At 39.4% G+C, this 137,051-nt stretch overlaps 1 protein-coding gene across 2 annotated transcripts; it reads right to left on the bottom strand.

Annotated features, from left to right (window-relative positions):
• Positions 1-32,630: 32,630 nt before the first annotated feature.
• RNASEH2B (ribonuclease H2 subunit B) lies at positions 32,631-125,897 on the bottom strand. 2 transcript variants are annotated; one of them, XM_043991262.1, is made up of 11 exons: positions 125,648-125,897; positions 95,163-95,234; positions 93,157-93,264; positions 87,989-88,065; positions 83,214-83,331; positions 71,038-71,102; positions 67,651-67,756; positions 60,253-60,334; positions 57,646-57,688; positions 51,441-51,521; positions 48,762-49,190 (listed from the first exon to the last, which is right to left on the bottom strand). In XM_043991262.1, the coding sequence occupies exons 1-11, from the start codon at positions 125,709-125,711 to the stop codon at positions 49,083-49,085; spliced, it is 924 nt and encodes a 307-aa protein (XP_043847197.1). In that variant the 5' UTR covers positions 125,712-125,897; the 3' UTR covers positions 48,762-49,082. The 2 variants fall into 2 exon arrangements, with proteins under 2 accessions (XP_043847198.1, XP_043847197.1); XM_043991263.1 differs by lacking the exons at positions 48,762-49,190; positions 51,441-51,521 and adding an exon at positions 32,631-34,632.
• Between the last annotated feature and the right edge of the window lie 11,154 nt (positions 125,898-137,051).

Raw genomic sequence — 137,051 nt, 5'->3', positions numbered from 1 at the left:
AAGTGGATAGAGCATGGGCCCTGAAGTCAGGAGGACATGAGTTCAAATCCAGATTCAGACAATTGACACTTACCAGTCGTGTGACCCTGGGCAAGTGACTTAATCCTAATTGCCTCAAACATCCAGGGCCATCTCCAGTCATCCTGAAATATATCTTGTCAGTGACTCAGATCACTCTAGACAAAAGAGTGAAGTTGGTGACTTTACACAGCCCTGCCTCACTTAAATCCAATTTACTGCAAGTCATGACATAACCTTCTGATGTCTTGGTCCTCTTTGAGAATGAAGGACAAACAACAACAACAATGGTACTCCAGGAAAGTTATTTAACTTTGGTCTTCCTCAGTTTCCTCAACTGTAAAATGAGGTTAATAATAATGCTTAAGGGGGCAGCTAGGGCGTAGTGGATAGAGCACTGGCCCTGGAGTCAGGAGTACCTGAGTTCAAATCCGGCCTCAGACACTTAACACTCACTTGCTGTGTGACCCTGGGCAAGTCACTTAACCCCAATTGCCTCACTAAATAATAATAATAATAATAATAATAATAATAATAATAATACTTAACTTCCACAATTGTTGTGAGGCTCAAATGAGAGATTTGTAAAAAGCAGCTAGCATAGTGCCTATCCCAAGCATTAACAAATGCTTGTTCTCTCTTCTGCTCCATTGAAAAACCATGTCTATTCACAGATTCTTCCCCTTCTACTTTCCCTCCAGAAATTGAATTCAATTCAATTTAACAATCATTTATTAAGCATTTTATGTGCCAGGTATGGTTCTAGATTATGAGGAGACAAACACCAACGGATTAGAAACAATCCCTACCCTCAAGGAGCTCACATTCCTAGTGGAATGCTGAGAATGGCTGAATCAGAGATGCTAAGATCTTAGTATTTCCATTAAATTTGTCCTGCCACAGACAAATGTGGCTGGTGATGGAATCTAGCCTTGCCCTTGAGCTCTGAGGTTTTGTCAGCTCATGCCTTTCTGGTCTTTTTTATAAAGGACAGTGGACCCCCTGCAATTTGTCCATGTGAACTGTTCTTTCCCTACCAGTGCTATTGTATACTGCTCAGTACAGAATATATAAAGCTTGCTAGTTCAGAACATAGGAGTCACCTCCTGGTTGGATTCATTTATAGTCTTCTCACCTTGACTCTCATTGCAGAGAGCCTCATTCTTGGCAAGAGGCTACAAATAAAAAAAAATGTTCAAAATCCCCCAAACAAACAAATAAATATATTGAAGATAAGAGCTCAAACTGATTTTATTGTTGTTGAGAGATTTCAGTCATGTCCAACTCTTGGTGACTCCATTTGGGGGTTTCTTGGCAAGGATACTGGAGTGGTTTGCCATTTTCTTCACTAGCTCATGAGGAACTAAAGCAGACAGGGCTAAGTGACTTGTCCAGGGCCACACAACTAATAAATATCTGAGGCCAGATTTGAATTCAGGAAGATGAGTCTTCTTAATTCCAAGCCCACTGCTCCATCCACTGTACCACCTAGCTGCTGATAAAGCCAGACTGTGGACCTTGCTACTATCAGCCCTATTTCAAGGCCACTGTGGAAAGAGTCAATCCTCATTTCATAGAAACCTTAGCAGCAAAGTTGTAACTAGAAATTTTTTTGCTTCCTGGGCAGCAAAAGCACTCAAGTGAACTAGATACATCACATGCCCGCAAATCAACTTTTCAAAGTCAGGATATTGGATAGAACGTCACTTGAGGTACAAAGCCATCCAGGGTAAAGGCATAGACAATCTGTTTAATTCATTTATCTTACTAACTAGTCGCTGAAATTTTATTTCTATACTGCAAATACTTTCAGCAACCTCAGTGGTATGGTGGATAGAGCTCTGGGTTTGGACTCTGGAAGACTCATCTTCCTGATCTTAAATCTGGCCTTAAAACCCTGGCAAGTCACTTAACTCTGTTTACCTCAGTTTTCTCAACTGTAAAATGAGCTAAAAAAGGAAATAGCAAAGCACTCCTGTATCTTTGCCAAGAAAACCCAAAATGGGATCACAAAGAGTGAGACACAAATGAAAACCCCTGAACAAATTTGCACCCTAAGACAAAACCCAGACCACCTTGTCTTAGTTACAGCTCTGCTTAACTAGTTATTACCTGCAAGCCAAGATTATGACAACCCCTTTGCTCCTTCCCTCTCTGTCTGTAGGACAGAGTCAAGATAGAGTTTTTCACCCTTTCTCTCACTCTGAGTATTATCATTCCTAACAAAATGCCTTCATCCTTTGGCAGCACCCAATGCTCTAAGTGGTACAGAGAGGTATTGGTTGGTTGCCTCTTTCTAGGCCAGCTGCAGGTATGCTGCCAATCCCCCCTTCCCTTATTAATTACATGAAAACAAAAGCATCATTCAAAGCCTCCAGTTAACTCCATAGATAAACCTCTATAAACATATACATGGGACTGAGCAACGGATACCCCATGTGTACTTCAAACACACGCCCTTCTGTTGGACAAATGAAGAATCTGGTCCTTGGATGTGTCACTTCATGAGCTTGCCCTGTAAAATTTAAACAGGAGTATTGGGTTGTAGATAAGTCAGCATGCTGACTCAGAGATTCAAGCCACCGCCACCTTTCAGTATGGACTGAAAAATCAGTCCTCCAGCTGTCTATGTTGGCAAGCTCCTTTGGCAGATCATCAGGCCCCGTGTAATGTATTTTTAAAAACTTCAACTTGTCTACTTAACTTATTCTCTGAGCTATTATATAATGGTTTCCAGTCTGACTTGGGGAGAGAGCTGTAGAAAGGCCCTCTGTGGACTCCCTTCTGGATAAGACTTGTCCTTTATAAATCATCAGGCAGCACTGTCCTCTATCTGAGTTCATGGCGGGTTAACTTTGCTTGTGAAACTGCTTCGACTTGGTCCTAATTGTTCGATGGCATGGTTTTGGAGTTGTGATCTTTCTCTTAATTGATGCCCATGTTTGGGGGTATCTCTGTCTCTGTTTTTCTCGTCAGTTTGGGGTTTCTCGGTTGCTGAATGTTTTCCCTGATCTGTTTTCTTCAAATCCTCCCCACTCCCTGTGCAGTCCCCCAGGATGAGCTTTTTTCCACAACATGCATACCTCTCCTTCCACAAAGGTCTGAGTCTTTATTGGTGTGAGGATCACTTACTATTAAGGTTCCTGCTGCTTGCTTCTTGAGCTGACTGATAGAGTGGCCCCTTCCCTGACTTGTCCAAATTAACCAGGGTTGAATGGTTTCGAAGGCAGATTACTGGAGGAATGCTGGGGCATTGGTCCCAGTTCAAAGGCCTCTCGTCAGTCTTCTTGGTGCCTCTATAAGGGTTTCCATCAAGTTTTCCTAATCTTGCTACCCCTAGCTGAAAAATCTTAGGGTTTCCATGAATGGTGTTATGTTTAACCCCTGGTTTTCCTGAAGTGGGCTTGTTCACTTGGAAAGAAGAAAAATAATGGAATGGATGAAGTGTTTCTTCCTATATGATGAATCAACCTCAGTGAAGAAAAGAACACTTAATCCATTAAGGTTAGCATCAAAGGTTAGTCATTTATGACTATCATTAAAATACCAAGAGCAAACCAGAACAGATCTTGTTCTGTTAACAATGGTGGTCCAATTATAAGATTGCTTTATTCCTGGCTAGTCTTTCATTCAACAAGCATTTCCTGGGAACTTCTTGCGGACACAGCACTACGTTTCATACTAGGAAAATAACAAAATAAGAATCTTTTGTCTTTGAGGAACTTACCCCCTAATTGGGTCTATAAGTGATTTTTACATGGAAATGAAAGGGTAGAAGTAAGTGTAGAAACAGTGATCTTCTCTTGGTGCTCTCTGCCCCCCTTTCTCACCATGCCTCCATAATGACCAGAGAGACAGAGTCCTATCCAGTCCCCAAAGTCCCCTTCCACATCTATATCTATGATTCCATGATTTTATGTCTTGATTCATAAAAAATTCTCATGGAATATTACAGTTTAAGATCTTTGGTCCAGACATTCTCAACTTGGAGTCTGAACTCATTTAAAAAAAAACTTTCTGTATATTTTTGTTTTCCTTGGTAATCCTACTTATTTTATTTTGTGCTTTAAAAAACATTATCCCAAGAAGGGTGCAAAGTCTTTGCCAGAGTGCCAAAGATACCACGACACAAGAAAGGGTAAGAACTCCTGATCTAGACACACTTTCTCTTTTTACAACACAGGAAACTAAGGCTTAGAGAAAGGAAAATGGCTTGACCAAGGCCCTACAACTAGTAACAGAGTTGTTCAACTTGCAATTGGAGTGTCTCCATTTAACTGTTCCCTTGGTCCACATAACTGTACAATCTTACTGCTTTTCCCCAACACTTTAGCTAGCTAAGATTGTCTCATCTTCCCATGTATGTTTTTACTCATTCCCAACTCCATACTGTTTTTCCGGGGATTTACTTCTTGTCTGGAACACCAGGTATTTTTATGTTTCATAGGTCTTCATAGAATGGAACTCACCCTTGGTTCTTGAAGGTTATGCCAGAGAATGTAAGATTTCCTCTTCTGGAAAGGCTTTGAGTATGGCTTTAGCAATAGACTTGACAAATTCTGAGTCTGCTGTCTTGAGATCATCCTCATTAAAGCTAAGAAAAATTCATCACTTTTCTATATTAGGTGAGATGAAGCTCTCCTAATCTCCTATTAAGTGATATAAATTATTTGGCCACAATGACCTATGAATGGCTCAGACGACATCACTTCACATAATTTATGTTGCCACCAAATTGAACTACTGTCTTTTGTTTTGTTATCAGCCTGCACTCTCCATCTTCCTGGGCCTTTGCTCAGACAATGCCCAGTGAGTGCAATTCAGGTGAGGGGAAGCAGGCATTTTCACCTGTTGAAGTTCCTCCTCAATTTCAGAGCTCATGTCAGGTGTTACCTTCTCCTTTAACACACATCACCTCCATCTCAAAGTGAGTCTCTTTCCCCAAATTTTTCAAAGCATTACGCTTATTTCTCTTCTTTGCAGTAACATATTCTCTTATGTGTTATTCAGTCTTTTTAGTCATGTCTGACTGTGACCCCCATTCTGGGTTTTCTTGGCTAAGATACTCTAAGGATTTGCCATTTTCTTCTCTAGCTCATTTTACAGATGAAGAAACTGAGACAAGCAGGGTTAAGTAACTTGCCCAGGGTCTGAGGCCAGATTTGAACTCAGTAAGCTGAGTCTTCTTGACTTCAGGTCTGGAACTTTATCCATTGTGCCACCTAGCTGCCCATGTGCATCATACTTATTAGGGAGTATGTGTGTATCTACACATACACACACACACACACACACACACACATACAAAAATGTATATTTTTAAAGTGATGAACTTTCCCTCAGCTTCATAGTATCAACTGTGTAGCAACAAATAGAAATGTCATACCAATTTAAAATCCCACAAATTAGCCTTTCTAATGGAACCTGTAAAAGAAATCTACACTGTGAGCTCAGATTAGATCAAAGCTTTTTAACCTCTTGAGAGGAATAGAGCCTTTTGGCAATTTGGTGAGGCCTATGGACCCTACTCAGAATAATGTTTTTAAATGCATAAAATAAAATATTTAGGGATTTGAAAGGTAACCAATTACATGGATATATAGTTTTCAAAATAGAAACAAAACAAAAATACAAGTTTACAGACTCCAGGTTAAGAACTCCTCCCTGACTTGTTGGGTCCTTTCCTTCAGGCTAACTCCTCACCTCTTGTTCAGAGTCTCAATCCCAGCTTCAGGGTCATTCCAGCTTCTTCCTTGTCTTACTCTACCCCAGCCCTATACTTCTATAGACAGGTTAGTTAGCCAGCCTATTTATATCTTGAATTTGGGGGGGGGGTGTTTATATCTTAAAACATGTTGCAGGGCAGCTGGGTGACACAGTGGATAGAGCACCAGCCCTGGAGTCAGGAGGACCTGAGTTCAGATCCGGCCTCAGACACTTAACACTTGCTAGGTGTGTGACCCTGGGCGGGTCACCTAACCCCAATTGCCTCACTAAAAACAAAACAAAACAAAACAAAACATGGTGCTTTTCATTCAACTGAGAGTTGACAAATTAGATGAGGGCACCCTTGCCAAGAGAAACATATTGAATTAACAAGATATCAAATCCATCCAATAGAATTACCATAGATGGGGCCCATCAACGTTGGCTATGAAAAAGTTTTCTCTCCCAGGATAATATGAAACCCTAGGAAAGACAATCAATAGTTTTGGCATTGTGCTCCCTGTGGAATAGCTATGCTCACTGCTTTGAAAGTCGACTGACTTTTTTTTTCCTCACACCTCTGCTTTGTTTTAGCCTATGACAGATCATCAAATGAAGGGAACGATGTCAAGGGAGAGGCCACCGAGGAGAGAAGTGATGAACAGCAGTCTTCTGATCAAGCAAAGACAAATCGCTTTGGCCATGACAATATGCAGTCAAGTTTCTGTATTTTGTTGTGATAGGACAATGATCCGTGTGTGACCTCTTCTCCTCCCCGCCCCGCCCCCCCCCCCAACTTGTTGCTTTTTACTTTCAAGTACTTTGGTGGCAAAGACAAATAATTCCTTAAGTTGAGAAATGAAACATAAGTCTTGCAAGCTTAGGAAAATTCACTTCTAAATTTTAAATTCAAAACTTGAGCTCCAAGTTTTTAGACTCCAAGTACTTATCTGATCTCCCAAATTACGTTTTGAGATGTTATGGCTCGTTTCCCTCTTACCTCCTAGAAAGAAAGAAGGCCATTGTTTTCCCACTGTCATTTGTAGAATTCCATAGAAGCTTTGTCCCCAATAATAGACTGAAGCATTTATTCTTGAGAAAATGCACTGATACTAGAGGCATAGTGTTTGCAATTTCTTTTGGATTCATGGTTGAAATGGGCTCCTGCATGAGAAGGACCCAGGCCCGGCAGTCAGTTTGTAAACCAGCTAATAGTAAACACGTGATGTAAACCGAGCCAGGCCAGAATCTGGAGAGTAAATAATGATCTTTTCCCAGCCCTGGTTTGGAAAAAGTGAGGCAATGGAATAAAAACAATGCCCGAGAGATGCTTTGAAAATAAAATACAAGGAAGGAAGCCGAGTTAGCAAAGATTTAGGAAACAAAGTATCATGTAGCTGGGGGAGGGGGTGCTGTTTTACAGAGATGTCCATGTCTCTTCTCCATGGCACTGCTTCTACTTGGAGCATCCAGTGCCAACAGCCAAACTGTCCCTCACATCATGATGTGAAAATAAAATAAGATGGAAACAGGGCAATCAGCCGAGCAGGTAGGGCTGTTAGTGGCTAGAGGGATTTCTAGATGCTGAAGAAATACATACGCTACGGGTAGCTAGGTGGCAGAGTGGATAGAGCACCGGCCCTGGATTCAGGAGGACCTGAGTTCAAATCCAGCCTCAAACACTTAACACTTACTACCTGTGTGACCCTGGGCAAGTCACTTAACCCCAATTGTCTCACCAAAAAAAAAAAAAAAGAAAGAAAAGAAAGAAAGACATACGCTAAATGTTTATACCCTCTGAGTATCAGTGGCTGGGAAATCAGTTATTTTATAAGCATTTCTTAAACACTCTTCTATTTGTGCCAGGCCCTGTCCTAAGTGCTGGGGGTGCAAAGAAAGGCACAAGACAGGTCCTGCCCTAGAGGAGATCATTTTCTAATAGGGGAGGCAACATGAAACAATTACATACAAACAAGCTATGTATGTATGGGATAAACTGGGAGGAATATGGGATAAGCAACAGAGGGAAGACATTAGCATAAGGGGGGACTAGGAGAGGCTTCTTGTGGGTTTTTAGCTGTGTTCTGAAGGAAGCCAGGAGAAGCCAGGAGTCAGCGATGAGGAAGGAGAGTATTCTAGGCATTGGGTGGGGAAGGGACAGCTCACGAAAATATATGGAATTGGGAGATGTCATATGTCTTTTTTTAGCAACAGATTGGAGTCCATTGCCATTGTATTATACAGTTCCTAGGAGTGAATAAAGCATTAAATACACTGGAAAGATATGAAGGGGCCAAATGAAGAGCTCTCCATGACAAAAACATTTTCATTTTTTATGTTGGACGTGATAGGTAGCCATTGAAATTTATTGAATAGGGGGAGAGTGACAAGGTCAGATCTGCACCTTGGGAAGATTTCTTTTTTGGTGTGGGGCAATGAGGGTTAAGTGACTTGCCCAGGGTCACACAGCTAGTAAGTGTCAAGTGTCTCAGGGTCAGATTTGAACTCAGGTCCTCCTGAATCCAGGGGCCAGTGCTTTATCCACTGTGCCACCTAAGCTGCCCGGGAAGATCATTTTTGAAAGCTAAATGGAGAATGGACTTAAATTAGGGAAAGACTTTGAGAATAGAAACCCTACCTGGAAGTTATTGCAATAGTCTAGACTTGAGGTGATGAGGGCCTTTACCTATGTGGCGATAATGACAATATCAGAGGAGAGGAGGGGACACATTAGAGATATAAAAGTTAAATAAATGGGACTTGGAAATAGATTGGATACTGGATAGTAAGAGAGAGTGAGAAAGCATGGGGAATTGAGGATGGTATCTGGGTTGTAAGTCTAGGTGACAGGAGGATGGTGGTACCCTCAACAGTAATAGGGAAGTTTAGAAAGAGGAAAGTTTTTTTTTTTTGGGGGGGGGAAAGATAATGAGTTCTGACATGTTAAATTGAAGATGTCTATGGGACACTCAGTGCAATGGGCAGTTGAAGATGTGAGACTCTAAGTCAGGAGAGAGGTTAGGGCTGGGGAAGCAGATTTGAGAATCAACTGCATAACAATGATATTTTTATCCATGGGAGTTTATGAGATCCCCAGGTAAAATAGCCCAGAGGGAGAAGAAAACAGGGCCCAGGGCAGAGCTCTGAAGAACACCCCTCCATTAGCAGGAATAACCTGGAAGAAGATCCAGCAAAGGAGACTGAGGAGCGGTCAGAACAAGGATAGAATAGTGAGTGACATAGAGGAGCGTAAAGAGGACAGAGTTTCAAGGGGGAGAGAGTGATCCACAATGTCAAAGGCTTCAGAAGCCAAAAAGGACAAGGATCGAGAAACGGCCATTTTGGAAACAAAGAAGCCCAGTTTGCCTCCACCATGTTAGGATTCTGTCAGGTTCCCGGAAAATCTTGACCCGAGAGGGATGAACAAACTCTGTATCTTCTTGACCGCTCCCCCCCCCCCCAAATACACACACACTTCATTCCTTTCAAGAACTGGCTTTTTAAATTGATTGCTCCCGTGCAAAGGAGGTCTGTCCGCACTCACTTCGAGGAAAGATTAGCACGGGGAGGGATGCGTTGTACCTTTGTGGTCTCCCATAAACTTTAAGCTGCAACGTAAACATCCCCCAATCTGTCTCTCTCGCCTCCGAGGAAAGTTCTGCTTTTACTTCTAGCAGAAACTCTTCGCCACTTTCATTAGCAGATTTTGTTTATGATCACTGAGCCAGCCCTACTGCCCAGAAGCCTGACTGGGTTCGAAACTGACTTGGAGGCTTTGTGGAAGTTCTTCCCTCCCCATCTTGGAGCTGTGCTCCGTTCAATTTGCCCAGCATGATAAATTGCCATCACTTTTCTATGCCTCAGGGCATTATCCCTGCGTGCCTTGGAGTACAGTCCAAACAGATGGCTGGTCAAATATCTCTCACTGACATGCCCTCCCCCCTCCAGTGTGGCGTAGCAACCCACAGATTATGACAAATACCCCCACCCTACCTGGAAGCAGGGGAATAATGGTTTTTAAGCACGCTGAAACACCCTTCAATACCCTTACATTGGGAAATGAATCACACAAGGTGTTGCCTACCACTCCTTATGCTCTATCTCCTACCTTTGCTCTGAGTCAGGTTTTCCCATGGTATTAAATCAAGAAGGCCAAGGTTAACAAAAAAAAAAAGTTGGCATTTTCCACGTACTTTCTCCTCTCCCTCCCCTTCCCTTCTGTCACTTCTTTATCCTTTCTGGACATCAGAACTCATTTCAGCCTTGCTCAGTCTTGGCTTGGGTCTCCCTCCATGGCTGGAGTAAAAGTTGTTCATTCTTTTCAACAGCCTCCCCCTCCTCCTCCCCTTTACAACCCTCACCCCTCCTTGTCCCTCTCACTCTCCCTTTTCCAAATTTCCTTCAGTTCAAGTTTTACATGAGAGAGAGAAGAAGAAACATGCGCTGGGCTGAGGAATGAGATCATTTCTCTCCTCTGTTAGCAGGCTTGCAACTTGCTAGTCAGGGTTACTGGAATAAAGCAGGAGAAAGGTCTCTTTCCACAGTGAGCCATCTGGCCCCCGTAGACTCATGCTGATGCTAATCTGCTCGATTCTTTTTCTTTCTCCTTTTCTTCTTTTTCTTTTTCTTATTTTTTTCTCTCCCGAGGAACACTTCATCTGCAGCCATAAATTCAGACTTTTCCCTTCTGAAGGCAAAGCTTCATTTTGTACACATATTTATTACTGAATTATTCACCACCACCCCTCCCTTTCGTTATAGGTGTCAGGAAATCATTGTGATCATTGGTGGGTCTATGTCGTTTTAATGTCAGGGCAGTACTTTCAAATGGAAATTAGGCAATTAGGCTTCACATGGAGAAATCTGACAGATGTAGAGAGGTTTTACACCACTGGCCATGCCACGGTGACAAAGGCAGCCCATGGCTCTCGAGGGATTTTTAAATAAATAGAATATGTTTCAAGAGCATGGAAAAATCCAGAAGTAATTAACTGTGTGATGAGAGTTCATAGATCCTGTAGCTGTTTAACTTCAAAATGCTATAATGACATGTCAACGAGATCACTTAACTCATCCTTGTAACAGAGGCATCAGAAAACCTATTAAAATGTGCATTCAAACACAGGCAAACGCTTCATCAGGCATCTGGATTTTGTTTTGTTCCCCGCCCCTTCCCATTTACAAACTTAAAACTTAGAAGTATTTTAATACATACTTCTTTTTTCCTTTATAATATATGTGTATGTATGTATATGTATATGATGGTGGTGGTATCAGTTGTTTTAGTCATGTTTGATTCTTCATGACCCCATTTGGGCACATAGAGTGGTTTGCCATTTCCTTCTCCAGCTTTGTAGTGTAAAATAAAATTTGTATTATAAATACAAATGAGGAAACTGAGGAAAACAGGGTTAAGTGACTTGCCCAGAGCCACACAACTAATAAGTGTCTGAGATCAGATTTGAACTTGTCTTCCTGACTCCAAGAGCCACCTAGCTGCCATATACAACTGTATTTATGCACATATATACATATATGCCTTCTGTGTGTATAGACTTCACAGGGGTCTCAAGGACTGGAGAGTTTGTAGATTTAATGGCATCTGGTTAAACAACTGAATCTTTGTATTTTAAATTCAAATCTCTAAAGGCTTTCCAGGTTGCCTTTGTATCTCCAATACCTAGCACAGTGTCTGGAACATAGTAAGCTCTTAATAAATGCTTATTGATTAATTGCTTGAGGAACATGTTTGTTATTAAAGACATATATACACATACATACATATATATAAGTATGCATGTGTGTATATACACACACACATTTAAATTCACACAATTTCATCTAGTTGATTTGGATTGGGAAAGTACAAATATAGCATCATAGAGTTAGAAGGGATCTTTAGAAACTGGTCAATCTATTTACAGATGAGGAAATTGAGGCCAAGGAAGAAGTGATTTATGCTGAGGTCACAAAGCTAGCACTTCAGAGCACTCCTGATATTTGCTCATCCCCTTGTCTTATTCTCTGAAGTACATGGTCCAAAATTCCATCTATCCACCTATCTTTTTGGTTTTTGTTGTTGTTGTTGTTGTTTTGCGGGGCAATTGGGGTTAAGTGACTTGCCCCATAGTCACACAGCTAGTAAGTGTCAAGTGTCTGAGTCCAGATTTGAACTCAGGTCCTCCTGAATCCAGGGCAGTGCTTTATCCACTGCGCCACCTAGCTGCCCCCTATTCACCTATCTTTTAAATATGAGTTGGAAGAATGAAGAAAGCAGGTCATGGCTTGAGGTGGCCTTTCCAGATCCTCCAGTCAGTTATGATCTTTCTCCTTTGGGACCTCATTTTGCTTACTCCTCTTATCCAGTCTACTTGTATAACTGTATTAGAGTTTATACACACGTGTGTCTAAACAATAAGCATCATGAGGTCAGGGAACCACATCCAAGCTGAATTTTTCTAGCATCCTCAGTGCTGAACACAGTGCTTTATATATAGCTGTTGTTCTTCAGTCATGCTAGTTGTGTCCAACTCTTTGTGATCCCATTCGCATTTTTCTTGGCAGACACTGGAATAGTTTTCCATTTCCTTCTCCAGCTCATTTTACAGATGAAGAAACTGAGGCAAACAGGGTTAAGTGATTTGCCCAGTCACACAGCTAGTTGAGTGTCTGAGGCAGATTGAACTAACGAACTTGAGTCTTTCTGATTCCAAGCCCAGTGCTCTACCCCACTGCGCCACCTAGCTGCTGTTTATTCAGTAGCCACTCAGTAAATTGAATTTAAAACCTTAAGAGTCATTCAGAAGCTGTACCCCTAGAGAAAAGTCACAGGAATAGTTTCCTCTTCTGTTGTGACTATGAAGACCCGATTTGGGGAGATCTGTTGTAATTCCCCATCTACATACCTGGGGCCTGTAGTCATTATCTCAATATTCCTCCCCATAGGCAACCCTCAGAGTAAACCCCCAGGAAGAGGCATTGAGTGCTGCAGAGAAAGACTATTTCTTAATGTCCAAATGCCCATCTCGTTTACATATTCCACACTGGTGGAAACCTAAAATTCCATTAAGTTGCCCCACCAATAAACTCCTTAATTAAAAAGGATTCAAAATCTCAGAGACAGAAGCAAAAAGAAAGCATGCACACAAATCACTTGAGAATGGATTAATCAGTAGGAAGGGAAGGCAGCCAGAACATGGCGTAACAAGCCCAACCACCTTAAGTGAGACTGCTGGGATGATTCCCCGGCTGCTCTTTATTGAGTACTTTTCCATTATATCAAGACACAGCCTCTTCAAATTCAGACTACTTGCTGAGAGAAGAAAAAATAAAAATAAAAGGGGAAGAGAAACAAAACAGGAGGAGCTAAGGTGGAGGTTTATACGATCAGAACCCTCAAATGCACAATTATCTGATGACTATCGACTGACTGATCAACAATGAACATTTTTATCTTTCTTAAAAATTGTTTTCAACTTAGTGTGCTCATTTAACATTGTCAGGGTTCATAACATATCATAAGAATAGTGTAAAAATAAGCCTTAAATACAAGATGACAGATACAAACACAGTTTATTATTTTGCCAGATTCAATAAACATCATTATGACATGGTTATATGCAATGAACCTCTTATTCAGCTGAGCAAACATTTAAGTGCCTACTCTAATAATAATAATAATAATAATAATAAATAATAATAAATAGGGGCGGCTAGGTGGCGCAGTGGATAGAGCACCGGCCCTGGAGTCAGGAGTACCTGAGTTCAAATCCGACCTCAGACACTTAACACTTACTAGCTGTGTGGACTCTGGGCAAGTCACTAACCCCAATAGCCTCACTAAAACAAACAAACAAACAAAAATAATAAATAAGTTAGCATTTATTTAGCATTATAAGGTTTGTAAAGCACTACCAAATGTTATTTCATTTGAGTCTTACAACAACTCTGGCAGGTAGGAGCTATTATTATTCACATTTTACAGATGAGAAAACTGAAGCAGACAGAGCTTAAGGGACTTACCCAGGATCACACAGCTAGTAAGTGTTTGAGAGAAATTTGAACTCAGAAGGAAAAAAATCTACTAATTTTCTGGGCACCAATAATATATTAAAGTCACACTTTTAAATTCACACCAAAATCTACTATCCCTACTTTAAGGTAAAGAATTATTTAGGGATATCCAAAACCTTCAGACAGCTTATTCTGACATAAGAATAATAAGTAAACCCTTGGCAAAACTGGGAGAAAGTTTCTTATTCTAACTACCTTGTGTGTGACAACCAGCTAATGGCTAAAATTAGCCGATGAGCTATCTCATGTCCAGTATAAACCAAAACACATCAAAACACCCACTTCCAACATGAATGCACCTTTCATTATCTCTTCTGAAAAACTGGGTACATCAAACTATTCACACCTAATTGACCAAAGAGAATTCTCTTATGGTTTCAATTAAACTACACATTAGCTAGCCCAGCAAAGGAGGTAAATATGAAATATTTTATTTTGTCAGTCACTCCAACAGAGTGGGGCCAATATTTCTTTGACACTTAATCATAGAGGAAATACATTGAAATATTTATTCCTGAAGAGTGTCTTGTCCCAAAAAGGGAAAGCCATAAATAATCACATCAATCTTGCACAGAATCAGGGGAGGGTCCAGCCAAAGAGTATAAAAGTCAAAAGGTTAAAGGTATTCCAGGGAAATACTTTGGTGACAAATAGAAACTTTGGTTCAGTGGCCTCCAAGAGTTCACAAAGGGAGTGGTTGAATCAAGTTGAACATGACTCTTCCAGGAAGATAATCTTCTCTTTCTGACAATTTCCACATGTTAAAATGTGTATCGAGTAATGGTTTTGTAAAGAGAAATCAGCTCCTTTCCACAAACTCAGGCCAGAGTTCCACTAGCCAAGTGAGGCAGATAACTAAGGAGACTATTTGTTGTAGATATTACCAGTGACTACAACATGCAGCCAAATGGCCTCTTTCTGACTGATTTCATTATTCCAGCCATACCATGTGAGCTAATTGAGTAGTCAGGGGGATTGTGAAATGGAATACCACCAAGTTTTCTTCCAGAAGACCTCAGGAGAAACAATGGTTAGAAATACCCAGGTCCATGTGTGTCTTCCTCACTAAAAGTGAACTGAATCTGGAGGAGATGATTATGCAAGGGTTTCCCGAGTCTATTTCACCTATGATTTTCCTGGGTGTTTTTCAATCTTGGGTTTCTTTCAGTGGATGATCAGAGGATACTTTGTATTTTCAGTTTGCCTTCTGGGATATCAGCACTATGGCTTCTAGAAATATGTCATCTAGATTTTTTGTTTGCAGAGGCAGCTAGCTAGGTGGGTGGAGCATTGTGTATGGAATCAGACAGACCTGATTGAGTTCAAATCCTGCCTCAAACATTCATTAGGTATGGCCCAGGGTAAGTCATATAACCTCTGCTTAACTACCATCTGCAAAATAAGGGTATTAATAGCACTCACTTCCCAGGGTTGTTGTGAGGATAAAATGAGATAATATTTGTAAAGCTCTTTGCAAACCTTATATCCCCATATAAGTGCTAATTATTGTTGTTTGGGCAAGGTTTATAGGGAATCTGATGGTTTTTCAAATGAGTTCTTCACCTATTTTCTAGGTCAGTTGTTTTTGATAGTATATGCCACTTGTGTTCCCATTTTTCAGTTCTGTCCCTTAGTTATAATATTTCTTGTATTATAGAGCCATTAAGTTCTGCTCGCTCCACTCTATTTTTTAGAGTCCAGGGCTTCTGTAAGGTGTTCAGTCTTTTGTTCCAAGATATTTATTCTCCTTCCATTTTTTTTCTCAAGAGCTCTAACTTTGATTTTTATCTCTTGCCCCATTTACCCCCAAGGTATTATTGGAGTCCTTGGCATCTTTTTCCTCTTGGTTTCTATATAGACTTATTGTGGGCTTAATCTTTTCTTCTAGGCGTACCTTTTAGGCTTCTCTTAACCTATGTATTTAACTTGTACTCAAAACATTCTTTTTACTCAGGTCTCCAGTCTTAATTCTTGGAATGGGACTTTGTTCCAGGGTGAGGCTCCATCCCATCCTGTGATCTGGGAAGGGGTGGGCAGGCAGTGCTTGCTCCTGTCCATTCTGTAGTCACTCTGCCATTCACTCTGTACCTCTAAAAGAGGGAACTGCTAACAGGCCCTACCCTCTGTCACAATCTCTACCTTCTAGGCTCACCTTCTTGTGGCCCAGTAGGAGTGTCATCTTGGGCTCTGTTTATGCTTCCTCTATTGCTCTCAGCTTCCAGAAGGGCCCTCCTTGTGGACACCTTCTGGGCACTGGCACCAGCCCTTTCTCCTGCCAGGGCCCAGATAGGAGTTCCAGTTTCAGGACTTTTAAATAGCCCAAGGTGGGCACCTACTCCTCGGCTTTGTCTCCTTGCCTAGTGATCTATGAGGATTCCTTCCATATTCTTCCATGGGTCAGGAGCAGGATCCTACTGCTTTCAAGGAAGGAAGGAAACAAGTACTTACTATGTGCCAGGCACTATGCTAAGCACTAGGGACACAAATATAAGCAAAAAAAGTAAATAACCTCTGTCCTCAAGGAGTTTATATTCCAATGGGGGAAGTCCACATACAAAAGGAAGCTCTGAAAAGTGGGGTAATGGGTCATGAGGTTGTGGTGTATATAGTTTTGAGGTTTAGAGAAAGGTTAGGAACAAGGCTAGGAGGTGAATCAAGGCAAGTTATCTTGGGCCTTTCCATAAAATAGAGGCTCTAAGGGAGTCTCTCCAGTGGGAGAAGGGGAGGGAGGCTCTGTGGAAAGATATCCTATGGTAAGTGAGCCATGGGTCTGTGGACAGTTCTAGGGAGAGGAGGCCCAGGTGCTGAAGAAAATTTTAGTATGACACAGCATACACAGACACACAGATGACAGACAGACAGACAGACACATACACACACACACATACTACACATCCTCTCTCTGAGTGCTCACACACTTCTGTCAATCTTTGCGTGCATTCCAGGTCTGGAAGGAGGGATTTACTGATGCTTCTCTTTGGCCTTCATCATCACTGCTTCATCTGGTGTCCTTTTAAACCTTGGCTGGTGTGTTTGTTGGGAAAGCCAGGCTCCCCTAAGTCCCTTCATAACAAAAACAACAAAAACCAGGCATTCTTCATTCCCTCTCTCTCTCTCTCTCTCTCTCTCTCTCTCTCTCTCTCTCTCTCTCTCTCTCTCTCTCTTTCTCTCTCTCTTGCATGAAAAGTTGAACCACAGCCTTTGAGTGTTTGTATATCTCATCCAGGAGGTTCTGAAATATACTATATGAAAGATGAGGAAACTATTCAATATATCCCAATCTGACCTCAGCCCCAGAACTCATAGGCTTCCCTCCTGAAACCCACCTTCTTCAAACTTTCTGTCATGAGCATATATCTTCATCCTTCAATGTCAACCAGGTTTGCAACTTCCAATTATCCTGTGTACTTCACTCTCTAGTCCCCACTGTCCAACCAGGTGTCATTAGTTGCCATCACAAATTTTCTCACATCTATCGTCTTTTCTCCAATCACATGATTATCACCTTCTTTTTCTACATTAAAATTTGTTTCCAAATCTGTACTCTCTCTCCCACCTCCATCACCAGAAACTGAGGTTGGAAAGCAAGAAAAACAAAAGAACCTTCTAATTGGTAGCTCTCCTTTCAGTCTTTTAACTATCTAATGAATCCTCCACATAGCTTTCAAATTGATTTTCCTAAAGCACCAGTCTAATCATGCCATTCCTCTAGTCAAGAATTTTCAGTGGCTCCCTATTGCCATTAGGATTAAACTCTTCACAATCTGGATCTATCTTGTCTTTCCAGACTGAGTTCATATTATACCTCTTTGGATACTCTATGTTAAGTCCCAAACTGGCCAGCTTACCATTCCCTGTATATGACATTCTATATATCCTGGCTCCATGTCTTCAAACATGGCTCCCCCCCCACCTCTGCTTCCTAGAATCCCTGGCTCCCTCAAGGTTCAGCTCATGTGTCTAACTCCCTCCCCCATAATGACTTAATTATTTGCATCTCCTTGCATTTACTTATCTATATACCTACTGTCTCCCTCTCCTTCCATCCCTACCCCAACTCATTGCTTCTTGAAGACAGAAACTGTTTTAATTTGTCCTTGTATCCTGAGAATCTAGCACAGTACCTTGCATATTGTAGGTCCTTAATAAATGCTTATTGAATTTAAGTAACTTATTCTTTCAGTACTTTAAATTCTTAAAGAGATACTATGATATGGTAGGTAGAATACTGTCTTCAAATCCTGCCTCTGATACTTATTAATCATCAACAAATTAATTAACTTCTGTGCCTCAGTTTCCTCATAAGTACAATGGCGCTGAAAATAGCTGTGGTCCCCATTTCATAGAGGGTTTTTTTTTTTTTGGAACTTAAATGACATAATGACCAGGAAGTGATGTGAACGATCAAATCTGCTACACAGCTTCCAAATCTTTTGAGGAAAAACTAACCTAATTTGCCAGGAGATAGGGTGGGGAGGAAGTTACTATATTGTTTCCAATACAGTTTTCTTCTAATATTTGAAGGGCTATTATATGGAAGAAGGCTAGATTTGTTCTACTTAATCCTGGAAGTCAGAACTAGGGTCAATGCACGGGAACTAAAAAAAGACAAATTCCTGTAAGGATGAGCTTCTTAACCATTAGAACTGTCCACAAGGATAATGAGCAGGCTTCAGAGTAGTGAGTTCTCTCTCACAATTGGTATTCACAGAAAAATGGGATGACAACTAATAAGGTGCATTGTAGAGAGGATTCTTATTCAGTTATGGGATATACTGGAAAATCTCTAATGTCTCTTCAAACTCAGAAATTCTGTAACTCCATGAAATATGATTCCCTGAGTCATCTGGTCTAGAAACATGATTGAACCATAAATAATTTTGGCATCAATTTGAACTTCCCAGGACAAAGTTTCCAGGGATGCAGAAAACATACTGTGAAGGTTTTATAGTTTATCTTTGGTCTTCTCTTCCCACAATGACCCCTCCCTGTGTCCCTTTCCCTTCTTTGAATCCTCTCTGAGAAATGAAAACAAACAAACAAACAAAGCTATAGGCTTTGTCTTCTCAGTGAAAAAAACCAATCTCATTCACAGAGTTTTTAATAACAATGACATAGGATCATCTGTTGTATTTTCTAGAAGTATCTGACTTTTTTTCTTAAAGGATACTTTTTTAAAAAGTTGCTTTTATTTTTTAATACATTCCTTCCAGATCCCCTACCCAGAGTGCAAAGAGATTCAGGAAAACCAATCAATACATTGACCAAGTTCAACAGTATATGCAATGTTCCATAATTTTAGTCTCCTACCTACTACCCACCCTCCACTCCCTTGCAAAAAAAGTAGAGAGGTGCATTTTCTAACTCCTTCACTGGACAAAATTCACTGGACAAAATTTGGTTATTATAATTACAGTATTTTATTTAATCTCTGGTCCCTTTTATTCATATGGGTATAGTCATTGTATATTTTGTTTCCTCTCTCTTTAATTTCCCTTTGCATCATTTCATAGGTAGCTAGGTGATGTAGTAAACAGAGTGCTATATTTGAAATCAGGAGGGCCTGAATTTAAATCCTGCCTCAGAAAGGTACTAGCTGGATAAGCCTAGGAAAGTCACATAATGCTCTCTCTTAGCTTCAGTTTCTTCATTGGTAAAAATGAAGAAACACATTGTTGTTATGAGGATCAGATGAGATAGCATATGTAAGTGCTTTAAATTGCTATATAAATGCTAGCTAGGCAAGCAGTAGTAGTAGTATTTAACTCTTTCCATGCTCCTATGAATTTCTTATATTTATCTTTTCCTTCAAATTGTACATAATTTGTTTGTGTATATATTGCATATGTTGTGTTGTGTATACACAGTTCTTTGCTAACACAAACACACACACAAATGCTACTCTAAATATATATAGGACTTTTCATTCTCTTTGATTTCTTTGGAATATATGCCTAGTCGTGTGATCTCCCCATCAAAAGTTTGATAATTTTGGTTACTTTCCAAGTAAAATTCAAAGTTACCTTTCATAATGGGTATACCAATTGTTATTCCTCTAAAAATGTATTATGTCTTTCTTTAGCCTCTGAAAAATGGGCTTTTTCCATCTTTTCTCATCATTGGCAGTTTGTTGAGTGTGAGCTGAAACCAAAGAGTTACTTTGATTTGCATTTCTTTTATGATTAGTTATTTGGAGCAATCTTTCATATGATTTTTTTTCATGATTGTTAATAGTGTACGTCTTAAGAACTGTTTGATCATATGATCCCATTATTTTATCACAATCATATCCTTTGATAATTTATCCATCAATGACTAGTTCTTGTTCTTATATGTTCACATTTTAAAAAAATATATAGGCATTACAATTTGGTCATAGTTATTTGACCCAAAGATTCCATCCCCTCAACCCCCACCCAATTGCTGGTTCCCTCTTAGTTGCATTGATTTCATTTGTGCAAATGCTTTTCAAGTTCATGTTTAATATTATCTATTTTTACCTTTTATGACCAACCTTATCTTTTTATTACTTAAGAACTTTCCTCCTATTATAGCTGTGAAGGATCCCTAATGTTTTTGTGGTGTGATCTTTAATATTGAGATTATGTATCCCTTTTTACCTTGTTGAGGCATATGGCATAGAAATATCTGATTTGTAGATGAATGGGTGGATAGGGCAAAAATCAAATTGAAGGAATACATTTCTAGTGGTTGAATTTTAGGCATTGTGATATCTAGGTCAGGGAGTTATAGGCTTAGAAAAAGGAGTCTTTATGGGAATTGCTCAAATCCCACCATATAACTACTCAGTATAACCATGTTAAAAAAAACCCAACAATCTCACAAGAATGCAGGTATCCTATATTTCTCCATTTTGTTTACCCCAAAGTAGAACTGGAGGGGGCAGCTAGGTGGCTCAGTGGATAAAGCACCAGCCCTGGATTCAGGAGGACCTGAGTTCAAATCTGACCTGAGACACTTGACACTTACTAGCTGTGTGACCCTGGGCAAGTCACTTAATCCCCAATGCCCCCCCCCAAACAAAAAACAACAACAAAAAAACCCAAACCAAAGTAGAACTGGACAATTCTGGACCATATCTTGATCATGCATTCTACTATTACTAGATACTACTACTGCTGCTGCTGCTACTACTACTACTACTATTATTACTGTGATTATTTTGTTGTTGCTCATGGTGAATATTAATGTCCACAGGTGAAGAAAGAAAGGAAAAATAATCCAAATAAAAGAATGCATGAATATTTTGTCCAATGGTATTTATAAACCAGACCACTCTATTTTGTTATCTTAACAACTGATGCAAATCAGTATCTGTCAATCACAGAGACAACCCAAGGAATCACACCAGCTGTGCTCTTCTCCCTCTTTGACAGCCAACTAGAAATCTGTGCAGGGTAACTGCATTCAGCTTGCCTGGTCCACTCTACTAGTGCTTGTACCGTGAAGAAGGAAATTCTTCAGTTTAAAACCTTAAGAAAGTCCTGTTATTATGTGAGGAGAAAAGTCATTTATTAAATAGACATGACATAACTTTCATGATCACCTAGGGGAACATTCCCCTGACCGTTAAAAAAAGAAGAGTAGTTGTTTTGTTAACAACAACAACAACAACAAAACCCTCCCCCAAAAAAGCATCAGAAGTAATAAACCACATTCACCTCATGCTTTAAGGTTCAATCATTCATTCATTCAGCAAACATTTATTATTATGTATGTATATATCACACTGGGCTACATACAAAGTTTAGACAAAACAGACCCTGTATTTCTATAGATTACAGTCTTGTAGGGGATGAAGATGTTAAGACAAATGATTCTTTTACAAATGTTATATAATAAGTGCATTGGAAAGATTCTGAACAAAGTGCTCTGAGGTCCCAAGTGGAAGGTTTCCCAGGGAGAATCAGGGAAAATTCACGAATATTCTCCTCTCTACAACCATGTGTGTTTGGTGGTGTAAATATTATCCACATTTTACAGAGGAGGAAACAGATGCTTGGCGCCCTTAAGTGACACAGCTGGCAAACCATAGAGGTTGGTCTGAAACCTGGGTCCTCTGGGTCCATATTCAGAGGATTTTCTGCTACAGCTGTCTTGGTCTCAGGAGAGTAACATAACTGTACTTTTCCTGTGGTCCCTCAGATATTCACAGATGATATATACACAAAATGTGTTTCTCCACAATTATACCCAGGCTGTAAAGCTGCAAAGTAAAATAAAAGTGTTCAAGATAACAAAAGCTTTCCCCTGACAGTTAGGTGGCACAGTGGATAAAGCACCAGCCCTGGATTCAGAAGGACCTGAGTTCAAATCTGACCTCAGACACTTGATACTTACTAGCTGTGTGATCCTGGGCAAGTCACTTAACCCTCATTGCCCAGCCAAAAACAAAAACAAAAACTTTTCCCTCCTCTTCTCTCCATCTCGCCCCTTTTCATTTCCTCATTTCCTTTCATTTTCTTTCCTTTCCTTTCCCTTCCCTTCCCTTCTCCCCCCTCCCCCTTTTTTTTGGGAGTAGGTCTCCCTATCTTATCCAGGCTGGAAGTGGCAATGGCCACCCAGAGACCATTGCTGATCAAATGGGAAGCTTTGATCTTCTCTGTTTCTAATCTGGACTGGTTCAAGTCCTCTTTAGGCAGCTTGGTGGCTCACCATATTGATGCCAAACTTAGTGCAGACCCCCAAATAGCTTTATCCTTACTTTAGCTCAGAATTCCCAATCTCAAGCAATCCACTAGCCACAAAGTCCCAGGAGTAGGGACTATGAGCATGCACCACCACACCCTGCAAGAAATACTTTTTCTGTTGGTAGACTTTTTTTGCCTTTTAAACCTGTCAACAGAGTGAAATGGGGGCCAAGTTCCTGAAGCTGTAAACCCATTTCTCCCTTTTGCAGTTCTTTCTTCTCTATTAATGGAAAAGTTGCTGTTGAGTAGCTTAAAGTGAGAAGCTGAATAAGGAACAGAAAGGCTAATTCAAAACCCAGAGATGAGTGACCTCTTGCCATCTTGTTAAGTCTGGGAAACAGACTTGGCCAACCTGGAAAACTGACACCTTTGCTTCACACCTCGTTCATGGTGTTTACAAAAGGAAAATGGAGGAAATTAAGTCTCCTGACAGCATCTTTCTCCTTGCCAGCAATAAGCGGGCCTAGAGCAATCAAAATCATGGCTTCTCCAACATGTCCCTTAGGTCTCATTTAAAATAGGAGTTCTAATGATTTTATGAAGATTTCCATAAGCGCACTCAGGGCACAAACACAAGATATTCACAAGAAAAGAAAGAATTAGCCATGTCTGAAGGTTTAGGCAAATTCTTGAAGAATTATTATTGTTCCTAAGACAAAGAGACACTATGGGCCTTAGCCTAAGGCAGTCTGGTATGAGAGGGATAGCCAACTGGACATAGCAACAGAAATGTGGAGTTAGAGTGGCCCAGGCTTGACTTGGACCAGTCTGATAGTTTGGGTTTAAGACTGGAAAGAAATTAATGTAAGCTCATTTTGAGTATAAATTGTTTCTTTGTGTTTGTATGTGTATCCCCATTTTCTTGTGCAGTGTCTACCACAGAGTAGGTGCTTAATAAATACTTATTTAATTTCTTTTTTAAAAAGAAATTGAGATGAAATGAGATAGTCATAACCAATCTGACAATTATCAGAAAGGGATTTTACTTAACTATAGCAGGGAAAGAATACTCAGCGAGGACATAGCACTGATCCAGCTGGGTCCCTCATCCACATTGCCATGTTTGTGCATTGTTGCTAATGAATGACTTTGTGCCCTGGAATTTTTGTTCCTAGGCCAGCAGGAAGCTCCGTTGGGTGCCCAAGTCTTCTTAATCAATTGAGTCTTTCGGGGGCGGGGTGGGGAAATGAGGGTTAAGTGACTTGCCCAGGATCACACAGCTAGTGTCAAGTGTCTGAGGCTGGATTTGAACTCAGGTCCTCCTGAATCCAGGGCTGGTGCTTTATCTACTGCTCCAACTAGCTGCCATCAATTGAGTCTTAAGGACAGTTTCAGTCCCTTTTAAAGAAAAGCTAGCCTCACCTTGATGGGATAGGGCCTGAGGGACAAAGGCAAAGCAGAGAAGGTCTGCCCCACCTCCTTTATTGTTGCTAACCCTCACTGGAGTATGCAGAAGCTCCCGAGGTCCATTGAATGGCCTTGAAGCTAACTGGTAGGGGCATGAGCAGTTCAAGGAATTTGCTCCCCTCAATCTAATTATATGGGGTAATTAGAAGACCTCCTGCTGAGAGGGAAGGAGTAGGGTTAGGGGCACAAAAGATCCTGAGATAATCTTTTTGTGTCCCACAGGAGTGGATATGGTTCAGTGAAAACAAGTAACTGAAAACGTGCCAATTTAGGCATATTTTGGCCAAGCAGTTTCTCTCTGTCTGTCTGTCTCCCTCTCTGTGTCTCTTTCCCTCTTCTCCCCTCTCTCTGTGTCTCCCCCTCTGTCTCCCACCTCTGTCTCTTTTCTCTCCCCCTCTTTCTGTCTCCCCCTCCCTCTATTTCCCTTCTCTTTGTCTCCCCTCCTTTCCCTCTCTCCTCTTTCTCCCTCTCCTCTCTCTGTCTCTTTCACACCCACCCCACCCACCCCCCACCCCCATGATAATAGACCCTTTGAAGAAAAAGCAGCCTCAACAGCAGAGGACCACTCTGGCAGCAGAGAGCAGCAGCCCAGCAGTAGACAGCAGCAGTCATTCTGTTAGAGAAACAGCAAATGGCAACTAGATTAAGCTGGCATTACAATACTAATTAAATCAGGAGTTAAAAATAAATTTAAAAGACAGAAGAAATTTTTGCAGTAAATGTTTGCTGCCCTTGGTAGCAGGAAGCAGGACACAAGTCAGTCACTTCACTGCCTGATATGTAGTCTCCCAAAGGGCAAGTCTATCAGCACCAGTAGCCTAGACACTCATTCCTCAGTTCCTCAGACTATTCTGTTTGGGCTCTTGAAAGCAGAGGTGGCAGCAGCTCTCACAGAATCCACACCCAACCTCCCAGTCTTTAGATGTTCACCCCAAACCGCCTGCTAGAGCCCCTCAATCTCTCTCATCATGTTCAGCATTTTCCCCTAACTGTGTGCCAATGCATTCTTTAGTGAGAGTCAGTCTTTCCAAGAATGGAAGGAAATGTTGCTGTTTATTTAGCACCATATTCTTCTTCTTCCGTCCCCCAAAACCTTGCTTTACTTCCTTCCACTTTTGCTCCTTAGAATCCTTTGCTTCCTTCAAGGCTCAACCCAAAAGCTTCTACCCACTAGCGGCAACCTTTCCTTATCCAACTAGTTGTTATTTCTCTCTTTTTTTAAAGTATCTTGTTATTTGCATATCTGTTTAAATGTTGTATTCCCTCCTACTAGACTATAATTTACCTAAGATCAGGAACAATTTTTCATTTTGTCTTTTTCTCATTGTCTTACATATAGTAGGTACTTAATAAATGCTTGTTGGATTGAGTCTAGTTTCAACACAGGAAAAACTGAAAGCCTCAGGGAATTCCTTATAACTCTATAGTTCTGTAAACCTAAGATTATTTGAGTTTTAAGTTGGCCACAATGCATAAAAGAAAGATGAGGAGGAGAAAGAGAAAGAAGACGAGAAAGCAAAGGAAGAGAAGCAGAGGGAACTTAGTTAACAGGTAGCCTAAAGCGACCAGCCCACAGATTCTCCCCCTTCCCTGACCACAGCAGGATATAGAGAGTAAAAAAACCTGAAATCACTTTCTCCTTTTTCTTTAATCACACAGAAAAAATGATCCCTACTCACAAATGGTTGTGGGCTTTGGAAATTAAAGCATTAATCATAATTTTAAATATAAGCATGTATTAAAGTACTGTCAATCATCTTTGCATGAATAGATATGTACACACATTTATGTATATATGTATGTGTGTACATACATATTTATGTATTGTAACGATTGGAATAACGCCACCTGCTGGACACTTACTGTAGAAGAGTTCTGCCCATGAAACGAAGGTCTTTGAGGGCAAGACCAGGAGTCTTTTCTTTGGAGTCAGGAAGTGACGCAGGCTAGTGGGAGGAGGAAGGAAGTGACTGGCGCTCACTCTGGGGCTCTTTCTGGAGGATGCTGGAGGAGAAGGGAGCTAAAAATGTGCTCTCCCTTTAATAGATAGGAATCTAGGCCTTTCTCTCTCTCTTTACCAAATTCTTATTCTCCTTAATAAATGCTTAAAAGTCTAACTCTTGCTAAAGCTTATAATTTATTGGCGACCACTCATTAGATATTTTAGACAGACTAGCTAGAATTTTAGCCCTTAACAGTATGCATATTTCTATTTAAACATATTTCCAACAATGCCCAGGTAGCTTACAAGTAGGGAGGCCACATTCTATCCACCACATTGCTGCTCCACATTAAGGCATCAGTTTTGTGTATAGTCCAAGCTGATCAAGAATATTTCCTGGTTTATTTAAACCCATTTTAAAATCTCTCTTGCCAGCTCATTATTTGTGCTTTCTGGCTCGTGGTTCCAAATAGGAGTAAGATTTTTTAAAAACCTATTATAAAAAGAATCTTCCATATGGATCTAAAACTCATCATGTATTTATTATTGTTTTATGTACATAGCAGAATACATACCCACATCTATACCTAATTTGTATTTTGTACACACAAACAGCCAAGGATGTTGTCCCTGGTGAAATATTCGTGCATGTTGCTGCCTGTATTGCTGATGCTCACTGAAGAATTAGGAAGCAAATAGAGCCTTCTCTTCAGAGGGAGTTTTCTCAGTACAACAATGCCTCATTTTTCTAGGGGGAATGAGGATTTACATGTAAGTAAGTTTTTGTGATAATTAAGTTTACCTTTTAAAAACAAACTTTATTTTTCTATTTCCTGGTTTAACCCTTTTAATTGAAAATTTTCTACCCTTAAAACTGAATATACTGAATGGAGAATCATAGATTTGGAGACTGTTTGGTCTACCCCATGTGCTGTACATGTAACCTTTATATCAGTCCTCCTTGCTCTGGCCTATCTGCCCCCACTTATACTGATGGATAGATAGATGGAGAGAGAGTGAGACAGAGACAGAGACAGAGACAGAGACAGAGAGACAGAGAGCAGAAGATTCCTATAGATTCTTGATACATATAAATGAGAAATTAAGTGATTTACCTATTGTTACACATGAACAAAATGGCTTTGATCCTATATTTCGCCTTTATTTCAAGAATGGAATAGACTATAAATATCGTTTCCGTTGTCTGCTTGCCCACACACTTCTCAGTCCCTTATACCTGGGCTTCTAAACTCACCACTCAACTGAAATTGTTCTCTCTAATTATCTCTTTTATCACATAGCTCCTAAATGTGGGGCCTCTTCTCCCTCTTCATCCTCCTGACCTTTCAGCTCCCCTCCCCACCGAAAACTCTCTTTTCCCTTGGTTTTCATGTCACTCCTCATTCCTGGCTCTCCTATGAATTGGATTGTTTTTTCTTAGTTTCCTGTATTAGTTCATCCTTCATCTGGGAATCATAGGAATGTTGAACAGAGGCAAAAGGCAGTTGATTAATACCTCTTTCCAAAAGCAATGATAGTGTTGATCTGTTTAATTGTTTTTGTTTTGTTTTGTTTTGTTTTGTTTTGTTTTGTTTTGTTTTTTAGTAAGGCAATTGGGGTTAAGTGACTTGCCCAGGGTCACACAGCTAGTAAGTGTTAAGTGTCTGAGGCTGGATTTAAACTCAGGTCCTCCTGACTCCAGGGCCGGTGCTCTATCCACTGCGCCACCTAGCTGCCCCTGATCTGTTTCATTTTAATAAATTTTATTGATTTATTTTGGTTTTGCATCCACAAAATTTCTCCCAAAGAGATACCCCACATAACAATAACGTTTGGGGCGGGGGGCAGGAAAAAAATCAGCAAAACCAATCAATACAATAAAAATGTCTGAAAATATGTGCTGTCTTCCATAATTGTGAAAGGTCATGTTCCTCTCTTCTCCCCCACCCTCATCCCCTGCAAGGAATGGAGTGTGGGATGTCTCTTCATATTTCTATTTGGAGCTATGCTTGTTCTTTGTAGTTTTGCAACATTTACTTTTGATTATTTTGTGGAGGTTTTTTCAATTTACATTGTGGTAGTCATAGTGTAAACAGTTTTCTTGGCTCTGTTTACTTCACTTTGTATCAGTTCATATAAAGTCTTCCTTCTCTACATTCATCATATTCATAGTTTCTTATAGCACAATATTATTCCCTTACATTCATATACCATAGACAGTTATAAACTACATTCATATACCAAAAGATAGTTATCTACTTTGTTTCTACTTCTTTGAAACTACAATAAATACTGCTATACATATTTTGGTGAATATAGGAGCTATTTTGGTGAAGAAGGGGGCTTTCTTCTTATCAATAACCTCCACGGAGGTATATGTTAGTAGCAGAACCTTTGGGTCAAAAGGTATACATATTTTAGTTATTTTATTTGCATAATTCCAAAGTACTTTCCAAAATGATGGTGCTGATTCATAGCTTCACCAACAACTCACTAATAAGTCTAGCTTCCCTAAACTCTTCAAGCATCAACTCTTGTCATTTTGCTACATTGTTGGGAGTGAGGTGAAACCTGATAGTGGTTTTGATGTGCATTTCTCTTATTAGTGATTGGGAGCATTTTTTCACATACTGTTAATAGTTTGCCATTCTTTTGAGCACATTTTGCTCATATCCTTTCACCTTTTATCTATTAGGTAATGTTTTTTGGTGTTATGTATATATTTGTGTGTATGCATGTATGGATAATATGTATATGAAGACCCACTGATTATGTCTGTATGTACACACATATGCATGTATTTATAGATATAAGTACAGATATGGATATAGGTACATGTGTGTGGTGTTGTTCATATAGGTAAATGTGTGTGGTGGTGTGTATATTTTGGATATAAAATTCTAATCTAAGAAATTTGATACGAAGGTTTCCCCCATACAACCATTTCTTTTTTTTTTAAACCCAGATTCATTATTTTTTTTTGTTGTTCAGAAGCTTTTCAATTTTATGTAATCAAATTATCTATTTTACCTTTTATAATGGCTGCTACATCTTGTTTGGTTAATAATACATCTCATACCCATAGCTGTGAAAGATTTATGATCTGCTTCTATTCAAAAAATTTTATGGTATGATCTTTAATATTAAGATCACATTCCTATTTTTAATTTATTGTGGCATATGGCATAAGATATTGATCTAAACTTAATTTCTGCCAGACTTCTTTCCATTTTCCCCAGCAGTTTTTATTAAATAGGGGGTGCTTTATAAAACAATTTATGTTTTGGGGTTTACAAACAGTGGGTTATTGAATTCTATTATTTCTTGTTTGCCCTTGTCTAGTATGTTCCATTGATCTACTTCTCTATTTTTTTTTTTAACCAGTACCAAATGGTTTGGATCACTACAGCTTTATATTATAGTTTGCAGTCTGGAAGACCTTATCACCCTTCATTCCTATCTTTTGTTCCCCATTATTTTCCCTTAGTATTCTAGATCTTTTATTTCTCCAAATAAATTTTTATTATTTTATCAAATCCTATAAAGTATCCTTGTGATAGTTTATTACAGAATTAAAATTGTAAATTAATGTTGTAGTGTCTTCATTTTTGTCATATTGCCATGGACCACCTGTGAGCACTGAATATTGTACCAGTTTATTTAAGTTGTTCTTTATTTAAGGAGTATTTGTAATTGAAACCATATAAATGTTTTGTGCATCATTTCAGTCATGTCCATCTCTTCATGTCTCCATTTGGGGTTTTCTGGAGTAGTTTGCCACTTCCTTCTCTGTCTCATTTTACAGATGAGAAACTGAGGCATACAGGAGGGTTAAGTGACTTGCCCAGGGTCACACAGCTAGTAAGTTTCTGAGGCTAGATTTGAACACGGGAAGAGGAGTATTCCTGACTCCAGACTGAATGCTCTATCCTCTGTGCCCCTGTATTTTGGTATATTCATCCCCAAATATTTTACATACTTTGTAGTTATTGGATTTCTATGATCATTTCTTGGATTTTGTTGTTACATAGAAATATAGTTGATTTTTGTGGGTTTATTTTGTAGCTTGCAGTTTTTTTTTTTAAGTGAGGCAATTGGGGTTAAGTGACTTGCCCAGGGTCACACAGCTAGTAAGTGTTAAGTGTCTGAGGCCAGATTTGAACTCAGGTGCTCCTGACTCCAGGGCCGGTGCTCTATCCACTATGCCACCTAGCTGCCCCGTAGCTTGCAATTTTGCTGAAGCTATTAAGTTTTTCAATTAACATTATTTGTAAGGACACAAGATTTGTAGGTAGGGCAGACTATCCTGTCAGCTACCCCAATTGTAAGGCCAAATGTAAGGGGCTGATCTGTTTAGCCCTGATATACTAATCGTAGGAACAGAGACCCTCTGAGACAATACAGAGATACTGAAGATAGAGGGGCCCCTGACAGCTTGGTGGTATGTGTATGTGTGTATATATGTATGTGTATATATGTGTGCACATAAATGTAAGTATGTATATACATATGTACATAAATATACATATATGAATATGAATATGTATATTTATTGGGTTAAGAAAGTTCACTCATGAGATTAGTTGTTCTAGGTATCAGCATAATGGATCCCCACACCAACTCCAGGCCATGTTAGCTATTATATAGAAACAGAACAAAGAAGGCATGTAAATACATGGCCACATGCAATTTTCCCATGGGAAAATGCTGCTTGTCATTTCTTATAACACAATAATGTTCCATCACCATCATATACCACAGCTTGTTTAGCCAATCCCCAACTGATGGGTATTCCTTTGATTTCCAATTCTTAGCTAACACAAAAAAAGCTGCTAGAAATATTTTTGTACAAATATTTTTCTCTTTTTGAGATGTCTTTGGGATATAAACCTAGCAGGGGTATTGCTGGATCAAAGGGTATGCACAGTTCTATAGCCCTTTGGGCATAGCTCCAAATTGCTCTCCAGAATGGTTGGATTTTTTCACAATTCCACCAACAGTGGATTAGGGATTAGGGATCCAAGTTGGAGTTTCTTTTGCTGTTTATATTCACTCAAGGTAGTTTACATTCCTCTATGAAACTCGAGGTCATGGTCCTAAGCCCTGGCTACCACTGTATAGTATCTTTGTTAATTCCATAAATTGTGTGTGTGTGTATGTGAGGCAATTGGGGTTAAGTGACTTGCCTAGGGTCACACAGCTAGTAAGTGTTAAGTGTCTGAGGTCGGATTTGAACTGAGGTCCTCCTGACTCCAGGGCCAGTGTTCTGTCCACTGTGTCACCTAGCTGCCCCCAATTCCATATTATTTTTTTAAACTAAACTATTATATATTCAGCAAGAGGGATGCTTTATCTCATATATTTATGCCTTTAATGTCTTTCTCTTGTTTTACTGCAAGTGCTAGCCTTTCTAGAATTATATCAACTAACAGTGGGAAGGGTGGACATCTTTACTTTATTCTTATCTTTCTTGGGATAGCTTTTTTTTAGATTTTTAAAATTATTTTTTAAAATGGTCCCCCTATCTCTATATTTTATAGGGTTTTTAGCATAAATGAGTATTATATTTTGTCAAAGGCTTTTCCCACACCCATTTGTTTTTAACATGATTAATTATGTTGATTGTTTTTCTAATGTTGAACCACCTATGATTCTTTAGTATAAATCTAACTTGTCAAAGTGAATGATATCTTGGAATAATTATTGTAGTCTTATTGACATGATTTTATTTAAAATTTTAAAATTATTCATTAGTGATATTGCTCTATAGTTCTTCACATTTGTTTTATATTTCATTGTTCTAGGTATTAAGATATTAGTCTTGTAAAAGGTAATGTGATAAAGTGCTTATTTTTTCAATTTTTGAGAATGATTTGTGTAGTAATTATACTGATTTTTCTTTAGAAGTTTGATAGAGGGGCGGCTAGGTGGCGCAGTGGATAAAGCACCGGCCCTGGATTCAGGAGTTCCTGAGTTCAAATCCGGCCTCAGACACTTGACACTTACCAGCTGTGTGAACTTGGGCAAGTCACTTAAGCCCCATTGCCCTAAAAAAAAAAAAAAAAAAAAAAAAAAATTGGAGCACCATAAGACAAAGATCAAAAAAAAAAAAAAAAAAAAAGAAGTTTGATATAATATTTTATTCCAATTGGATTGGTGTGTGACAGGGTGTAGTTCTTTAAAGACGAATTCCTAAGGACCCCCACACCAACCCATTTCCCTGTGATACTAATTCTTCCTCTCTTTTCTCCCCTCTCTCAGTTAAGGTAAAATCTCCCCTTTTCTTCCACCTTTGACTTCTTTTGTTTGTTAGCTTTTTCAAATTTTCTACACTTTCTAAAAATAAAAATGATTGTTTTCTATTATTGTCTTCATCAATTCTATCCCCTTTCTGTCTATTCTAAACTTTTACTTTTTAGCTCATTGTCCTTCCATTTATTTATTTCTTCCTTAATCTTTCTGCTCCTCATGGAATTAGTTTTCAGAAAGTCTACTTTACTTCTGCTGCTAAACAACTTCATTGTTATTTCCTTATTGATCTTGCCCCTCCTTTTGTTGTTGTTGTTGTATCTCAGTCTAGACAGAAATGATGTTAATATTTCTTCATGGTAGAAATTTTCCTTGAGGTTCAGGAGAAATATCACACACACACACAAATGAGAAATGTATATTTGTTTATAACTGAATTAGCTCTTCTTGATTATACATATTTATTACAAAAAATTTTTAATAGGTAGGAAAGAGAAAATTGATTTCTGATATTTTGTTATTTTATTAAATAGAGAGGTGAGAGAGATGTGTAATGTTGCATGCACTTCTTTGTGAGGTGACTATATTCTTAGTTTTACTTAACTGTTTTACTTTGTTACAAGAGACTTCTCACAAAGTGGAGGGGAGTGATCTGTAAATATTTGTAAAATAAAAAGAAAACAATAAAACTTTAAAAAAGAGACTTAAGGGAGCAGAAACATATATCATTTATACATCACAAATATTATGCACACTCTTCTCTTGCCACCTTCTACTTAGTTGTTAAGTAGGTGAAGGAGATTAAGAGAAGAAAAATATAAGACAGGGTGAAGGGAAATATATAATTAGTAGAAATCCATATGTGACTTCTCAGAGTCAAGTTCAACTTACCTGACAGAGTAATAGCTACATTTCTAAGGAAGCTTAAGAAGTAAGACAGTTTCCTACAAGGGACACCCCCACACCCCAAGACTGCTTCCATAGCATCCCTGTAGGGGTTCACAAAATCACAGAGTTTGTGAATTGGAAAGAACTCTAATAACCATCTTGTAAAAACCATACCTACAAGGAATTTCCATTAGATCTATCACATAGTGATCCAGCTTTTACTTAAAAGTCTCCAAAGAGAGAGAACCTACCACCTCCTAAGGCAGCTTATTTCACTTTTGGACAGCTCTCAGTGTTAGGAAGTTGTTTTTCCCCCGATATTGTGTCCAAAATGGACTCTTTTGAGCTTCAAACTACTTCTGTTTCTGCCTTATTAGGAGAGCCAAAGAGAAGAAAGTTAGTCTCACTTGTACATGAGAGGTCTTCAAGTATTTAAAGAAAGTTCCCTCCTGACTCCTTTTCTTCAGGCTCCTTTCTATCTCCTCCCCACTCCCACCCAACCAATATATCCAGCCCCAACTGATCCTCTGAGCTCCAGTCCCACATTTCCCAGTTCCTTCAAGAGTCATCTCGGTCTTGTTACATGTCGAGTGGCTGCTAACCAAAACATCATGACATTTGTGCATGAATACCCATTCATTCCCCTTCAGATGTATTCCCGATATGCTGAAATTCCAAGCCAATTATTCCTTGGCTTCATCTCCGCCCACTGTTCCCCACCTCCTTCCTCCTCAACGAAAATACACATACCGGACAAATCTCTTAAAAATGAAGCCATGTTTATAGCTCTTAGAGACTATAAAATGCACATGTTTGGGTATCTTTATAAATTTGAAACAGCCAAATTGATATGGGGCAGACAAGGGTCAAATATTTTTTGGGTTGATTTTTCTGGTTTGGGGGTGTGTTGGAGGTTTTGTTTTTTTTTTTAAACTATGAGTTGAAACTTAGTTCACCACAGATTTTAGCCTGGAATCAAGTGCTTAGAGATGCTCTATACATACCTGGAAAAAGGCATATATCATGGAGTGGCTGACACAACCCCAGGGAAAACAATGCAAAACAGGCTATTTTACAAAGGTATTTAAACAACTCAAATTTTACAGTGAGCTTTTTCCAAGGCTGCCATTTTAAACTTGGAGGTAATAAGCTGTACAGTGCGGGGGTTTTTTTGTTTGTTTGTTTTGTTTTTTAAGAAGATAAAAGAAGGGTCTGGAAATTCCACTTTTCCACTTTCCCATTTGATTATAGTCCACAAAAGCCTCTGAGATGAGCTGTGTTTGCACACAGAGGAGACCCTCCTGAAATGCTTTCAGGTTTTGTGGGAGGATCACGTCAGCAGAGCCTGTTAGCTTTAGGGAAAACAGTCACAAGGCAGGATTGACTCTTCCATAAAGAAACATCTAAAATAGACTATAAAGTGCTGAATACAGTATAAAACCAGATCCCAGAATGAAGTCTCTGATAAAGTTTGTTAGTTTTAAAATATCTGGCCTGCCTCTCCTCCCTCTTCCCACCCTTAATATGTTGATTTTATGGAAGACTTAGAAGAAAAAGTCGTGGCTGAAGGAGCAAAGAATGTAGCCAGGATTCCTATGGAGTCTTTGCCTTATTCCTCTTTCTTCTTGTTGTGGCCATCTAGAGAGAAAGGTGAAACATGAGTTGTGGCCGTCTGTAAGAGTGGTCCCCTCTGACAGCCAAGAGCTCAGTGCTGATTCTGAATCTTAGCTTCCTTTTCAGTAAGTCATGCAGATTTCTTCTTGTGATGCGAGGCTGAGATTTCTCCCTGCTAGAAGACAGCTGTGTGGGGTCTGAAAGGAAGGCTACAGTTTCTATGTCTTTTCAACACCTGTGACACTACAATCTTGTTACTGTATGTAAGCAGCTGGGTGGTGCAGCAAACACAGGGTCAGACTGAACACAGAGTCAGAGAGTTCAAATTCTGACTTTTTATTAGCTGTTATGACTGTGCATGTTACTTGAACTTTTTTTCAGCCTCAGTTTCATCATCTATAAAATGAATATAATAGCACCTACCTCTATTAGACTGAACAGAGAACAAGTTTCTCTCTCTCTTTTTCTTTCTCCTGCCTTTGTTTTTTTGTTTTGTTTTGTTTTGTTTTGTTTTTGTGAGGCAATTGGGGTTAAGTGACTTGCCCAGGGTCACACAGCTAATAAGTGTTAAGTGTCTGAGGCCAAATCTGAACTCAGGTCCTCCTGACTCTAGGGCCAGTGCTCTATCCATTGCGCCACCTAGCTGCCCCTCCTGCCTTTCTTTTGTACAAACCCCACTCTGGTGCAGTGTGTGCCAGTGCTTAATTGTAGCCTTAGACCTTGAACACACTCCAATAGCCTGCTGCTAAGTCTCTGCCCACTCCAGTATTTACTCCACTCAGTCACTAAAGTGACTTGTAAAGCATAGGTCCAATCTTGTTTCCCCCCTACTCAATAAGGGGGGGAGGGCTTCCTTTTACCTCCAGGAGCAAGTACAAAATGCTCTGCTTGGCACTCAAAGCCCCTTCCCACCTTTCTAGTCTTCTTACACCTTATTCTCCAACATGTACTCTTCAATGAAATGATGCTTGTTCCATGAATAAGACACTCTGTCTCTTGGCTCTGAACATCTTCTCTGGCTGTTCCCATGCGTGGAATGCTCTCCCTCCACTCCTACTACTCACCACTGTGGCTTCCTTTAAGTCTCACTAAAATCCCACCTTCTACAGAAAGCCTTCCCTCTTTCATTATTTCTTGTTTGTCCGGCATATAAACTTGATTTGTATGCATTTGTTTGTTTGTTGTCTCCCCCATTAGACTGTAAGTTCCTTAAGGGCAGGGGTTGGTTTTTGTCTCCTTTTGTATCCCCAGCACATAGGACAGCATCTATCTGGCTTGTAATAGGTGTTTAATAAATGTGTATTGGTTGATCAGTGCTCACAGCAACCCTGGGAGGTAGGTGCTGTTATTATACACACTTTAAAGTTGAAGAAACTAAGGCAAGTGACTTTCCCAGAGTCACACAGCTAGTAAAATGTCAGAGGCTGAATCTGGACTTTGGTCTATCTGACTCCAGGTCCAGCACTCTATCCACTGCACCATCTAGCCGCCTCATCGGGTTAATTTCCCTTCAGTAAGAAAAAGAAATTAAGAACAAAAACATTGTTTATCTATCCTTAGGGAAAGCATTGGGCATTTGGGAAAATCTTAAAATGGAGAAATAAATAGACTAAAATTACTAGGGGGCAGCTAGGTGGTGCAGTGGGTAAAGCATTGGACCTGGATTCAGGAAGACCCAAGTTCAAATCCAACCTCAGACACTTAGCTGTGTGACCCTGGGCAAGTCACTTAACCCCCATTGCCCTGCAAAAAAACAAACAAACAAATAAATACTAGTTTGTAATGGGCTTCTTATTCAGCATGAAGTTAACATCATGAGGATATTCTCATTACTATTCTGAAAGTCCCACCTGATAAAAATCAAATCAACCGGGGCAGCTAGGCGGCACAGTGGATAAAGCACCAGCCCTGGATTAAGGAGGAACTGAGTTCAAATCCAGCCTCAGACACTTGACACTAGCTGTGTGACCCTGGGCAAGTCACTTAACCCTCATTGCCCCACAAAAAATCAAATCTACCTTACAAGATGAGAATTGACATATTTCACTGTGATCAGTAATACACAGTATATTGGTTTCAAAGACTCTTGCAAGCAATGGATTTGTGAATTTTTAGTTACCATAAATATTTTCATTGTAATATTTGTTTGCATTTCTGCATAGTCCCCTGATTCTTTTGTAAATCTGTTTGTTCTTTCTTTTCTCAAAGAAGCATGTAATACATATATGCCCCACCTAACACTGTTCCTTGTTTTTTTTGAAAATCTGATGTTGCTTATGAGGGACAATGTTTTTCCTAGAAACAATGTTATTGGTGTTATAAGTGGTCACTGAGTAAGTGAATGGAGTAGTGAATCCAGTCTCACACCCCTCATGCCCTTGACTTTAGTTTGTTGTGTCCTCTTAATCACCAACTAATACTAAAGGAAGTTAAGAAAGTCTACCATGAACGTATTCAATCTAAGCTCCACTGGGTTCTCAATGTTGCTTCATATTTTTTTTTTTTTTGGCTAGGCAATGAAGGTTAAGTGACTTCACCAGGGTCACACAGCTAGTGTGTGTCAAGTGTCTGAGACCAGATTTGAACTCAGGTCCTCCTGAATCCAGGGCTGGTGCTTTATCCACTGTGCCACCTAGCTGCCCCCTCTTCATATTCTTTTACCCCTCTTTTACCAGCTTTCCAAAGTGGCCATCCAAATCTTTTATTCTTTCTTCAAGTCCCTAACACTAATTCTCCCCATCATCATCTCCCTCAGTAAATCAAGCAATAAACATTTATTAAGTGCCCACGATGTTCTAGTTGTTGTTTTATAATCATTTTCAGTTGTGTCTAACTCTTGGTGATCCCTTTTGGGGTTTTCTTGGCGAAGATACTGGAATGGTTTGCCATTTCATTCTCCAGCTCATTTTATAGATGAGGAACTGAAGCAAACAGGGTTAAGTGACTAGCCCAGAATTAAATCACACAGCTAATAAGTATCTGAGGCCAGATTTGAACTAGGGAAGATGAGTCTTCCTGACTCCAGGCCTGGTACTCTATCCACTGTGCCACCTAGCTGCCCTCATACTCAATCATTTCCTCTGCTGGCACCTTTCTCTCTTCCTTAAAAAAAAAAAGTGCAGGACTCCCCCATCCTTATCTTCCCTGGACCCTGGTGCCTCCTAAAAATGTCATCCTATAAGTCTTTTTCTTTTTCGAGCTTGTAAAAAGAAGAGCTTTGTCCCCCTGCTTCTATTACCTCACCTCCCACTCCTTAACTCCCTACAAATCTGGCTTCTATCCCTATTCACTACTCAGAGGACCAGGGTCAACACAGACCTCCTAATTGCCAAATCCAGTGGTTCTTTCTCATTCTTCATTTCCACGAACATGTCTGCTACACTTCCTACTGTTCAGTTCTTGATCCTCTACCTTGCCTTGGCTTGCATCATACTAGTCTCTCCTGGTTCTCCTCATTTCTCAGGACATCCATCATGGGTGTGCCATCTAGGCAGCTGGGTGGCCCATTGGACAGAGTACTGGGTTCAAATCTGGATTTAAATTCTAGTTGTGTGATCCAGGGTAAGTCTGCCTCAATTTCCTCAACTGTAGGATAGAGATAACAGAATCTACTTCATGGGAATGTAGTGAGGATCGAATGAGATAGTATTTGTAAAGTGTTTAGCTCAGTGCCTGGCACATTGTAGGTGTTTAATAAATACTTGTTCCCTTCCCTTCCTTTATTGTTTTTCAATTATAGGCATTCCCTAAGGCTCTGCCCTAAGCCTTTTACTCTTACTACATTTTCTCCCTTAGCAATCTTATCTATCAAAGATTAGATTAGGGGCACAGTGAATAAAGCACTGGCCCTGGATTCAGGAGGACCTGAGTTCAAATCCAGTCTCAGACACTTGACTAGCTGTGTGACCCTGGGCAAGTCACTTAACCCCAATTGCCTCACCCCCCCCCAAAAAAAAAGATTAAATTAGCTTCTCTAAACAGATGATCTTCCAGATCTCTAGCTCCATCTTGGACTGGTGCTCTGAGCTCCCATCCTACATTTACAACTGTCCACTATAGACCACTGAATACAGTGTCAGCACCTGGGATCTTTCTCTCTTTCTCCCTTCCCTCTGCTCTTCTCTCCTCCTCTCTCCCAATCATATCTCCAAGTGAACCTGTTCCTTCTAAGTTTCTTATCTCTACTGAATGCACCGTCAGCTCTTTAGTCACCCAAGTCTGAGAATATGGAGGCCCCTTTAATTCTTCCCTCTTGTCCTCAACCCCCCAAATCCGTCCAATTCCCAAATCCTGTCAACTCTACTTTTATAACAGCCCTTGTATCCTCCTTTTCAGTCCTTCTGTGGCCTTGTTACATTTCTTCTGGGCTATTTTAGTAGACTCTTTACTGGTCTTTCTGCCTCCAATCTCTAAACTTTTCAAATTATCCTTCACACTGGTGTCAAAGTAATTCCTTATGGGAAAGAATAATGAACAGAAGTAAGGTATGATCACATTGCTCCCCTGCCAGAAGGTTTGAACGATTCTCTATTGCTTATTATTATTCAGTTGTGTCCAACTCTCCATCACCCCATTTGGGATTTTCTTGACAAAGATACTGAGTTAGTGTGTCATTTCCTTTTCCAGCTCAATTTAAAGATAAGGAAACTGAGGAAACAGGGTTAAGTGACTTGTCCAGGGTCACTGAGCTAGCGAGTCTTCCTTGTTCCAAGTTCAGTGTTCTATCCACTGTACCATCTAGTTGCCCTACTGCTTATAAAAATAAAGCTTGTTTTATCCTACATTCAATTATTCTATATTCAAACTCAATACTTCTCTGTTTACATTTCAGTCTGAAAGCCTGAATTTCAAGTTCCTCCACAATCTGGCTCCAACCTACCTTTTCACACTCTTCCCTTTTGCAATCCCAACTTTCTAGCCAGACTCCAAGCATAAGCTCAGGAGCATTAAGACACAGGCAGCTTGCCCATTCTGAAAATGACTTCCCCTTCATCTTCATATGTTGAACTGACCAGTTGGACTAAGGGGACACTGAAATTTCAACTCTGAAATTGCCATTTCTTTCTTTCTGGCTCCAACTCAAGTGGCGTGTCCAGCAGTCTATCCACTTATATTACCATCTAATTGATAGGGCTGTGACTCTGAACAGGGCATTTAACCTCTCTAAGCCTCAGTTTCCTTACTTGCAAAACAGAAAAGATAAGGTATGTACAACTTATCTCACAGGATTATTATAAAGAAAAGTCTTTATAAAACCTTAAAGCCCTGTATCAATCTGTTACTGGTATCACTATTATTGGACCAGATGGTCCAGTTCTAAAGTCTATGATTCCATCATCACTTGATGAGATTTCTTTAAGGGTGATTGACAAGAGGCATAGCTTAAGTAGAGAGATGGCCAAATTGGAAGTCAAAAAGACCTGGGTTCAATGTGATCCCCAGTGCCTCAGGCAGCTTGCTAAACACCATAAATCACTGTTCTAAGTTTCCTCATAGACTTCCATAGGTCTAGATTTTTAAAAAGTGATTCAGATTTTAAAAGATCAGAACTTTGATAAGGGGAGACAGAATAATAAACATAATTTTTCGTGAAAAAAGAGTTTGAAAGTGATCTGTTTCTAAGACCCGAGTAACTTATCCTGGTAGAATAAAGGAGGGAAGGGGAAAACAGGTGTAGGCACTTCTCCCCCACCTGCATAAAAATGTAAAACTCTGGAAATTGATCAGGGGATGAAACAGAGATCAATCTGCATATGGATGATTGAGCACTAACAGTTAAGGGAAATAGGAAAGGCTCCTCATAGGAGATAGAACACTAGTCAAGCTGTGAAGAAAATTAGGGATTCTAAAAGGCAAAGGTATGGAGGGAAGGTGTTAGAGGCATGGGGGACAATCTGTGAGAAGACATGGAGGGAGAATGAAGGTTGAGTTCAGGGAACAACATTCGGCCAAAGTGGCTGGAACAGAGTTCATGAATGGGAGTAATACACATTAAGCTAGGAAAGGTAGGCTAACCACATACTGTGAAGGGCCTTCAATGTTCAGATGAGGAATTTGTGTTTTTCCCTAGAGGCAACTGGGAGCCATTAAAGTTTCTTGATCAAGGAAATGTCATGATCAGATCTGTGCTTTAGGAAAATTATTTTGGCTGCTATGCACTAATGAGTTGGAGAAAGAGAAACTAGAAGCTGGGAGTCCAGGTGGGGTGGGGTGATGGAGCCAAGATGATGGAGGGAAAGCTGTAAATTTTCAGAGCTCCCCACAATCTGTCCACATACCTCCAAATAATACCACAAGACAATTCCTGGATCATCAGAACCCACAAAAGAACAGAGTGAGATCATTTTCCAGCCAGACAGCTTAAAAGGGTGGCAGGGAAGGTTGGATATACTGGGCTGAGAGGGGAGTGCAGATGCACCACACAGATTCAGCCCCAGGCAGGCCATGTCTCCAGAGCCTCAGAGCAGCTACTTCTGGAATTCAGCTCACGCACTGGTGAGGGGTTCCAGCGGTTGGCAGGGGGAGATAGCAGGGGTCCCTGCTGGAGCTGAAGTGGAGGGAGCACTGTTGTGTTGTCCAGGAAGCAGACTTGAGCGGCAGTGGCCCAGTGGGGGAGGTAGGTACAGGCACACTAAGCTTCTGACCACAATGAATCTGCTGGATTAAAGAGTAAGCAGGCCCGTGGTTACTTACAGACCAGAGCATAGGCCTGGCAAGCTGAAAATGTGCCTCTCCTTAAATCGTACCACCTGGGACTTCCTGAAGCTTGGGACAGTATGTCCTGGAAGTAGTGCCCCACTTTAAGGAGTTAAAAGCCAAGAAATAGGCTAGGATATTGAGCAGGCAGAAAAAGCTGCAGACCATAGAAAGTTTCTTTGGTGACAAAGTAGATCAAAATACACCCTCAAAAGAAGATAACAGAGTCAAAGCTCCTATATCCAAAGCTTCCAAGAAAAATATGAATTGGTCTCAGGCCATGGAAGTGCTCAAAAAGGACTTTGAAGACAAAGTAAGAAAGGTAGAGGGAAAAGTAAGAGCAGTAGAAGAAAAAAATGGAAAGAGAAATGAAAGTGATGCAGGAGTGATGCATGAAAAAAAGTCAACAGCTTGAAAAGCCAAATTGGCCAAATGGAAAAGAAGGCACAAAAACTCTCTGAAGAAAATCATTGCTTAAGAATTAAGATAGAGCAAATAGAAGCTAATGACTTTATGAGAAATCAAGACACAATAAAGCAAATCCAAATGAATAAAAAAATAGAGGGCAATGTGAAATATCTTCTTGGAAAAAAAGCTGAAGTGGAAAATAGATCCAGGAGAGATAATGTGAAAATTATTAGACTACCTGAAAGTCATGATCAAGAAAGAGCTTAGACATCATCTTCCAAGAAATTGTCAGGGAAAATTGCCCTGATATTCTAGAAGCAGAAGGTAAGATAAAAATTGAAAGAATCTACTGATCACCTCCAGAAAGTGATCCCCAAAGGAAAACTTCCAGGAATATTATAGCCAAATTCTAGAGCTCCCAGGTCAAGGAGAAAATATTGCAAACAGCTAGAAAGAAACAATTAAAGTACTGTGGAGCCCCAGTCAGGACAGCACAAGATCTAGCAGCTTCTATATTAAAGGATCAGAGGGCATGCAATATGATATTCTGGAGGGCAAAGGAACTGGGATTACAACCAAGAATCACCTCCCTAGCAAAACTGAGTATAATATTTCAGGGGAAAAAATAGAACTTTAATGAAAAAGATGACTTTCAGGTACTTGTGATGAAAAGACCTTAACTGAATAGAAAATTGGACCTTCAAATACAAGATCCTAGAGAGGCATAAAAAGGTAAACAGGAAAAAAAAATCATGAGGGATGTTAAAAGGTTAAACTGTTTATACTCCTACATGGGAAAATGAGACTTCTAACTCATAAGAACTTTTTCAGTCTTAGGGCAGTTGAAAGAAATATACTTAGGTGCTACAGGTGTGAATTGAATATGAAGGGATGATATCTGTAAAGCATTTATTTTTTGTTTATCCTTTTTTTTTTTTTTGGTGGGGCAGGCAGGGTAGGGCCAGATTTGAACTCAGGGACTCCTGGCTCCAGGGTTGGTGCCTTGTCCACTGTGTCACCTAGCTGCCCCATGATGACATCTTTAAAATAAAATTAAGCGGTATAAGGAATGCACTGGAAGAAAGGGAAAAGGAGAGGTAGAATGGGGTAAAGTAACTCACATAAAAGAAACAAGAAAAAGCTTATGGAGTGGAGGGGAAGATGGGGAAGGAATGAGGGAGTGAGTGAACCTTACTCTCATCAGAATTGGCTCAAGGAGGGAACAACATACACACTCAAGTGGGTATAGTAATATATCTGGACCTGAGGGAAAGTGGGAGGGGAAAAAGATAAGTGGGGAGAGGTGAAGGAAGGGAGGGTAGATTGGGGGAGAGGGCAGTAAAAAGCAAAACACTTTTGAGGAGGGATAGGGTGAAAGAAGATAGAAAATAGAGTAAATATCAAAGGGAGGGAATAGGATGGAGGGTAATACAGTTAGCAATAGTAACTGAAAGAAATGATAAGAAGGATGCTATCAGAAGGACTTATGAAAAATGCAATTCATCTACAGAGAAAGAATTGATGGTATCTGAATACAAATTGAAGTATAATTTTTATTAGTTCCTCTTTCTAAAAGTAATTTTGTCTGCTTTCTTTCACAACCTAACATGGTGATATTTTGTAATGACTGCACATGTATAACTTATATTGAATTAATTGATTTCTTACGGAGGGGTGGGGAGAGAGGGAGGAAGAGAATTTGGAACACACAAAGTTTTAAAAAATCAATGTGAAAAATTTGAGGCCCTGAGACCTTCGGGGACTGATCCAAGGTCAAATAATCATTAATCATTAGATCTAAGAACTGAAAGAATTGAAACCATCCTGTCTTCCTATATTGTAGGCCTATATCTGTGTTCAAATTAGAAGGGGGTACCAACCCTGAGAGGGCAAAAAGTTGGGGCAGGAAACCCAGAGAAATAGGCTGGGCCAGAAGTCAAAGCAGGGACAAAGTGGGGCACAAATCCTAGATAATAGGGAGAGGGCCAAACAGATGGCCAAAAATCCAGGTGGTTGAGGGGTCCAAGGGAATTAAAGCAGAAGAACCCAGCAGGAATGAGAACAGATCCAGGTTACCAACAACCAGGTTGCCTTGGGACAGAGGCAGACTTCTCTCTTAGATGCTGACACACCTCTTACTAGGAAGAGGCTAGTGCTGGGGTTTGGCTCTCTTAGAACTTAAAGCAGGTAGTAAAGAAATTACTAGAGTGTGAGGGTAGAAAATTAGGACAGATGAGTGGTGGCTCATGACCCAGAAATCAGTGAAGCTTATAATCTTTCCCCACATGAGCTGTCCTGAAATGAATGTATGTATGTATACACGTACATGTAGATGCATATATATTATATATTAACACATATGTATATAAAGGTATATGCCTATGTTTGTGAGTATATGCATAAATACCTATGTGTGTATGCACACATATATTTACGTCCATTTACCGGCCTAGAAGGAGAGAATGATTAGGTGATAGATGAACTATCCAATCTGGCTGTTATCGGCCGAATTGTTAATGAGTTGTGACTAAAAGTCCCTCAAATGACAATATAATAAACATCTATTAAGTGCCAACTGTATCCCAGGCGCAAGGATGCGAAGAAGCAAAACAACAGTCAATTACTTCTACTAGCCAGCAATACTGATGTTGTGCTGACCCAAAGAGAGAAAAGAATGATGTAGTGGAAGGAAAGAGAGTGCCAAAGTTAGAGAGATGAAGAGAGTTAGAGGAGCAGCAGAGCCGGGATGATGTGGTTTGGAGCCTAAGCCAGTGGAGAACTAATGTGGGGAGGGATGAGCCAAATAGCCACAGCTGACTGGTTGTCTGTTTCTTGATGACACTAACTTCTAGCTCGTATGTTTCTAGACACAACATGGTGGAAACAACAAATGAGGAAACTGAGGCTAATAGAGATTAAATGACATGCCCAGAGTCACAGAGGCAGGAAGCATCTGAGGCCAGATCTGAAATACTGGTGCGTGACCCTGGGCAAGAGACACTTCCACTATCCTAGTAGCTGTCTAATTTTGTAAGTTGGAGGGCAGCTAATGACTGGTTTTGGCAGAGTCTTCCTCCAGAAGTTCCCTATCCCAAGGAAATCAAAGGTTTTGCCCTTATCCCAGTCCTATTTTCATAGAGGAATAATTTGAATGAGGAGGAAAAATGGGAATTGTCTAAAAAGACCAATGTGAATGAACTAAGAATTTACCCTCCAACTTGGAGTACAGAAGACATCAACAAGGGCAAGCAACTGAGTATAAATACAAACGCATCTAGAACTGTAAGAACAATGTCAGGAGAACCAAAGATGCAAATGGGCTGAGATTGAGGAGGAAAGGTGGTGACAACAAAAAGGCTCTTGTGTTGTGTAAACTCTATAGGGGAAAGGAAGGATTAAAGAGGGAAAAGGAGAGATGCTTGGGACACATGGGGACAAGAAAGAGAAGGCAGAAATGATCAATCCTCATTTTCCTTCTGTCCTTTTGGTTTGAGATTGTAAAACAAAAGTGGCTTATAGAGAGTTGCTACCTAAAATAAGGAGACAGTAAGAAAACATGGTGCTGCTCCTGATGCATTCAAATGAGACCAGGTCAAGATACAAGAAATACCCGAGTAATGAAAAAATAAATGGTAGACATGATTGCCAAGCTATTGCCATAAAGACCAGGAGAATTACTGAAGAATGGAAACAGATAAATGTCCCAGTTTGTGTGTTGTTGTTGTTGTTGTTTTTTAAGGAAGACAATGGCATCTACAACTCATAGTCCAGTTCTGATGGCAAAATTCAAGACCACTAATAAAGAAGTAGCTGAAAGGAAGCCATCATTCTAAAGAACCCAGCAAGGATTCAACAAGAGTAAGTCATGCCAGACTATTTTCCTTTTCTGATAGATTTACTAATCTGGTAGATCAGGTGAATGATGTAGATGGTTTACTTTGATATTAGATTAGCATTCAATAAAACACCTCATACTAACTTTTTGGGGTGGGGGGCAATTGGGGTTAAGTGACTTGCCCAGGGTCACACAGCTTGTAAGTGTTAGGTGTCTGAGGCCGGATTTGAACCCAGGTCCTCCTGAATCCAGGGCTGGTGCTCTATCCAGTGCACCACCTAGCTGCCCCTATACTAACTCTTAAGGAAAAAAAAAGATGAAGTGATGTGGTTTAAACAACAGTACAGACTGAAATGGCAATTCTTAAAGAGTTGTCATCCATAGTTTCGTGTCAGCTTAGGAGGAATTACCAATAGAATGTCCCAGAAATATGAGTTGGTGATCCCATCAGCTCCTGGGATTTAATAATCATCTTATGCTGATGATTCTCAGATCTACTTATCCACTCCTAACCTCTCTGCTGACCTCCAGTCTAAAAGCTCTGGTTGCCTTTCAGGCATCTTGAAATGGACACCTCAAACTCAACTCATCTTTCCCCCTAGACCCTTCCTGTGCCACAACTTTCCTATTACTGTCGAGAACACCGTCCTCTCAGTCCCCCAGCCTCACAATTTAGGCATTACCCTCAACTCCTCACTCTCTCTCTCCCCTGACATCTATCTGTTGCCAAGGTCTGCTGATCTCACCTTTTCGACATCTCTTGAATACACTCCCTCTTCTCTGATATTCTTACCACTCTGATGCAGGACTTCATCACCTTGCTCCTGAACTACTGCAGTAACCTGCTGGTGGGTCTTCCTAACTCAAGTCTCTCCCCACTCCAGTCCGTCCTCTGTTCAGCTGTCAAAGTGATTTTCCTAAAGCGCAGGTCCCATCATGTCATATACCCCTCTCCCCATCCGCCACTCAATAAACTCCTGTGGCTCCCTATTTTTTTCATATTTATATGAAGAAAAGAGCTTAGATAAGTGCACTTAATAAATTTTTATTGACTATTATTATTTTTTCTTTTTCTTTTTTTGGTGAGGCGATTGGAGTTAAGTGACTTGTCCAGGGTCACACAGCTAATAAGTGTCAAGTGTCTGAGGTTGGATTTGAACTCAGGTCCTCCTGACTCCAGGGCTGGTGCTCTCTCCACTGTGCCACCTAGCTGCCCCTTATTGACTATTATTGACCATAACCTCCAAGATCAAATACAAAATCCTCTGGTTTTCAAAGCCCTTCATAACCTACCCCTGCCCTTCTTTCCAGTCTTCTTACAGCTTATCCCCTCCAAAGCTATAGACTCTTAAATATATTTAAACTTGGAGTGAGAGTGCTGTGTAATAGACAAAGACTTGACCTCAAAATCCAGTTAAGAATCAGGTTCAAGTACTACTTTTGACATACTAGCTGTGACTGTAGTTAAGTTATGACATCTCTGTGTCTCCCAGGAAACTCTTTAAGACTCTTAAGTTGCAGAACAGGTATTGAGTTGCACTACTGAAGAAGTTTCCTATACAAATGAAATCCTAGTGACTGTTAAACAGCAATAAAAAAATTGTTATTAACATCTTATAGATGGCATAAAAGGTGATATTCTATATGGTCATTTCAAGGTGATATATAATCTAATAACACCGATGTCCTCCAGAAGAGCTTTCCCCTTCATATGAATCCTCTCATGCTCAGAAAAGTCCTGATGTGAGCTAAAGGATTGTTTACATTCAGTAGCTTAAGTGGACTTTCAATCCAGTGTGGCCAAAAGGTTCAGTAAGTTGTCCACTCTAGTTAAAAGATTTCTTACACTTAACATACTCATAAGATGTTTCTCTGATAGGAATTTTCTTATGTTTGGTAAGGCTCATATTAGCTAAAGACTTTCAGCACCTTCATTCCAATCCAAAGGGGTTTCTCTCCAGTATGAATTCTCTTATGTGACACTAGTCTTCTTCCTGAATAAGACATGCCATTTCTCAGCTCTGGACAGTGCTTTATAAATATCATCTCATTTTATCCTCACAATACCACCAGGAGGTAGGTACTATTATGATTCCATTTTACAGATAAGAAAACTGAGGCAGACAAGAGGTTAAGTGACTTGGTCAGGGTCACACAGCTAAGCAGGTATTCAAGGCCTTCCTGACTCCAGGTCCAGTGCTCTATCTACTGCCACCACCTAGCAGCCTCTATAAATTGGAGATAATCACTAAGGGAAGACACAAGCATTAAGAGGAAATTAGTCTAAATTGAAGAAAATAGAGGAGGGCAACCAGAATGAGAGTCTTTGAGTTCATAGTATATGAGTACCAGATGAAGAAACTGGGAATTTTCAGCCTGGACAAGACTTGAGGTTAGGGGAGGAGAATGAGGGTTGTCCTCAAATGTCTGAAGTTCTATCATGTAGGTCTTCACGTTAAATACAACACTGTGGGGGACAGGAAGGGGAGGCAGTAAAAAAGTTTAAACGAACATCAGTAATGCCTTTGTATTGGACTGCTGTAGAGTTCTATTTAGTATCTACCACATGCTCCGATCATCCACCTCCCTCAGAACACAGGAATAACTGGCAAGATAGAAGCCAAAATACCTGAACCTTAATGATCCACCCCTTGCCCCTTGCAGAGAGCCAGCTTTACTCCTGGTTCTGGCTCCAATTACCCAACTTGGTGGCCCCTGGATTTTTCCCTCATCTGTATTCTTTACCTTATAACTTCTATTTTTCTTCAGAGTCTTCTCACTTCCCACATCATCACACCAGTGGTCTCTGTTTTCAGCCCTAGCAACCATCTGTTTCCAAGCTTTTTTGTGCTCCACTTCTCACCAAACACAAATTGACCTGCTTTAGAAACATATGGAGGAAAAAGGCTTGCCAGGAAGGGGGCATCCTCTCTGGATTGCCCTCAGATTCCCCACGTGGCATTCTGAGGGGGCAGTGAGGCCATAAATGCCTGCTTAACTTAACACCTTTGGGATTTGGTTAATTTCTCTCAAGAAGCCCATGAAAATCATATTGTTACACTCACAATCCATCAAAGTTCTATAAAGAACCATCCATCCATCCAAATGTTTGTAGTATGTGTGTTTATTGAAGAAACGGTATGGTTGAACATTAATTCTACTCACTTGTTTACTTTTCTCCTTCTTGCCAACCAACCCACCCTTTAACCCCCTCCTTTGCCCAACCCTCAAAACATGCAGGAGTATAAAATACAAACCACGGGCTGCAAGTTTCTGAAAAGCTTTGCTTTTTTGTTAAAATATGACCCTCTGGTTACAAAAAGCCTAAAAATGTATACCCCTTTTTTTGTTCTGGGACACTGAAATCTCCCGGAAACAATTTTGCTAACTCAAAAAAGTGAAAATAACACTTCAGTATCTCTTCTGAGATATTATTTTTTATTTTATTGGAAAGGGGGGGATAGAGACAGGATATACATATATATAAAAACATCAAAAATAAGTTCATTTATATTTTAAAAAGGCTTTAATATCCTTATTTTCCTGCTTTAGCTTTTGTGCCAAAAAAGGTGGAAATACTTCTCATTCCACTCTTGTCAACTTTAGCCAGAGCCTTCTGAGCTGCCGTCATTTTGCTATTTGTCTGTTAATAAAAACAAGAGGGAAAAATTGGGTCAGTAAAGCTGTAAGACAGTCACCCTTTGAAAATCCTATGTGCAAAGCCACAGAATGGTACACACATCTCAAGGTCTATTACTGGGAATTATAGCCTCTATGGCTCCTTGCTTCATAAGGGTGTGATTACTCAACAAAAAACTAGTTTTGAATTCTATTCAGAACTCAGATCTAAGAAGCACAGAACATTCTAAAAAAGAGCCAGAAGGCAAAACCGTCTCCTTCTGTTAGAATGGGAGATCACAGCCAATGGCTTACTTTGGGAGAATCGTTCTTGAGGGGATATTAAGGGCAGTGATGCAGACAATGGAACTGACACCTGCAGCAGCTCAATCTCCCAGTGATCCAACACTCTGTGCTGTCAGTGGGCTGAATTACAGCCTTGTCTTACAGATGATGAATAATTCACACTCATTTACTGTTTGATTTTATGCTTAAACTCTATGGGAAACTAAGATGGAGATGATAATATTCAAAAGATGACCAGTATTTTGCAAAGCATCATGGGAATAAAAGGATGGTTTCCCTAAATGTTTGTCAGGGGGAGGAGAGCTGTCAAAGAAGTGCTTTGTACACTGTATTTTCAAAAGCTAATGTCTACCAATCCTGAAATTTAAGTTGCTGTGTTTTCCTGCTCCCTGTTTTTTGGGTTTTGGGTTGTTTTTTTTTTTTTGCTATGTGTTACAGGCAGAACCATCAGAAGGCAAATAGCAGCCAATTGTTTATTTCAATGCTCTGCTTTCAACCTAGATGGAAAAGAATGCTGAGGCACCACAAAGAAAGCCACAGCCCAAAGACTGAAAAGTTTAAGAAATAGAATCACCCTTGAAGCATTTTCAAGAGATTATGTAATAAAATATCATATACAATCTCTGAAGCTTCCTGTTTTGTCCTTTATAAAAAAGACAACAAAACAAACAACAAAACAACCCATTTCAGCCAGCCTCAAGCATTTAGCTGGCACGCTGTCTCCCTCTGCCTCCTTGATGCCCACTACTCCAGTGTGTGATAGGAGGCACAAAGAATAGGGCACTGATTTTTCCCAACACAGAAACTCTGAATATCTTAATGAAGCATAAGACTTAGACTAATGATCAATTAGTCCCTTGTGACTAATCACCATGTGCTTCACAAAGTGGAAACAACTTCAGTCTGAGGAAAGGAAAGGAAAAAAAAAAGTACAACCATAAGGAACTGAAGATCACTCAAGAGAGTAGCAGTCCCTTAGCTGAGGGTCTTCAAAATAAAGATATGGTTGGTAATGATTCTGAGAGGTGAGGAATAAAAGGACAAAATGACCTCTGATGATCTCTTTTAGGGGAAGTAAAAGATAACTGGGAAATGGGTAAAAATATAATTGTGTGGTTGTTCAGTAATTTTTTCAGTTATGTCCGGTTCTTTGTGACTTCATTTGGGGTTTTCTTGGCAAAGATACTGGAGCAGTTTGCCATTTTTACAGAGGAGGAAACAGACAAACAGGGTTAAGTGACTTGTCCAGGGTCACAAAACTAGTAATTGTCTGAGGGACGCCAGATTTGCACTCAGTTAAGTGAGTTTTCCTGACTCCAGTGCTGGCACTCCATCCCCTACACCACTCAGCTGCCCCAAAATACAATACAACATAAATATTGTTAATTTCTGGTTTTCTAATATGACAACCACTGTTCTAAAGCAATGAATCTATGAATAAAAGAAGGAATATTAAGGCAGCATCGTTTATACTCTTCTTTTAACTTCAAGAAGAGGCTGTGTTTGCTGAATACCTCAATTTGTCAATGCATAACCACCTGACACTTCAATAGTCCAGGGGTTTCTGACATCATTGGTGAGGGTACTCCCTCCATCAATGTGAGCTGAAAACTGCTCCATACCTCAATATATATGAGCTTACTGAGCTGCTGTGGCCAAATCCAAATATCCCCTGGTGGCCAACCTTCTCCTGGTAAGCTGCTCAGAATTTAGCTAAGCTGATCCTGGAGCAACAGGTATAGACAGCCCCTGGGGCTGTATTCACAGTCTTTCTGGTTCAGTAACAGCTGCTGGGGCTTACGCTCCATAGGCATAACCTTTGAACACTGAGGGTCCCCTCCTCTGTACCACAAGGAGTTTATGGACAAATGACTTGCTTTCTATGGCCAGAGATTTAATGATATGAAGATAAACACTGACTAGAAAACTAGCATTTGCTGAGTAACAACAGTGCGCTGGTCACACATACCTTTTTAGTCTTCAGATCTATACTGTTAAACTTAGTGTAGTCTTCCTCTGCTTCTACAGGTCCATCTGACACCTTCCTTTTCTGCAAGGTCAGAATGATGAAGCTGTGTCAAATGCCACCACGGCTTATGTTCAACTGTTGTCAAAGTTCCCCAAGTCCCCTATTCAGGTGGTCCAACCATACATACATACAAGTGTCACCTCATGGGTTAGGCTACAGCCATCTAATGAGGTGACATCAACTCTCAAAATCTCTCTTAGATTGACCATTAATCGTAGGGAGATCATGGCATATCATTCACCATATGTTATAAAAGTGAATGCCAGGCCAAAAATGATACTCATGTTTCCATGAGGGTGGCCTATGGCCAGTCTTTGGGGACATTGACTGATAAAAGTACCCCTTTGTTGTTATCATCATTGAGTTGTTTTTCAGTTGTGTCTAACTCTATGTGACCCCATTTGAGGTTTTCTTAGCATGGATGCTGGAATGGTTTATCATTTTCTTCCCTAGCTTATTTACAAATAAGGTTAGGTGACTTGCCCAAGGTGACACAACTAGTAAGTTTCTGAAGCTAGATTTGAACTCATGAAGATGAGTCTTCTTGACTCCATGCCCAGTACACTGTGCACTGTGGTGCCACCTAGCTGCCTCTCAGTACCTCCTTATGGACACTAATAATATACCCAAAACTCTCTTATGTAACTTGATTTTTAAACTTGCTTTAAAAAATCTTTTGTTTTTATATCACATTCACTTCCAAATATATTCTGTCCCTTACTCATCCACAGAGAGCCATCCCTTATAATAATGAATGAAAAAGAGAGACAAAAAGCAACAATGTAAAACTAGCCAACACATTGCCTGAGTATGACACCATATCCAGTGTTAAATACCTGTAGGCCCTCCCTTTCCCTGACCTTTATAAAGAAGGGAGACGCATTTTCTCCTATTTTCACTAGAGCCAAGCTTGGTCACGATTACAGTTTTAAACTCATTGTTGTTAACTGCCCCCACTTTATCCACATCAGAACAACCTTATGAGGTGGTTGGGACAGTGTTAGTAGCCTCATATTAAAAACAAGGAAATCAAGGCACGGACAGGCTAGGTGAAAAGGGTCCTTTGTGGTAGAGTTGGAATTACAACCCAACTGCTTTCCTCAACAGTCAGTGCTGTGATTTTCCCATCATACCACACTGGCAAGCGTCAAGTGGTTACACGGGTTAATATTTATACTTTTAACATTGACCCTGTGCCCAAGTGAAAGTGGGTGTCTTTTCAAGAGCCAGAGGGTGGTCTCACATTTCCATGAAGCTGAACAAGTAGAGGCAGCACTCTAAGCATAGAAGACACATCTCTTAGAGAACAGAGGTTGTGAGGAATATGTTCTTAATACCTGGATTCTAAGACAAAAGTGGAAAGTAATAGACTTCATGGTGAAGAGACCTGTGTATGGTATCCATGTTCTTCTAGAAACAAGGAGATTGATCCAAGAATTGTCTCCAACTTGCTCTCTGACCATGGCGCATCTCTAGGCCTCAGATTTTTGTATAAAACATTTTTTGAGAGATGGTCCTTTTGAAAAGTTTTATAAGTCTTGGACAAAAGTGGCTACTTTAATGTAGGATTTAGGGGGGATTAAAAACAATGTTTCTCTTTAAGATTTCTCCCAGTAAAATATTAATATGCTATTAATATCTTATAATACATTGATGATTATTAGTAGATTTAAATTATATTAATAATATATTTTGTTTCTTGGTGTGCAATGGTAAACAAATATCAGAAAACACATGAATAATAGTGTAAAAAGAGATGGACACATATACCTCCCCAAGTCCAAGGATTAGACCCTTTTAGGGGGCACATATTAAAATTTAAATTCACAGACAGCTTTCGGGTCAAGAAAACTAATGCTGAAAAGGGGCTTTTCTGGAAAACAACAACAAGAAACTACCATCTGGTACTTTACCAGCAAGGCTAAAACCTACATTTTCAGATTTTGATTAAAAAATCCCAGGGAGTAAGGATATGGCAAAAGGTAGCAAAACATTTTAAATCTAGGTGACATCACAACTGCTTATATCACAGTTTCTTTTTAATGGGTTTTATCCCATAGCAAAACTGAATGGAGAGGGTCCAAAAATGAAAACCATTTGCTTCAAATAAGACGATGACTGACTTGTTTAGATGGCCTTAGGAATCAACACCATATAAATACTGCTACAATTATTTATATTAAAGAAAAACAAACATTGTGAGCTCCTTGGTTTCTAACAACTCATGGTGCAGCAGTTAGCATGGTTTGTGCATATGTTAAACAAACTACTACCGCTACATATATTTAGATTTTTAGCTATAAAAAAACAGTTGCCACGGGAATGGGAAATGTGTGGTTTTTAAAAAAATTATGGTGGATAGAATATTGACTTAACAAACATTTATTATTATTAAGGATCTACTGTAAGCAAGACATTGTAAAGAATTAATTGTGATTTGGAGAAGCAACATTGTGCTAAGTGCTGGGGATTAAAAAGAAAAAAAAGAACAGCAGTTCTTGCCTTCAAGGAGTTTACATTCTATTAGGGAAGATAATATATAAACATACATATATATATATATATATATATGTATAAAAGTAATTATAAGATAATTTGCAGAAGGAAAGACCACAAACTAGGGGGATCAGAAAAGCCTTGAAATAGGAGGTGGTGTTTCTAGCTAAGCCGTGAAGGAAGATGCAATTCTAAAAGGTGGTGATGAAGAGGGAGTGTATTCCAAGCACTAGGCTGAGAGATAGCCTCTGGGAAGGCAGGAGATGGGAATAACTGAGGGGGAAATACATGATTAGGTTCTGAAATGGGAATAGTTGTGACTGAAACAAAGGAGAAAGGGACTTATGGATGGGGCAGGGTATAGTTGAACTGGTTAACTATAGCATCAATATTTCGAGGTGATGCAGGATGAGGCCATAGTAGGGATGATGAACTGACAAAGCAAGCAGAAATTGTAGTAAGGATGAAGACTAAGTTTAGGAGGAAAGCGGCAAAAGGGGAAATGGAGGTATAGAAAATTATGATCAGAGAAATGGACAAATTATTCAGAAAGAAGGGGTATGGTTAAAAAAGGCATTTTTCTGGATGGAGCCCTGTAAAGATGAGGGCCTATTAGGACTTCTGTTGGAATCAAATTTATTTAACATTTTTATAAATAACTTGCAAAAGATCTGCATATAGTCCTAAGTTTTTTTACTAAGAAAACTAGAGCCTTAGAGGTCTTTACATGTGGTTTATCATTAAAAGTCATTATAGTATATTTATTTCCTTGAAACAGCTCAACCCAATGTGCAGTGGGCCTAATGGCTGAAATGGCATGGAGAACATCATTAATAGTAGTATTAGAGACAAGAAGAAAATACTCATGCTTGAATGAAACAACAGTGTGTCCCATACCTTTTCACCTGCAGTTGTCAAACCATAAGAAAAATATAACAGAATTGGAAGAGTTAAAGCAGGCCTGGAAGGCAGCTAAAATGACCAACATGAAGGGGAAATGATAAGGACAAGCAAATAAAAAAACTTAGCAATCTTTGGTCTGGGAAGATGAAATCTCAGAGGGCATAAAAGGGAAGTTTCTAAAGGTAAAAGTACGATTATAAAGATAAAATCTGGAAATGAGAACCTGAGGAGATAACTTGACAATTGTAGATTTAGGACCAATAAAAAGTACTTCTTCCACAGAAAACTGTGAATTTATGGAATTCAATGTTCAAAATATGAAAAAGATTGAAAGTGTTTTTTGGATAAGTGTTTATATATTTTTATATTCTCTATTAAAGGTCTTATTTCCAAGATATATAAGGAAATGATTCAAGTTATAAGACTGAGAGCCATTCCCTAAAGATAAATAGTCAAAGGAGATGAACAGGCAATGTTCAAAGGAAGAAATCCAAGCTATCAACAATCATATGAAAACATTTTCTAAATCACTAATAATTAGATTAATGCAAAGTGAAGCACTTTGAGGTTTCCCCTCCTACCTATCAGACTGGCAAAGATGACAAAAGAGTAAAATGATGGAGGGTCTATGGGAAAACAGGTATATCAGGGAATGACTGGTAGAGCTGTGAACTGCTTCTGCTGTTCTAGAAAGCAATTTGGAACTATGTTCAGAAAGTCACCAAACCATGCATACGTTTTGACCCTATGCCCCAAAAGAAAACAAAGAAAGAGGAAAATGATCCTTACATACAAAAATATTTATAGCAGCTATTTTTGTGGTGGCCAAAAATGGGAAGCTAACAGCATATATCCCTATCAGGGAATGATTAAACAAATTGTGGTGTATGAATAAAATGGAATATTACTGTGCCATAAGAAAGTATGAAATGGACAACTTTGGAGAGAACTGGGAAGACCTTTATAAACTGATGAGAATAATGATAAAAACTTTCAAAGACTTTAAAACTCTGAAAAAGCAATGATAAACCATGAATCCAAAGGAATGACGACGAAACATTCTGCTTGTGAACTAAAAATGCATAGAGACATACATGTATAGACATCGCTTATGTGGACATTTGTTTTGCCAGCCTATGTAGATATGTAATGAGGGATTTATTTTTTGTTTTTAATTTGCTTAATGGAGGGGTAATTGGAGGAACATTTAATTTTAAAATGCTTGTTACCTGAATCAATTTTAAATTTTTATTTATTTATTCATTCATTTATTCATTTATTTTGTGGGGCAATGAGGGTTAAGTCACTTGCCCAGGGTCACACAACTAGTAAGTGTCAAGTGTCTGAGATAGGATTGGAACTCAGGTCCTCCTGAATCCAGGGACGGTGCTTTATCCACTGCACCACCTAGCTGCCTGAAACAATCTTTTTAAAAGGAAAAATATGTTTTTTCATAAACAGGTTTTGATCATTTTAAGCATGCTCTATAATGTGTTACTAAGGAAAACTGTGATGATGCTTAATGGTAGGGACCATCCATAACCCTTTAGAGTTAATATTAGTTACATTAAAGTTACTATTTGCTGTCAAAAGTGAAATGCCAGGCTGGAGAAACCTTGAGTCTGGCCCAGTACGGCAATTTTTATGACCCTAAATCTGCTGATTCTATCTTTTTGGTACTATTCTTTATGTGCCTAAAAGATATCCCACTATGATTTCGACAACTTGTAGAGGGTGGATTAAGTATTGCCACTGGTCAAATATGTTAATCAGATTTTTATTAAATGTCAAATTAACTACTTCTTGACAGAGCCTCTGTATCCCAAAAGCTGGAGCCATGGAAGCCCTGGCTACTTTCAACCTAGGCATTATATGGTTGTATGTGGAAAGGTAAAAGAAATGCTATTTGAAACCCACGACATGTCCTTTATACCCTCTCAAGGGATCCATTCTTGGAGGGGGTGTAGCCAAGCTCTAAGAAAATGGTACCGACGACGACGAGCTGGTTGGAGTGTTTATTTCCCTGCGCCTGAGTTGCGTACTTCTCTGAGGCCCCTGTGTTGCCTGTGTGTGGCCATGTTTAAAGATCAGGTGTTGTTTACGGCTAGATTCTCTGAGCCTACAGATCCGGGAGGCAGATACCAGCTGTAACCCACGCTGTGGAGCAGCTGTGGGTGGCGCTTTGTAGACTGTTTGGGCTAGGACAACTTTTCCTAGTAACAGATGAAAACTCTACACAAATTTCCCTGATCGTTTAAAATAAAGAAAAATGTGGCTATTATTCCTATACAAATGGTTCTTTGTGTTGGAAAAACCACACTCTGGTCGCCCATGTTCTGGTGTCAATGAGATGTAAATCAAATGAGTTTTGACTTATATGGATCGAGTATTTCTTGTAACTGATAATGCAGAACATTTAAGCAAGCTTGCAAAAGGGCTCTTTTTTCTTCCCCTTAATTTCACCTCTGGGTCAGTCTTATAAAGTTATCCTGCTACATTAGCTATAGTGACACTTTATATACCGCCGTGGGAGTAGCTTAAGTGCTTCCCCTTTACCAAAACTATAGGCATTTTCAAAATTCTTACAAACAGTAGGCAGAATGTAATCCACATCCCATACAGACTTACACCGTGTGTGGTGGGTACAGCATGCATAAAATTGTACATAAGCAATGTTTAATCTCATGTGATAAAAGCTTAATATTTTCCCAAGCCCCCCAAAGGTACATTAGTCACAGCTTCTTACCTTTAATGGAGGCTCAGGCAATGAAGCAGAAAGTTCTGGAAGCCTAAGAAAATAAGAGATCTTGGTCATGGCTTTTTACCCACAATCAAATGGAGGGGCCAGGCAAATGCAAAGCTTAGCTTCCATTTTTATGATTCACCTTGAAATCTCTGCTGACTTTAACCGGAAATCAACCAAGGAAAGGAAAGAGAGAGCTCATTATATGGATACATCTGTTAATGTGAGCTAGTATTAGGATCACAGATTTAGGACCAGAAGAGACCTTGTAAGCTCATCTAGGACAGCATCCTCATTTTACAAATGAAGAAACTGAGGCCCAGAAAAATGAAGAGATTTGTCCTTTGAAGCCAAGTCTGGTAGACCTTCTATTGTCTCATGCTATTTTCCATTATTATATTGGTACCAACCACACTAAATACTTCTAAACTCGGATGGAGCTGTGGGTACTTCTGCCATACGTGGAGATCACACGCCCACCAAGCCTTCTCCTCTTGAGAAATTATGACCATGCCTCCCTTTACATTCTTTGTGGACAACCCATCCAACACTGGGGATTTCCCTCTAGTTTTTTTTCCTACCAGTACTTCGACTGCCCAACTATTATCTCCCATTTTCACTATGTGACGCACCTACCTCCTTTTCCAGTCACACATATTATGGATAATGCCTTATGGTACTCCCTGAGTATGAGTCATCATTGGTGATATGAAGATGGTTATACCCACTATTTATCTTTCAATTGTCCTTTGGGTTACTTGTATTTGTACTTTTAATTCTTCCGAGTTAAGCGAATAATTACATAATAGTTCACATTCCTATAGAGTTTTATAGTTTATGGAACATTATATACACATCTCATAAATCCAAATGAAGTAATGAAGTACAGAGTATAAATATTATAAACCTCATTTTACAAATGACAAAACTTAAATAATTTAGGTGAGCTAAACATACCCCAAATAATATTTTGTATATGTTATTAACACACTAAGATTTAAAAAACAAAAAACAAAATTATTCTAAGACAAGTAAGATCTTTTAATCTATATTTATATTATAACCTAGATAGATTTGCCACATTTTAATACACACACACACTTTTGACATTTAAACTCCACAAATCACTAAAGATCTCTTTGTACCTATGTACATTGTATAGTAGATTCCAAAAACTTATTGCCTACTTAACCCTAGGTAACTTGTAACCATGAACAAAAATATTAGTTGTTTCACTTTTTGGTTTAGACTTTATAGAGAAAACTTGTTTATTTTGCTTTTTGCTATTTTTCAGAAAAGTAGGGAAAAAGGAAAATGCAAATTGGAAAGGGAAAGGATCAAAGACAGAAAGATAGAAATCAAGTTTCTAATTAATATAAGTTCTCCATTGAAAAACAGAACTAAATAGTTCAGAAAGAAACGAACTGGCAAGGTCCCTAGTAAATGTACAAATTTAACATAAACTGACACTTTTTGTGACTGAAAAAGATCTAGAATACACAGAGGAGGAAACTTGAGAACCATTAGTTTGTACATGTGTCACAGACCTTGTATGCAGCTGTCCCATGTAATGGGTTGTCTACGTAATGTGATTGCCATACAGGTCTTCCAAGGTGACCAAAGGCTCAGGATGTAACTAAGTGAATAGAAATTATCAGCAAGCTTCAGAGAAAAGCACTCCAGGTCTCAGATACAATACCAAGGCTCCATGACAGATTATGGTGCCTGCTCTATGAGATATGTAGGCATTGTTTCATGTATCGTATCTGCATCCCTCACACCTGGCTAGGAATATTCTATTTATCCATAGAATGTGCTTGGTTCATTGATTAACTGAAGAGACAACACAGGCATAGGATGCAGCATACCAACAAGCACAAATGAATACAAAATAGGATTTCATTATGTCTTTAGTGTTCTATAGCTGCTTGGAAGGAGAGAGTATTTAGTATGTCTTGTATCCCTAGAGCTTAGTGGCACATAGTAGGTGTTTAATAAATGCTTGTTGCTGGTTCTATGCTCTCACACACAGGGAACATGATCTGAATTGGAGCCACAATTAGAACTGAGGCTCAGAGAGCTAGAGAATGACTTGTCCATCATCCCAAGTGTTAGCTGGGTTCTACACACCAGTCTCCTACCTTCACATCTAGCATATTTTTTCCTACTACTATAGGATGGTTTTGATTTCACAAAGAAATTTAACAGAACCTTCAAATCTAATGTTTTTGGTTTTTTTCAAAAAGCAATCCATAGCTAGATTTGTTTTCCCTTCCTGAAAGATCACAAGGCAAATCTATAGGGTAACTTTGAAACAGAATGATTTGGGGGTCAAAATTAATATAATAAATTTTTCTTCCTAAATCATATTAACTCTTCATTTCATCCTTTGTTATGAAATAGTTTTGATGTATAGAATGTCAAACTATCAAAAAACATACCAGCCTCCAAGCCACCCAATATTTGATATGGAATAAGTGGAAATCCTATTATCAAAAATTATCATCTGATAAGCAATTCCTTTTGGACATCAAGGAAAGGTTTATTCCCCCCTTTGGTGACAAGAGGCAGTACACTTCCTTAGCATAACTAAACATGAATGATACTTACTTTAAGTATTTAGCCAAGTCTTCACTTAATTCCTTAGGTATATATTCAGATATTAGGCCATGAGCATAACGGATATAATCTTCTGAAAGAAAATAAAGTTAAGGCTGTGAGTTAGGGAAAAAAAAAAAGAACCAATCCATTATCCAAGGATTATTTTACAATTGAGATCTTTGCATGGGATAGCTGTAATAGTATGGAATAGTCAGTTTTATATGCACAGTGTTTTTTTTCTTAGATGAGTAGTTCTGGTTATTTCTCTTCCAACATAACATTTATAATGAAATCCACTGTAACTAGGGTGATTATTTTAGAAAACTGAAGTAATCTACAGACTATGTCCTTGAAAAGGTATTTGCTTTAAGAGGATACTTAATGTTATATGTCTTTTCTGTAGAACTAATAAAATTTATTTTTTTAAAAGTAAAAGGCTAACTCAACAGAATACATAATCATTAATTCTAAAGCATCTGGATCTTACAGTTATTTGGCAAATGCTTCAGGACTAAAATATGGTTCTGGCCTTAGTTGGAAACATTTAGATAAGACCATGGAATCTGTTTCAGAGTCTTGTTTTTCATGTCGGTATTTCATATAAAATACTAGAGCATAACTAAACATCATTAGTAAGGCAGGACAATCATATGGGGGCAGAAATTGCTCCAAGTCATTTTTAGAGTTGAGGCCTTCTGCTTTTAGAATCATCTCTGTCTCCCTTCCCATTACTGCTTATAAACAAGATAATGCTTGATCTCATCAATAGGGATATTCCCTCTAATATAGAACATGACCCATCCATTTCTGTCCAACTTGTGTGACCTCTGTTTCACATCCCCCCACAAGTTTGCCACTGAGCTGTCCACCCATGGTACTAGAGTTCCTTCCTCCCCTTCACCTAACGTCATAAGGGAATACTGGTGGAGCAACTTGGCCTTCCCTCTGCTCTCTAACAACATGAGCAGCTTATCCAGCTTATCTTCTTTATCTGGTTACATTTCTTTGATGATCTTTCACTCTGGCCCTTCCTCGAGTTCCTGCTTGGATATTCAATGCCATTTCCTCGTAACTATCAGTTTTCTCCATTGTCCTGAGTGACACTCTTTTTTTTTATTCTTCAGGAACCGTATTTCTTGACTAGTGACCATGCCAAAATAGGTTATTTGTATTAAAAAGCTGGGACTTGTTTCTGAAGGAAGTTTGTCATTATTAAGATAAAAGTTTCTGCAAACAATTCAGCCCACTCTCTTCTTGTTTGATTCTGGGCCCAACTTTTTAGTCCACTGACACTGTGTGTCCAGGGACCATGCTTTGCTTTTCTTTCCTATCACTGGCATTCAGTATAGTGGCTGGCACCAGTAAGGATTTGATAAATGTTTAGCGACTTGTTGACAGACAAGCTCTAGCAGTTTGCCATCTAGCTGCACATCATAATCCGGACAATAGGCAATCTCCATCTATTGTTGGGTTTTTTCTCCTTATATGGACAGTTAGAACAAACTTTGTCTTAAAGGTAGTGTCCCAAATTGTGCCTCAGGGTCAGCTTAAAAATGAGGAAGGCTTTCTATCAATCTGACCAGGAAAACCTAATCTGCACGTTGGTAATAATAGTGTACAATTTTTTTTTATGGCTATGAGACTTAAACCATATTTAAGATTAAGTGGCTGGTTAAGCTCACTGTCACAATCCTGGAAGATAGCCAGTAGAACAATGCAGAAAAAAGATGTTGTAAAAAACACTGATAACAATGATACTTGAATGAGCTGTCATTTTTCTTAGCACGGGTGCCTTTCACCAGTGCCAATCATAATCTTTTCATAACTCATTTTATGTGCAATTCCTTTCCATATTGTCCCCATAAATCTTCCACTGAGGGTCTACTAAATGTGCTGGAGGCTGCCTTCTTAATCTTTTAGTATGTCAAAGGTACTGATATAAGAGCATAGGGATTTTCTATCTATTGTCTTTAATTCTCATTACATGACCAGTCTGCCTCCTTTTCTATTCCTGTCATATATATCCTAGAAAATATTATTCTATGTATACAAGCTATCACTGGAAAAATGCTATAGTCTATTTGCCCTGTCATGTATAGTTCCACTGCCCACTGGGTTAGTTATAAGTTAAATTCTTCTGAGACTATAGTGTCTATGACTTGTAGACAGATCAACTAGGCCACAGTTGTGTTGAAGAGAGAGGCTTTTTTAGCTTTTTTTGTGTAGGATCAATAACAGTAATTCCCCAAGGGTGATTCATCTCAATCTTTTCCTCCATTGCATTAGAGACATAGCTTGCCATCTTATCTACATCTATGCCTAATAGTATTCCAACAGGCTAATTCAGCAGACTATATAGTCTAGTTGTAAGTCACAGTCTGGGTAACATGAGCCTTTTGTCCACTTTAATTGTCCCAGATCGTGTAAAGATCATCCTATAGAAACGAGAAAGCAGGTATATTGATTGGTAGTTAAGATTTTCTTGGTCATTTGTCTTTTTAACGTGTGATATTTTCTTTTTCCTTTAGATAGAATCTCTCCATCTTTTAGAGATCCCAAGAATTGATCCAAATACCTTTTAAATTGTGTCACCTCTAGGATATGGTTCTTCTTTTAAGTATTTAGGCAGGCCTAGGTATTCGTCCTGACTTTACCCTCTGAAGTGTTACTGCTTCATGTAATACAGTGGATGCTGAGCGTCCAAATGTGGTTCTACTGTTGCAATTATGTGAAGAAGTTCACATAAACACATTGGCCAATCTGTTCTACTTCACATCTGTTTGTTTTCCTCCCACTGTCACCCATAAATTGTCACAGGATAATCTGGTTATTTCATTGTTCTGTTAGGCATCAGTACTTAAAACCTTCTGTCATTCTTCCCTGTAAGGCTTTGGAAATGAAGTATGAGATCACAGACTTAGAAGTGGAAAAGAGATTAGAAGCCATCAAATCTAAGCACTTCATTTTACAGTTGAAGAAACCAAGGCCCAGGGAAGTTAAATTAGTTGCCTGAGGTCACACAAAAGTAATGAGCATCAGGGGAATGATCTGAACCCAGGTCTTCAGACTCCAGGGTTAACACTCCTTTTGTACCACATTGCCTCTTGGCAATGATTTGAGCTGAGGGCTTGTTCTATAGTAGAGCACTGCCTGGTAAGGAAATTAAATGTCTTGGTTAAGATGGGTTCCAGTTTCAAAAGACATCCTTCAACCTCCTCACTGCAGCAACTATTTTGCATGAGTCAAATGTTCATAAGAAATGATGAATTAATCAATGTCATTTCCCATTTTTCAAAGCAGAGAGCCTCTTGTTTCTTGACAGGTTCTGCCAAACTCCACCTGTGACCACTTTCACACTGGGTATATTATGGCAGATCTCAGCTTGGCAGATCTCACAAAGTTCTTCCAAAGTACTCCCTCCCTCTTTTATTCTCACAGGTGTTGATACATAAACTGTAGTTAACATCACAGCAAGCTGTTCAATCACAGATCACAGATCATAGATGTAGAGCTGGGAAGGAATGTGGAGGTCAACAAGTTGAGCCCTCTCATTTCACAGATGAGGAGACTGACTTGCCTAGAGTCACAGAGCTGCTAAGTGTCTGATGCAGGATTTGAACTTGGATCTTCCTCCCTCCTAAGTCCAATGTTCTTTCCTCTGCACCACCAAGTTGCACAACTTTAAATGATGCTGCAGAGTTGTGACACATTAGGAGATACAGCAGCAGACAAGCCAAAATGACTTTGGGAACCAAAGATCTATGGCCTGTGATGCTGTCTGCCAACAGCAGCTACACTGTAAATTTACTGGGCTCCTCTTAAGTGTTGAGTACACTGCTAGGCACTCTGGGGAATATTAAAAGAAATCTGAGACACAGTCTCTCCCCTAAAAGGAGTTTACAGTCTGAAAAGCAGCAATGACGAAAGGTCTCTTCAGCCACCCCTGCACATATGGGTAGTGAGCATTTCAGTGCAACTGTTTTCTTATATGGATGACAAGAGTCGCTTTAAAGAACTCTTACTGCATCATACAAACATTAAGAAGTCATATTCTTTCCTGTACTTAAACTGTTTTTCTTCATATGACTACTGATAGCCTAATGAATATTTTTTAAAATAGCCAAAAAAAGAAAAAAGAAAGGTTCTTGGGTGTTTTTTTAAAAAATAAAATTCCTGAATGTAAAAGTAATTTTCCATAGTCCCGTTCCAAAATGAATGATAAGATTTCTTAAACTCCTTAATTAAGAGTCATTTACTCTTTATGAAATTCAGAAGTAACCTTTAACAAGCATTCAAAATAAGCATAAACAGCATCATTTTACCCTCTCTGGAGCCTTCAAAAGACACAATGAAAAAACAAAACCTGATGATGTATGGGGAGTGAAAAAGTGTCCTCATCTTTCTGCTGTTACCTGGGAAACTATTCTGAACCACAGGCACTGCCCAGCTTGAGCGGTTCTATTCCAAAAGTTCACTTGTAAGTTGGATGTTTACTTGTAAGCTGAAATAGAAGACTCTTTCATCCATATCAAGCCCCCGTGTAGACTTCATGGCCCTTCCCAAAGTATTCTTAAAGCCATATGAGAAGTGAAGTCATCTTGTATTTTAGGACAACTGATGTCTAAGGGAAGGGATTTTCGGGGTCAGCTTAACCTAGAGGGCAACAGGGTCAGTACATGTTACATCAGAAAGAACGATCTGTAATCAGATACCCAAGTCCCGATTTGGCTACTAATATAACTATGAGATCTCAGGCAATTTAATTAACTTGGGCTTCTGTTTCTTTATCTGTAAAGTGAGGGGGGACCTTCTGAGGTCCTGTCCAGCTCTAAATCTGAGTCAAAATAGAAAAACAGTATGTTCCACATTAGAGTTCGATTCAACTTGTACCCAAATTAAAGGGTATAAGGAAGTCTCCTTTTCCCCACCAGTCTTAGAAACTGCTTGGTGCTTAGCAAAAAGGGAACCATACCACTCCTGACATGGCACTGGCTGGCAGATTATGTAAAGAATGTTTGTAAGATGACTGTGAACTACTCTTCAAATGTCTTTTTATACAAAACACCTCTAACTGCACATGTTTGAGTTATACAGAGGGACAATGGCTTCTGAGCTTAGTCAGGAGAATTTCTAGAAATTAATCACATTGTATAAAAATAAAGGTAGCAGAATTCTTCTAAATATGAAATGACAAAATGGAGCCATTGAGAGACTATGGTTTGGCAGGTATATAGTATGACTCTCAAACTTAATCACAGGCTTCAGTTTCCTCTTGTACAAAATAAGGAGGTTGCACTGATGCTCTCCAATTTCCTCCCAGACCTAGAATTCTGGGTTCTCTAATTCTATTGTTACTAGTCATAAATAAGCCTGGGTGGAGTGATTTGCAGAAAAGATTGACAGCTTTAACCCAGAAAAAAATCAGAAGTGATAGGGTAAAAGGACAGATTTCAGAACTGCATCAGCTAGGTCTAAAGCTAAAAATGATGGATACTATAGTTACTGTTAAGGATTAATTCTAGCTGAGCTGGACAACAGATTGAAAGCAGAGAATCAAAGAAGTCACTTGGTAGATCAACTAGTTTAGTTGAGACATAGTGCCCAGTGAGTTGTTCACCAAGAACAGTGTAGATTAATCCAGTTTAGAAGTGGAAGAATTTGTTCCACATATAAGCTACATTCATCGATGAAATTTTATGGACAGCCCCTAAGACAAAATGAGGATACTGAAGTTTACAGTTCCAGAATAGTGAGTTACCCTGAGCACATTGGTTTTCTTCACTTATGTGTCTCCTCTGGAGATTTCTGTGAGGGTCCACTCTTCTAGAGATACTAAGTGCCTTGGTGGGGTTAACCCAGGTTTATTTGTAGACTGATATATTCATTTTTCATATATTTGCTTTAATACATGAGTACTAGTGATATTATCATCATGTTTTTTGCCTTATTAGATAAATGAGTATTCATAAGATCTAAAAGTGCCATTACTTTGAGTGGCTAATTGTGTATACAGAAACACATTACGGGCATTCAAGAGCTGGAGTGGTGAATAGGGGAAATACATTCTTTCACAACAGAATGACTCCCAGGACTCAGAGAGCTTGAGTATAACTAACATTAGTCCTCTTCTGGGAACCTAAATCTTCCTGTGTCAAGGCAGACTGGAAGCAAGCCAGTCCAGGAAGTGAGCAGGTATCCACAAATCCAGGTGAGTGATGTGAGGTCTTGCAGAGTGGGTGGCCAACCTATTAACCCTTGATGTAGCTTGAGAGAAGCCTAATCACTGAATTGCTGACTTGTAAATCAATCAGTAAACATTTACTAAGGGCTTACTACATGCCAGGCTCTGTGGTAGGCAATGAGAGTACAAAAAAGGAAACTAAATAGCCCCTGTCCTCAAGGAATTTGCATTCCATAAAGATGGCCATCCAGCTGATCCAGTTTAATTCATACCCAAGGCATCAGTCCCATCTACAAGGTCTAAAATAAATGGTTAATTAGCTTCTACTTGAAAAATTTTAGTGGTAGTAACAAACACAGCTTATGAAGCAGGCCAATTCCTTTTTAGACAGCTCTAATTGTTATTCTTCCTCATACTGAACTGCTACATCTGGCAGCAAGAGACCTAAATTTCAAGCCTGGCTCCAACACTTATTAAGCCACATCCTCTCTGCTAGACAATTTGATCTTTTAAGGTCTCATCTAGCCTCAAATCTTTTTGTTATAAAATATAACTCTTTAATTGCTACTCTTTGGTCCTAGTGTTGCTCTCTGGTACCAAATTAGAAAAAGTCCATTCCCTCTTCTACATTAAACCCTTTCAAATATCTGAAGACATCTATCATGTCTTTTCTTCTCTGCTGAATGTACCCAATTCTCTCCTATCACTCTAGGAAAGTATGATTTGAGCCCTCGACTTGTAAACTTATTTATTTTTTTCAATTAGAATACAAAATAATCATGCATGTAATTGAAAAGTACTTGTAAGGTACATAAGTTTTAAACCTAAGTCAAGCTTTTATCATTTAACCAAACATTAATAAAAGGAAGTCTGCTACAGAAATCTTACATGACTCAGAAAAATAAATTACATATTTGTTACATATTGACATAAGAGAAATAAATTTCAGAAATATATCAGAAATCAAATCAAAATCAGAAATAAAAATCAAAGGCTCAAAAAATTTCCAGATAGGTATTGAGATACAGGCATCTCAACTCTATTCTAAAATGGTTGCTGCTGCAATATCTCAGATCCAAGTCCTATTTCAGACATTTACCAGCTATGAACCTGAGGAAGTGACTTAACGTTCCTGTATCTCAGTTTGATCATCTGTGAAATAAAGGGATAGATCTGAAGGCAGCTGTGGTCCCTTCCAGCTCTTATCTATGATTCTATGAAATTACCTTCTTTGACATCAGAGCCCTGGTCACCTGGGATAAACATGGCCAATAGTACTCGGGCACCTACATTTATGTTGTCGATTTTTAAAGCTCTCACGGTTTGATCCACCTAGAGAATGATAAAAATGGGGAGGAAGAATGAAGGAAATCAGTGACTATTAAAAGAACACTTGCCCCTTTCCATTTTGGAAAACCATGCCACAAAGACTGAGGAAGAAATTAACATAAGAATTTGTAGAGGCCAATCAAGTCAGTATTTAAGGGACTGAGCAATAAGTATTTGAGGTTCTATAAATACCTGTACAGTACCCCACAAGATCAAAAATGACTTTAGACTCAGAAGAAAATTATAAAGAAATGATAACACTTCAACTTATTTTTAGTATGTATTTATCTAAGTAACTTTTAAATTTCCCTAAGTGAAATAAGCATAAACTTCTGCTTACTCAAAGGATCAAGAGAATAAATGAAATAAAGAAATATAAATTCACCTAAACCATTAATTTACAAGGACTGAGTAAGAGAGTATTAGATGAGGCTCCAAGATCCATTTGCATCAGCTCTTATTCCATACGTAAAGAGCTGAGAATATGTCACAAATCTTACAAGGCACTGCCATGATAATCTAGCAAAATTACAAGTGAAAATCAGTAACCTATTTTGTGATATCTACTGTTTTCTACTGCTGGTAGGACATAGGCTAAAGTTTCATTAGGTCAATTTACATTATCCAGACTCATAGGGCACCTAGCCTATACTATAATGTCACAGGCACAATAATGGACATAAAATGTAGAAACACAGGAAACTGCATTAAATTCTTATTAGTCCCATAAACCTCATAAAAGGATGGTCTTCAATAATTCTGTCTTAGATAAGTTTTTTTTTCAGACTCCATCACTTTTTTTCCATATATTTTATTATTTTTCAGTCACATTTAGAGATAGTTTTCAACATTTGTTATTATAAGATTTCTAGTTTCAAATTTTTCTCCCTCCCCAAGACAGCAAGTAATCTGATATAGGTTATATATATACAATCACATTGAACAAATTTCTGTATTAGTCATAGTGTGAAAGAAGAATCAGAGCAAAATGGAAAAACCTCAAAAACAACAACAACAACAACAAAAACCAATAGAAATAGTATGGTTTGATCTGCATCTAGATTCCACAGTTCTTTTCTTTTCTTTCTTTCTTTTTTTCCTGGATTTGGAGAGCATTTTCCATCATGAGTCCTTTGGAACTACTAGGTAAGTTTTTATAGCAAATTTGGATACACTGACCAATTCAAACTTAATATTTAGGATAGAGATTCTTGACCTAGAGTCTGGTTTTTTTTTTCATATATTTTGATAACTATTTCAATATAATTGGTCTCTCCTGTAATCCTACATATTTCAATTTATACATTTTTAAAAACCTCTCTCAGAAGGAGTCTGCAGGCTTCATTAGACTGCCAAAGGGGTGCCCATGGTTTAGTATCACAAGGTCATTGCTGTTGATCATATACTTCTACTGGGCAAACATTGTCTTAATCAAGGACATTGATTAAGTTTAAACTAACAAAAGAAAGCTCTGTCCTTCTCAGGACTTGTCTACGCAGGACACATCTGCTGACTGACTTTGTACCACAAAAGCCAGAACTTGTGCTTATTTGCTAGGCCACAAATAGTATGTAAAGTGGGGGGAAAAAAACCTGATGCTCTGGCATGGCAGATCCAAGTCAACCTCCACAAAAAATACCAGGTTCTTGGTTTTAATGGTGTGGGATGAGCTGATAGGAATTCAGATAGAATAGACAACTATATTCATTTCTGACAAAGATAATAATAACTGATCCTGGAGAGCCTGAAGATTTAGTTAGGAGTAGCAGTTCATGGTATGTTCTAACTAATACCAATTAGTTACCAATGGCTTCCACACCTGAAATTTATACAACAAAGCTACTTATATTTAGTGTATTGAACATACTCTTATGACTAAATTACTACTAAAGGGAGTAACTTGCATTTTAAAAAATTTTTTGTGGGGCAATGAGGGTTAAGTGACTTGACACTTACTAGCTGTGTGACACTGGCAAATGTCTGAGGCTGGATTTGAAATCAGGTCCTCCTGAATCCAAGGCCAGTGCTTTATCCACTGTGCCACCTAGCTGTCCCTAAACAAAGACTTAACTTGGATTTCTAAACCGGATTCTTCCCATATCTTTTATTTCCTTCAAGACCTCTCTACTTGGATATTGTACCCCCCATCCCAAATAAGGCTTCCATTTCTATATCTAAGGTGAAGGTCAATAGCTTACTTGCTAGATTACATGTATAAGAACCGAATTGTATTGAGTGAATCCAGATACTTCCTAGGAAATGCTAGGAAGGTCTGTGAAATTCAAGCATCCTCATGAAAAATTTGAACATATGAATGACTCTAATTAATATAAAACAAAACAAATAAACAATCAGCCTTGAGAGCAGAAATGTAACCTAGATTCTCACTAAAAGATCTGTAAATATTTGTTCACTATTTTGATTTTCATTAAGCAGCTGTATCTTTAAATATAATTCTAGTGTATCTTTATTAAAGTTGATATGACACAGACAAATCTTATGAAACCATATAACCAATGGGCCAGTGGAAGTCGTCCAAATGACTGAAGGCAAAAAAATTAGTTAGATGAAAAATACCTTGAAGTTTAGCATAGAGCCTGATGCATGGTAGATCCTTGGTAAATGTTTATTGACTAATGTTTATCAACTAATTGAACAACAGTGAATTATAAAATAGTGTGTGGCATTTTTATTCAATAAAAGGTTACTAAAATTGCATTTTATTTCATATTTATTAACTCGTAGAGGTCAGGTTTTTGTTTGTTTGTTTTAACTAGTCTCTGAACTCACTGTTTTCCAGGTCAATAAAAATATTTTTCACCAATCTGCCCATATTCAAAGTGCCCCGCTTTGCATTGGTACCTTGTCATATTTGTCTGTATATTTCTGTCTAAATGGTAAGAGGAAGTCTTATCCAGTGTTGGACTTGGATAGAGGACAGACTTAGGTTCCAGTCCTCGTTCTGATGTTTGCTATCTATATGACCTTGAATAAGTAGTTTAACCTCTTTGAGTCTCTATATCCTCATCAGTAAAATGAGAATAATATTTCCATTACCTAATTCATATCGCTGCTGTGAAGAAAGTGATTTGCAAACACTAAGAACTCTAGAAATGAATAATTATTATTAATTTGCTTTTAATTGGATCATACTTGGCAATTCTCATGTAGCTTTTCTGGCTGAGTTCATTCTGGAAAGCTGTTTCAAATCAAATAACTTGTTATATTAATGCTCCCACTTTAAACAGACAGGCATTTAATGCTTTAAAAAAACAGTACTCTACCTTTTTATTCAGCCACTTCAATGTTTTCTCCTTGCTGTACTTATAAAACTTCTTATCTCCAATTTCTGGGTTAAAATAAAGAGGAAAAAGAAAATCAGAGCTGTGGGTATATCCTGTAAAGAATTGTTATTTGAGGTTTTTATGCCTTGGCGTGCACTGGCCTGGGGCTCCGCAAACCGCACGGTGCTCCACCCACTGGTTGTAGCCGTTGCCATGGCGCTGACACCTCATGTCATCACCACTCATGGACGCCTACATGGGCCTGGCAAAATTATAATGATTGGAAGCCTAGTGAGGGCAGTCATATGACTGTCAGAACGGCCATCCCATTGGCTAGGGCCGTGGGGGGGTTTCTGGGATTGGGGGAGGAGAATTGGGCATGCTAGCTGGAAGTTGGAAGGTGACAGGAGTTCTGCTGCATATTCTCAGCTGATTCTTGGGCGGTAGTATTTTTTCAGGTTGTATAATTTCCCTTTCCCCATTTTATTTCCTTTCCCTTGATCCTGCTGATCCTGTTTGTGTTGTTTGTTTTTTTAAGTTCATTCTTGTTAAAATAAATCCTGTTCTGTTTTGAGGGAGGCTGCCGGTCTCCTTCCTTGCCCCAATACTTCGGTGAGCCACTTAGCTAACACTCCCCAATTAAAATTGGTCCCCACAATCCCAAAAGAAACTCAAAAGCTATCCTATGCATGCTAACTTTCAGAATTTATCTAATTGTGCAAGTGAGACATTTCATTGAGGGAAAAAAAGGGTTCCTTGCTTTCCACATCACAAATAATAAAGAGGCATAGAAATGTTTTAAAGATTCATCAAACTAATACAGGAGTTACATTTTCTATTCTGAAAGTTTCTTAAGATCACGTCAGTATTTATCAAAAGTCCATTGCCTAAAATCACACGACTTATAGTTCCAGGTTTGCCACTAACAAAAGCTGTGCCACTAGAGAGCAAGTTATAATATCTTTGGGCCTCAGTTTCCTAATCGGTATAAAAAAAAAAAAGGAGTTGACTGAGAAGCTCTGAGAAATGTCTTCCACTTTCAGTAGTGCACGATTCTATAAATTTTAACAGGAACCAAGCACTGGCAGGCTGTTACATAAACTTAACAAAAAGTTTGTTAATCACTCCATTCTGAGCTGGCAGAATCGGCATACTAAGAAAAGATCCGAACAGGAATCATAAATGTATTATCAGTATAGCCAGTGAAGTACCTCAAAATTTTAGATTTATATTATAATCAAACTGTTCCTGTATGGGGATAGAAGTTACACTAACCATAAAACACCTTTCTCTTTGCCTACAATCAATCTAAGTAGCTTTAAATACCATTAAACAAATGTATTCATCTGCAACATTCTTCAGTTCAAGGGATTTTGTATTTTCTTTGAAACTAGCAATGGCATTGCTTCTACTCCAATGCTTCCTCCCCTCAATCATGAATGTGCTTATAGCCACTGTAAATTACAATGCCAGATTGGTGCTTACCATATGTAACTCCATAGTAATTATCCCACAGAGTTATGTAGAATGACTTTTTTTCCCTCTTCCTCTACATGGAAGTAGAAGGAATGGAAACTGTTTGAACAGGGAAACCTGATTGCATTTCCATTAAATCATCTGTACCAATAGTAAATGATTTGCATCCTAGTAGGGCTGGGATGTCCCAGGACTCCATTGCTGTATATTTCCTCTCCATTTTTACTGCAGATTTCCCAAAATTAAGACCAATAATAAGGCAAAAAGAAGTGGTGGCTCTGCTCCATTTCTCCCACAGTCTTAAGTCTCTTCCTTAGAATAACAAAAAGGAAAAATATGTACCAATGGGATTTTGTCAGTAAAATAAGAATTCCTGCCCATAAACTCTTGCCTATTGGTCCAAAGGACTATTTGGAAAAGAGTAGGGCCACCGGGGAGACATTTTTCAGAATCAGAGCAAAATATGAGGCGGGGGGGGGGGGTGTTGGGGTTTTTTTTCCCCTCAGAAGTAATGGGCATTCCCTATTCTGTAATCTACTAAACACTTCGAAAGAGCCATAAGAAGTTACTCATAAAGTAGGTTCTGTTGGTAGCTGGTGATGAAGAAAACACAGCTTTACTCCGTGTTAGCAACTTGCTAATATTACTATAGGTACTAAATTGTGACAAGTAGTCACAGAAAACTGCAGCAAAAAGGAAACACATTCTATTTTTAATGTAAATGTTTGATAAATTATCTTACTTTTCCATATGCCCATGTTTTTGGACATCCTGTGTTTTTTGCTATTATCTTTATGTTCCACGAGATGCATAGATTATAGGAGGTATTTATTCTAGCCTTAAGATGGCACCCTGTACACAACTGGCCACACAATTTCTGTAGGATCACCCTCATGTTTGTCTTGGGCTCCAAAAAAAGCCTTCTGAACTCACAATGCTTTCTTTGCTCCAATTTGTAAATGTTGTCACAAAAGTCAGACCCCATAATGTCATACAACAGTTTTCTTAAAGCCTTAAAAATAGAATTACTAGTTCTCCGATATTCAGAAGACTTTAAAGAATGTATCATGAATGATACCATTCATAGAGATTATAGTACAAAGAGAGAGGGTGATACATCTTATATAACGCCCTTCCCAGAAGCGTAAAAAATTGTCTGGTTATTTTAATCACAATAAAAGCTACAGTCAAAGTTCTTGAGAATATCAGGTATCCCTCACCCCCATCCCCACCTTCACCTCTGGTTTGATTCCACCTAGGATGGTGCTGATGAAAGGAGTCTAAAGGCCTAATGGTATCAGAGAGAATATAGGTCAAGATCAAATGAGATAATACATGTAAACCCTTTGCAAACCTCAAAGCACTATATAAATGCTAGTGATTCAATGTAGCTAGCTTGTATTCAGGAAAGATGGCATATTTTGATACTCCAGAGGTAGCACCAAAATATTTCATTTGGGGTGGTATGTTGCTCCCCATGAAAGCGGGACAGAATATAAGCTAGAAGTGACCTAAGAGATCACTTAGGTCAATCCATGTCTAATCAGGAATGCCCTCTATTAATACTCCAGAAAGTGATTATCTACCCTTCATTCAAGGCCTTCTAACAACAGGGAACTTAGTAGTTCAGGAGACAACTCATTTCAGTTTTTATCTTCCCATACATGTCAACAAGTTCTTTCTTATATCACCCCCCCACCAAAACAGGGTAGCCTCCCCTCCATTTCTGTTAGTTCTGCACTATAGGGCCAAGGAAAACAAATATGATGACTCTTCATTCATCCATAAAACAACAAGTATCTACCATGGACAAAGTACCATGATAGAAGCTGGGAGGGATACAAGGCTTAGCCCTGGTCCTTATGGAACTTTAAAGTCTAGTAGGAGTCTTCTATAGAATGGACCTTCACATATCTGAAGGCCACTATCATAGCCTTCCTCAGTCGTCTTTTCTCCAGGCTGAACATCTCTAGTTCTTTAGGATAAGAAGGCAGAGGACAGTAGAGAAAAGGGATTTCAAGTTCTTAGAAAAATCATAGGAATAAGCACAAGAAACAGTGGGGCAGGAAAAATCCTAAATGATATGAAATTAAATGGAATGAATATTTATATCCAAAGTCTAAAAGAAAAAAAAAAGCAGAATCTTTTCCCCACATTTTTCCTCTACCCTTACAATTTCAGGTCATAATTCAAGATGGTGGACACAGGTCATCTCCTGCCCCTTGTGTTTTTCAGATTACAAAAAACAGATGAACTATGAAGCTCTATTTCAAAAATAAGCCCAAGAAATGACCATCTGTCTCAAAACTACAATAAAATTTTGAAATAGTAAGGTATAGTGAAAAGAACATAGGCCTAGGAGACAAGAGACATGAGTTCTAGTTCAATCTCTACTAATAATGAATTGTGTGACCTTAGTGAACTCACTTAACCTTTATGGACTTCAGATGATCATGCATTTAGAACTAGAAGATTCATAGATCTAAAGCTTAAAAAGACCTCAGAGGATACTCCTCTACCCTAATTTTATAGGTAAGAAAACAGACCAAGAAGGCAAATGCCTTGAGTGAAGTTTTTACGTGGTGTATCAGAGAAAGACCCAAACCTAGATTTTGAGATTCTAAAACCACTGTATTATGACTCCTAAATTTCCCTGAACATAAAATAAGAAAATTAGGTCATAGTATCCCCAAGATACCTACCATAGTCCAGGTGTGAGGTGATGAAGGCTTGTTCTGAGTAGCAGCCATGTTATAAAAAAGGAGATATTTGAAAGATGTTGTAAAGGTAGAATCAACAAGACTTGGTAACAGACTGCATATGGGGATGAGAGAAACTGAAAAATCAAGAGTAAAATGAAGACTGAGTGAGTGGGAAGATGGTGGCCTCCTTGAAACTAACAGGAAAGTCTGGAAGAAAGGAGGGTTTAGGAGGGAGTAGGCAAGAGAATGAGTTCAGCTTTGGACGTGAGAGTGGAGGTCAAAAGAGAGGTTAGGGTTAGATAAAGCGATCTGAGAATCATCTATATAGAGATAATTTAATCCATGGGAGCTAAGGAGACCAAAAGAAATAGTATTGAGGGAGAAGAGAAAACTTAATACACCAATACACAGCCTTGGGGGATACCCATGGTTAATGGCCTTGACCTAGAGGTCCAGCAAAAAGGATTGAAAAGGAGCATTCAGACTTATACAAGAATCAGGAAAGGAAAAACAACACAAAAACCCAGGAGGAAGAGAGTATCAAGAAAAAAAGGTTACTGAGAGTTTCAAAGGCTGCAGAGAATTCAAGAATGATTAAGATTAAGAAAAAGCCAATTAATTTGGCACTTAGGTCACCGGTAACTTTGGAGAGAGCACTTCCAGGTGCATGAGATCAGAAGACAGAATAGCATTTGGAAGAAAGTGAGAGGAAGTGCAGATTCTGATGGGAGATCACATCCTCAAGAACTTTAGCTATGAAAGTGAAAAGAAATATAGGGGGCTACATAAACAGAGGTGGACAAATCAAGTGAGAGGTTTTTGGATGAGAGACTTAAATGTCTTTGTAGGCAGCAGGCAAACAACCAGTAGACAGGAAACTGAAGATCAGTGATAGAGTGGGGATAATAGAGAGGGCAATCTGGATCACTTGAGAGTGTAGAGGGGTTTGCTTTGATAAGGAGGAGGACCACCTCTTTATGTGAGACAGAGATGAAAGAGAAAATAGTGAGGGGAAACATCTGAGTGATTTGAGGTAAGGGGTAGGACAGGAAGGAGCTCTTAGCCTCAAATTTTTCAGTGAAGTATGAAGCAAGGTTTCCAGCAGAAAAAGAGGGAGAGAAGGGGGAGGGGAGGGGAGGGGAGGGGAGAGAGAGAGAGAGAGAGAGAGAGAGAGAGAGAGAGAGAGAGAGAGAGAGAGAGAGAGAGAGAGGGAGGGAGAGTGTGTATGTGAATGAGCATTTAAGACAGTGTGTATCAGAGACAGAGAATGTGTGAGAGTATGAGTATGTTTGTGTCAGAGTGAGAAAGAAAAAGGGGATACAATGGGAAGTTTAAGGAGTGAAAAGGTTTGGAAAATCAGGTGAGTGGAATAATGAATCGATTAGGGACGTATAAAAGTTTTTCCTTGCTGTAGTAAAATTAGTTGAGATTACGTGACAAATATTTGTAGTAGATCCAGGTCAGAAGTTTCCCAATTTTCTCCAGCTCTGGTAAGCAGCATGTGAAGAGGCTTAAAGGCAGTGGATGGTAGAAGTTATCCAAAATTGGACTTTCCAAGGCATGATCAGAGAGAATAAAGTAGCAAGGGACTTGAGGGTTGAGGACAGTGTAGAGTTGGAGTGGTTTACCAAGGGGGTCAAGATAGGGCAGGAAGGAGAACGTAACTAGTGTATGGGTGACTTTCAGGTAAAGAACTAAGGGGTGAAAGGGTTGTAGGTCACTGTGTAGATAAAAAACATGGTTGGGGTCATAAGGAAAAACTAAAGATGGAGTAAATATATAAGTTGAATACTTGTTGGTGATGGCAAGATCAAAGACATGACCATTTATTTGTGTGTAGATAAATTAGAATGAAGTTCCAATTTCCAAGCTCCAATCTAGGAATTTAAGTTGAGAAAGTGGGAATTTAGGGAGTTTGAAACAGCATCAGCATGTAGCCTAAAGCCCTCTAGCATGAGGTCAGGATTTGGGGTGCAGAGAAAGACCATGAGTAAGGTAATGAACTCACTAAAGGAAGGAGGGTGTCTTCTGGCTCTGTAGTTAACAACTACGAAAATGGCAACCGGGTGGTAAATATGGACTGAATAAACTCCAAAGGAGGAAAGCTGATGGCAGTAGAGGGAGCATCTGAAAGTGGCGACAGGCAGCAAGGAATATTCCAAATCCCCACCATAACTAGTGAGTCTAGGGGAATGAAAGTGCAACCAGGATCCCAAGCACATACATGCACACACACACACACACACACACACACACACACACACACACACACACACACACCCGTATATGCACTCTCTCTCTCATTTTTGGAGTTACAAATACTAGAAACCAATATGGTTAAAAACTGAGGGCTATAGCCTGATGACAATTAATAGTGTATATCTTTGCTTGTGTTTAAAATGCAATGCACATTTAATATTTCTGAGAGTTTATTGACTGAATTTGATATTATGTATATGTATTGAAAAGTTTTCTCCCTAATGTGTCTGGTGCCTATAAAATGAGTCTAAAACATCTGGAAAGATTGAACTTGAGAAATACAGATGGAATACAAGTGGGACTACAATTAAATAATATGTTCAGCATTCGGGTAATTGTTATGTAGACCTGGAAGTTTCCCTGATGTATTGTTGAACAAACTGCCTGAAGCATTTTTTAACATCTATTTTCTCAACATTTTCCATAACTCACAAACTCCTATGGTCTCTTTTTCCCCCGCCTTCTGGGAATACAAAACTTGGCAACATCACTTGGTTTGTTTAATCAGGTAAGATTTCTTGGCTCTTCATATTAATCACATCAGACAAGATCACAGTACAGCTTTTGCCTGAGCAATATGAAACAAAATGTCACACTCCAGAGCTGAAGGCTATAACCCTTTATTAATCCTTCCCACTGTCATCTTTCCACTGTATGTGAAACTTTTTTGGCAAGAAGCCCTCTCTGTTCCCCCAGATCTAGTGAACAGGGACACATCATTTCCTTCACTAATAAAGCAGGTGATGGGAAGGTCATTGCCATCATCACTCAGGACAGAACCACTGTGGCTCTGTCTTTTTCATCAGATACAAAAAGCAGAGAAAGAAAGAGAGGAGTTTTCACAGTCCTAAACAGATTTAATACAAATCCTTGGTGTCCTAGCCCTGGGAGACAATATTTGAAGGTTAATTTCAGAACAGCTAGTCTGGGGATTAAGTAGCAATAGTTATATATTGTGTCTAGACAATCACCTGCAGAGATGACATGAGTCACCCTGTTCCTCATTTATCTAACTGGAGGCTGTGATGTCCTGTAATCAACATTCTCTCTCTGATCACTCAAAGTTTGCTGTTTACAAGGTCTGGGATGCAGATTCCTAAGAGTGTAACCAAAGTATAACTAAAGAATAAAGGTTTTAAACATCAATGTGGAAAGTTCTTAGAGATAATGTTTCCAAAAGAGAATATGAAAGTTTCTTTATAAATTAGCTATTAACATTTATTTGAAGCTACCACTCTCTTTGGAACATTATTTTATCTGAGAGATACTGCTCTGGATTTAAAGAAATAGGTTCTAGGTATATGATAACCACTAAGAAAGACACGCAAACAAATGCTCAGCTGCAGACACGTCCAGAAGATTAGAAAGTGGAACCTCCTATGTTGACAATTTGTAATACTTAAAGATCCATCCACAGTAGCAGGACAATTATTATCAGGTCTCAATTAGTATCTCTATGTACAAAACCCCCAGATCTAGATATTCAGCCTTGGATCCATTGCTCCGTTCCAGTATAACGACCTATCTACTGGACATCTCAATTAGATGTCTTATTATGGGCATATTGAACTCCTCATGTCTAAAACACAACTAACTAGCTTCACTCCAAACTGTTTCCTCATCCCAACATTGCCACTACTGTTGAGGGTACCACCACTCTCTCATTCATCCAGGCCTACAATGCTCCTTCTTCACACTCCCCCAGCCCAGTCAGTTGTCTTGGCTCACCACTTCTCCCTTCAGGACAGCTCTCTTGTATGCCCCCTTCTCTTCCCCAGCATAGTCACATGAGAGTGCCTCACCCCTCGATTATTATCAAAGTCTGTTGCTTTGTCTTCCAGCCTCGAGTCCCTCTCAGTTCTAAGCCATCTCTCACTCAGTTAGTTGCCAAAAGGATTTTCCTAAATCACAGCTCTGCCCATATCATCCCTCTGGGTAACAAACCCCAGCAGCCCCATATTACCTGCAGCTCCCAATAGACTGAAAGCCTTTCAAACCTGGTTCCTTCCTACCTTTCCAGTTTTCTGACGTTTATGTCACCTCCACCCACTCTACAATCCAGTTACAATGGTCTACCTGCAGTTCTCCTAACCTCTGCCTTTTCACTGGCTGTCCCCCACACCTAGAATATCTTCCCTTCTCACCTGTGTCTCTTAGTTTCCCTGCCCTGCTTCAAGATGGAACTCAAATTGCATCTTCTGCAGGAAGAGTCCCCAAGAACCAATGCCTTCCCTACCAACATTACCCTTCATCTACTCGGAATACATCTTGAATGAATCTTATTGTTTTTAGTGTCTCCCTCATTAGCCTATTACATTCTTAAGGGCAAGGTAAGTGTTTTTGCCTTCCCCTAGTACTGAGCAAAGTTCCTGGCACACAGTAAGTCCTTAATAAATGTGCGTTGACTATAATTCTGTAGATACAGGAAAAGAATTCACTCTGTGAAAGCTTCTTGTGTAAAATTCACTGCATTTCAACCACAAGGGATGATGGTAGGAATTGTTATTTTATATTTTTTCAGGAAAATTCCTTAGAAATACTAACTATATCAAAAAAAGAAACCATTTTGCTTCCTGTGCTACTGTGAAATTTAACACATTTACAACCCTTTATAAAACAGCAGGACAATATGGATAAGAAAGCCATATAACTACCACTTTAACAACAAGGGCCCAAATTATTGGAAAGTCTGAATGAAATGACTTACTCAAAATTATACAATTGAACTGGATGCCACTTTAATCCTATTATCAGGCCAGGACAATTCTTGGCCAAAGAACTGTTCTCCTGTATTATTCCACCTTCACTGCAGACTATATGCTATCCATCTTTAGTGATATAAATTATATTTAGAATCTCTCTCTCTCTCTGGCATGAAGATAAAACACAAAGTAGTCTGACTTAAATGCTATACAATAACATAAACAACACAGTTTTTTAGAGGTTTTTGTATTTTCTTCTTATGAACAGTGTTCCTCGAAAGCAGGGGTTCTTAACCTGGTGTGCATGAATTTGTTTTTAAAAAATTTATACACACAACACACACACACACACACACACAGATATATGTGTATATGTATACACACACACACACATATACACATACAGATATATGTGTATATGTATACACATACCTAGGTAGATAAAAACTATTTTATTTAATATACTTGTTTTTATCTAAAATTTTACTGTATTTTTTTTATTTAAAATCATTATTCTGAGGAGTCTATAGGCTTCCTCAAAATGCCAAATGTGACCAGGACATATACAAAAAGGTTAAGAGCTATTCTCTAAAGGAATGGAATCTTTACATCTTAAAACACGGTTTACAGAAAAAAGAAAGATCTCCCTTGCCTGACTGAAAGAACAGTCTGGGCATCAAAACACATATAAGCACTTTCATATAAACACTTTTTCTCATTTGCTTTCTAACTAGGAACATAAACAGGAGAGGTATTCTAGCCTCCTGAGAGGTAGATCTCGTGCCAGGCAGCTCTCAAGAGAACAAGTGGCTGCTGTCAGGCATAGCATCCTAAAGGAGACAAGTGTTCTTCCAAGCAGAACAAACAAGACATATGCAGGGCACGCAACCCTACACATGGGTCCAAAGCAAGGTCTAAGAGTTTCTATTTTGTTTACACGAATAAGGCTTCTTAAAATCAAGGATTAAACATAGGCAGTGTTGGAGGTAAGGGAGATTTGTCAGAAAGACAGAACAGATAATGATTCCCTCTGCCTGACCTCAAGGAAGACGTGGTGAGAGCACAGGTGGGGGATGGAAGGAAGAAGGGACAACTCGGGAACTTCTTGGTTTGGGATACCAAGTAGTACATAATCCAATGATTTTCACAAGATCCCTGTTAGAAGACGCCTCAAAGGCCATCTAGTCTAATTTCCTTATTTTACAGATGAGAAAACTGAATCACTTCCTTTCCACTCCTCCCCACCACTGGAGGCAGAGTGACTTAAACAAGGTCACACAGGGAAGCATCAGACACAAGATTTGAACCCAAGTCCTCTGACTCCAATCAGTGTGCTTTACCCTGTATTCATTTCTCCAACAAATTTAGGGAAGCCTGTTATATTTCTATATTAGCAACTGCAAGTCTTGTGCAATTTATTATTTGCATTTCCAACTTATGTTAACGTTCCAAAAATTAAAACAACCAGTAATTTTTCTTCATTATTTCAGTTTTCAAAAACAGTCATTTAGAGTAGCCCCATGTCTCAGCCACAAATAAGCCTGTTGTTTCTTCCTGCCAAATGCTGGCTGAGGAAAAAGAAAAGTCTTTTTAATGAAATTACTTTGATAAAGCCTTAGTGCTACATGCTATTTCAGATCTACAAATGGAATTCCAAGTTTAGCCAAAAAGGAATTTAGTAGGCACCTTGAAGATAGGGTGTAATTAATGTAGTTCTCTTCTTTCCAATCACCGGCCAAGAGTTCCTGGAGGCAACACTTGCCTGGTCCCAAAAGAATTGTCCTAGTTGGCCAAACTCTCTCTGACCCTGGCCAATCACAAGTTATCAGGCTTCTAAGTGACTCTAGTTCTCATTCTGCCTGCCCACATTAACCACAACACGGAAACAAACCAAGCCTGAAACATCCAAAAACAGGTATACCATGAAGCCCCCAAGGTTAAACTGACATGCTGTCGATACGAGTGCCTCTGGTGTCATTCAGTAAGCTAAAACATTTGGGGTACAGCAAAAGGTTCTAGAAATACCGCATTACTACCACCAACAGGCATGCATATGTGTTTTTAATTTTTAAAAAATGTAAGTGAACTGGACAACAAAGAATAGTGGCACATTCTGTGTGTGTGTGTGTGTGTGTGTGTGTGTGTGTGTGTGTGTGTGTGTGCATATGTGTACACGTACATATAAGGGGTGATTAAGAGAGCTCACTTAAGGAATTTATTGGTGATAAACCCTGGCAATGGAAGATGGTCATACTTGATTTAAAAACAACAGCAGCAGAAAAGCCTCCAAATGAAGGAACACAAAAAGAGGTTTTAAAAAAAAATTGGGGGCGCAGTGAATAAAGCACCGGCCCTGGATTCAGGAGGACCTGAGTTCAAATCCAGCCTCAGACACTTGACACATACTAGCTGTGTGACCCTAGGCAAGTCACTTAACCCCCATTGCCCTGCCAAAAAAAAAAAAAAGGTATTTATAACTTTCACTGTAAATTTTTCAATGTATACATATGAAAGCCCACTTAATCCTTAGTGCAGTCTGTAAGTTAAGCAAAATAGATGCTATTATCCTATTTTACAGAAAAAGAAAATGAGACACAAAGAAATAAAATGACCCAACTAAGGTTTTATAGTTAGTGACAGAGCTGGGACTAGAGACTAGGACTTTTGATCCCCACATCTTTGGAGGCACCAGACCACAGTACCTCCCATAAGGCCCTATTGTTCATCAAGAACAAGTGTGATTATCAATGGAAAACCAACTTTCTGCCCATAATGAAGGAATTACTAAAGGTTTCAAATGGAAACCCCTACATTTAAGGACAGTTAACAATCATATGTTTAGTGCCTGATTAAGGTAAGAACTAGGAGCATCTATTAGGTACCAAGACCAGAAGGTCTTGGGCCTCTAGGTAATGAGGTTTTCTACTGGAGTTCACAACTCCTGTTTTTATTATGTCAATAAAATGCTATTCCAAATGTTAATACCTAACTAGAGGAGAGGGGGCTTTTGACTGACCACAGCTCTTAAATACTTTACCTTTTTCCTCTGTCACATGGTGAAGAAATGGTCTGAGTCTGGCACACTGCAAGAGCATGGAACAGCTAGGAAACTCTGTGTCTACCACAACCTGATCCAGTGGCTGAAACTTCCCTTGCTGAAAGAGACAAATCAATGGGAAAATATGCATTACTGTCAACAAACAACCTTGCTCTCTCCCCAAAGAGGGGGAAAATAATAATAATAAATTGTATTACTTTATGGCTGGCAGCCTTAGACCAAGAAGGCAAAGAGCCAGAGGTGCCACATAATGAATCTATAAATTGATTCCAGACTAACTATAATAAAGCATTTTAAACATTATCTGCTTATGAAACACTATGATATAAAATTAACCTACAGAAAGTTACTCTATGTTCAAAAACCATAGGAACTCACTCAAAATGGGGCTGGAATGATGAAAGGGACTGGGGTGGGGGAGGAGGTGGAGGTGGAGAAGAAGGGGCTGCTTTGGAGTGTGGTGGGTTGGTTTATGTGAATTTCTGCCCACTGCTTTCTACACCCACAACCTGCTGGAGGCAGGCCAAGATCAAAACTTTCATTTGAATTCTGATTCCCTAACATCCTGACTCCCTTTCCCATAAAGAGTCCCAATGGGCAAAAGTGGCTTATTGAGAATACAGCCCTGACTTTTCACCTCTGGGAAGTCAGTTCTAGTTCAGCCTTAAGTCCTCAAAGATGTATTTTTGGCCCAGCCCAGGCAGTGCCATGGAGAGCAAGGCTCTCAAGCCGCCTGCTGATTCTGCCAGGCAGCCTAACTCAGGACTGTACAGCTCAACTTGCACACCAGCTACAACAGAAGCCTTTCCTTGCAAGGCAATTTCCAGGTACACTGCTATCTCTGTCAGGACTACAAAGTCTCTTGATTACATTGGATACCAAAATCCCTTTTGGGCAGAGCATTCAGAATCACAACCTCAAACAATATTAGAGCTGGGATACATTCTTAGATCTGATCCCTAATCTCAGAGAAAGGAACTGGGGTCCAGAAAAATTAAGTGACTTGATCTCACTCACAACAATTTGTTAGAAGCAGAGTCAAAACTACAACCCAGGTTTTCTTACTCATAGTACACTGAGATATCACTTAAATTAGCCATTCTTAAAAAAAAAACACCACACCATATTACATTAAGAAGATACCACTGCTCCAAAATAAATAGAAGTAAATAGTTTTAAAGGTAAAGAATATAATATAAAATAGGGACATATAATTGATATATAATTATAAATAAATAAAATAAATATAAAGGGTATAATTAAAAGAAGGTCAGCTAGGTGGCACAGTGGATAGAGGCACCAGCCCTGAAATCAAGAAGATCTGACTCCAAATCTGGCTTCAGACACTTACTAGCTGTATGACCCCAAGGAAGTTGCTTAACCCTCTTTACTTCAGTTTCCTCATCTGTAAAATGAGCTAGAGAGGAAATGGCAAATCACTCTAGTATATTTGCAAAGAAATCTCCAAATGGGGTCATGAAGAGTCAGGCATGACTGAAAAACAAATGAACAACTGAGTAATTAAAAGAAAACAGAATTATAAAGGTGAGAATAGTGCCAGTCATATGAAAATTAGGCTGGTGGAGATATATTATATGGCCTAATAGCCACAGAACCAAAGACCTGGACTGAAGTTAGGCACACAGACACTCAACTCACCACCCTAATGAACTGGTTTCCATTTCCCCCACTTTACTAATGTGACAAGATACAGGAAGTATGCCCAAATCAATACAAGATTTGTGAAAATCTTTTGGAACTACACCCAAAGGGCTATGGGACTGTTCATACCCTTTGACCCAGTGGTACCACTGCTAGGTCTGTATCCCAAAGAGACCACAGAAAAGGGAAAAGGACCCACATGTACAAAAATATTTATAGCATCTCTCTTTCTGGTGGCAGAGAATTGGAAATTGCGGGAATGCCCATCAACAGGGGAATGGCTAAACAAGTTGTGGTATATGAATGTAATGGAATACTGTAAGAAACTGCAAGAAACAATGAGCAGGAGGAATTCTGAGAAGAACTTATATGAACTGATGCTAACTGAAAGGAGCAGAACCAGAACACTGTACACAGTAACAGCAACATTGTGTGATAGTCTTGGCTCTTCTTAGCAGTGCAACGATCCAAAACAGTTTCAAAGAACTCATGATAGAAAATGTTCTCCAAATCTAGAAAAAAGAACTGTGAATTATGAATGCAGATTGAACCATACTGTTTCTACTTTTGGACTGTTTTTTTCCCCTTCTTTTCTGAGGTTTTTCCCTTGTGCTCTGATTCTTCTTTCACAAAATGACTAATGTAGAAATATGTTTAATGTGATTGTACATATACAACCTATATCAGACTGCTTTCTGTCTTGGGGAGAAGGGAGGGTGAGAGAAAAATTTGGAACTAAAAATCCTGTGAAAACAAATGTTGAAAACTATCCTTATATGTAACTGGAAAATAATAAAATACTTAAAAAAAAGAAGGATTTGTGAAAATCTAAGGCAGGCAGCAGGCTCTGAAGGAGCAGTATGGTTTTCTGGCCACCATATCCTCCTTTCCATCTAGCTCTCCGTTTGCTGTTTTAGGGACATTTTTTTTTTTAACCCTGAGATGCCATTTTCCATTCTTTTCTTCTGGACAGAAATATTAACAGAGGGCTCCAATGGGTTGTATCAGGTATGCTCATTGATCCATCTGTTCACCAGGGTAAGGGGTTTTCTCAGATTTCATGTTGTGAAGAACAGAGGTTGGAAATGCCTTGGATTCAATGTTCTTGTCACTCAAGTGGAAAGCGTGGTTCTCAGAGGGCCAAAATCTTAAACTAATTAGATTTCTATTCCAAGATCATCCATGTCTTTACATTTTGTTAGAATTGGCCAGTATTTTGAATACCAGACGACTAGAAGGTAATCTTCTGTGTGTATGTATGTGGCCTACCACAGGTCAAGGTTGGAATACAATGCTATAATTAACTAATTTGTTCACTCTCATTTCCTTTACCCCCCCAAAAAAATTGTAACATGAGAATTTGCTAATGTTTTGAATATAACATTAGTTACACTTGGGACTGCTGTGAAGAAAAGAGTTATTTTCACTTATGTCAAAATAATTTCGGCAATAGGAAATTAAAAGTTAACATCAGAAAAGATCTTTATCACATTTCCCCTATTAAATGGAAAAAAGTTACAAACTGAAGACATCGTCTAAAAACAATTTCCATATCTAAAATGAAATAAATACTTTTTGCTATTAACTACAAACGTTTTTACTAAAGGACTATCAAGTAAAGATGGCTTAGGAGAGTGTTACTAGATAAAAATGGGTGTACCTTTGGCATCTTCAATTTCACCTAGCAAAACCAAGAAGACTGCATCTTAAAGATAGGGGAGTAAGCATTTATATAATGCCTACTATGTGCCAGACACAGTTCTCATTGCTTTTTACAAATATTATCTCATTTGATCCTCACAACAACCCCTCAAGGAAGGTGCTCTTATTCTTTCCATTTTACAATTGAGGAAACTGAGGCAAAGAGAGGATTAAGCCATTATCCCAGGGTTATAGGGCTAGGAAGTGTTTGAGGCTGAATTTGAACTCAGGTCTTCCTGACTCCAGGCCCAGTACCCTATCCATTGTGCCACCAGCTGCCTCTTTTTAAAAGTCATGAAAGCCAGCGATCTTCAGTAGTTTTCAAATTCATTTTATTTGGATCAACTGAAATTTCCATTTTCTCCCTAAGCACAGCCTAGAAGAAGGGCATAACAGAAAGGTATTTTCCTTCCCTCATTGTTTACCTGTCCCAATCCCAAAAGTCACTGTTACCTATGAGATCAGGAGAAAGGATGACAAAGTTGACAGTAAAGCCTCACTGATTCAGACTAACCATAGAATATGAAGAAATGAACACCTCAGTCTGTATTAGTAGAAAGGCCACATTTTTTAAAGCAGGGGGTGGGGGGGTGGGAAGGGGGGAACACTTCATTATTTCCAAGTAATTCCAGAAACCTAAACTAAAAAGTAAAGGAAGCCTGAAAGGAAAAAGGCCTGCTTTAATAAAGTGCTAGGACTCACTTTCAAACATATTAATTGCTTACACCTCAAATACCCCAAAACATGTTATCCTCTTGAGAAGTTACAATTTCAGTGAGACAATTAGCTCGTTTTGGAAAGCCTCTCTTTCTTGATGGAAGAAAGAAAATGTCAGTTCGGCCCTGACTGAACTATCCCAATCCCAAATGAATGTGACCCCAACCAAAGAGGTTTTAGAATACAAGCATAGGTTACAGTATCCCTTCCTCTATAAATGCCTTCTGAATCTCCATTCCTTCTCCTGATTTCTAGGGTATTTGAGGCCCAGGTGAGAAAGTGAGTTTTGCTTTTCCTTGCTGAATTCTCCCCAAGGATGCTGTTATTTTCTTGACATCGAAATCATACTTTTTCAAATCTAACAAGTGTTTTATAAAAAAATTTCATTTCTTAGTCCTTATAGGACTCTAGTGGGGGTACACAAAGAGGTGAAAGTAACTTGCTGAAGGTCATGTAGCAAGTTAGTGGCTGAGGCTGGATTAAAACTCAAGCCCTGGAGGGTCTGAGCTATGAATCTGTCCCAGAGCACGTGCTGTACATTTTTATGATTGTGAAATTAAACCTGAAGTTTTTGGAAACTACATTTTGGAATAATTAAAAGGGGGGGGGTGAGGTAGAAAAGAGCACTGTATTCTTTCCCTTAACCATTCAGTGTCCCAAACCAGGAAACATACCTCTTTCTCAGCCTTTATAAGGTAGTAGAGAACCATAAACAAAGGGTCCATTGGCGTTACAAGTAAAAGGCGGCCATCTGCAGATTGAAAGGGGGGGAAAATTTAAACACATTGAATTACCGACTCTATTTTCTTAATTTTCAAGGTAAAAATGAGTCACTAAAGTATATATTTAAAATCTTACAGGCTAAGTAGTAGTTCATAAGTAAGCCAGGGATTGTGTGCAACTCTGAACAGGCAATATGTGGCATAAAGAGTCTGGACCCCCTCAAAAACCCTTCTGTATGTATGAAAAGAAAACCAAGCCTAGTGAAATCTAATGTTAATTTTCCATTTACTTCCTTAGAAATCACTTTCTACAGAGGCAAGGCAAAAACCAAAAAACAAAAATAGATCAGGATGACAGAACTCCTGTTACCAAGAAAATATCAGAACACTGAGGCAAGGGCTTTTGTCTACAAAGTGGCCATCACCTGTGATTTACTGGGCTTCTAAAGGTGGGAGAAACTGTATGGGACAGTTAGCATCACACAGTGGGAACACCATGGTCCACTGACAGGTTCACACTGAGCCAGTGGTTGTTTAAGGGATACACTGAAGGCAAGAGGGTCTACCTTCACTCAGGCCTGCCAAGGCAGCAAAAACACAATGGAAGAAAATGACAGAGAAATATTCAGAGCACAGCAGCCTTTGAGATAGGGCATAAGCAAACAAGGACATTCTCTGCAAGTCAAGTCTCTTCTAGTGATATAACCCTCCAGGAACAGGCAAGCAAAGCAGAAACAAATTTATCTCTAGCTATGGCATCTCCCCTCCAAACACCCTAAACTCACAAAAATGTGACAACAAAGGGGATGAAACCACACAGAACTCATCTACCTTTCCATGGGTGCAGGCTTTGGTGCCAGTAGATGAGTGGGAATGTGTCAGAATGGAAGACCCAGGGGTTCTTAACTGTCTCTGTATCTTGGACCCCATTTGGCAGGCAGGTGAAGCCTATGGACCCCTACTCAGAATAATGTTTTCAAATGTGCAAAACAAAATACATAGGAAATTAATACTATTGAAATAGTTACAATATGTATAAAATTTTAAGTCCGTGGAACTTTCTAATAAAAAAAGAAGGAAAATATATGTAGATGCCCCCACAGGGACTAATATACATACATGTTTATATACACATAGGTGCACAGATATTCACATGCACATATGTATGTCTATATGTGTGTGTTTATCTATTTAACTTGTCTATACGTACACATGCATATATCTATGCATGTACCTATAAGTATATACACATATGAGGTTCCCCCAAAGTCTCAATGAAGTTTTAAACTGCATTGAGAGTTCTGGGACATCGTGTGTGTGTGTGTGTGTGTATCCATTTTACAGTAAGCAAGAAACTTAAGGAAAGGATTTCATACTTTGGCATTGCCTGATTATTCAAAAAAAATCTGGAAAAACAGCTTATAAAAATAACCTTATCAGAAGCACTAAGTTTATTTTACATATGGCATCCTCTATATTCAAAAATTAGGAACAGGTTTTCCAGCCTGAAAACAAAATCCAGGTGTCCAGTCCTCAGAACAGCTATTTCTTTAAGGGAAAGAAAGAAAAAGAAAGAAAGAAAAACAGGAGAGAAAAAGAGTGGGGAGGAAGGGAGAGGAAGGAGGAAGGAAGGAAGGAAGGAAGGAAGGAAGGAAGGAAGGAAGGAAGGAAGGAAGGAAGGAAGGAAGGAAGGAAGGAAGGAAGGAAGGAAGGAAGGAAGGAAGGAAGGAAGGAAGGAAGGAAAAAAAAGGCTTGAAACATGGGTAGGACAGACAAATGATCTTGTTCAGTCGCTTCAGTTGTGTCTGACCCTTCATGATCCTATTTGGGGTTTTCTTGGCAAAGATACTGGTATGATCTGCCATTTCCTTCTCCAGCTCATTTTACAGATGAGGAAACTGAGACAAGAAAGGTTAAGTGACTTGCCCAGGGTCACACAGCTAGTAAGTGTCTGAAGGAGATCAAATCTGAACTCAGGGAGGAGACTTCCCAGAACCAGGCACGGCACTCTCTGTACTACTCCACCTAACAGCATCCCAAATGATCACTTTCTGCTTTTTGAGTCTGTCCAGTTACATTCTGGATATCAATGTCTCTCCCTAGCAAAATTCAGCCACAGGTAGCTGTTATCTGAAGTAGGCCCCCAAAAAGAGTGACTAAATGAACCACATTTCATGAAGCGGAGACCACCACAGGATGCTTTTTCTGTCTGTTTTATGGAGACAAAATTCTTCTCTCAGGTTCAGTGACAAACCACCATTTGAATCTCATCTCATGCTGAACTACAGAGGGAGTTAGTGAAAGAAGGGATGAGGCCCCCAGTGGATCACCAGGAATCAAAAGCCCTCTTACCACAGCTCTAGAAAAGGGATTCTTAACCAACGGGCCCAGAGGTCGACAGATTTTAGGGGTCCATGACCTCATATGGGGGAAAAATATATCTTTTCAAGATAATTGGTTTCCTTTGCAATTCTTAATATTTCCTTTTATATATTAAAAAGATTATTCTGAGAAAGAGACTTTACCAGTCTGCCAAAGGGGTCCATCTCTGTCTGTCTGTCTGTCTCTGTCTCTCTCTCACACACACACACACACACACACACACACACACACACACACACACAGAGCTAAGAACCCCTGCTCTAGAAAGAAGTCAAGATATTAGGGTCATAGATTCAGAGCAGAGAGACAACTTAAATTTAAGTCCACTGAGTCTGATACTCATTCCATGGATGATGAAACTGAGACACAGAGAGGTAATTAACTAGCCCAGAGTCACACAGTTAGTGGGGGGTGGATTTTGAACCCAGGCTTTGCTAACTTTCAGTTCAGTGCCCTACTAGGCCATGTTGAATCCTGAGACCCAGTCTTTCTTACCAATAATTTGGGAGTGCTATAGGTAGGCAAGGAGAACAAAGGGCTACAAGCGAGTATAGAAAAATACTCTGACAAAAATAAAGGGATAGATGAGAAGACCAACAGACACACAAGCTGACTTAAGCACCAAAACTTACTTCTCATTCTACCCCTTCTCCTCATTCTCCACCTCTCCCCCTTTTTAATTAAAGACTGACCCATGAAAATGGCAGAGGAGAGACAGCCACCGAGCTGAAATCTCCCACCATTCCCCTCTAAACAACTTTTAAAATTCCTCAAATCATTTTTTGGGGGGAGGGTGCAGCAATGAGGGTAAAGTGACTTGCCCAGGGTCATACAGCTCCTCCTGAATCCAGGGCAGGTGCTTTATCCACTGCGCCACCTAGCTGCCCTGCAAATCAAATTTTGTAGCAGCAGAGCCAATGAATGGTCAGAGTGAGACATTTTTCAAGCCTAGGACAATTTAGGAGGCCATCAGGAGAGGGGCCAGCCAAGAGCACAGCAGCAGCTTCAGTTCACAGCCCAGAGATGACAGTAAGGGTGTTGGACAAACGGTCAGAAAGAGATTACAGGGGACCCTCTGCTGGCATGGGACACAGCTGGTGCTGACTTGCAGTTCTATTACCCATATGCAGTTCTGGGTCACAGTTCCAGGGTAGAGAAGAGTACTGGTGGTCAGTCACAAGGAAGCAGGAGACCTGGTTGAAGTTTTAAGGTAGAGAGGGGCTCTAGTGCTTGTGGGGAATGGATCAAAGGGTATGAACAGGCAGTTTTCAGAAGAAAAAATGAAATCTAGTCAGATAAAAAATTGCCCAAACTCACTACTGATTAGACAAATGCAAATTAAAATGACTCTGAGGTACCCACTCACATCTATCAGAAATGACAAATAATGGAGGGGATGAGGGAAAACAAGTATGCTAATAAACTGTTGTTGGAACTGTGAACTGGTCCAACCAATCTGGAGACCAATCTGGAACTATGCCCAAAGAGCTATAAAGCTGTGCAGACCCTTTGACCCAACAATGCTACTATTAGGTCCATCTCCCAGAGAGAGCAAAGAAAAAGGAAAAAGACCTATACATACAAAAATACTTATACATATCTTACATATAGATACACTACTTTCTGTGGTGGCAAAGAATTGTAAGTTGAGAGGATACTCATCAATTGGGGAATGGCTGAACAAGTTGTGGTACAGGATTGTGATGAAGTACTACTGTGCTATAAGAAATGATGATGGGATGATTTCAGAAAAAAATGGCAAGACCTTTATGAACAGATGCGAAGTGAAGTGAGAAGAACTCAGAGATCATTGTATATGGTAGACAGCAATGTTGTAATGATGATCAACTGTGAAAGACTTGGCTACCCTGATCAATATAATGATTCAAGACAATTCCAAAGGACTCATGATGAAAAAATGCTACAGAGAAAACTAATGAACTCTGAGTGTAAATTGTATAATTTCCTCTCTCTCACTTTTTCTTTTTTGGCAATACGGCCATTATGGAAATGTTTTGCATGATTTCACATGTGTATAATTTATATCATTTTGCTTGTCTTCACAGTGAATAGAAAGGAAGGAGAGAATTTAGAATTCAAAATTTAAAAAGAAATGACTGTTAAAAATAACTAAGAGGGAGACAGCTAGGTGGCGCAGTGGATAAAGCACTGGCCCTGGATTCAAGAGTACCTGAGTTCAAATCCGGCCTCAGACACTTGACACTTACTAGCTGTGTGACCCTGGGCAAGTCACTTAACCTCCATTGCCCCGCAAAAAAACAAACAAAAAAAACCTAATATTTTTTTAAAAGTTAAAAAAGATTGATCCATCATACCAAGTAAGGGTGATTTTATCCCTTTCTCTCCCAAGAAGTTGCTTAGTATTTCTTAAATTTATGTACTGAAGGAAAGTGGGTTACTAAACTGCTCTTACTCCTGCAAGTGAGAGAGACTAAACATGTTTCTATGAACACAATGGTGTGTATTCATACTCCTCAGATAAGCTATACTTATGACCAACTGATGGCAAGCTTCTAGCTTCAAAAGGCACTTAAGATATATAGATATTAGTCAAAACATGTTCAATATTCTGTCTCCTGTTCCTAGAAATTGAGTTAACTGATGAACAAGTGCAGCTATGCATTGGCCAGACTCTTTCACAGATGTACATTCAAATGAAGAAGTAAGGTAACCTTAGATTCTTATAGTGAAGGGGAGGCATGCACCATATAACTCACCGTGCTGAACTGTCTGACCTATAAACCAAGAACGGTACTCTTCATGGAAAGCTTTTACTTCAAACAGCTGTTGCGCATTGGTATCAAACAAGTAAAGGGCTGCGTCCCCTGTTAAAAGAAATCTGTTTTGTATTTGTAAGTTTTCACAAAAATCAAGACTGCCCCATGGTTCTGAGGAATTCCTAATATGTACATCAATATACATAGATACCTTCTCTATAAACTGTAACTCCAAAGAAAGCGTATAGCTATTATATACAGATGCTTGTTTTCCAGCTCGGTAATCCCCACTGAACTTCAACCAATAAATAAAAAGTGCGAATAATTTATCTTAACTGCTACAAGGCCTTTGATTCAAACCTACATCAGATCAGGAGGGAAATTCCATTTCTAATCTAAAGGAGAGTGTGATGGGAGGGCCTGATGAGGTACAGCTGAAGCATGGGTCACAGTTCTCTGATGCAGCTTGCAGTTAGGCTTGCACATAGACAAGCCTGCAGATCCTGTGGGTCGGACCTGTGCATGAAAAAGGTAAACGCCTCGGGAACTTTTTCCTGAGGCCCCAAGCAGGTTAAGTCTTCGTTTCAGCCCATGTTAACATTGTGGGCTTCTTTAATAAGGGGGGAAGAACAGAGGAAGAGGAGGACAGGAGAAAAAAATAGCCACACTGTATGTGGCAAGCTTTATCTTTCAAATGTGAATTCACAAACTGTTTCTCTAAGAATTGCTTTAGATCCATATGTAAAGGAGAAGAAAAACTGTTTTCCTTTGTTGCTCATGTAAATCTCACGTTAAACTAAAAATGTTCACAATGTATTAACAATATCCATAGATTATTTTATATATCTACAGGCTCTGGTTTTCAACTACTATCTGTACTTTTGATGCATTTTGGAGAAACTTTAATGGCCCATGATAAAATTTCTTCCAGAGGAAGTGGCAAATTTGTCTGACCAGTCACTTCTTCAATTGTAAGAGTAGGATTTGTGACTTCTGAATTATATGCCCTTACCTAGAAAGGACCATTCAAGGACACCATTTTTCCCCTTCTTGTTTCAAAGAATTACTGGCTACCTTTCCAACTAAATGCTATTTTGAGAAATAAAGAAAGCATCTCTTGCTTCTGACTTACCATAAAGTTGTCATAAGAAACCTATGTAACTTAACAGAAAAATAACACCAAACATAGAAAATGAATTTCATAAAATGCCATTCTCATCATTCATATTTTATGATAAAGCACTTAAGATCAATTTTACTACATAAGTTATAATATGCCTGTAAAATTTTAAGAATATTTAGGATAGTAATAACATAGAAAGTGTACTGGATTTGCAATTATAATGAAATTTCCTCCAATAGAATACATTTCCCTCTCTACCCCTACAATATGTTTTTAATTCAAGGTAGATCATCATCTACTGACAAGAAAAAAGATACTATTCTTTGGACCAAATAAAATCTGAAAACAAGAGCTAAAAATGAAAATACTAAAAAACCTGGCACATCAAGTGAAACCTTCTCTTTTCCCTTTGATTGTTTATTTTACTTTTATAGCATAAGATGAATATGAATGAAGACTAACTTTGGATACTACCCTAAGAAAAGTTGGCCTAAGGATTCCAAAGAAAATTAATGCATTTAAAAGAAGTCAAACTTGCTACTTTTTTGTGCTGCCAATATTTCTGATGAAAGAACAGTTTCACTGATTAAAATTAGAAGAAGAAATCAGAATTGTTTATACTAAGTGAACTAGTTGGCGTGACCAGGAAAATATCTGGCATGTTTCTTTCATGCTGGTGTTACCATCTTAATTTTAAAGGTTATTCTCAGAAAGGAAGAAATGAAGTTATGCACGTACACAAACAGCTACCTCTTTGCTGCTTTGCTGGGGGGGTGGGGTTGGGGGGCCCGGGAATGGACAGGGAAACAGAAAGCAAAAACAAAACTCATTTACATTTACATCTTGGAAAATAAGCGCAACACCAACACACAAGATGACTTGCCTGTACATGGGTTATGCAGCCTTGTAAACACAGGTCCATTCTCAGTCTTTCTTGGAAGATCAGTAACAGATTCTGAAAAAGAATAATGAACTTAGAAACTTCAGAGAACTGTTTTATACTGCCCATTTTACATACTTTACCTAATTTCCTCAACAACAACAAATTACTATTTGTCAAGTGCTTCACCAGGTGCTGGGGGTAACGTTGTTGTCATTGTTTAGTCATTTTCAGTTGTGTCCAATTCTTTGTTACACCTTTTGAGGTTTTTCTTAGCAAAGGTACTGGAGTGGTTTGCTATTTCCTTCTACAGCTCATTTCACAGATGAGGAAACTGAGGCAAACAGAGGTTAAGTGACTTGTCCAGGGTCACACAGCTAAGTAAGTGTCTGAGGCCAGGTCCTAATGCTCTATCCAGCTACTGGGGACCTAATAAAAGGGTTCAATTCAACTCAAGAAGCACTTACTAATAAGCAAGGTGATAAGTATGAAAAAATTAAAATAAAACGAAATAATTCCTGTCCTTAAGGGGCTCCCATCTTACTGGATAGATCGATCATATGTGGCCCCTGCTCTAAAGGAACTAACGGCCTAGTAAAGAAGACACATGAAACAAATGACAATAAAATACAAAATAGAATATAATTTAGATATAGAGATTTCATAAGAGACAACTCTGTTTCTGACAAGTGGCCTAATGAAGAAGTCTTTCCTGACTAGGGGTTCAGGGAAAGCTTTAATGGGGACATGACGATGTTCCAGCTGGGTCTTAAAGGACAGGGAGGACTGGGGGTGGGCATTCTAGGGATACAGAATGATCAAAGACATCATGGTTGGGAGTTATGGAATATAGCAAAAGATCTGGGAAGAGACCTTAGAGGTCACGCAGTCCCACCCCCTCACCTTCCCAGAGGAGTTAAGTGACTTGCCAAGATCAGGCCAGGCACTCTATTCAACTGAAACACCTAGCTGCCCTCCTTTGGAGCTATAGAAGCAAAAAGTTTTAAATTGTATATTTTTCAATTTTCTTCCACACTCATTCCCAAAAACACAAACCAAAACCAGTAAAAAAACAACTCCTTCCTGCTCCCCCCAAAAACCCTACCCATAACTACTTTGTTTTATATCACTTTAATATTATTGCTTCTGGAAAATTTTAAATTCTCATGCCTGTTCTTAAACAGATTAGTCAAACACCAACAAAAATTAGGCAAAAACAGTCATAAAGGCAAAGTGAAGTTTAGAAATGTTCTAGACAGGATTGATCTTCCTGACTGAGAGGACCCACCAATTTGGTCCAACAAGCAGGATCTTCAAAAACTATTCAAGATGGACGATTCCCTGCCACTAAACTAACTCTAAGTTTCCTCCTTTCCAGCTCTGAAATATCTTTATGATTCTCCACCCAGCTAAATAACAGAACACACCGGCCTGCCTCAGAATCCCCGCTGCCAGACCTATTAGTATTCCTTATACTATTCAGGACAGATTCTTGTCTATTATTAATCTCAGTTCCCTCTCACTGAGAGTTGAGTGGCTATCTGCACAAGGCACTGATACACCAAATAAAAAGTGACCCTTTATGAAAGGATTCTTTGCTTGACCTAATGATTTAGGATAGAATTCTTTTAAACAGCAAGAGTCTCTTAGTGCATCATCAATGATTTAAGTTACACACCATTTTTTCAAGATCATGTCACTGTGGGGGCAGCTAGGTGGCTCAGTGGATAAAGCACTGGCTCTGGAGTCAGGAGGACCTGAATTCAAATCTGACCTCAGACACTTGACACTTACTAGCTGTGTGACCCTGGGCAAGTCACTTAACCCTCACTGCCCCGCAAACAAAAACAAAAGATCATGTCACTGCAAAACCTGAAGCAGCTTTTTATTTTCTTTCATGGGACCAGATAATTTTTTTTTTTTAGAGGGGTAAGCGAATATAGGGGAATGGGGCAGGGGGAGGGGTGTCTGAACCTGGATAGAGTGCTATACCAGTTCAAACCCTACTTCAAACATGCACTTGCTGTGTTACTGTGAATACGTCTTTTCTCTCAGCCTCAGTTTCCTCATGTATAAAATGGGGATAAGTAATAGATTCTACCTTGCAAGGCTGTTATTAGCATCAAATGGCATAGTGTATGTAAAACACTCTGCAAACACAATTTAAATGTCAGTTGAGGGGGCAGCTAGGTGGCTCAGTGGATAAAGCACCGGCCCTGGATTCAGGAGGACCTGAGTTCAAATCCAGCCTCAGATACTTGACACTTACAAGCTGTGTGACCCTGGGCAAGTCACTTAACCCCGACTGCCCCACCAAAAAAAAAAAAAGGCAGTTGTTATCATCATCCTAAATGTGGAATTGGAATAAGTTTACTGACAATTCTAGGATTAAAGTCCTAACAAACTAAAGGTGAGGTCTTTCATTTTTTTTCAAAGCAGAGGTGGCCTGAGGAATGCTGGAGCAGCAGGAAAAAGCATAGGAAAGCAAAGCATTCTCTCTCTCTCTCTCTGTCTCTCTCTCTTCCTCCTCCTCTCTCTCTCCTCTCCCTCTAACTCTGTCTCTTTCTGTCTTTCTGTTTCTATATCTCTTCCCATCCCCCTCCACTCCCTCTGTCTCTTTGTCTTTCTGTGTTTGTTTCTCTGTCTCTCTTTTTGATTCTTTCTGTCTCTCGGCTTCTTTTCTATTCTCTCTCTCCCCCCTTCCTCTCCCTCTCCCCCTTCCTCCTATCCTTCTTTCTTTAGTATGGACTGATTAAATGCACAATTTATGTGGAAGAGACAGCATATTAAAAATTCATAGGCCTCCCCCACTTCTGCCTCCAAATCTGACTTTTGATATAAGGCCTGAGTCATAAGGGGGAAAAAGCTTGTGTCCTGATTGCAGTGTGCAAAATCAGGATTTTTAAACCTTTTATCAGCAGTTTTTCTACTTCCTGAAAAATGCATTTATTGCTTAGACAAAAATCCATCCACTTAAAAGACTGGCAACAGACAGTAACGTTACAGAAGTAAAACAACAACAGAGACAAAACCAAAGAAATGGCAAAAACCAAAGCTCTCAGCCAGGTAGATGAGGACAAAGAACCAACTATGGGAAAAGATTCCTTCTCTGCTTAGCTGAATCTTTCCTATTACTAATGCTTTAACCTTGCCAGGTATCCAGTGTCCACAGCGGTGGGGGCTTCACTGATATAAGCTAAGTCTATTGCCACAAAAGTGCTCTGCCCTTCCTCAAATTACCCTGTGTTGGAGGGCAGCTAGGTGGTACAATGGATAGAGCATTGGCCCTGAAGCTGGGAGGACCTCAGTTCAAATCTCACCTCAGACACTTAATAGCTATGTGATCCTGGGCAAGTCACTTAACCTCAATTGTCTTAAACATGTGGGGCCATCTCCAGTCCTCCTGATAGTACCTTGCCACTGGACTCTGTTGGCTCAGGAGGAGATAGAGGCTGGTGATTTTGCACAGCCCTTCTTCACTTAAATCCAATTCACTAAAAGTCATGGCATCATAGGGGCAGCTAGGTGGCACAGTGGATAGAGCACTGGCCCTGGAGCCAGGAGTACCTGAGTTCAAATCTGGCCTCAGACACTTAACACTTACTAGCTGTGTGATCCTGGGCAAGTCACTTAACCCCAATTGCCTCACTAAAAAAAAAAAAAAAAAAAGCCATGGCATCACCCCAGTGTCATGATCCCCTCTGAGGACAAAGGACAAACAACAACAACCCTGTATTTAATTATTAATAAGCTCCTGGAGAGAAGGGATAGTTTCATTGTGGGTGGGGGTAGTTCTGTTTGGCCAACATCTTATTGTAGTGCCTTACACATAGTGGGAACTTAATGTTTTATGAATTTAATTAAGAAAACAATAACCCAAAAGAAATCTTGATTTTAAAAAATCATTTTGCAACCATCACAAAAGACACTGGGCACAGAGTTTTCTTTTCAATATTAAGATAGAAGCAAATAGTACTCACTGTCACAATAAAGTAGACATTAGTGTCCAATGGCATCATATGCCAAAGAGACTCAACAAAAATGGCCATTTAAAACCCGAATTTTATATCTGGGAAAATTACATTTTATTCTGTAGAAATACTTTTAAGCATTTAGAGAAAACTATACATAAGTGTGCTACTAATAGGCTAGTGCTTATAACTTTAATTTCTCCAGTATCACAACAGCATCCCCCATATGAACTTTGTCCAAGTTAGCAAGAAGATAAGAGCAAACAAGTTAAACTACATAAAATTTGAAAATCTTAAATTCCTCTTTTAGACTTGGGATATGTATGTACTTAACTGCTTGATAAAGAATCCTGATCCCACTCACTCCTTCCCAAAATGCTGGGGGGAAGGGAGAAAAACTCTTTCATAGGGCTTGGGGGTTAGACAAATGTCATAATAAAAGATAAAGGGAACAAAGTAAAAACGAACCAGCTGTCAAAAGAATCCTGGCAATATTTCCTGCTAAAAGACAGACACGTTCATTAATCCATCCATCCCTAAGGGTATTAGTTGATGAAACTACATCCAAAAAACCACCAAGGAATTCAACACCCCCAAGAAGTTCTGAGCTTGCATTTTAACATGACCATTCCTACCAAATCTTAAAGGGCTATAAAAAGACTACTGCCATCAGTCTCATTATTACCTTTCCTGCAGGAAGTTTTAAAAACTGATCTCTGTACATTTTGTACCCTGCCCCCCCAAATTCCTCCGTCCAAGATTGGGTGCTGTGGTGGTTGGTAGCTGTCTGTCATTGCCAAGGACTCCAGAACGCCTGGAATACTCCATCACTAGCCCAGAACCATCTGGAGGCATAGCTCTGCCACAGCCCCTGTGATAGAAAGTTTCTATGTGTAAAGTAGAACATGGTTGTGGTCCAAGAGAAATAAGAGAAGCATCCCTTCTTCCTCCAGCAGACATCAACAACACCAGGATCTTATTCCTTTCTATCTAGTGCATCTCATCTGCTATTCCTACCGTTCTTTTAACTTTCTTTCCAATCCACATTGTACTAGAATCTTTGGCGTATACCAGAGGGGCTAGCCAGTATCAGTGGGTCAAAGCTGGGGTGGAGACTCTACTTGCCCTATAAGGAGAGTGGAAGTTTGGGAGAAGGAAGAATGGAGACTAGTTCCGGAGACTAGTTAGAATGACCACTGCATTTTCCCATAGCAATACTAGTAAGTATGGAGGCCGAAGGGTAGCATAGAGGAAAGTGTACTGAACTTGGCATCTTCTGGGTACATTACTAATTAAACAGACTTTTGTGGGTTCTTAAGGAATGAAATCTAATAATTATTGTTTCTAGGAGGGAAATGGTCCCATATTTCCATCAGTTTAACAACAACAAAAAAAAAGGTAAACTCCTGGAAGACAATTAATTTGTCAGAAAGCAAAAAACCTTGTAAAAGCACAATCTAGAAAAACGTCCCTCAAAATGGTTAGAATAATGAAAAATTTCAAGGCAAACAGGCCTAGTTCCAGTAATCTTAAAAATTCACAATACTGGGCAAATGATATGTAATTGTGCATTTTTGAAAGAAGGGAGCATTATATTTCCTCTTCTTAGAATCCCAGGGGTTCTTAATCTGGGGTCTGTAAACTTTCAAAAAAAAGTTTTTTATAATTGTTACAATTACATAATCATATCCTTTGATATAATAATATAATCTTCTGATATAATAATCCTTCACTAATTATATCCTTTGATAACTGGTGTCCTTGGTAATCCTGTGTATTTTACTTCATACCTTTAAAACCATTGTTCCAAGAATGGGTCCATGGGCTGTCAAAGGGGCCCATGAACACACAAAACAAGTGGAAGAACCCCTATCTTAGACATTTTTCCCTTACAAAAGGAAAACAAGATTTTTCTTTTGATAATGGAGAAACTGACATAGCAGCAGCAAATGACCTGATTATTTCATTCTCAACAAAGTTCTATCATCCACGGTTCCAGATCCCTACATCTATCTCATACCATCACCACTTCCTCAGATGCAAAAGGACTACTTCCTCTCCAACAGAGCGCACTGTATAGCTCTAGTTGTAAATGTCTCTTATCTTGGACTGCTTGTGAGTCCCCTCCAGCAGCCATATATGTTAGCAGTGCCCAATCTTCAATCTGCTCCCTTTCTAGAACACCAAGACACTGGAACAAAACACAAAAAACCTAGACAAAAGGATGACTATGTTTCTTGACACAAGAACTTTAACCAAAGTGTGTGTGTGTGTGTGTGTGTGTGTGTGTGTGTGTGTGTGTGTGTGTGTGTGTGTGTGTAATGAGGATAATAACTGTGTTAAGTGAGAAACAAATGTTAAATTCCATTTTGTACAGCCTGAGTCTCATTTCCTGCATTCACCTCACTCCAAAAACCACAGCTCAAAAGCTCTTCAGTGTAAAAAACCTGTCTTGACATGGCTACTGGCTACTTTCCTCTAACACCAACATCCCAAATTTGTTACTGCTATCCACCCCTGCCTTGGCCCTCAAGGGCTCAGAAGTTTGCAGAGTTAGAAATATAGAGATACAGACATAAGACAGATGCATGAAGATATATGTACATACACACACATATACATATATATTATACATTTTGAGCCTTACAACACCCCTATAAGGCAAGAGTCCTTAAGCTGGGGTCCAAGAACTTTCATTCATTCATATATGTATACATATAAACACACATACACACATATATGTGTATTATCTATTTGTAAAAATGTATGTATATGTTTACGTATATGTATACAGAGACAAGAGAGAGCGAGAGCGAGAAAGAACTGTATTTCAATTTTGGTTTCCTTTGTAATCCTAACCAGTGTTTAGCATAGTGCCTGGCCCATAGTTGACATTTAATAAATGTTTATTGTTTGATTATTTTATATTGTGTATTTTTAAATATTCTGAGAAAGGGTCCACAGACCTCACCAGACTACCAAAGGGAATTAAGAACCCGACTATCAGGTAAGTTTTACAGATACTATCACAACCATTTTACAGAAGAAGTTAAGTAGTTTAGAGTTAAGTGGTTGTCCAGTCATAGTTGGGAAGTATCAGAGGTAAGATCTTAACCTAGTTACCCCTGACTATCAATCCAATAAGCCACCCTGCCTTCCTCATCCCACACAGTTACACATAACATGAAATTTCAATATCTAGGAACTTAAGAAGGGGGAAATACAATTTATACCAAAGTACAGAAAATAAAGCGTAGGTTTGATAATTCCCAACTCTGTGGTCCCTTCTCAAAAGTGGTGTCTTTTGTGTAAACATATGTGGCACATAACTCTTCTTCAAAGGAATAGTTTGGAGTTGTTTTCCAATTTGCTTTGATATGAATGTATTTATCAATTAATGAAAACTCAAGTTCTTCAATTTGGCAGGTCCTTTCATCCCTCTCCTGAGTAACACAAAAGTTTCTCCATATCATGTAAAAGAGTCACTGGAGTTCTTCAATGCTGGCTGCCACCTCTGCCAAGGATCCTTATGGCTTGGCAGCCCTGGCCATTTGCTCATGACCCTGTCTGATTTTTGGCACACGTAAGATTAGCTCAGAAAACATGCCAACTGCTCCAGAGAAGAAAAAGCAAAGTCTTCCCTAGAACAGTTCATTTTCTTTTCAAACAACACACAGAGGATTTTCAGATTCCTGAAGAAAGTTCCAATGAAAATAAGATATACGACCCCACCTCCCCTTTATTTTTAAGATGATCATTATTGTGTTTATTGCAGTCACTCACACCGAAGAGGATCAGGATTACATTTTGATTCAAGGCTTCTTAGTCTTTAAAATGGATTCAGACATGTGCTTCCCTCTAGCCTGATCACTGTGATACTGTGCTAGAAATGCAAGGGCACACTCATATAATGCATGCAAGAGAAATCAGCATAATCCTCAGGTTACACATGTAGCTTCCAGGAATGTTAATTTAAGTAATAACTATATGCTTTCCCCTTTCCCAAGTATCAGTGCTGCCATCAAACAGATCTAGGTCATTTTCCTTGCTTTTGGGATTCTTCAGTCCTTCAAAGACCATAAAGACCATAAATGCATAGCATTTTCAGAGAGAAAAAGTTTCCAAAGTTTCATCCCTATATAACTGGTGAAAACAAATACTGGTGTGTGTGTGTGTGTGTGTGTGTGTGTGTTTTGAGGGACATGAAAAAAATCTTATTCACTTGGTTGAAAACAAAATGACATTGTAGACCAGTAAACTTGAAGAAGATGAGGAAATGCTGATGGAGGACATCAAACATATCCCAATATTACCCACAATAGGGACATGCTGTACTGACATATCAATGGAAGTAGAATTCAGAAGATAAATGATGCTCCAAAGATCAAATGAGATAATATATGAAAATCACTTAGCGGGCAGCTAGGTGGCGCAGTGGACAAAGCACCAGACCTGGATTCAGGAGGACCTGAGTTCAAATCCAGCCTCAGACACATTACACTTACTAGCTATGTGACTCTGGGCAAGTCACTTAACTCTCACTGACTGCCCCCCCCCAAATCACTTAGCATAGTGCCTAGCACATAGTAGGCATTTATTTCCTCCCCTTTTCTTCTACTCCCCCCTTCAAAGAACAAAAAGAGGGAAAAAGAGACATTTTCTTTGATTCCCATGACCATTCAAATCTCTTCAAAAGAGAAACATGTGCCAAAGATAAAACAACTTGAGCTGTCTCCATTGTCAGGGACACCCAGAATCCAAAAGACAATTAAAAAAGAAAAACCCACGATCTCACTGACCCTGAGCTCATTTAACACCCCTCCTCCATTTCCCATAATAAGACAGGGGCTGTACTAGCAGATTTAAGGAACTAACAGGCTTGTAATAAAACCCACCTTCCTACCCTGTTCCCTTTTCTTTCCAGAGCCACTGCAGCTCCACACTGCCCTAATTGAGACAGACAAAACAGCTTCAGTCCTTCAGAAGCAAATGTCTGCTGTGGGCTGCAGCCCCCTAGCACCAGTGCTACAAAGCTCTGAACTGCTGGTACAAGGGCAGACAACCCCTTAGCACCAACATAGAAGTGCACTGAACAGCCAGTACTGGGATGGACAACCAGTGGGTCAAAGCTCTGAATTGGTTGTGCCAGGGCAGAGAACTAAATGGGGGAGGGGGAAGAGAAAGACAGAGAGAAATGGGGGGGGGGCAGTAGGACAAGACACCTTGTGTGAGGGTGGTGGTGGCAGGGGGAAACTCTGTAGCAAATCACTAAACCTGAGGGAAAGAACATAACAACATCTAGCTGGGGCCAGTTCTGACCACTCTAAAATCACGTAAGGCAAAGAGTGAGAAATATTTTTTTGGAAAGTGGTGCTAAAATAAAATTTTTAAAAAACTAATGAATTGGACTAGCTGAAGGGAAGGAGAAAGGGGAAATCTACCTGACTGAGAGGGGAAAAAAGTAGATATGAATTATACAACTAGGTTAAAAACAAGAGAAAAAAAAAAGGAACTTATAAGCAAAACTCCAAAGGGAAAGAGTTAACAAGTAAGAAGAGGGGATCAGGGGTGAGAAGAATGGAATCAAGAACAGTGCCACCTTAAAAAGATTAAGGTAAAATAAATGAATGGAACATAGTACTGTGCATACAATGGGGGGGGGAATCTAACTACTCAAAAATTTTAAATAAAATGCTGTCAAATGGAGTATATACAGATTTATACTAGGGATGCAAAAGGGTTCAACATTGGGAAAGCAATTGACAATTATATTAAATATTTTGTTCAATAACCACATAATATTCAGTAGATGCAGAAAAAAGCCTTTGACAAAGTACAACACTCTTTTATGCTTTTCAGCATTAAAAAATTCTGCCAGACTGCTTCCAGTTTTTCCAGAAATTTGTGTAAATGAGTTTTTTCCTAAGTAACTTATGCTTTCTACTTTATAAAATCTTAGGTTATTAAGTTCTATTGCCTATGTAGCATAGGTATAGAGGAACTTCTTTTAATTCATAAAAAGCAACTATTAAAAACCAAAATCGGGGGCAGGTAGGTGGCGCAGTGGATAAAGCACTGGCCCTGGATTCCGGAGGACCTGAGTTCAAAGCCAGCCTCAGACACTTGACCCTTACTAGCTGTGTGACCCTGGGCAAGTCACTTAATCCTCATTGCCCTGCAAAAAAAAAAAAAATCAAGCATCATATGCAATGGGGGTACACTAGAACCTTTTCCAATAAATATGGGATTGAAGCAAGGATCCACAGTCTCCCCAGTATTATTTGACATAGTTCTGGAAATGTTAGCAACAATAATAAGATAACAGAAAGAAAGAAACAAAGACTAGTAAGGAAAAAAGATAAAACTAACTCTGTGCTGATGAGATTATGATTTACTTAGAAAATCCTAAGGAAACAATAAAGATACTAATTAAGACAACACCATCAGCAAAGTTGCAGTTTACAAAATAAATTCTCAAAAAAAAAAATCAACGGAATTTCTATGTAATGATAACAAAACACAAGAAGCAATAATAGAAATCCTATTAGAAATAACTACAAAATGCACAAAATATCTGGAGACCAACCTGCCAACAAAGCACAGAAGACTTGTATAGATTCAATTACAAAGTGATCCTTAAAGAAATAAAAACTTAAATGGCTGCAGGAGAATGATGTGCCTGGTCCTCTCGAAGATGCTAGTAGAGTCAATTGGAGAGCATGACTTTGGACCTGAGAATCTTAGATGTTACCTAGTGTGTCCAACCTATTGATTTCATTTAACTGATGAAGAAATGATGTCCAGTGAAGTTAAACCACTTGACCACAAAGTCCATTTCTTGGAGAATGTGGCTCCAACTACTCAATCAATTTATTACTCAATCAAACATTTATTAAGCACTGTGATAGGTGTGAGATGCAAGGACAAAAATGAAACAGTCCCTAACCTCATGATGCTTATAAGCAGCTGTCATCTTTGAAAGCATGGAAAGGTATAACAGAAAAAGCAAAGATTTCTGGCCAAGACCTTTCAATTAGTGACTTTTGCTATTCTTTAATGGGTCATTTTATAATTTAATCCCCTAGGCCTCAAATTACCCATTTGGAAAATAAAAATAATAATGCCTGCCTCACAAGAATGCTAACCTCACGAGACTGCAAGGATGACCCAAAACTGTGAAAATGACCACATGAAAAAAATTTACATGAAAGTGCTTTGGAAAGTCAAGTCTCCAGGACTATTAAGTACTTGGCACATAGCAAGCATTGAATAAATGCTCAGTGCTTGATTGCACAATGTAAGATTTGATCATAGATACTCTTTGGGGAAATCTACATCTCTGGGGCTCATTGAAAGAACTTTTATTATACCAAATTAATCAATAAACATATTAAGGCCAGGAGCCAGTTCTCTGTCCAAATACACTTTGACCTCCTCTTCACAATTTGGCTGATATGAACATGGCTGTCTGAGAAAATCTTCATTCTAGGCTTAGCCAGACAAAGTCACAGTTGGCTAATGTTCCCCTCTTGAGAGCTTATATTAAGTCATAGTGTCATACTAAGACAGACCCACAGTTCACTCAGTCCCCATACTCTCTTGCTGACAAGTGACACCAACTGATATTTTGTGAGATGGAAGATACTCCTTTATGTCAACCTCAAATAACCCTTGTTAAAGGGGAATGGAGCAATCAACTGTGAATTTACCTAAATCTATTTTGCTTCTATTCCTATATTCTGGCCTGATTAGTTCCTGGAAAGAAATGTCTGTTCTGTCCTAAAGCTACCACTTTTGAGTATCAAGGGCTGCCCTACCTCACTTGTTTCATGGTTTTAAAGAACTGAGCCCTTTTCCCTTCATCTTTATATTATAGAACCACTGAGTCCTGTATTTTTATGTTATTTAAAAGTTATTTATATGGGCATTTACTTATGTGTGCAATCATTTTAGCTTTTGGCAATCAAATCGCGCATACCCTTTGGTCCAGCAATAGCATTTACCAGGCCTATATCCCAAAGAGACCATAAAAAAAAGGAAAAGGACCCACATGTACAAAAAATATTTTTATCGCCTCTTTTTGTGGTGGCAAAGAATTGGAAATTGAGGGAATTTCCATCAACTGGGGAAAGGCAGAACAAGTTGTGGTATATGACTGGGATGGAATACTATTATTCTATAAGAAATGTTGAGTAGGCAGATTTCAGAAAAACCTGGAAAAACTTACCTGAACTGATGCTGAGTGTAGTGAGCAGAACAAGGAGAACATTGTACAATGATCAAGTATGATAGACTTAGCTCTCCTCAGCAATTCATTGATCCAAGACAATTCCAGAAGACTCATGATGGAAAATGCTACCCACATCCAGAAAAAGAATTATGGAGTCTGAATGCAGATTGAAGCATACTATTTTCACTTTTTTGGGGTTTTTCCCTTTTGTTCTGTTTCTTCTTTCACAACATGACTAATGTGGAAATATGTTTAACATGACTGCACATGTATAACCTATATCAGATTGCTTGCCATCTTGGGAGAGACAAGGAATTTGGAACCCAAAATCTTATAAAAAATGAATGCTGAAAGCTCTTTTTACATGTAATTGGAAAAAATAAAATACTATTTACAGAAAACAATTTAAATAATAATTTTAGCTTCTCAGTCATGAACCTTCTCTATGGTCTATTATATCTTCCTTGAAATAGAATGTCCAAGATTTCAATTCTTGCTGAAGGTTTTTCTAACAGCTACCCTGTGTCTCAATGCTTTATTCTTTCTCTGAATAGTTTAGCTCTGCTGGAGCATAATATTAATAAAAACTGAAATAAAGGCTAAAATATGGACAGTAAAAGACACCAAGACAGGCAGGTAGACCAAGCAGCGAAGGAATTTAAAAACTGCTTATAAAAACAAAAAAATAAACAAAAACAGTGAAGGACTAAAAGATTCAAGAACACTGAGATAAAGACATTGAAAAAAGCCAGAACAATCCAGCATAAAAGTTTCCCTACATGAAAAGTTTTCATTCTGGCTAGAAGAACCTCACCCACCCCCCAATCTGGCTTCTCTGATGCTATTAGATTTTTCTCAATACCCTGGTCAGCCACACTGGCCAGACAGAAAATAGGCACCAGATTCTGTTTGGGCAGAAAATTGGATTCTTGCCACACATATCACCTTTCACCCAGGCATCCCATATTATTTTACTCAATAAGTAGTCCCTGGGCAGGAACCAAAACCCAGTAAGAAAGTAAGTTAAACAAGCAAATTTAATGGAACATCTGAAAATAGAAGCCAGAAATCCCAAGTCCTCTAAACTTCAGAATAAATTCCTACTAACACGTTCCTATACATGCATGCTAATGGAGAAAGACTTGCATATTTGACATAAAAAAAAAATAAAACTGCCACTACAAAACTTTCAAACAACAATAGTAATTTAGGGTTGTGTTTTTTTCAGTCTGTTGATAAAAGTTCAATTTTGCCAAACTAAAAAGTGACTTGCAAAGAGCTGTGCAAACCTAAATATTTTTCAATTCAGCTAGCAATGGTTTTCTATTCTATTAAGAAACATTTAAAATCCTTATCTACCAGTCTATAGCACAGTTTATTTATCTGGGGCTGTTTTGTGCAAACCACACGTTTAAAACATGTTTCTAAATTTAGAGCCCTTTGCCCCAGCTGAGATCACATGCCTTTTGTTCATATAATCATGCAGGACTCCTAAGGTAAAACTCATTAGCATACACTATAAATTTAGACAAATGAAACAATAAGTACTCATAATCACATATTTTAAAAACTTAAGAAAATTTTAAGATCCTGATTTTTAATCATGTGTAATAACAAAGTAGTGTATGAATACAATCTCCAAGTAACTTATAAAAACACAGTTGTCTCAAAAGTTAATTCACAATGATAATTTGAAGGAAGCCATCTGCCATTTTTCTTTAAAAAGGAAATAAAACATTCTAGATAGAAACTGCCTTAAACTGCAATATTAAGGAATAAAACAAGCAAAAAGGAAAAGTGACCTAAAATGAGATCTTTGGAGACTTTTGAAAAATAAGGTAAAACCTTAACTATCTCAAATGAATGACTAAGTATGGCAGTGTCCAAGAGAGTTAATTATAAGACTTTTAAACTTCTCTCCCTTTTAAAAGCCTAGGATTCTAAATCCTTGGTCAGCTCACATCTGGACTACTGTTTTCCTTCATGAGTTGCATATTTTAGAAGAGTCACTGACACATCAGAGGATGCAGAGAACAACAATCAGGGTGATAAGGTAGCTCAAAAATATGTCATTAGGGTTGAGCTTCAAGGAAAATTTAGTGTTGTACCTCAAGAAGATCAAAGACAGAAAGATTCCATCTATACCAAATCTACGGCAACACGTTTTTCGGGTGTGGAAGCAAAAAAGTGAAAAGAGAGTGAGCATTCATTGACTAGGGAATGGCTGAATAAATACAGTAGTTATCCCTTCCACATAGCGACTTACCTCTTCGTGGTTTCAATACATTGCAGGTTGTCATAAGAAATAAAATGAGAATTTTGGGAGAGTTTTGCAGAAGCTACAGACAACATGCAAAAGCCAGCAGACAACACAGAAAAAGTTTAGAAATTCAGAAATGCATAAAATATATGTATAGTATTATAAAACATCAACAGAGTTTACCTTTAATACTGTAATAATTTAGACTTCTTCTCTGGTATGAGGGGAAGGTCAAAAAATTTTAGACAGATTTTCCAGATCACGGGGGTGCAACCCTAGCCCTTGCGATGTGGAAGGGATAACCGTATATGAATTCCTGCATAGGAATACTATATAATAAGAAATTCTGACTATCAAGATTTCAGAGACATATGGAAAGACTTGTACAAATTGATGAAAAGGGAAGTAAGCAGATACAGGAGAATATGCAAAATGACTAAAAATATAAATGAAAAGAACAACAAAGGGCTAACTTCAGTTTTAAAGGTCATGACCGATACTGCTTCCAGAAAACAGATGAGGAAACACATCTCCCTCCTCTCAGGCCCAGAGACAGAGAGAATTACAAGTGCTGACAATCACATGTGTTGTCAGACTCAGCCCATGTAGTTAGATGGTTTTTGTCGTCGTTGTTCTTGTTTTCTGTGAACAGAGATAAAGTCTCACAACCACGAGAACTTTATCAATTACAAATTTATATTATCTAATCTCAAATGGGTCCTCAATGAAGCAAAGCATTTAACTTTTTATGAGTTCTTAACTGCTTCTCTGTAGCACTCTCCACAATGGCTATACCAAACCTTTTTTCTCATATAACCTCAAATGGTACCCTTTAGACCAAGGCACTCACCTGGGGGCTTCATTTTATACTTATTTAAAAAACAAAAAAGGATATTTGCCAAGAACTTTTTCTCCCTTCCTTCTCCCTCCTCATCTCACAACTCCATGACATCACTCTCTACTAACTGATTTACTCTCATTTCTTTTCTTTTTTTTTTTTGCAGGGCAATGGGGGTTAAGTGACTTGCCCAGGGTCACACAGCTGGTAAGTGTCAAGTGTCTGAGGCCGGATTTGAACTCAGGTACTCATGAATCTAGGGCCGGTGCTTTATCCACTGCGCCACCTAGCCACCCCCTACTCTCATTTCTAATAATGGAGCAGTCTTTTTGTCCACCAAAGGCCAAACCCTTCACCTTCAATCCCATTTCTTCCTGTCTTTTCCAGATGATTTCCCCAACTATTATCAGTCCTTTTCTAATCTACTTCCTTCCCTGATGCCTACAACTAACAAGTCCACGTCTCTCATTTAAAAAACAAAAAACAAAACCAAAAACCTTTTACTAGATTCAACCTTTCCAACTATTATCCAATATCACTCCTCCCTTTCTCTGCCAGTTTCCTTGAAAAAGTCATTCCATCCTTCTCTCCTGTTATTACTCTCTCTTCTTACTTCCCTCTCCTCGGGGAGTCTCACTGGGATTTTGTGATACTGTTTTCTCTCCTGGTTCTCCTCCAACCTGTCTTACTATTCTTCAAATTCATTGGCTGATTCATCATCTTTGTCATGCCCTCTAACTATGGGTGAACTCCTGGAGCCTTTCCTTTTCTCTCATCAGTTCCAGTTGGTTCAATTAGATCCATGCATAAGATGTGCATACCTACATATCTTGTCCTCGCCTCAGACCTGCAATACTACAGACTGGTCCACTGGACATTCCATACTCATTTTAAGTTCAACATATCTGAAATACACCTCATTCCCTTTGCACTCCAAACCTACTCTTCTTTTTCATCTTCTCTTTTACCATCACAAGAACCACTGTCCTTCTAGCCCATCACGTTCACAACCTTGTTGTCACCCTAAACTCTCGTTTATAACACATACCCAATCAGGTAACAAATTCTATCATTTTTAACTCTACAGTATCTTTCCTATGTCCCTTCCTCTCTGGTCACACAGCTACTACTACCCTGGTTGGGCCCTGAGATGACTGATATGCCCTCTCCCCAGCCTACGTTGCTCAAGTCTCTGCTAATTCCAATCTACCAATACAACTACCATATTGATTCTCCTAAATTGCAGGTCTGATCATACTGCTCCCTTGTTCAATAAACTCCAGTGGTTCCCTATTGCCTCCAACATCAACTTTTTGACATTTAAAATTCTTCACAAGCTGGCCGCTTCCTACTATTCCAATCTTCTTTTATGTCAATCCCTTCCATGTTCTCTGTGGCCCAATAACACTGGCCTTGTGTTTGCTGTCTCAAATACAACATTCCACCGGGGAGCCTCTTCCCTAGGTCTGGAATTCTCTCTCTCTTCATTCCAGTCTCCTGGTTTCCCTGGCTTCCTTCAAGTCCCAGCTATAATCTCACCTTCTATAATTCTAATCTCCCTTAAAATTAGTGCTTTCCCTTTACTGATTATCTCTAATGTATCTGATTGTATTTTGTTTTTACAAAATTGTTTGCATGTTGTCCCCCTCACTACACTAAGCTCCTTCACAGAGGGACCTAGGTTTTTTTTTCCTTGTATCCATAGCACATAGTAGGTGCTTAAATTCTTGTTGATTTAACTTGTTTAACATTTATAGCTTTTCCCAAATTGGCTCCTTCCTACCTTCCTATTCATCTTATATTTTACTCTCCTCCTCTCACTCTATATTTCTATAACCCAGTAAAAGACTTGATCTGCATCATAGCTAGCTTAAGATTTAAGAAATTCATTGCAATTATAATAACACAAATAATAATAGAATTCATATAGTGCTTTAAAGTTTGCCAAGTTCTTTGCAACTATTATCTCATTTTATTTCCACAACAATCTCAGGAAGTGGATGGTGTTTTTTTTTAGTGAGGCAATTGGGGTTAAGTGACTTGCCCAGGATCACACAGCTAGTAGTGTTAAGTGTCTGAGGCCGGATATGAACTCAGGTACTCCTGACTCCAGGGCCGGTGCTCTATCCACTGTGCCAGCTAGCTGCCCCAGTGTATGCTATTCTTAACCTCATTTTACAGATAAAGAAACTAAGGCAACTACAGACTGGGTAACTTGCCTGGGGTCACACCTAGTTAAGTGTCTAAGACTAGATTTGAACTCAGGTCTTCCTTGCTTGAGTCCAGGTTTCTATCGACTGAGGCTCCAGGTGACAAAAGCTTTTTGTTTTTAGCACAATTCATGAAAACTATGTACTAAATCATAAAGGGATTATGGTTTGTGTCAATAGTACCCAAAACAAAGAAATCTAAGATCTTTGAAGCATGATAAAGTAAGCAATTCATCTGCCTGTAGAAATATTTTAAATAACTAGGACTGGGGCAACTAGGTGGAGCAGTGTATAGAGCACCGGCCCTGGAGTCAGGAGTACCTGAGTTCAAATCCGGCCTCAGACGCTTAACACTTACTAGCTGTGTGACCCTGGGCAAGTCACTTAACCCCAATTGCCTCACTTAAAAAAAAATAACTAGGACTAATTTGGGGAAACTAATCTGACTGGAGGAGTAATCTGGGGACTTCTGACTCACTGGCTATCTGACTGCTATCAATTTAATGTGGGCCGTTTATAAAGTTCCACCACACTGCTCCACTCCCAAAATTGATAAGCAAAAGATTAAGAAGCCTCTTAACTAAATAGTCAAAGCAGAGTTTATTTATGAGATACTATTTAAACATAAAAATGCAGGGAAATAAAAGGTACAACCTGACTGCATTCCAGTGCATCTCTTTTCACCTGCTGAGCCTGGAACTTTTTTAATACAATAAGGGCCCTAGCTGCCTCTTGCCTTAGGGTATGTTCCACTTTGACTGCTCAGCTACTTTCTTCTAACTTTCCTCTTAATCTTCTGGTCTCCTTCCAGGGGCTCTAGTCTCCGTTCCCTCCTTGTAGCCCCTTTCTGTCCGTTCCTCTCCAATCTTGTCAGTTCTCCCTCCTCCTAGTCCTTTGCCTTCTCCTGAGTCCTTCTCTGTTCTTCTAATCTTGTCAGCCCCCTCTCTCTGTTTTTCTAATCTTGTCAGTTCCCCTCTTATTCTTGTCTGCTGGCCTCCCTTAATCTTGTCCTTCTGCCTCTCCCTGCTGTCTAACTCCCAGGTCTCTATATATCTTACTTCTCTTCACCCAAATCTCAGGGCTTTTTGCTCCACCATACACACCAAGATAATCTGCCAGCCAGGGCTGCAGCTGGTGGGGCGGGGGTACGCTCAAGCCTCCCATGGGTACCACACCCAGGGCTCCAGGGACCCGTGCCCCTGCTGCATGCCTGGGACCTCGGCATGGGCTACACTAGAGCCTGGACTGGACAAGCCTGGGATCTCTTGGATAGATCTGCTCAAGGTGGAGGGAGCTGGGGCTCCCTCCCTGCAGCTGTCTGACCTGGCATCTTGTACAGTCCACAGGACTTTTTGGCTCAGCTGAAGCAGAGGGGGAGGGGCACCAGCACCTCCCACAGAGAAGAGACCCTGAGAGCCTAAGGCTTTTTAATCTCAGCCCAAAGATAGGGTCCCCAAATCAAAATTTCGACATGCCCCTGTATACATGCTTATGTGACAAATGTGTGGTAATACTGGAATTCAAAAGAAAGCGATAAGGACTAGTGTATTCAGGAGAAATTCCATGGAATAAGTAGGCCCTAACCTGTGCCTTAAACAGTAGGCAGGGTTTAAAGAGGCAGGGAAAGGGGGTGGGGGTGGGGGGCAGCTAGATGGCTCAGTGGTTAAAGGGCTGGCCCTGGATTCAGGAGTACCTGAGTTCAAATCCGGCCTCAGACACTTAACACTTACTATCTGTGTGACCCTGGGCAAATCACTTAACCCCCATTGCCCCACCAAAAAAAAAAAAAAAAAAAGAGGCAGGGAAAGAATTAGAAAAGCTTTCTTTCTGGCAAGGGGAAAACACTGGTAATAGTATAAGAGTAAAGTGGAAAATGGATACTACACTCATTTCACGTCCCAGAAAGTTATTTTTAAGCTTCTGCAACCCAGGGTTCAGTAACATGTGAAACAAGAATTGCCAGAAGAGCAGGTTAGTTTTCAAAGAGGCAGACGAACTAGAGACCAAATTGCCAACATTCACTGGATTATGGAGAAAGCAAGGGAATTCCAGAAAAACATCTACTTCTGTTTCACCACACTAAAGCCTTCAACTATTAGGATCACAATAAAATATAGCAAGTCCTTAAAGAGACAGGCATACCAGGTGATCATCTTACTTGTCTCCTGAGGAACCTGTAATGAGGGTCAAAAAGCAACAGTTAGAACTGAACATGGAACAAATGATTGGTTTAAGCTCAGAAAAGGAGTATGACAATGCTGTATATTGTCACTTTATTTAATTTATATGCAGACCACATCACTCCAAATGTCAGGCTGGATGAATCAAAAGGCAGAATGAAGGTTGATGGGAGAAATGTTAACAATCTCAGATATGTAGATGATACCACTCTAATGGCAGAAAGTAAAAAGGAATTAAGACTCTTAATAAGGGTGAAAAAGAAGAGTATAAAAGCTGCTTGAAGCGTAACATTAAAAAAAGTAAGATTGGGCAGCTGAGTGGTGCAGTGGATAGAGCATCGGCCCTGGATTCAGTAGGACTTGAGTTCAAATCCGGCTTCAGACACGACATTTACTAGTTGTGTGACCCTGGGCGAGTCACTTAACCCCAACTGCCTCACTCCCCTCTCCCCCCAAAAAATAAGGGAAAAAAGTAAGATCATGGCAACTGGTCCCATCACTTCCTGGCGTATGGAGGGAGAAGAAAGGGAAGCAGTGTCAGGTTTTATATTCACTACAGAGATCCCTGTGATGGTGACTGCAGCCATGAAATTAAAAGATGCTTACTGTGTAAGGAAAGGTGAGGCAAATATGGATAGTATACTAAAAAGCAGAGACATATTGGCAACAAGTCTGTATAGTCACAGCTATGAGTCAAATGTTTTCTTTGTTTTTGGTTTTTTGTTCTTGTTGTAGGGCAATGGGCGTTAAGTGACTTGCCCAGGGTCACACAGCTAGTAAGAGTCAAGTGTCTGAGGTCAGATTTGAACTCAGGTCCTCCTGAATCCAGGGCCGCTACTTAATGCACTGTGCCACCTAGTTGTCTCCCTAGGAGTTAAATGTTATAAGAAAAGTTGAGCACCACAGAATAAACACTTTCAACTTGTGGTGCTGGAGAAAACTTTTTAAAGTCCCTTGAACAGCAAGGAGATCAAATCAGTCAATACTTAAAGAAACTAATTTGGATTACTCATTAAAAGGTCAAATAGTGAAGCTGAAGCTTAAATACTTTGGCCATATAATAAAAAGTCAGGACTCACTGGAAAAGACCCTGATGAAGATTGAAGGCAAAAGAAGAAGGGAACAACATAGGATAAGATGGATCAATCATGTCATGGAAGCAATACAGGTAAGCTTGAACAAACTTCAAGAGACAGTGGAGGATAGAAGGGCCTGGTGTGCTGTGGTCCATGGGGTCACAAAGAGTAGGATACAACTCAACCACTCAACAACAACAAAATGGATATAGACATGGATAGAGCTGATACATATGTGTGTGTATGTAGGTTCTGGGAACAATAAGAAGCCTAAAGTGGCTAATCTAAGGTTTTATATTAAAATTTATTTTGGGAAATATTTTGGCTGGATAAGGTAAGGGCAAATTGTGAAGGCCCTTAAATGAAAGGTTAGATTGAACTTTCTTCTGAAGCCAAGAGGAAACAAGGAGTCTTTTGAACAGAAAAGCATCATGATAAAGATAGTTATTTCCAAAGTAGTGTGTAACAGAGGCAGAGAATGGACACAAAGAGACCATCAGAAGGCTACCACCACAAGCCAGGTGCTGAGCACCTATACAAGGTAGTGGCAATGAGAATAGAAAAGAACCAACTATAAAAGACACCTCTAAGAAATGTAAACACACTCTCCAAAAAAAAAAAAGTCAAATTCTAGCAATCGTATGTTTTCTTATGCCTCAGCTCTGGAAAGCAGTGAATGTTATTTTCTTAATGTGTTTTTAATTTAATTTTTAAATTGAAAGATGAAATTTTATTGGGGTAAGAGGATAGGAATCAAATACTGCATATACAGCTCCTAATTTTTCCCCTCAAAATCAAGGCTTTTATAATTACTATTCATCTTTCTTTCCTATAATCTTTTTTGCCTTGGAAAAACAACAATGTGATTGTTATTAGTTCTAACTCATAAATGTCCCTTTTGAACAATGACTAGCAGGACAAAAAATCAGGTTCCAGAAACTGTCTGATTACACCAATTGGCAGATGATTAGTCAATCAACCACAGAGCACAGTGAAGCACAGAGACAGCCAGATACAGTGGCCATCAGAGGAAGGTCAACCCACTAAAAATGCAAAAGAGAAACAAAGCCAGAATCAAGCTTCATATGGAAAATATGAGTGTGCTCAATCCTTACAGAATCAAAGACTTCTACACTGCCACCTATACTATACTAGATGGTAACTGAAATTGTTCAGGAAATTGAGCATAATTCTTCAAAACTTATCTTAAAACAGTCCTGGAATTGAATTTTCTCTTGGGTGACTGCTACAGACAGTACCACTGAGCCCCAACCCATTAAAACAAACTTGTCACTTTTGAAGGCAAATGGATACCTTTATCACTTAGATATATTTTACACAAAAGTATAAACTTTTACAAACAATAAGAACACCATTCAAACCTGCTTTCCTTTCCAACAAACTGTGCAAATTTATTATTAAATTTTTAAAGGGGGTATTTCTTTTAGATCTTTTTTCCCCAAAGGGCTGCATTTACATATTATCATAAATAATAACAAAAAACTGCTGTGGTTTCACACAAAAAAAAATTAAGAAGGAAAATAAGCTTCTCTAAAATTTGTCTGACAGGTTAAAGTATTAGAGATAGAAGAGAGCTTTGAGGTTGTCTACACCAAGACCATCATTTTAGAATTAAGTTAGCAGCAGAGTCAGGATCTGAACCCAGGATTTGTAATCTCTGACTACAATTCCAGACCATTTTCCAGCTCCCAGGTTGTCTTCTGTTCAACTAGAATGTATATCAAAGGAATAAATGCAAGGTATTTTATCAGTTTAATCAATCATTTTTCTTCAATTGTTTTTCAGTCCTGTCTGACTCTTCAGGACCTAATGTGGGGTTTTCTTGGCAGAGATACTGGAGTGGTTTGCCATTTCCTTCTCTAGCTCATTTTACAGATGAGAAAACTGGGGAAAACAGGCTTGTGACTTGCCTAGGATCATATATTTGAAACTGGCACTCTATTCATTGCTCCATCTAACTGCCCCACAATTATTTATTAAATTTCTACTATGTGCCTGTCATTGTGCTAGGCTCTGGGGAATACAAATATATTGAATAAACAATCTTATTAGCCAAGAGCTCAACATTCAAACAAGGAGACAAGGACATACCTGAGTACACATGGAATTTTAAAAAACCCTTTCAAATTAAGTTGCAGGATATAAAATAAATCCACATAAATCATCAGCATTTCTATACATGACCAACAAAGTCTAGCAGCAAGAGATAGAAAGAGAAATTCCATTTAAAGTAATGGTTGACAACATAAAATACTTAGGAATCTCCTTGCCAAGACAAACCCAGGAACTCTATGAACACAATTACAAAACACTTTTCACACAAATCAAATTAGATCTAAATAATTGGAAAAATATCAATTGCTTATGGATAGGCTGAGCAATAATAAAAATGACAATTCTACTTAAATTAATTTACTTATTCAGTGGCATACCAATCAGACAACCTAAAAATTATTTCATAAAGCTAGAAAAAATAATAACAATTCATCTGGAAGAACAAAAGGTCAAGAATATCAAGGAAACTATTGAAAAAATGCAAAAGCTTTACTATAAAGCAGCAATCATCAAAACTATTTGGTACTGGTTAAGAAATAGAGTGAAGGATCAATGGAATAGGTTAGGCACAGGAGACAGTAATAAATGACTTCAGTAGTATACTGTTTGATAAACCCAAAGACTCCAGCTTCTGGGATAGGAACTCAGTATTTGACAAAAACTGCTGGGAAAACTGGAAGATAGTATGGCAGAAACTAGGCATAGACCAACATCTTACACCTTATACTAAAATAAGGTCAAAATAGGTACATGATTTAGACATAAAAGGTGATACCATAGGTAAATTAGAAGAGGAAGGAATAGTTTGCTTCTCAGATTTATGGAAAGGAGAACAGTTTATGACCAAATAAGAGATAGAGAATATTATAAAATGCAAAATGGATGATTTTGATTACAATAAATTTAAAAGGTTTTGTATAAACAGAAGCAATGCATCCAAAATTAGAAGGGAGGCAGAAAGCTGGGAAATAATTTTTATGGCCAGTAATTCTGATAAAGGCCTCATTTCTAAAATATATAGGGAACTAAATCAAATTTATAAGAATGCAAGTCATTCCCTAATTGAGAAATGGTCAAAGGATATGAATAGGCAGTTTTCAGATGAAGAAATCAAAGCTATCTATTGCCATATGAAAAAATGCTCTAAATCACCAATTAGAAAATTCAAATTAAAACAACTCTGAGGCACTACCTCACAGCTATAAGATCGGCTAATATGACAAAAAAGGAAAATAATAAATGTTGGAGAAGCTGTGGAAAAATTGGAACATTAATGCATTGTTGGTGGAGCTGTGAACTGATCCAACCATTCTGGAGAACAATTTGGAACTATGCCCAAAGGGCTATAAAGTTGTGCATTCCCTTTGACCCAGCAATACCACTTTTGGGTCTTTTCCCCAAAGAGATCATAAAAAAGGGAAAAGGACCCACGCGTACAAAAATATTTATAGCAGCTCTTTTTGTGGTGGCAAGGAATTGGAAATTGAGGGGTTGCCCATCAATTAGGGAATGGCTGAACAAGTTGTGGTATATGAATGTAATGGAATACTATTGTGCTGTAAGAAACAATGAGCAGGTGGATTTCAGAGAAACCTGGAAGGACTTGCATGAACTGATGCTGAATGAGAAGAGCAGAACCAGGAGAACATTGTACACAGTATCAACAACATTGTGTTTTGATCAACTGTGATAGACTTGACTCTTCTCAGCAGTACAATGGTCCAAGATAATTCCAAAGGACTCATGATGGAAAATGCTCTCCACATCCAGAAAAAAAAAGAACTGTGGCATCTAGATGCAGATTGAACCATACCATTTTCTATTTTTTTTGTTTTTCTTTTTTGACGTTTTCCCCTTTTGCTCTAATTCTTTTTTCACAGCATGACTAATGGAAAAAATATGTTTAATGTGATTGTACATATATAACCTGTATCAGATTGCTTGCTGTCTTGGGGAGGGGAGGGAGAAAAATTTGGAACTAGAAATCTTATAAAAAATAAATGTTGAAAACTATCTCTACATGTAACTAGAAAATAAAATACTTTTATGATTAAAAAACCCTTTCAAATTGCATTCATACTTACTATTCTAGTCTATTTGCATAATATCACAAGAGAAAAGGAGGCACTATTATTACTTCAATTTTACAAATGGAAAAACTGAGGCATAGAGGCACTAAGCAAACAATTGCCCAAGTTTACTTTGGGTTAATGGTCGAAACAATACCAAAATCTGGATTTTCCCGTCATTGCTATTCACTGCCTCTTACTTAAGAGTTAACTATCTCAACTTGAAAAAATGTGCTAAGTTTCTAATGTTCCCCAAGAGAACAAACTTATGTTTTAAAAAATATAACTTACAGCAAAGAAAAATTACTTCATTTCAAAATTCTTCTTTAAGGCTAAGCACTAAAGATCCATTCACTCTAATAGATTTACTCAGCTCATTTGACCTGACTGAGTTTCAATGGCTGTGCAATCAACATCTGTAATAGCTATTTTTAATCACTGCATATTCACCAAGGCCTCCCAATGTTTAAGCACTGCTCTAAACACCTCTCTGCTGAGATGGATCTCAACATGTCATCGTATTTAAAAAAGGCAGATGGGACTAGACTAGTCCTTAAAGTCCTTTCTATTGCTAATATTCCACGGATTCGAAAAGGTACAGTGGCTTCTTCTCTTCTAGAGATGAGTGAAATTCCCAGCTGCACCTCGATGAGCATATGATTTGTATCTGTATCTGTGACCCGGGGAGGCTCTATGCTTCACTGTCCATTCTCAGGTCTGTACCAACAAACTACAGCTGTTAGCAGTTGAAGATGTGTCCCATGGGAAACTATAATAAACATGACCCAAACATCTGTTATCTCCAGAGGAGCAAGAGCAGTAAAGAAGAATGGAAAACTTCAGCTACATTCCTAGTAGTGTAGATACAACAATCCATTATGGAAACCGACCCATTTGCTGGTAGGTATATGTAGCTGGAAATTGTCCCATGGACCCTGGACAATTTAAAGAAATATTTAGGGCCATTCAAAGCAGAAAGTATTACTGATTCTTTCTATAAGCAGGATAAGTCAAAGTCATGCTCAAATGGGAAACTCATCTGCTATCTTTCTCTGCTTAAAGTCAAATTTCTCAGTCTGAATATCACAAGTATCTTTTAATAGGTTGTTGTATTTAACATTATATTTGTCTGTCTTGTGTGACCAATGAGATGTTAAAAACCTGAAGGGCAAAGACTCATATCCCCTTGGAGAATCTTCCAAATATCAGAAACTCTGGAAATATTTTTTTTAATTTACTTTTAACGTAATTCAGCCTGACATAGTAGAAGAACACAAGATTGAGTCTGAGTCCAGGGGCATATATTTTCTAACCGTGAGACACTAAGGCTCAATTTCCATCTGTCAAGTGGGGATAAGACCACTTCATGGAATTGTAGTTAAGAAAAGTTTTTGTAGAACTTAAAGCTTTTAGAAATGAGGAAATATTATGTAGTAGTCGTTGATTTGCTTTGAAATTATATGCAAAGATGGAGATGGATGACTCTTAAATTTCAGTAACTTAAATATTTCCATTTCTAATAAGCCTCTAATTCTATTTCCATTTCTGTTTTGGTCTCTAATGATATTTTCCAGCAACTGGTCTGGGCTGATTAATTCACTGGAGGATAGGTGCTTTGCATATAATTTTTCATTAATTAGTACAGTGTGCTAACAAGGTGATTCTGTTAAGTTTTACAGCAATTTTAAAATAAACTTCATTGTAGCTATACAGTGAACAATTAGCCAAAAGTGTCTTTTTCCTTCTTCAGTTAATTTATCACATTCCCACATCCATAGGAAAACACTAATACACTTTTCCTGAGATTGGTCTTAGAAGATTGTGCATTATTATTTACTTATTATTAATAATGCTTTATTTTGGCCAACCATTAGTAACAACTAAACCTCAGGGAAATGACTAATTCTGATTCTAACTAGCTGATCCTCAACACCAGCTCCAGCCCTACAAAGGAAGCACCAACCAGCTCCTTAACTGTGAACTGGGTCTCAGAAGCCGGTAGATGGCAGTCAAAGCTGGGCTGGGACAGAACTCTAATCTGGCAACAAAATTTCTTCATCTGCTCCCTTAACAGCTTTCCCAAAGAGTTAACACAAATCAAACGGAATCCGTCTTTAAAACATAAATCAAACTGTAACTTTAGAGAAAGCCGCCCCCCCTTTTCTTTTTAAAGGGCTATGAAAAAGCCTTGTCTTTAATGAGTATATTAAGCTCTGCTGGTGCTAAATATGTTTCTGTCTGTTTACTTTATCTGATCCCTGGACCCAAGGGAAGCATTATAGCATTTCAGATTGGGGAGAGGGCTTGGATTTGGTACTGGGCACTTCTTAGTGGGGAAAAAAAAAAATCTCTATAGAAATGCAGGTGGGTCCTATTTGCACAATTTAGAATCTTACTCAGAGTTGCCCGGGTCTGTGGTGTCAAACAGGTAGCTCCCACTTCCAAGTATGTCCCGAGGCAGATCAAAATGTAATTGGGAACGTTTAACAAAACAAAAATATAACAGAACATCAATAGTGTTAACATGTGGTACTCTAAGTCAATGTGGCCAACAGGGATCCTTATGTACAACTGAGTGTCCCCATTGGACACTGCTGGTTTAGACACCAGAGGTTAAATGATTTGCTCAAGGTCACACAGGCAGGATGGGTCAGAGGTGACAGTTGAACCTAGATTTCCCTGATTTTTCACCCCATTCACTATGCTATGGAGAAAAGTATTTACACTAAAACCTGAAACAGAGTGTCCTAAACCTAAATGTTGTACATTTGAGAATTAACAAATATACTTTTGGCTCCATGGATTAGAGTTCCCATCTTTAAAATTTTAATAATTGACATGATAGAGGCAAAAGGAAGGATGGACTCTTCCAGTGTGAGGTTCATTATCAAGTATTTCAATATCCACAAATTTCTATGTCCCCTCCCCACCCGATGCTCTCTGCCCTATGTAATCTTACAAAAACAGTTGTCAGATTACTTCTTTATCATGCAAACTTTTTCACCATCTACCATATAAAACGTTTCAGTTTGCTGTGTTTTTGCCAAGTACTTTGTCACCAACTTAAATTTACTGCAAGAATAGATGGCACTTACTGAGGCTGAATTGCTCAACTAAATACAGTGAGCAGCCTGTTTCCCTCTTATTAGATGTTATACCATCAAAATTACCATCCCATAAAAGAGCAAAAACACTTTTGACTTCCAGCCAATATTTTCAAACCTCCGTTCACAATTCCACTTGCTCATTCTCTCCACTGAGCCAACGAGACCACGTTGTTCCAACCTCCACCCTGTCTTAAAGCATTGGGTGACTGCTAAGGTTTGAAACAAGGGCACAGTGAAAGGAATGTCCACCTCATTGTACTCCTATGGGCATTACCAAGCTCAGTTATTTTAAATATCTCAAATGCTAGCCTCACCAGAAAAAGCTAAAGTCAAAAAAACAACAACAAAGCTAAAGTGGTCGATCTTTTCCTCATGTCCAAGTGAATTCAAAGTGGCGTTCCCAGCCTGCCAATTCAAGCCCAGAATAAGAGGACTTCATTACAAAGGGGCATTTTCAAGGAACAACTCCAATTCAAGCCCAGAATAAGAGGACTTCATTAAAAAGGGGCATTTTCAAGGAACAACTCCAAACCGAATCTATCACATAAAAACTAAAACACAAAGGCAACAAAATAAAATCTCTAACTTCACCCCCATTATTTTGAGGCCTTTCTACAGCCTAAAGGGTTTTTTAAGAAAGGAAACTGCCCCTTTTCTCTCCTCCCCCCCCCAATAAAAAGAGGAATTCAAAAGACAAGCGTAGATTTTCACTTCTTTTTTTAAGTACTATGTGTGTGTGTATAATACATATCTGCATCCAAAAATTTTGCTTTCAATTTCAAATATACATCAATAGCTACTTCACTTTTAGAGGCTTCAGTTTCCTCAAATGAGAAGGCTGTGCTAGTGATTACCTCTAACGTCCCTTCCAGCTCTAAAGGTACCATCTTGTTACATATTTTGATTACAAAAGTTCTATCATCTAATTGACTGCTCAATGCAAAAGAAACATTTTTGTACCTACTTAGACAAAAGGGGCAAGAGCCAACTTCAACATCCCTTGAAGCTTAAGCTCTCTAGGCTCCAGATCTCTAAAATGGGCATAAGAACACTAGCAGTACTTACCTCTGGGGCTTGTGTCTAGATCAAATGAAATAGTGTACCTGAAGCACTATGCAAACTTTAAGGTGCTATACAGGATGTCCTAAATCTTGGTGTAGCTGTAAGCAATTAAGTCTTGAAAACTGTTGGGAGGGGCGGTATAAATGCCAGATGTTATTACCATCATCATCAAAGATCACATAGTAGGTACTTAATAAAGTTGGTCGAATTGGACCAAAATTTTAATTTGATCCTATGTGGTTAAACATAGTTCTGTTCTTAATAATCTAACAGCATGTATAAAACAAGAAGAAGGATGGTTACCAAAGAAAGATCCAACTGTAATAATTCATCTTGCTTCTGCACCAATGAAAGGGTAACATTCGGGCATATAAAGAACACTCAAAAGCATGGTTGCTTTCAAAGAGAATCCCATGCAACAGTTTTTAAAACTGGGTGACTATCTCTAGTAGGGTTGAATTATAATAAACTACCAGGCTTTATGCTGCCTGAGGGTAGGCACCGGATCTCTCTCCTCCAGAGCCCTTAGCACCTAAACACAGGCCTAAATAAATAAATGCTTATTGATTGATTGATAACTTGGCACTGAGCCATTACTCAGGGGAGCAGAAGCAGCAATGATTGTCAGAAGGGGGTAATAACGTTGCATCTCTCCTGGAGGCCCAGGAGACCCCCACCCCCAAAGGTGCTCTGGAGCCTAGCTTCTTAAACTGTGGGTCGAGATCCCATATATACAGGGTCGGGTAACTGAATGTAAGGGTCTCGAACAATCTGGCAACAATAAAAGGTTATGTATACTTAGTTATATACCTTTATAGCCGGGGTCACGTAAAAATATCTTGGGGGAGGGGCAGCTACGTGGCGCAGTGGATAGAGCACCAGCCCTGCAGTCAGGAGGAACTGAGTTCAAATCCGACCTCAGACACTTATCACCTACTGGCTGTGTGACCCTGGGCAAGTCACTTAACCCTAATTGCCTCACCAAAAAAAAAAAAAAAATCTTGGGGGAAAAGGGGTCCCGAGTGGAAAAAGGTTAAGAAGCCCTGCTCCAGGGGAGGTATCTTCCCTCTTCCCAGCCCCCCTCCCCGCGTTAGGATGCTCAGTTTGGAGGAGCTCATGGAAGTGCCTCGGGAGGAAACTCCCTAGTGCACCAGGTGCAACCAGCAGGAGCAGAAGCCCCGCCCCTTTCCCGGGAAAATTTCCAAACGAATCCCAGGGAAGGGAATGCCGGAGAGCAGGGCCCGCACCCTGGGGAGCTCGCGCAGTCGCGTGGGAGCCGGAGCCTAGCTTCTGGTGGTGGGGGTTACAACAAAATCACGCGCGCGCACGCGTGCGCCCGCTTCCCCCTCCCCCCTTCCCCACCCCGGCCACGTGGGTCGGAGGCCAACGACTGCTTTTGGGTCCTTTACCTGGTGCAACGAGCACCCACTGATCGCAGTGAACTTCAGCCGGCCTCTTCTTGTGAGAGAGCATGTTAAAATCACCTTCTCCCCAGGAGGTTCGAGCACTTAAACCGCCCAGCTCTCTCCCCAACACCAGAGGCACTAATTAGCCGTGGGCTGGTTCGGCTGGGCCTGGATGCGGGGTTAGTTCTGCGGGTCCTTGAAAAAAATAATCTTATGCAATCGAAAAATGGCGGGAGATAGCGTCTATTCCGGCGTCCCCACCCCCACCCCCGGGGTGGGGCCCTAGTTGGAGGCGGAGCGGGGCGGGAGGAGGAGGACGGTTTGGTTACATTTAGTTTGAGGCGCGAACCCGGAGGAGAATGTGAATCTCGTGACTTTAACCATAGTTCCTCTTTCGGGCGCCAAGCCTAGGCTAGAGATTTAGAGCCTTTGCCCAAGGGAAAACAAAAAGGCCGGATGGAGTCGCTGCCACACCCCTTCCCTTTGGGGAAGGTGGTAGAGGCCAAACTCGAGCTCCCGGGCCAGGGAGATCCCGCGCGCCTCGAAGCCCGGAAGCAGAGCGCCAGCCTGCTGCTGGGCGAGCTGAGATGCCGGGCTGCTAGGGAGGAGCGAGAAGGGGAGGGGACGGCTAGGCAGCGGGCTAGACCCGGCTGCAGACCCGGGGCCCGGCCTCTGGCGCCAGCCAATAACTAAGTCTAGTTACGGCGTCACTCTGAGAATGCCCCCGATGAATTTTCGCCGAAGCTTCGCGTGTCCCGTTTCTGAGTTTGTTGTTTTCAGAAACTAGACGCGCACGCGCCCTTCCCCCTCCCCCGCGAAGTTCGAGTCCATTATCAAAGCTATTGCAGAAGGAGCAGAATGCCTGGGCATAAAAGTAGTCCCTGGGCAAGGGTTCCTAACTTGGGGTCTGTGAAATTCAAATGTGTGGATATAGAAAGTTATCCATTTGTGTATATGTATATGCATCCACATACATTTGGGCACATATATGCATACAAATATATGTGTGTGTGTGTGTGTGTATGTATATGTCCTGACTATTCTAGGGTTTTCCTTGTAATCCCATGCATTTTATTTTAACCATTAACAAATGTTCAGAAGGGTCCATATCTTTGCTTTGCTTTTCTGAGACTAGATCCCCTAATCTCGCCCTACAGGTCTGCTTTCCTGACCTGGGTTTGTTAATCCCTCTTTCAGGCAGCCTGGTGGCCCTCCACTGGGGCCTCATTTTATGGGTGCTGGGTTTAGTAATGGGCTTTAGCTGGGGAAGCTAGGTGGCACTGTGGATAGAGCAACAGCCCTGGAGTCAGGAGGACCTGAGTTCAAATGTGACCTCAGACACTTGATACTTACTAGCTGTGTGACCCTGGGCAAGTCACAACCCCAATTGCCTCACCAAAAAAAAGGGGAAAAAAAGGAATGGGCTTTAGCCCCACTGCAGTCCAGAACTCCAGAGCTCAATCGACCCACTAGCTTGGACCTCCCTCTGGAACAGAAATGACAGTCCTGCTCCATCAGGCCCAGAAAAGAACCCAGTTGTGAAACTCCTAGAATCAGTTTTAATTCAATTCAGTTTCAAAAAGTGTTGAAGCACCTACCAAGTGCAGAGCACAATGCTAGAAATAAGAGATAAAACCAAAAGTACTTTCTGAGCTAAGTGTGCACAGATGGTAAATACAAAGTAATTTCTCAAGGTCTGGGAGGTATGGAAGAGGGAGCTTCAACTGAAAAAGATAAGAAAATGCCTCCAGGAGGAAGGAAGGAGGTACCAGCTGAGCCTAGTCTAGGCAACTCATCCGGTTGAGTTTCTCTGCTCCTGGTTTTGTGGTTGAAACGTTAAAGTAAATTGTTGAGGTTCCTATAGAAATTGGAATGTGCTGTTGTATATAAGTCCCAACTCTTGTAACCTTGGGAAAGGTTGATTAAATTTGTGAGCCTTACTGTCCTCATCTGAAACAATGAGAATAATAATACTACTCGTACAACCCCCCTCCCAGGATTTCCAGGAAAGTGTTTTGATATAAAGGTTAAATGAAAGCATTGGTATATAGGTCCTCCTCGGAGAGGGAAATAAAAGAAATGGTAAAGTTGGTTTTATCATATAGTCAAAGGCAAAAAGAAACCTCATTGCCCCAGTCACCTGGTCATTCCATTGTGCAGTGTTCATGATGAGCATGAGCAAAAAGACCACTAGAAATAATTGTGATTTTTGTGCCAACATCTGTTTCAGAAGATGAAGAGACAGAAAAGGTCTGGAAAATAGGACAAGAGTTTCCAAACTCAATTTATAATCCTATATGCATTGTTATCAGTGGGAAGGTAGCCACAGGGGATAATGGTTTTTTAAAAAAAAGGAAAATATGGCTCCGGTTTGAAAAATAAAAGAGGCCAATGTCTTGGAGATTACTTGGAATCTTCATGCCTATGTAAGAGTGTGGGCAGAAATCTCTTTCAGATTTAGCCTTATCCAAACCTTAAATGACTGTACTTGCCTATAGAAAAATCAGGAATCAATCAGCTTGACTCCAGGACAAAGAACATCTCAGTACCTTTTTGCCCAGCCATTTATATGGACAGGCGGAAGATATTCAGAAGTGTAAGAAAATAATAGGGTTCTGGAGGACCCAGAGGCCCCTTCCACTTGAGGGCCTAACCCAGAGAGTTTTCTCTGAGCTTTTAAGACTGGCCCAGAGTCAGTCAAGTTGGATCTAGGACTGTGAATACAGACAATAGAGATTAAAACCACACCTACCTGAAAGCCTTTCCTTCCAGAGGGTCTGTCCTCTGTACTTTGACCTTAGCAAATACTTAGCCAGACCACCCCCTCAAGTCAGGTAAACCAATAGATTTAAATGATGCTAGCCAATTAGCTTTGAGCAGTGTGGAAGGGCTGCCTTTCTTCCAGACCAGTGGGAAACTTCCTCTCTCACTCGAACTCTAACCCCTGGAATTCGGAGGAGGTGGGCACAGTGAGCTCTTGCTCCTTTCTGAGCCATATGCTATCTCTTTACTAATATTTAATATGCTTTAATGAATGCTTCATGCCCAAAACTGGTGCTATAGCCTCTAATTTCTAAGTAGCAATATATTAGAAACCTCAGCTAAGTTCCCTACAACTTGGAACAGAGATAGGGCACTCTCATAATTTTTAATAGCCACAGAAGTAAGCCTTGAACACAAAGCTGTTTTGTGGTTACTGGGGAAATGCTCATTGCCTGGATTATTCCTTGACCTACAAAATTGCAAGTTTAAGAAACTTTAATGTCAATCACAATAAGCTAGTAAGTAGCTGCTCCCTGCACAAAACCTCTATTTTCCATTTAAATGTTATCCAAACAATGATGTATGGATACAGATCTTGGAATGCAACAGTCTCCCAGCCATCCTAGTTGTGGGTTTCCAAAACGGCAGTAGAGAGATGCAGGATGAGTTGTAAGTGAAGTAAGACCAAAAGAAAAATATACCTGAGTACAATGTAAATGAAAAAGATCGCTGATATGAAGCCAAACTCTCTGTAACTGTATGACTAATAAAGGTAATAAATGATGAAACATACTTCTCTCCTCATGGTAAAGAGGTAGGGGTTTAGTACAGCAGAATGTTGTATGTATTGTCCAACATGGTCAATCAATTGGCTGTTTGGCTTAATTGTTTTTCTTTTGTTACAAATGAGAGTTTAGTCTGGAGCAGGCATAGAAAGCATTTCTCCCTCATCCCCAGTGCTCACTGTGATATAACAGCAAAGTACATCAATAACACTAAAAACACACACACAATGGAAATGGGTGTCAGTGCTCAACAGTTAAAAAGGTATCTTTTGAAATTACAGAATCTTCTTCCCACCTCCTTTTTCCATCCACTATCAATGAGAAATCCAAGTTTCATAAATCCTTTTGTTTTTATACTTTTCCCCTTTCTTTCATGTCACTAAAATCAGAAGTGAGATGAACTTCTGGATCCTTTGAAAGCCAAGTCCTTTGAGAGCCTGGGAAACACCCAGAAGGAGCATGGGAAATCTAAAATTGTGAATACTCCCAAGGGGCTTGCCCAGCAAAGGACTTTGGCTTTAGTGGATGCTCTGCCTGTCAGTTGCCCTTATGGTAATAAAAAGCTTTGTAGAACTTCATTTTGACGGATCTAACTGTCTTGGAGTGTAGCCTTTTGTTGCAAACCTAGCCAGTGTTCATAACAGCAGGGATCTCTGCTGAGTCTCTGGATGAAGGCGTCATTTTTTTTTTTAACAAACTTTATTCCCGTGTATTTCTGTATCATCACAAAAATATTCATCAGATTAAAAAAAACAGCTGGAGCTGATTTTAATCAAAGAAATGTAAATCATGATTGCAATCACTAATCAAGAAGGTTGGATTTGATTTCCTCACCCCAACAAAAAGTGGGCCTTCCATTCCCTATCTTTAGGAAGGACATTGTATGAACTGGAAAGCATACAGACAGATTCAGGCAAACAGGATGGTGGAGCGCCTTGAGGCAATGCCATGGGAGGATTAATTGAAGGCAGGAGGGATGTTTAGCCTGGAAAAGAGAAGACCTGGAGGGGACAGAGTAGCTGTCCTCAAGTATTTGAAGGGCTGTCATGTGGGGGAAGGATTAGTCTTGTTCTTCTTGGCCCCAGAACTTAGAACTAAAAGCAACAGCTTGTGGGTGCATATTAAGTACCTCCTTTATAGTCCAACTAAAAATATTAAGAAACAGATATTTCTTCAGCCTAAAATCTTTTCCAGACTTTTCCCTTTAGGAAAGTAGTTAGAAGTTCAAAAATTAAAAAAAACAAAACAAAACAAAAAAAACCCTGAGGCCTGAGGACAAAGGAGTAAGGGTGCTAACCAAACTTAGAAGAAACAAACAGTATCTCTTGTCTAATTAAGATGTTTTCTCCCCCATCCCTAGACTGACTGGTGCTATGTCTTACCTAAGAACAGTGTGTGTCCTCTTTTCTAGTCAGAAGGGATTCGGATATTGACCATTGGGAGGAAGTCCTTTCAATCCTTGGAGGGAAAGAGGGGTCAAAGAAAGAAGTGAGTGATTTCAGTAAAGGCTTAAGTGATTATTGTTCTATTAGATGAAGTAAGATGTTAACCCCAAACTATATATTGACATTCTCTGACATTTCTTTGTTTAGGATACCTATAAATGCTATCTCAAATTGTCTTATAGGAGAAAGGTGCTCAAGGGTGTGGGGGGACTATGTCAGTTTGTACATTTTCTCTCTAAGCTCCAAAAGGTTACACTGGCCCCTATTACCTGAAGGCCAGGTGTGGTACATTTCAACCCTCTTCAAGATTCTCTGGCACCTTAAGGAGGAGTGGGGGAGTATGGTAGCTTCTGTCATTTGCTCAAGCTCCTGCTAACTGTGAACCTCCAGTTTTAGGAATCCTTTGCACCCAGTTCGATTTATTTTTTTAATATTTTATTTATTTAGGTGAGGCAATTGGGGGTTAAGTGACTTGCCCAGGGTCACACAGCTAGTAATTGTTAAGTGTCTGAGGTCATATTTGAACTCAGGTCCTCCTGACTCCAGGGCCCATGCTCTATCCACTGCGCCACCTAGCTGCCCCCCACCCAATTCCATTTAACCAAATTAATTTTAGTCAGATTAATTTTTACAAAGGAATATTTCCTTCAAAGGTGTAATAAGAACAAATATACAACCCCCACCTCCAATTTACAGGGACATAATCTGCTCCCCCATTATATATACACACCACCTCAGTATCTGGGTAGGGGAGAGGGATTTAGTTCACAGTTGAACTCTGTATCTATATAGCATAGTCCCATTAAATTCCAAATCCAAAGCCTTGATGAACTCAAGTCCTAGCATCCTAGCTTCTTAGGACTTTCCTGCTGGGCTGGAGCAGAATCCTGCCTCCAAGGTCCCCGTGGCTCACGCTTCTGGGTCTGAGGACTCTACTGCCTGTGCCTAGAACTGAAAAGGACAAACAACAAAACAGGAGGCAGGAAATAATCCTTTCCCTCCCCCTACCCAGATTAGTTGATGATGCCCATTCTGTAGGTGAATGGACCTTCACTGTCCTAGACAGCTGGAAAAAGAGAATGAGACTGTCCCACTGTGGTAATCTCAGTGATGTAGCCTATTCCAGCTAGAGAGTCAATGGAAAAGGCTGCTCCCACCCATGTGGTAAGGGAGCACAGAGTCTCCTTCCAAAAACAGGTCCCTGGCATTGTTAAAAGGCAAATTATTCGTTTGGCTTTCACCCTGAATAATGAAGCAAAACTCAGGACAAAGAGAATTAAAAGGAGCTTATTAAAAGTAGGTCAAGGTAGCAACATTTTGATGGCTGATCCCTAGAGATCAGCAATAGCTAAGAAATGGAGCCAGCTTTTATTGATAAGTTTTATAATGAGATAAAGACAATTCAGAGAGGTTCACGTCAGCAAAAATGGGATGGGCCATCGCACACCTCCCCAAGGTAGCAGGTATGTGACAATTGCCAGGTACAAACAGGTAGGGGGTAACTTGGTATGTGATGAATAGCAGGTAATACAAAGCTGTAGACTGGGTCACGTCTCTCTCAACACTGACAAGAAGGTCTGGGAACAGTGGGTCACTGAGTCAGCATAACTCTCAATAGCGTCTCTCACATGGGCACCTCTATATTAGATCTGTGTACACATTAAGATGCCATTATATGCAGATTTAGGATAATTGTACTGTACACTGATTTTTTAAAAATTGTTTCTGACAGACCTGTGTACAAAACACAGAGTATTTTATTAATATATTTTTTCTTCAACAAGTTCAAAGCTGAATAAAGGCAAGCTAATAATTTAAGGAGAAAAAGAGTACAAGTGAATCTCCAAATTTGTCTTTGGGGAGTGGTGAAGTACCAGCAACTTTCATAATTCTAGTCAGAGAATTTCTGGGAGAATTTTCTAAGTGGCTGAAGTAATAGATGTTCACTTTTTAGGGTGTAGGGGTGAGAGTGGGGAACCAACCTAAGAACTAGAGATTAAAAATGGGACAGAATCGAATGACCTTTCCCTATTCTTAATGGTGATTGAGCAGAAAGAACTTGAACTAAGATTAGGAAAACTTTTTTTTTCTCTTTTACAAGTCATTAAAAGCATATGTGAGTACTTCTCTCAGAACAAGCAAAAGAACCTGTTTTTACATGTACAGTAGAGACAAGGTGCTTGCCTGATATCTATTCAGGGACAGCTTAGGTAACAGAATCCACAAGGTAGAGAGTAGGAGGGCAGAAAAGGAGGTAGCAATCAGAAAGGTTCATTTGCCATTTTAATTCAACTCAAATTACACTCAACAAATGTGTATTAAATGCACATTATGCAGAACACTGTACTAAGCAATAGGAGAAATATAAAATTTGTATAAGTATCCCTGATCTCTTGGAGCTTTCAGTCTTGTTAGAGTATATGACACATATAAGAATAGAAAATATGAAATAATACATTAAGATGTATGAGTGCATAAAAATACTAAATAAAATCTAAATGGGAAAAGATCATGGAGAGGGCCCTTGAAAGATAGGGTAGATGGCAGTTTCTCTTGTTTCCATCTGTAGAACATTTAAAGGCTTTGGGGCTCACTTTCCCAACCTCAACACTTCCCCCCAAGCAAGGCTTCTCTTCCCCTCTTAGGGTTCTAAAATGTAACCCTAAAGCATCATGGGGTTCTCTAATGTGGTTACTTTGATGCCCCAATTCCAATATATTCTCCCAAATTTAATGCTAGTCATTAGCAACCTACCCAATATAACTTAAGTGGTATTTCACTGATAAGCAGTTAACATCAATTAGCTTTTACAAAAGAATATTTACTGAGAAGACACAGCAAAAACACAGTTCAGATACATCCCTTCCCCTTCAAACTGGAGCATACTCTTCTCTCTACTTAATTTGGTTCCTTGGGAGAATGGGCTCACACTTAAAAGTGACGGCTACAAACATTCCTCCCACAAATTCACTTCCAGCTGTGGAATATCTGATGAACAAGTTGCTCCTTGCTTGTAAGACATGGTGATATACTGCTGGGCTCAGTTCAGATGGTCACTCTTAGACTTGACTACCAGACTTCTGGTGGCTCTTCTAACCTCCTGAATCCCACAAGTCTGGTCCATTCCATTCCCAATACTAAGACTGGATCTTGCAAGCCATCTCTAGTCCTAAGAGCAAGAAAGAAGAAAGAGCAGTGGTATTTGTTCAATGACACATGTGGGGCCCAGGAAAAAAGGTGAGGATAGCTTATGGCAGTCACTTCTGCTATGGACACCTCTCTCTCCCCATCCAGGGGCTTACCACAGGTCTTACTTCAGTCACTCCCGTTAAAAAGGACTGAGGTCAAATTACTCCATTGGAGTCTTTTGTGTGCACTCTCAGTTCCGACTCAGCAGCCAATTAAGAAGCTTTGTCTTCCATATGATAAGGGGACAGAAAACGGTCACATAATAGCTGTGTATATTCTGAATCAGGGACAGGGCATCTGCTGGGTTATTATGAATTTATAGAGGCAGGCTCCCCAAACATCCATGTGGGTTGGCACTAGGCCAATCAGTTTATGTATGCCTGAAGGAAGGACCAAGACCCCATTGGCGAATCTACCATTAAACATCCCTTCTTTTTTCACACTGTTACCACCTAAGACAAATATTCTCCAAATTACTGATATCCTTCTTAAAGAACATTGCTCTGCCCTGGTCAGTCCACAATGTGACTGTCAACTCCTAAATTCATTGAGGAAGGCGACATAACAATCTAGGGGTCAGTAAATGATAATAACAGCTATTGGGAGAGGATATCAACATGTTGCATGGATTTCTATTGGATATTCGAGGAAGAAAGGTTTTTGAGAGTTAAGGGCCAAGAAACAGTTTAGAATGAGGAACAAGGCTCAAATGTTATAGAAAGGATGAGAATTAGATTGCAATTGTTCATGTTGCTATGGTACTTTAATTAGACTTGGCATTTACATAGCACCTCCAGTGTGACAGGCCCCTGACAATCATTCAATCATTTGATCCTCACAACCACCCCGGGAGGTAGGTGCTATTATTATCCCCATTTTATAGTTGAGAAACCTGAGGTTAAGTGACTTGCCCAAGGTTACACAGCTAGTAAATATCTGAATCTGGATTTGAACTCAGTTCTTTCTAAACTAGTTCTTTTTTGACTACATCATCACAATCCCTAAGAACTCTTTCAGCTCTCAAGTGATATGATCCTATTTTCCCTTTAACCTAAATTATTTAGATTGGCTGTTTCCCTTGGTCGAATAAGCCTGCTATTTTGCTTCGTTTTATGCTGAATAGACAAGCACAAGGCTGCTGCGGGTGGCAGAGTGGTGTGCTGTTTATGTTTTTGTTTCTCTATATTAACCTTAGTGTTTTTGTTCCTTTTAAGTTCCAGGAATTGTAGGGATTTTTAGTGCAGGATTAGGAGGGCAGGGGGTTTAGTACATGGTTTTTTCCCAGAGTAATTTTGCCTCAGTAAGAGAACTTTCATGTGAAAGCCCTTGCCCATTGACTCATAGCTGACACAATAGACACAGACTAAGTAAAAAGCACAAATATCTCAAGATTTTAATAACTTAATGCCTTCTCCCCCCTGCTTGTGTTTTTGTGGTCTTTGGTGACCATGCAGTGCTAAGGAGTGTATTTATTTTCCACTGATTTTAAACATGTCATTTCCCAACAGGCATGGCTTCTTTTATATATAAATTTCTATTCTTATTTCATGCTGTTGATGCTGTTCTTCCTCAAACATACTTAAATGTGTGATTTTCATTGACTCTTTCCTGATTGCTTTCCTTTCTTTCTTTCTTTGGTTTTTTTTTTTGGTTTTTTGGTGAAGCAATTGGGGTTAAGTGACTTGCCCAGGGTCACACAGCTAGTAAGTATTAAGTGTCTGAGGCTGGATTTGAACTTAGGTGCTCCTGACTCCAGGGTCCATGCTCTATCCACTGTGCCACCTAGCTGCCCCTCCTGATTGCTTTTCACCAATATCTTTTTTTCTTTGAGTCTTTAAGAAGCACAGGAGACACAGAACAATAGAGGGGAACCCTTGGGTTGTGGAAGACCAGGGATCAGGTCCTGTTTTTGGCATATACTAGCTGTGTGACACTGGGCAAGCCTTTCAGTGTCCCAGGCAACTTTCAACAACCCCAAGTTAAGGGTACATTATAGATCTGCATTTGTAGAGGGAGTTTTCACTCTCTTGAGTTCTGCCACACAGATTAAATTCTAGATCTGGATCAAAAAGATAAACACATCAAGCCACAACTAGCAGATTTAGGGCCCGGGGAGAGCAGAATACAGCATACCCTCAAGCTGGGCTATTGAACTTTGTGGACAGAAATGCATGGACATTGCTGGGAAGGTCTTGGGATTGGCCAACAAGGTAGGGCCAAGCTAGAGAAGAGCTCATCTGGAATATGGCCCTCTGGGGAGAAAGCAGATCATCTGACAACATCATATTTTAACTCATTCCTTTTTTGTTATTGTCAATTCAATTCAACAACTATTCAGCACCTTACTATGTTACAAGTACTGAGGATGCCAAGACAGAAAGAAAACAGACCATACCCTCAAGGAACTTACATTCTATTGAAGGGAAACAATGTGTACAAAAGAGGAAATCCAACATTTATACAAACTAAATATAAATAAAAAAGCTTTTATTAAGTATTTACTGCTTGCTAAATGCTGAGCTATAAATAGAAAAGCCATACAGGACATAGTTCCTGCTCTCAAGGAAGTCACATTCTAATGGAGATAGGATGTGCAAGAGGTTTCAGATGGAAAAGTTCTTAGGGTGCAGCAGCAGCAAAGAATTTTATTTAATGTCATATCTACTAATAAATTCACATCTGTTTTTGATAGAGAGCTATTGATACTGTCATTCCCTTAGTTCTCCTTCAACTAGCTGGCTTCCTATGGGCAAGTGCCATGAATACTTGGTCAGAATTTGGTGGGGATAGCTAGGCCCTTTTCCATAGGTCTTGCTTCCCTGGATGATGCCTACAAGGGTTGGGCTGCAAGTAGGACCAGTAAGGGGGGGTTGAGGTGATAGGATTGGCTTGATTTGCCTGGTACATGCCACCTCCCAACACTTAGCTTTGTATCCCTTGCATTTAGCATAGCGTCTGGCATATAATATGTGCTTAACAAATGTTTGCTGACTGTTTGTTGACTAATTATCTCTCCCTCAGTTAATTTTGCTGCTTCAGTGAAGCCAATTTGCCTAGGTATCAAATGGTCAACAATTGATGGGAATAAGCTGTCCCTTTCTCCATGGGAGTTGCCTCCTAGGCTTATGGGGGGTGGGGTAGGGTAGGGCTGGATGGGGGAGAAGCTATACTAGAAGAAAGATTGGTTGATATGGGGGAGGCTGCTACTCCCTGAGCTTGGGGTGT

The sequence above is a fragment of the Dromiciops gliroides genome, chromosome 3 (genome assembly GCF_019393635.1).
Source record: "Dromiciops gliroides isolate mDroGli1 chromosome 3, mDroGli1.pri, whole genome shotgun sequence".
NCBI classification, from domain to species: Eukaryota; Metazoa; Chordata; class Mammalia; order Microbiotheria; family Microbiotheriidae; genus Dromiciops; species Dromiciops gliroides.
Note: the sequence above shows the minus strand (reverse complement) of the source record. Positions and strands in the feature narration are given on the sequence as shown.

Coding starts and splice junctions, on each gene's coding strand:
- RNASEH2B (XM_043991262.1), bottom strand. CDS start 125,711: ATGCTCTCTCACAAGAAGAGGCCGGCTGAAGTTCACTGCGATCAGTGG. Junction 71,103..83,213: donor CCATGTGACAGAGGAAAAAG/GTAAAGTATTTA, acceptor ATTTTAACCCAG/AAATTGGAGATAAGAAGTTT. Junction 57,689..60,252: donor GACTTGGCTAAATACTTAAA/GTAAGTATCATT, acceptor TTATTTTCTTAG/GCTTCCAGAACTTTCTGCTT.